Source organism: Ammospiza caudacuta, chromosome 3, assembly GCF_027887145.1.
Source record: "Ammospiza caudacuta isolate bAmmCau1 chromosome 3, bAmmCau1.pri, whole genome shotgun sequence".
In the NCBI taxonomy this organism is placed as follows: domain Eukaryota; kingdom Metazoa; phylum Chordata; class Aves; order Passeriformes; family Passerellidae; genus Ammospiza; species Ammospiza caudacuta.
This window is the reverse complement of record NC_080595.1, coordinates 69157502-69300104: the sequence shown is the minus strand read 5'-3', so window position 1 is coordinate 69300104 and position 142603 is coordinate 69157502. Positions and strand designations below refer to the sequence as shown.

The 142603-nt window shown below is 39.0% G+C and overlaps 8 protein-coding genes across 9 annotated transcripts in view; 4 read left to right on the top strand and 4 right to left on the bottom strand.

The window, feature by feature from the left end:
* Positions 1–9259, bottom strand: part of TRAPPC3L (trafficking protein particle complex subunit 3L) — a 16932-nt gene extending 7673 nt beyond the window's left edge. The window contains exons 1-3 of the mRNA XM_058801907.1: positions 9038–9259; positions 7092–7189; positions 4352–4451 (exon numbers count right to left, since the gene is read on the bottom strand). Of these exons, the coding sequence (XP_058657890.1) occupies positions 4352–4451; positions 7092–7189; positions 9038–9259 (420 nt within the window). The remainder of the gene's footprint in view (positions 1–4351; positions 4452–7091; positions 7190–9037) is intronic.
* Positions 9260–15128: 5869 nt separating this feature from the next.
* On the top strand, positions 15129–18050 carry CALHM4 (calcium homeostasis modulator family member 4). Its single transcript, XM_058802463.1, has 2 exons — positions 15129–15832; positions 16590–18050. The coding sequence occupies exons 1-2, from the start codon at positions 15275–15277 to the stop codon at positions 16992–16994; spliced, it is 963 nt and encodes a 320-aa protein (XP_058658446.1). The 5' UTR covers positions 15129–15274; the 3' UTR covers positions 16995–18050.
* Positions 18051–20771: 2721 nt separating this feature from the next.
* On the top strand, positions 20772–29855 carry RWDD1 (RWD domain containing 1). Its single transcript, XM_058801449.1, has 7 exons — positions 20772–20895; positions 22564–22629; positions 23834–23964; positions 24896–25039; positions 26034–26166; positions 27271–27333; positions 29059–29855. Exons 1-7 carry the CDS (start codon positions 20823–20825, stop codon positions 29169–29171), a joined length of 723 nt encoding a protein of 240 aa, XP_058657432.1. The 5' UTR covers positions 20772–20822; the 3' UTR covers positions 29172–29855.
* A 2174-nt stretch (positions 29856–32029) lies between these two features.
* Positions 32030–41725, bottom strand: ZUP1 (zinc finger containing ubiquitin peptidase 1). 2 transcript variants are annotated; one of them, XM_058802115.1, is made up of 9 exons: positions 41431–41725; positions 39792–39908; positions 38751–38860; positions 37843–38011; positions 36170–36358; positions 35689–35857; positions 34907–35058; positions 34349–34569; positions 32033–33347 (listed from the first exon to the last, which is right to left on the bottom strand). In XM_058802115.1, the coding sequence occupies exons 1-9, from the start codon at positions 41723–41725 to the stop codon at positions 33300–33302; spliced, it is 1470 nt and encodes a 489-aa protein (XP_058658098.1). In that variant the 3' UTR covers positions 32033–33299. The 2 variants fall into 2 exon arrangements, with proteins under 2 accessions (XP_058658099.1, XP_058658098.1); XM_058802116.1 differs by lacking the exon at positions 36170–36358 and having other exon boundaries at positions 32030–33347; positions 41431–41672.
* A 224-nt stretch (positions 41726–41949) lies between these two features.
* KPNA5 (karyopherin subunit alpha 5) lies at positions 41950–62147 on the top strand. Its single transcript, XM_058802547.1, has 14 exons — positions 41950–42036; positions 44097–44230; positions 46488–46589; positions 46673–46772; positions 47539–47633; positions 48424–48555; positions 48825–48913; positions 50050–50149; positions 51734–51897; positions 52968–53046; positions 54006–54131; positions 54990–55117; positions 56748–56926; positions 58500–62147. Exons 1-14 carry the CDS (start codon positions 42033–42035, stop codon positions 58685–58687), a joined length of 1620 nt encoding a protein of 539 aa, XP_058658530.1. The 5' UTR covers positions 41950–42032; the 3' UTR covers positions 58688–62147.
* On the bottom strand, positions 57023–66636 carry FAM162B (family with sequence similarity 162 member B). The gene is made up of 4 exons (XM_058802548.1): positions 66496–66636; positions 65966–66077; positions 62895–63003; positions 57023–62701 (listed from the first exon to the last, which is right to left on the bottom strand). The coding sequence occupies exons 1-4, from the start codon at positions 66611–66613 to the stop codon at positions 62603–62605; spliced, it is 438 nt and encodes a 145-aa protein (XP_058658531.1). The 5' UTR covers positions 66614–66636; the 3' UTR covers positions 57023–62602.
* A 4693-nt stretch (positions 66637–71329) lies between these two features.
* On the bottom strand, positions 71330–82622 carry GPRC6A (G protein-coupled receptor class C group 6 member A). Its single transcript, XM_058802692.1, has 6 exons — positions 82429–82622; positions 80497–80800; positions 77804–78631; positions 75310–75522; positions 73776–73899; positions 71330–72450 (listed from the first exon to the last, which is right to left on the bottom strand). The coding sequence occupies exons 1-6, from the start codon at positions 82620–82622 to the stop codon at positions 71330–71332; spliced, it is 2784 nt and encodes a 927-aa protein (XP_058658675.1).
* A 16732-nt stretch (positions 82623–99354) lies between these two features.
* RFX6 (regulatory factor X6) lies at positions 99355–133491 on the top strand. The gene is made up of 19 exons (XM_058802552.1): positions 99355–99523; positions 99689–99845; positions 101393–101516; positions 102768–102829; positions 109567–109644; positions 112227–112254; positions 115752–115859; positions 118172–118249; positions 118343–118456; positions 120465–120514; positions 120963–121122; positions 122619–122763; positions 124005–124114; positions 127552–127669; positions 128735–128857; positions 130093–130302; positions 130871–131380; positions 132370–132588; positions 133325–133491. Exons 1-19 carry the CDS (start codon positions 99355–99357, stop codon positions 133489–133491), a joined length of 2730 nt encoding a protein of 909 aa, XP_058658535.1.
* Positions 133492–142603: the final 9112 nt, after the last annotated feature.

Genomic DNA, 142603 nt, shown 5'->3' with positions numbered 1-142603 from the left:
CAGGCCATCTCAAATGGCAGCACTTCCCAGCCCTATCTTGTGCTTTATTGTGGAGGGGCAAATCCAAGATGAATTTCCCTCTCCTCCTCCTTGCCTGCTTCATGTTTGCAGGTAGCTCATGTTGAGAGTGTCTCCACCCCTGAGAGCAGCTGCTGAACACTTTGTGCTGCAATGTGTGCCTGGTAGGAGCCCCTCTCTCCCTGATCCCCATTCCCAGGGCTGTGTGACTCTTTTACCAAAATGCCTGTGGCTTAATGCAATTTCCATGTGGATCCTAGAATACTTCTACGAAAACAGACTGAAATAACAGCCAGTTTGACCCTCTGTTTTCAACTGGTATGGGTTGGAAAAATTTAACTTATTCCTTCAAGGGGCTATTGCAAAAGCTGCTTTCTATCAACATTGTTACTGAATCCAGCAGCTACCATGGCAGCTCAGAAAGAGACAGACTATTGTCAACACTGTCCAAAACAAACTGGAGAGAGACAAAAACACCCAACAAATAAAACCAAACAGCAACAAGATCAACATTTTCTGCTGGAAAATTTACATTTTGCATTAATTCTGATACCCATCAAAATAGCAGTGTACAAGAAAAAAGAAACTTCTGTTCAATCTTTTGTGCTCTGTCTCTTGGTTTAGTCTTTAAATCTCTTAGCTCTTCCTCCACTACACATCTGCTGCTCCATCAAACTTGAAGTGTTTGTTATAAGAATAAAGACTTTTCAACCATGCTAAGCCCTCATATGCTCTCAATTTAGTTTCAGCTGTACTTTGCATTATGTTATGATGCATCTGTCCAAATTCTATTGTTAAAAATTCTTGTGTAAAAGACAGCTTGCATGAAAACTATGCAAAAGAAGTAGCCGGTTTGCAATGGAGCACCAAATTAAGGCCAAAATGCAAAGTTGTAAACTGAAAATTATGAAAATGTCTTGGCAGCAACAATAATTTAAGTACATAGATAAGCAAATCAATGAATATAAAAGATTTTTTTCTTAAAACCAGGCTATAACTGAACAGCAACTACTTTAAAACTACCATTTACAGCTTCTCAGAGCATAAAACAAAGTTTTTTTCAGCCTTAGTGACTCCAAAAGACTTGAAGGTAAAATGAATGAGGTGGTTTAAAATATGCATCCCATAAATCTGTCTTGTTTTTATCCATGAAATGGAAGAAAAAAGAATATCTGTTTAGACACGTACATAGGCTTGCCAGCAAAATGATGCCCATATAAAGTAAAACCTCACTTTTGAAAACGTTGTTTACAATGCTATGACATTATACATTGCTTAATGAGAAAATAAGATCTAAGCAGTTTGAATTAAAAATGTATTCTCTGCCCTTTCTCAAAAACTCAGTCAGTATTCCATCTCTCTCAAGCAGCAAGAATAAAAATCGTTAACATTTTGATGGTGTTTAAACACAGAGCACCTAGAATTACTGAAATATTTAGGAAGTCACTAATTTTCGGTCCCTCTACATACTACTGGGGACTTCTCACATCCAAACTTTTTATGCAAAAGTCACGACACCAAGTAAGTAAGTATGGACTGTTAAAAAAATTGAAACCATGATTTCAGACAACATAATAGCCAGATTAATGAAGGACCAGAATTCATCTGCTTAAAAGGGGAAAGGCAGCCAAAGTAATATTTCTGCTAGCATACTTTTCATTCTTAGTATTTTTCCAGCCAGTGTTTGGAAAGAGGAAGATACATTAAAGGTGTTGCCGTCTCTTGCTGATTCCAAACTTGTCTTCTGATCTTTTCTTTACTCTCCACAGTGCAGCACTTCAATGTCCTGTTTACTGTCTACCACAGTAGGTAAGCTGCTTATGCATTTCCCTCTCCCTGCTGAGATCTGAAAACCAACATTTACCAGCTCCATAAATTCTGTCAGCCTCTGTCAGACCTTCCAACTGGCCATAAATCAATATACAGGGACCTTGTGTGGCAGCACCTTCCATGACACAGAGAAGGACTTTTCCTGTCCCACAGCTCTGGGCAGGGGGTGACATGGCTGGATTACCCCATCCTTTGTTATTCCCCTTGAGGGAGCTCTCTTGAAAGACCTCTGGAGATGGTAATTTCCTGTGTTCACAGGGTACTGAGTGTCCACAGTAAAGCCCATCTCTGCAGCCACTGCTTTTCAGGAACAGAACTATCCTTAGGCACTGCACTGTTTAATCCAGCAGTGGAGCCTGTGAGCCAGCACCAGCTTGCTGTGGACCAGAGGGTATTGACCATACCCTCTGGCTGCTTCCACCACTGGCACAGACCAACACCTCCTGGTGCTAGAGAAGGTAATGTAAATATTAGATCTAAAACCAGAAGCTGTTTTTTGCAACTCATTTGATCAGATCAATTACATCAAGGTCCTCTGAGGAGAAATTGAATTAAAAATTTGATTTTGCAGGATTATAGAGAAAAATTATCAAAAAACCCCTAATCCTCAGTTACACTTAGATCCAAATTCTGAATCCCATCTTCAACATTACTTTTTCAGCTGGACTTTGTTCTTAATATCATTCCTCAATTGGTTTCCATTTCTAACCCCAATTGCCAGAAAGCCTACTTTCGCATGTCCTGTTTCATCTCTTTTTTAATTCAATCCCAACTGTAGCCCTGCCAAGTCACAGGACCAACATGAGAAGACAGTGAACACCATGGGAACTCAGTATAGAAGGGCTCAGTTTGGCTCCCCATCAAACCTTGTTGGCCCTTCTCCAGGCCAGTATAAGTTAGCAGTAAAGCCCAGGGTTTGCAGCCTGAGCTAGTGGTGGAAGTTTTAAGCCCCCAGTCACTGCTTTAGGTGCACCTTTCCTCCAGTATTTATTTCTTAATCTGGGAAGCTGGCTTTTTAGTTCTCATTTTATATTTTTTTCCTTTTGCTTCATCTCTTTCCATTTCCACAGGGAACACCCACAGCCTGATTTTAGACTTCTTTGTTTTCCAAAGAACTGAAGGATAATAGCTATGTTAACAGGTGGTTTGGCTTTACCTACTTGAATTGCTGAACTGCCTTAATTACTTTAACTTTGAACTGGTTTTACTCATCCTCAAACAGATTTATACCTCTGAAGACTTAATGCAGTTAAGTATTTAAGCACTTTCTCCTGGCTGGGAACACTCCTGCTGAAGAGTTAAGGAGATCATGTAAACAGCTTCATGATTCTGAGCTAAAAAGTTTGATAGAGTATTTGCAGCTCCTTACTGGGTCACTTTAGACATGTTTTGTTGATATGTGTCTCAAACAAATGTGCTTGAAGATTATTTAAAACTTGTTTTCCCAAAGAAATGTGAAAATACTACTGTCTATATCACATTTTGCCTCAGAAATGTTATACTCCTACTACAGAACTCCTTTTAGTTTGCTAAAAATAGTCTTTCAAAGGGACAGCGTGTGCTTTAATGTTTGTCCCAATCATTCCAAGTAATTTTTTACTTCTCTTAAAAAGTCTCTTTGGAAGTATAAGATGCAGAGAAACAGTGTCTTTTTCCATTGTTAATTTCTCACTGCACTTTGCTGTTGAATACTATGTACTTAAGAATGAAGGTTCAACTGCAATAATGCATTTGTAAAGATGGGAACTATGAGGAATAAAACCCAGAAAACCAAGTATCTGACATGTATGTGAAAATAAAGTACCAATACCAGCTGAAGAAGAATGTAAAAGTGAACAAAAGTTTGATTTTGCAGCCTGGTATAATATTTTAAATCAGGCAGTGTATTTTAAAACAGTGATTGAAATGCTGCTTGTCTCATCTGTTTCATTCAGCTGTCTTCACCATTTCCAATGGATCTCTACCCCAGCTCAGCTGCTTACTGGGAGCCACTTTGTTATGTACTCTTATTTAAATTTCTCTTTGAATTTCCCTGGAATTCTAACTTGCCAGTGGGGGCAAACGATCTTTAGAAACCTGTGTCTTTGTTGTCTGACAGAAGTGTGAACAGCTACGCAATAAAAGGGAAATTTCCATCAAAGTGAAAGTACATGCTCTGATTTTATCTTTTTGATTTTATTATTAGATTTGTGGGTTGTCAGGAAAATGTTTCTCTCATTTTCCTTTTTTACAGTTCTTCTTTGCTACCACTGAGATTGTTAATTTTGCAGAAAATCTTGCACCTTATTCTTAATATTAAAATTTTAAAGTTAAAAGATATCTAAGGTAATTATGGCAACGATGAGAAGAGACAAATGGCAGAAGCAAAAATATCAAAGTTTAACATCTGTATGAGACAGTTAAGACTTATGCTCCTAGGAAGAGAAAAAAGGAAGGGAATACATAATTTTAAGCTAAGATCACTGAATCTGATGACGCTTTAGAAAATGCAAATCTCATTTACCTGTGCAATCATGTCTGCTGTTTCAGAGTAACTACGGCACTTTTTCACAGCTGAACGAGCCAGAAAGTCATCAATCAGCCTTATGCCAATGCTGTATCCCCTGAGGAGGAAACAAGGAAAGGCAACATTGTGAATGGGGAGCTTCTTTCCACCTGCCATCTCCCTAATGCGTCTCTTGCGCTTCCTCAGCAAAACAGCTGCATGATCCTAATTGAGGGACTTAATGACAACACATTTTGCTGGTCTACATTCTTCTTTCTGCCACATTTTACAGCACAGTGGGACTGCTGTTCCTGTAGTCATTTGAGGAATCATACTTCTTTAAGCTTGATAGTCCTGGCAAGGATGATATGAATTGTCTACACAGTTTGCACATTGTCTATACGTATGCCCCAATCCTGGGCACCCTTGTTGCAGCATTCAGGTGCCATAGGAAATGCACTCACACCTGATCTCTTTCACTTTCTCCTCTTACCACTTCACATCATTTATCATTTTTCCTTCACAATTATCTGTTTGTCTTCTTTTCTAATATGTTATCACCCTTCATCTAATTAGCTGACAAAAAAAACCTCCAGAAGTTGTTAGTTAACACGTTACCAATAGGTAAAGGCTGTATAAAGGTAGGGCATTGGAACCTGGCTCCAGCCTGTGACTCAGGCTCAGTAGAAGGGAACTATGGGAGAGGGACTCGGCTGGAATAAGGGTAGAGAAACGTGAGAGATGAGAAGTGAGAGATGTGAGACGTGCTGTGGGAGTGCCGCATGTCCATATCCTGTCTGCATTGTGGTGTGTGGTGGTTGGTTGACTTGGGCTTGCTGTGCCTTAAAACTGTAAACTGGTAACAGGTTAACTGCTTTAAAAGGCTGGGGTTTTGGCAATAAGGAGCACTCCATTGTACCTGCCTGGGGTCCCTGCATTGCTCATTACCACAACAAATGCAGGGTTCTTGTACACTGCCATGTCCATTTTGTATTTAAAATACTACAATTAAAAAAAAAAAAAAACAAACAAAAAGGGATGGTAGATAATGGAATTTTTATAAAATAAATATTCATTTAGCTCTGACACATTAACAAAGGTCAACAACTTCTTAGTTTGCAAAACAGCTGTGACTCCAAACATTTTCTGAAAAATGGAAAAACATTGACACAAACTTTTTATAAGAATGGGTACTCATCTCAGAAATGTTTTCAGGAAATTCTTCATTCCCAGTTACGTGGATTTTGGCAGTGTCTGCTTTGTTTTGGAGGCCCTACACACTCAGTGAAACAGCCTGAACTCTGTGGAGTTTCTTACTGGTTTGTGTACAACATCTTTGGCTAGAAGACACTGAGCTGATGACAAGACCAAAGAGTGGATTTGGCAGTGTGAAGATTAAAATTGCGGTATGTCATGTGTCTAGAAACAATTAAATATTTATCTATTGCCTAAGTATCAATAACATTGGCAAATGTGTCATCAGCATTTAGCAAGGTATGTATTAGTGACATACAAGACTACTTAGATACATTTCAACTTTTATGCCCTAGATTTGCAAAGTCAAATTAATAACAGACTGGTAAGCAGCTACTTGGCAACTGTATAGTGAAAAACACCCTTCTCACTACAGACTATATATGTACACAGAGAGGGAGAGAGATAAGTACACTGTCCCCACCTGTCACAGGCCTGCTGAGATGTGAGGTTTCTTTGTGAAGCGGGGCTGTTTCATAATCACAGAAGTAAAGAACACGTTGTTTTATTGAAACCTGTCATTATATGATTAAGTCTCCCTCAAAACAAAAAGATTTTATAGAAAAAACTGCAATAATGAAAACATAAGGAGCAAAATCTGTCTCCACATCTTCTAAAACTGCTGTCTAGTAATTTCTGCCATGACATCATTGATGAAGCCAGTGCATATTTTAAATGTATGATTTTCACCAGATCTGAATGAGAGGTGAATACAAAAAAGTATCTGAGGGATGTTATCCCATATAAGTTTGTGAATAAATTACTTTTCTTTTTCCCAAACAATGATTTTTTTTTTTAATTTACTCTCGTGGACAGTTATTGGACTACAGCTAGTTTGCAAACTTTCAAGTTAATAGTAAAGTGGTAAGATTATTCTGTCCACTGTGATTTCTGCAAATCCATTTTACATGTCCACTTTGCCCAGAAATATAAGCCTAACTGTTCTGCCAAAGGCCTTACTCCATGTTCTTGTTGACCAGCTAAAAAGCTGTTTCTTGCTGATTCTCCATTATATTGTTATTTTTATGGCAGCAATGCCTAGGAATCTCAGTCAGGATGACAGGGCTTGTAAACATTGGATCTTCATTTCCAAGATCCATGTAAAAAATTCACCTTCATTGACATTTTGTGCCATCTCACTCATTGCTGTATGGTCTTTTAAAGGTGAGAGGCTCATTTGTCCCTAAACCAGTGAGGGTTATAGGATATGAAATTTACAATATTATATTAATAATTAGCATAACTAGAGGATCAGCAAGGAACAAGTGTAAGCTATGAAAACAATCCTGACACTTTTCCTCAGAAAATTAAAAAGCTAATTGTTGATCTTAATTCACAAATTAGTGTTGTTTCTGTTGACAGGATATTGAACTTTTCCCTGTCTTCTCTATAACCAGAGACAGAATGCTGGAACTTGTGAGATGATAAACAAAAAGCTGAAAGGTAATATATATGTAAACAAACAGCATTATGGATAAAACTGAACATTTAAAGCAGTACTTACATTCTATCTAAACAGGCATTGACATCTTCATCTTTTTCATACTCTTTGCACAGCTGGGCTACCAAGGCCCCATATGTGAGTACAAAAAGTTCTCTGCTCTGTCAGAAAACAAGAAAATCAAAAATGAAGCAAGATAAAATCCAACCCTTCCATGTTTTAAAGCTGCTTCTCATTAAAAGCAAGTAAAAAATAATATTTAAATTAATAAAAAAATTTTTGTCCATGGGTGCATAATCGCTGAAATCCACATTTCAAGCATGACAGAATCTATATTGAGCCCCACTTGAGTTTGTAAGGGATTTTGGTTGTCATAAGTACGATTTCTTGGTATACTCAGAGTTACTATTATCAGTCATTCTTGCATCTTGAGTGTATGTAAGCTGGATTGACAAATTCTGTCAAGTGCCATCCAAGAATAATAACAAACAGCAGCAGGAAAAGAGGCAATGAGCTATTAATCCTTCTGCAGTTGCACAACAATTCACAAAGGTAGAGTTGATATGAGTCAAATCATTAGCTGCTTTCTCTAAAAAGTAAAAAGTAGATAAAAAATTAGCTCAGAATAATTAAAAAATAGTATAATTCAGGACAAGGGTAAAGAATAACAACAAGATGAAAGGGATGGTGAGGATTGCAGCCCCCATGGAACATGGAGAGGAACTGAAGATGCCAAAGGTATATCTCTGCGCTGGTCCTTCCACAAGCACTACTGTGGGGTCTGCAGGTGTGCAACAATTTGGAGGAGAGTTTCCTTTTCTCCCTGCCCTGTCAGATCACATCCATGCACTGCAGAACTGTCTGTCTGTATTTAGCAGGAGAAGCAGCTGTCCTTTAAGTTAGAGATTGGGTTGACTCTTACTAAACTTCTTGGACAGCAATTAATTAAAGTGCTATAGCCCTCTGGCATGTGGTCAGATCAGTGCTGCTTTTTTTCTTTAGCCTGTGGAAAAATAACAGTGAATACCAATAAAAACAGCAGAACAAATCACACTAGCAAAGTAAGAACAGCTGGGTGGAAAGTTCTGCTTCCTTTGCATCAGAAGTTTGGAGTTTAATCAGTGTTGCTGTTTTAACAAGTCTGTTAAAACTGTTCAAAATCTTAAGCAGAATCATTTTCCAAACTCATTTTAGTGATAACTCCTGTTTAAAAAAATTTTCTACTTTTGGCCAAATTCTCAGTAACAAGTTTTCAATGGAGTAAATGGATGTCATACAGGTGCTGTATTACTTTGCTATTATTGTTCAGAAAAAAGTTTCTGTTGCAACAAGAAAATTACCTCAGAGAAACTTAAGCATAATAGATCAATGTAATCAAATTTATCAGCCACATTTGCAATCCATTGGAATACTTTTTGTCTGTAAACTTAGGTATATTAACTGCAATTTTATTACACTCTTCTATTTGTTTTTCAGTGGAGACCCTCTGTCCTCTTTTCAGAAATTGATACAACATTGTCTTAAAGCCTTCAGGAATTTTTCCACTGCCCAGTTCCTGTCAAAAATCACCATTCACCATAGAGAAAGCCCTAAGGCTCTTAACTCCTGAAGAAAGGTTTGTTTGGAGTCAAACTATTCAAGCATAGAACAGAGATCTCCTTCTCTCTGTGTTTCATTGAATGGCTATCTAACCACAGAGGTATGTAAACTTACCTGCCATTTATATCTTAGACCATAAATACTTGAAGCACTTAGACTTCTGTTTCTGAACAGATTGCAGTCTCAGAAACTTTGTGCCCCTCTTTCCCAAGCCTGTACAGAATCCCAGCAATAGGAATAGTAGCCATAAATGCTGCCAGCAGCTCTTCTCTTGTACCACCAATCTTACCCTTATACTTTCAGTATTTTCAGATTGTTCAGAAATAGGAGAGTATAAAATGCATCAATAAAATAATAAGTTACTCTTTCTCCATGCACAATCTTAATAACACATTACAAAAATCTCTTACTATTTTGTGGTTCTCTTGCTTTCTTCCTGGTGACCGAGACATGCTGCTTGTGTAACTCCTGATGTATTTGATTGTCAGTTTATATCTTTTCTTCCTCAAGCAGCACAGTCTTCTCTCAATCCTCTTTCTCTTCTCTTTTCTCCTCTCTGCTCCTCTGTCTTTTGCATGAGATGTGTTTGCTGCAGTCTGTAATGCTGCTGATGCTCCTCCTATTCTCTGCATGCACTGAGCCCTTTGGGAGGAATTTGACTGGCAACAGATCTGCCACTGTCCACAATATAAATAAGCACTCTGTCCATAGGAATGGTTTGTAATCAAATACACAGCTAGCACACATGGGAAGTCAAACAGAACAGGTCTCACATTTATAGGGACAGTAAATTTATTTTGTTGTTTCTATCAGACTTTGGTGTTTGGAGAGCTAACAAAAACTTCAGCTCTAAAGAATAAAAACACAATTTCAAGATACTGCTGTACAAGGGAAATGAAAATTGATTGTTTTCAATCTAAAGAAGCTATAGTAGTCTGCCAACTCTTACTGCTGTAGCCTGGAGAGTTAATATCTGCCTCAGTTGGGGAAGTGTGGCTTTTAAGGCGCTGCTACCACCATGTTTGTGTAAAGCTGCCAGGGCAGATTGAGAGAGCTCAGCTTCCCAGAGGAATAAATTCTGTACCTGTACAGCTGCCAGCTTGAGCAAATGGCACTTTCACTAACCATGTTCCTAAGGGGTTTATAGAATTATTATTCTCTCATTCTTAACCTCTTAGAGCCCCTATTTCTTAATATCCTTGCAATGAACATCCAGGCTTAGTTCATCTATTTTGCCCTGTGGTAAATTTGGCCTACGTGGTAGTTTTGATTTGCAATGAACTTCAGTGATGGTCACTGGTGAATTTAGAAATTAATCAGGTAGTTGTCATTACTTATAGGACTTACCTGCACATACATTCCAACTGAGTCTTCTCAGGAAAGGAAATAAAAACATATGGCCTCCTCTGAATGTCATGCTGTTATTTAATTTCTGTTAACTAATAGATCCAGTGCTAGAATACAATTACATATATTTACTACTACAGATACACAGAAGGCATTCAGATGTGATTGATTTGAGATAAGGAAGATTATTTTTTAAATGGTAGTTTAAAGTTATGACACAATTCAACCAGGAAAAAAAAGGATTTTCAGTTTTTTCTGTGTAAAACTCAGTCATCCAAATTGCTTTTATTTCACACAGAATGAACTTGTATTGACAATTTTACAATGTAATTGCCTCTTCCTTTTTTTTTTCAGGTGCTCTTCTGACCCTGTAAAACCTTATTCCATTTTATAAGTGAAACAATTGTAGGTACTTCTCATATATAAATTTTAATAAATTTTAAAACTAAGGCATTACAATTCTCTAGATAGTTACTTGCATTTCTAAACTAAGTCTGAGATGGGTTTGTTTCTCTGATTGTCTCCAACTGGTGACAAGCATCAAATATGCCCCACATTGCAAGAGTAATCCCATATTCCACAAGAAAGTGTACTGCATTACATTAAAAAAAAACCCAACCTGTAAAAGATTATAATTAGCATAATTCAACTTTAGAGAACCCACCACAAAGCACTTAAGACTTCTCATAAATGAGAACATTTCTATTTATGTGGCTCAGAATATATATGGATTAATTACTTCAGCCTGCATTATTAATACCATAATCATGAGGAACCTTGTGCACCAGACAGTGCAATGGCAAGGACACATCAACATCCTTTGAAAAATACAGACATGCCCATGTGCACACAAGTAAATTTACACATATATTGCTCTGTATTGAGTAGAATGTACTGCATTTCAAAAGCTTTGCACATTATTAAGAAAACAAAGCTGAAATGGTGTGTCCAAATAAACTGGATTCAATGGCTCCAGTGAGGGAAGCAAGTCCTTGGTGGACTGTCTTGCAGCCCTGTGAAAAGAGTAGAGGCAGGCACACATCTTGCACCTGTTTTAATCCTGAACATACACTTCTTAGAAGTAATCCAAGGCAATTGGAATAGTGAGAAAGTGAGAATCAACCTCCACTTCCCTTTCTGTCCTGTTTTTCAGGCGAGAAATTTAGCTTTCAGCCCCAAGGTGAGTCTTCATAGGGCTTGAGCATTAGTCTGCATCAGTTCTCTCAATTCCCATCAAACTAAAAAACAAAAACCAAATATAAAATATATCCCGAAGCTCAAAAGCACACATAAAAGCATGCACCAGCACTCTGTCTCTTGCAATGGACTGCCTATTATGGGAAAACTGACACCTGCAGAGATAAGTACATGATAAGTGCAACATAGAAGTAAATCATAAATTAGATTTTGCCTAATTAGAAAGCCCAAAAAAAAAAAAAACAGTGAAAAAATTCTTTGAGCCAAAACAAGAATGCAATAATCACAAAAGGTGAGTGTCCAAATTAGTAAAATACAGGGTCAAGCTTTTGTTTGCTCTCCATTTTTCAGGTGGATAGACCTTGTATTAAATTTTCTCTGACAGAAAATGAAATCACAAGAAGGTAGGTGTTGAGGATTTGAAGCTATGTGAAAAAAAGAACTTGACCACAGGTTTCTCATATCACCCAAGTGCTTTTACTAGAAATCCAGTGTGGCTGCTTCTCTCACCACATTTCCAAATAAAGCAATGCCATTGCTGCCACTTTGCTGTAGTGCCCTGCTTAGGAAACATTCTCAGTTTGACCTGCTGAAACTTCCTTGGTTAGGCCATGTTTCTCAAGAGGATGTTTTGAGATTTGAGTGCCTCCTTTCTGCTCTCTACAGGAACTTAAAATCTCATAAATTTGCCTATAAAACACAGCTGAATTCTGAAGTGATATATGTAAGCTTTAAAAAAAAATCATTAACAGATTTCTATCCTTCCCTTAACATAAAACTTATTATTTTTTTCATCAGTGCTTGTCCTAGTTATGGGGACAGGAACTCCTCCAAAGGCCAAAGAGACCATGAAAATTACTTGTCGGCCTGCATCCAGACTGTGACCTGGCAGCTCACAGGACATGGGCAGTGCTCCCTTCTACTCCCACAGGAAACCTGTCATGCAGGACCTTTCATACCATGCTTTCTAACACGCACAGGTGGGCTTGACATCCATGCAAAAGAGCTCAAAATGCAGCCAGGGGAGCTAGAGAACATCGGCCTTTTGACTGCTGACTCAGTGGTGAAAACACATCTGCAAGACCAGAGAGACCAGGATTCTGTCTCCTCCTCCAAACTTCAGATGGAAAATAGAAGATCACTTCCCTCTTCCTCCTTAACTTTGCCTGGCCATTAGATAACAAAATCCTGGTCTTTTTTTAATCCAATAAATATCAAAATACTCTATGTGGTGAAACTAATCACAACTGGTAGAACTATGGCAGGAAAGTTGGAGAACACAGCTTCTTTGCAGGACAGTCACATCCCCTCACTAATAACAACTGAGCTTTTGAAAGAAAGAGATGAGTGAGTGAGTTTTTACTAGGTCAGGTGGAAAAGGGAGCTGAAACCAATCTCTCTATTCCGCCATGGTTGCTTTATTTCAATAAAAAGGAGAATAAAAATAGTTTGCTGTGTATGGGAAGGTGAAATCTGTATTCCAAAAACCATGTCTTAAAAGAAATGACAAATGATTTTCACTCCTTAAAAAAAATCCTTTTCACTCCTTAAAAAAAATCTCTCCTTCTCATAAGTGAGATTACTGGCAGTGAGTTCAAGCAGACAGAGCCCTGCAATATGAAAAGCAAAACCATGACTAAGGTTTGTTCATGGATCCTATTTGCCTGAGATGTCAGATATAAGCATCTTTGTGCCTCACAGGCCAGCCAGCTGTCACCTCAGGTAGTGGTATTTTGGATTGCATCCAGTCCTAACTCTTCCTTGGAATTGGACAAAGAGCCTAAATGTCTACCTCAGGACCCTGGGTTCCTCTGCAAAGGCGAGTACTTAAAGGTTTGATGTGCCACCCAAGCTCTTAATTGGATCCAACCCTGTAATTTGTTCCATAATAGGATGACCCAGCAGGATCATTTACAGCAGGCAATGAAAGCAAATGCCAAGGAATGAAAATGCAGAAGTACAAAGTTGTTGTATTGATTGTATAAATTGACTCATTCAACAGCCTTAGGCTGACTATTAATATTTCAGTGTTGGATACCACTTCAGTTTCACATCTAATGTGTTTCTTGAGTAAACAAGTGATGCTTGGGAAAGCCTTCCTCCCTTATAAACAAAATAAGACACAAGTTCCAAAAGAAATCTCAGAAGGAATCAGAGATTTTAAAATTAACTGAGGCATAACGAAGACCTATAAAATAATTTTGTGATTGCCCGATAGGTTTATTTCACAGATTTTTTTTTCCCAAATATAACATCACCAGTACAAAAAAAAGTTACTGAAAATCCTGTGATACTGAAAGAAAATGAAGGTTTAAAATGGCAATATTCAGACAGCTCTGGGATTTCATTGTGCTATTACTGTGTCCAAACAACTAAGAATGTAACAAGTTCCAGAAAAGCTGTGCTAAAGTGCTGCTGGATGTTTCAGCATGTTTCTGTACTGCTTTTAATTTTGTGTAACAGCATCACATTGTTTGAGAAACAGTTACCAGCAAGGACCTCCTTCCCAGATGGTGACTGAGGATGAGACAAGCAGGTGTCCACCCTGACAGTGCACTGGAGGAACAGGGTCCTGCCTAGTGGACAGGCAAGGCATGTGTAACATGCCATCCCTGTGTGCAACAGCTGAGAGAGTGTCTCTGCCATCCAAGCAGACACCATGGGTGCTAAAACTGCTGTTTGAGATCAAATTTATTATTAGCAACCGTCTCTCCAAGGGGAGAGAAGAGGCTGTGCAGACACTGTTATACCACACAACCAAGTCCCCCCATGCTGGAGATAGACTTCTGTAATGGGAAGGCAAATTTCCCCATAAACTTTCTGGCTAACTTTTACCTTTTTTCTTCTCTTGATAAGAATGTTTATATGACAGACTGTCTGACTTTTCAGAACTGAAACATAAGTATTTGCATATTCAGATCAGACTAGGTTATGCAATGCGTAGAACTACTGGATAGTGTGACCCTAGAAAAAGTGTGATCCAGAGAAAATCATCAAAAGTGAAATGTTTTCAATTTTTCAGACCCCTGCTTAAGGCTTGATTTGTGAGAGATGTTCAGAGCTCAGGTCATCTATCCGAAGATCCAGAAACCAGCTGTGGAAACGCTTAATTGAAAATTTTTTATCTCTGTCCATGGAATAGGACTGACTATACTTGCAGGAAATCTTAGAACAAACACACTATATAAATACCAGCTGGCTTGACATTTTGTGAATAGCAGATTTTATATATATATAAAATAAATTAAAAAAACAAAACCAAAAAACAAACAACAACCCTCCCTCCCCCCCCCCCCCCCCAAAAAAAAAACCCGCCAAACCAAAACAAACAAAAAATCCCAACCAACTTTCCAAAGGAAGCATTCAGCACTGTCACGAAAAGAGACACACCCCACCTAGAGGTGAAACACTAAAATCCTCATGATCCAGCAGCTGGCTACTTCTCGGACTAGTGTTTCGACAATGAATTGCTCCAGAACTGAAATCAAATGCAAACAGCACTGGGATTCCAAACATTGTGCAACTTATGGAATATTTTATAAATTTATTTTTAAGTGGAAGCATTCTCTCTTTTTTTTTAATCTGTCCATTTGCCAAGGATTTGTTTGGATGATCTTTTATGAAGAATAGCTGGAAGGCTCCTTTTTTTTTTTTTTCCTAGTTTCATGCCACGTTTCTTCCAATTACTCTTGATTAGAAAACAATTAGCTTAGCAATTAACCCTGACAGGTTAGCCATCAGTTTGATAGCACCGCATGTCATCCAAAAGGTAGGGGGAATTTATTGTTAATTTCAGACAATTAGCAATGGGCTGGCAGAGCTCACAACAGCCTGAAAGCTCAATTTTCCAGAACAGCTGAGATAAATTACTGAATCAATTAAAACACATCAGTGAATGTCTGCAAGCATACTTAAAGCTAGCTTACAAGCCACTGAAAATCAGTGGGAGGAGAAAGACTAGTAGGGGGGTTTTGGGTGTTGTTTGGTGGTATTCATTTCAAGCTGTTGATGTTTATTCTGCTCTGCCATTGACATTAGTTAAATATAACTAAAAGCTAGTATTGAATTATATCAAAAGAATCTGGTAAAGAACAGGATCTAAAATGACTTTCCTTCCAAAGTGGTTAACTTTCCTAAAAGGCAAAGAGGTTGTTATTGCTAATGCAATAATTGCAATATTAACAATTGGCGGGCAGCAACTTTTCTCTTTTTTCACGTTCAGCTGTCCCTGTCATGTTGGACAGAATCTTATCTATGGGCTGGCTTTCCTAGGAGTGCCTGCACTGATCCTTCTGGTTGTTGGCTATGCCCTGAACAACCAGACTTGGAGGCTCGTTATGGGCAAAAGTTCTCATTTTGAGAGGGAGATGGCATCAAACTGGTTGCTGAAATGCAAGCTGCTCTGCTTTGTCCTCTGCAGCATCACGGGGAGGGCACTGGTTGCTCCAGTCACATGGCTTGCAGTCACCCTGATAAATGGCTCCTATTATATCTGTGCTGTGAGCGAGTACGTCCCTGTGCATTACTATGGAGCTGCTCCCAATGTCAGCGCTGCGGAGCGCAGCAGGATATTGGCCACGTTTCCCTGCAGGCAGCTGGTTCCTCCAGAGCTGGCCTGGGCCAGAGATGAAGTGATTCTCCTCCTCCGATACCAGTCACAAGTGAGTAACTCCTGTTGCCTGCAAACTTGATGGTAAGAGATGAAGCTAATTCAGCAGGTATAAAACAAGATCAGTGTCCTCTGCCTTGAGTGCTAAATCTCTGTGTGTTTTGAAGCATGTTTTTTTCTTTTAAGTGGAACTGAACTTTATAAATTACTATATCTGCTTGTCCCATTTGTTACCTGCTGCCTGAGGACATAATCTTCCTTGTGTAGTATCCTGAAAAATAATACCAAGTACAACAAATGGAAGTTCAAGAGCCAGGGAGGGTATGAAGTTTCTTCATTAGAGCAGAAGAAATGTGACTAAGAGGCCCAGGCTGTGAGAGCTTTGTGTGAACCCACGTAAAATCTTGGGGTTTAGATCAGACTCAATTCTAAAAGTTTGCATACTGGGTAAATAATAGGAGAAGCATTAAAGCTGTCACTTCAGAGAAAACTGGTTTTAAACAGGCTATAAGCTAATATAGTCTTGGCCTATCTTATAACAATAATAGCTGAGAAAGCAATATTCTTAAATCTACTCAACAGAATTTTCTTGAACTTGAAAGGAACAAGTAATTTTACTACATAGCTGCCTCCAGTAGGCATGGACTGGGTTTGGTGGTAACAGATGCTTTCCAGGCTTATACCTTGCTAATGCTATTATTTAGGAAAAGCAAGTAAAGTTAATCTTACGGATTTTCTGGTGCTCAAAAGTTACCACTGTGAGTATTTTCAGGTCTAACAGGTATTTTCTTTTTTATTCTTTTTGTAAGGTGGCTGGCTGGCTTTTGATTGCTGTGGTGGTCATCACTGTGTTCCTTTCTTACTGCCTGGCAAGCTGTTTCTCCCCGCTCAGCTTCCTGCACTTCAGATACTGGAACAGCTATGTCCACAATGAGCAGGAGCTCTTTGATGAGGCAACAGAGCAGCACTCCAGGCTCTATGCCATGCAGAATGTAAGGAAGTTCTTTGGCTTTGTCCCAGGAAGTGAGAATGTAAAGGAAATTCGTATCCCATCTCTCAGGGAGTGGCAGGCCATTTCTGGACTGGCCTTTCTGAAGCGAGTGGATAAGGAGCACTATGATTACAGCCTCCTCCATGACTGGGCACTCAAGGAGCGTGCAAGTGGAAAGTACCTGAGGATTGATGAAGACCCTGGGATCATAACACAGCTCTGAAGATCCAAGACCCCACAATACTTTGCAGAAAAGCAGGAACCTGTCTAGCTCTATGTCAGACCTGAGCTGCACTGGAACTTTCCAATACAGTATAAATTATGTGAGCATCTTGTTAATGTAGTCCTTCAGCACCTGCTTACAGATGCCTTTACTGATGGTGTTTTTACTCCTGTGGGGTGTGGTGATCTATCCCTAGATTAGGGTGGGCTATTTCAAGCTTCAGCTCTCTGCTTTCTAATAGTTGTGCTGAAAGGATACGTATGTACTGAGAAAGTTATTTACAAATGCTTTTAAATCTTTTTCCATTAAAAGGATCTTTAAGAGGTAGACCTTGACTGGATCCTATGAATTGGTCCATTCTGTATGGAGCAAGGGCAGCTATCCAGCTTTTCCTTAGTGATACCTAGCAGAAATTACTTATTTCTCCTCCTCTATTTTTTTTTTTTTTTTGTGTTATATAAGTAATCTACACTGAGCTAACTACTAGTTAAGTCTGGGGCTATAGTAGCATGCAGGAAACATATGGGGAAATTTTACCATCAAAGGCTGAGTTTAGATACAATGATGAGAGAACTTTAAATTCTGATAAGGAGAGAAAATCCCCACTGAGGCACATGGTGGAGGTGTGTAACACATAGCAGCTGTATGAACAAACATTTGACATATGGCAAGCTGAGCTGAGATGTATTCTGGCTGAAAGCAATATCAAGGTCAGTCTCCTATTTGGAAATACTTCAAAATCTCCAAGGTGTTTGTGTTCTTGGCTACTGTACAAATAGCAAATGAGGATGGGAAAAATCTCAGTCTGTACAGTAGGGTTTGCTTTGCCTCTGTAGACTTGTAATTTATACATATACTAGGCCTATGAAAATGACTGTGATTAAAAACTACTGAATTTTGTGAAAGAAGGTTTAATGATGTTTTTGTGTTAAGTCAGTTTGGTATGATGTGATATTACTCATCTCCTCTCTAACCTGTGCAGATGTTTCTAAGTGGGAGGGAAATCCATGCCATAGTGTTTTTTTAATGCTTCCTGCATTGCCTTGCCATGTACACATATATATGTGGGCTCCAAAGCCTTATGCTACACTATAGGATGCTATCTGCTACTAGTAAATTACCCCAGGGGCTTTAAGTGGAAAAATCTAATTATTTAGTACATTTTATTAGAAAATGCAGGAGTCAGTACTGCTCTGTCCCTCTTCTCCTCATTTGGATAGGGGAAAGAATATAAGGAAAGGATCATGGGTTGAGATAAGGACAAGGAGAGATCACTCAGCAATTACTGTCAAGGGCAAAACAGACTCCAGTTGGAAAAATTAGTTTATTTTATTACCAGTGAAATCAGAGTGGGATAATGAGAACTAAATCTTAAAGTGCCTTTCCCCACCACCTTCCTTCTTCTGGGCTCATCCACTCACAAATTTTCTACCTCCTCCCCTCCAGTGGTGGAGGGGGTGTGAGTGAATGCGGGTTGCAGCCAGTTTGTCACATATTGTCTCTGCTGCTCCTTCCTCCTTGGAGGGAGGGCACCTCACACTCTCCCCCTGCTCCAGCATGGGTACTTCCTCCCAGGCCCAGTCTTCCCCCGACTTCTCCAGTGTGGGTCTTTCACAGAAGCTGCAGATCTTCATTAATTGCTCCAGTGTGGGTCCCTTGACCAGGTGCAGCCCTTCAGGAACCACCTACTTCAGTGTGGGCTCCCTGCAGAGTCACAAATCCTGCCAGCAAACCTGTTGCAGTGGGGGCCCCTCTCTCCACAGGTCTTGCCAGGAATCTGCTCCAGCACAGGCCCCTGGTGGGGTCAGACCCTCCTGCAGGCACCCACCTGCTCTGGTGTGGGCTCCTCCAGGGGCTGCAGGTGGATCTGCTTCACCAGGGCCCTCCCTGACCTGCAGGGGCAAAGCTGCCTCCCCATGGTCTGCACCAGGGGCTGCAGGGGAACCTCTGCTCTAGCCTGCAGCACCTGCCTCACTCTTTCCTTGCTGAGCTTGGTGCCTGCAGAGCTGCTCTGCTCACTCCTCTCTCTGGCTGCAATTTCTGTTGCTCAGGGTCTTTTCCCTCATTTCTTAAACCTGTTATCTCAGAGGTTCTGCCGCCATTGCTGATGGTGCCCAGCCTTGGTCAGCAGCAGGTCTTGGAGCCAGCTGGCATTGGCTCTGCAGGACACAGGGGAAGCTTCTGGCAGCTTCTCATAGAAGCACCCCTTTAGTGCCCCTGCTACCAAAATCTGGCCACGCAAACCTAATAAAAGGTAGTGGGGCTGCATTGTTTATGTGAACTCCTTAGGAAACAAAGTACCTCTGGTAGTAAACACAACTTCTGGTTTAATTTTAAAAATATTTGTGTTTTTTTTTTATATTTAAGATGGAACATTATAATCTGGAATACATGCAACTGATTTGTGTATCTGAAGCTTTTGACAGAAAACCTCTATGCTGATGTCTGGATCCAAAAGAAAAAACCTGCAGTCTTTAGTCCATGTGAATTCTTTTCACTTCTATTATTTTACAGCACTACTATAAAGTGATGCAATATATGCAGTTAAGAGTAACTTGTAAAATTATTTTTATATATTGCTCACCTGATTTTCAAATTAGGCTTCACGCTTTCTGATTTTGTCCTGATTACTATTTGCCATGTATTTTTCATAATAATATGTAACTAAAAATACTGAAATACCATCTGTCACTGTGAAGTCAGCCTGCCAATCTACTTACAGACTATCACCTTGTTGGCATATATTAATCCATAGTACTACAGCTGTAGTATTTTAAGTTTTGGGGTATTTCCCTTTACTCCTCTGCTCTTTGAAATGTGTGTCATGGATTGGTAGTGAAGGAACAGCTTTCAAATGAATTCATGATTACAGACAAATCTATGGGTTGGTACAGTTGAACAGTCAAACTGTGCCTACTAAAAGGAGTCATCTTACCCAAGAACCCACTTAGAATTCCAGTTTGCTCACTTGAAAATTATTCTTCTGGAAACCCTGGGCTTATAAAATGTGTCTGTTGGATAATTGCCAGCCATGGGGCCAGGAACGGGATGCACCTTACATCTACTCTGTGTACCACGTACCCATCAGGGTCTGCTGTTGTTTAAGGTTTGTCAGTCTTAAATCCATGCTGGCAGGTAACCCCAAAGCATAGCAGCTCCCAGTATCGATAACCTTGGTGACTCCTGTTCTGCACACACATCATGGCAATGCCGCCGATGTGACGGGACTCCTGAAATCACGGAGAACGTTTCCTGGGAAGTTTGCAGGCGCTGTTTAACTTCAAGGCGCAAATCAACATCTGCATCTAATAAACTTCCAATTTCTGGCAGAAATGGCATTCAGCTGCCTTCACGGCACCCTTTCGCACTACCTAGAGCATCGGGTTTGAATCCCCTTCAGTTTGCTGATCCCTGTAAATTTTCAAGGCAAGAACGTCCAAGAGCGAACCGTACCATCACTAGCTTGTGCAACACAGGGACTGCTCTGCCAAGGCCGCCGCTGCCGGGAGGGGCGGGGGAGCAGCGCTGGATCCCTCCCGCACGCCAGGTACGCTCCGTCCTGCCCGCAACTGAGCGCTGGAGCTGAGGGCACCGGGGACCGGCCGGGCCGGCTCCCCGTGCGCGGCCTCCCGCCACGGCAGCCGCGCCGCCTCCCTCCCTCCGTCGGTGCGGCCCAGCCCGGCCCAGCCCAGAGGCGGCATTCCCGCCTACCGCGAGCGCGAGGCATGCTAGGAAGGGCCGGGACGGGGCCGGGACAACGCAGGCGCGGGCGGGGGAGGCGGCGGCGTCGCGGTGCGGGCGGCCCATGGCCGTGGGCGGCGGGCCACGATGACCGACTACAGCGAGGAGCAGCGCAACGAGCTGGAGGCGCTGGAGTCCATCTACCCGGACTCGTTCACGGGTGCGGGGCCGCGCCGGGGCCGCGCCGGCAGCCGGCGTGCGGGGGAGGAGCGGGAGGCCGCGGCGGGGCTGCCGCGCGTCCCGCGGGGGTCCCGAGCGGCGCGGCTCGGGTGGGCGCTCGGGATGTTGGCTCGCTTTCCCCGGCCGGGAAGAGCAAAGCCCTCGATGGCCCCTGTGGCCCGGGCCGTGGGCGCTGCCCCTGCCGCGTTCAGCGCCCTGGCACAGCAGCCAGCCCGGCGTGGGCAAGCCGGTCCCCGGCGCTGGAAGGATGCTCTTCGGAGAAGCCTTTCAAAGGATGCAGCCATGGGAATTGGTTTGTGTGTCGAGCGGCTTTCCTGTCCGCTAGCAAGCTTGTTGCGGTCGTGAGGCATGGGATGTTTTGGGGTGCTTAAAGGTGCTGTTTCTTCCGTAAATGTATTGCCGGTACCTGCCTTACCTCGCTGCAGGTGAAAAAAAGGCAGGCTTTAATTCCCTGGTGCAGCATGTTTTACTGCTGGAACTTTCATGTTGTGGGTACATTGGTTCATCAGTTTTTCAGGATTTTCAATTTACCATCAAGCAATCAGGAGTAGGCAGATGCTGCCTAATCCAACATGATTTTTGGCATTCTGTATCCAAAGAATATTAACAGTAGAAAAATCTGGGAATTTTCTGTTTCCTTCCTGCACAGTGTCTACTTTGCCTAGAGTTCCACAGCATCCTAGTTGGCAGTAACTTCATCACACAAACGTTTGCCCGGTACAATTGCCTATTGCTTCAATCTGAAAATCTGTTCAAGTCTTTGGTTTTATTTTAAAGATTATGTAAAGGTATATAAATTGATCTGTGATAGTTGGGGATGCTGGATATCTGATAATGATATGCAAGTCATATTCTTTTATACAGCCTTTACTCTGATGCTTACTCAGAATTATTGTTCACTCATGCTTTTATGCCCAAGAGAGGAGAGGGGAATAAAGATTGTAGTAGTACATTATTAATTAGGCAAATCTCAGTTGATACTTTGAGAGCATGTACACTAATTTGGGCATAGCTTGTAACAGAGATGCAGAGCACCTCTTACATGAGTATGTGGTCTGCAATCCACAGTTGTGCAATGAGGTTTTTAGCCTGGGAGAAATGCAGGTCACAGCTCTTACTATGTTGTGTTGTCTGTCTTCTAGCTGCCTGATTCACACACTTTCATTCTAGTACATTGCTTGGTCAGTAGCATTTCTTGCATTAAGCTGTTTTAAATGTAGGTGCAGACATACTGTAAAAATAGTCCACGGTCAAGAGTGCACTGGATGCTCATCAGGCACATTTAGTGCAGTAAAGCAAATCAGCTTTGGTAGCTTTCTGCATGCAGTCAGTGTACTACCAGAAGTTGTTTGATTTGATTTGCACTTTTTGGAACAGTGAAACCTCCAGAAGAGAGAGTTTTCCAAAAATGAAACCCTTTGGTGTTGTTTGATGATGTATGGTCTCATTCAGAGAGACTCCAGGCATCACATCATATGGAAAATAGCTGTTAATTGAAAAGTATTACCTTATTGAGTTTAAAAGTCCCTTAACACTGTATCAAGACCTTACTTTCTTTATAAGTCTTTTAAGAAGTTCAGTTTCACTGATGTGAAGGAGTAATTGATTTAAGGACTCTCCCTGACTCTTGCTTTTTTTCTTTGAACAGTACTGTCAGAAAAGCCAACAACTTTCACAATCACTGTGACATCTGAAGCTGGAGAAAATGATGAAAGTAAGTTGATCATGTCTTACTCAGAAACTTCTCCTGTACATGTTTAAATCTAATTCTATCACCAACAGCTGTGTATACCTCCACTTAGATCCTTGTAGGGGCCTGGTACAGCGAACATTCCCTCACAAATATAGTTCAAGGATTTGGGTGATCCTTGTTCAGTTTGCAGAAATGTTATGCTGTCACTGTAGGACTGCTTTTTGCCGAATCTCAAAGGCTTTGTAGTGTAACTTCAAAAAGCATGGGTTGTCACCATCCTTCCAGTGGCTTACAGACATGTAGTGAGGGGATTTGTTTTCTGGCAACTGTGTGTGTGCCAGCTACGTGGGAGAGTTGAGTCTGTGTGCTGTGAATGTGCAGCCCTTAAGGAGCAGTTCCAGAGCAGAAGGCTGTGGGTCCCAAGTCCCTGTGTATTTTTTGAGTGCCAACAATTGTGTGGGCATATTGTAAGCAAGCCTTACTCCAAACAAGTTTGAAAGCTGCTATTCTGGATGCTATAATAGAAGGAATAAACTGGTGCTGCCTTACTTCGTTTGAAAGGACAAACCCTGCTTAGAGTCTCTGTTGCACAGACTGCTGTGCTGCCAAGAACTGTGAGTCTGGAACTAAGGGAAAGCTTCTGCATGGTGTTCTGGGAGGATGTGTAAAAGGAACTTCATTCTCTTTTGCCTTGTTTCCATGTTAGCCTGGCTCTGAGCAGCTTCAGATTGAATGCATTTTTCTTAGGCAGTTCTGTGCTTAATAACTTCCACTGGGCATAGTGTGTTCGTCCACAGTGTGGAGCCCTGGAACCCAACACAGAGGTTGATACTTCACCCAGGCACACAGAACCTGAGGTGTTAATATGCTGAGATTTTCTCTAGTTCTGTTATTACAACTCTTCCAGCTTCAGGTAGATTCTGAGGGAGATTACTGCTGTAGTACCTGTCATACTACAGAAGGTTTTTCAGTCTTCCTAAAGACCTTTCAGACATGAGTAGGTGTTAATAGTTGGTGCAAGTGTAAACTTTATCATCTTAATTTCTTTGAACTCTCGGGTTATATTTAAATCTGTTCATATTGTTTTAACATCTGTGTAAGAAGACTGCTTCTTAGAGGCAAGAATATTTTATATTCTATAATCTTTAGGCTGTTGATGCAGTAGGAAGACACCATTAAAGTTACACAGAGTTATCACCATAATATGTTTTTCTTTATCTTGTAGCTGTCCAAACTACCCTTAAATTTACCTATAGAGAAAAATACCCCGATGAAACTCCACTATATGAAATTGTCTCACAGGAGAATCTTGATGATAATGATGTCATGGACATAATAAAACTGCTAGAGCAGCAGGTAAGAAAGACAGAATATCTTGCTACAGCTTGATACCACTTCACACATGGGCTAGATTTTCTCTCTCAAATCAGTTGTTTTCAGAGGTATCTGCTACTGATCTGAAACCTGTTCCATACTATAGAGACTTACTTTGTGGTTTGAGTTTGGTGAATGACATCATTGAGGTAAGATATAGGGCTAATTCAGTGTGTGCAATAATGTAGAACAATGAAATGGAAGTGCACTAGGGCTTCCCCTCTTTTCCACTCCCAGCTTAAGGTGAATTTGTTTAACTCTGTGTGTGTGTGTGTGTGTGTGTGTATAAAAATTGTGAAAATAAGCCATCTCAATTTCATTTGGAAATATTAAAAAATGCCACATTGATTCTTGATTCTTTTTGATAGCATAACTGTTCGGAGGGTGGATCTCATCAACCTTTAGGATCAGTGAGAGTGCATTGTGAAGTAAAAAAAAAAAGGAATCACTTTTTTAGTTTCAGGGATTTCTGGCAAGTCCTCACTGCCTTAAAATTGCCATAATATGTTATATGGCATAATATGAGGTGTCTCACTTCAAAGAAGCATGTAATAGAATTAAGGAGTAAACTGTTCCAATAGAAGAAAGGTTCTGAGTGACTTGTCTCTTATGATTTATGATATTCAAATTTTAGAGTTGTGTTTCTACTGTAGGTTTTAGTTTATTCATGAAAAAGCCTTTCAGAAGATATGTATAATGTTTAATAACCCAATCACAGACATTAGTCTTTGTGTTTTGCTGCCCACCCATTTGGGGATAACTGGCTGGTTGAATTTGGATTTTACAGCAAGCTTTTGAGACTGGTGCAGAATGTGTCAGCTGCGCCCTCTGCATTTGCATGACATTCTGCTTTCTATAAACATATTTATGCATTCAGGTTCTTCTGTTTGAAGTTTTCTTCTTTGTGTTGTAGGCAGAAGAAAATTTAGGAATGGTAATGATCTTCACTCTAGTCTCAGCAGTACAGGAGAAATTAAATGAAATAGTGGATCAAATAAAAACGCGAAGAGAAGAAGAGAAGAAACAGAAAGAAAGAGAAGCAGAGGAAGAAGAGAAGGTATGTAAAATAAAGTCTTCAATGAAAAAGACTTCCAGCTTCTTTAAAATGCATTGGTTTGATGCAGGAGCAGTTCTCAGTTGCAGTGGGAAAGGAACAGCTATTCTAAAGATTATTTAATTGAAATGTAGACTGTTTAATGAATTTAAGTGATCTGTTTTCCCCCTTTTTCTTAAGCAGTCTTTTTAGAGTCTAACTGCATGTTCACAGTCCCTTCTTAGCATTACTTCCTAAGGGATTTTTCCCAAATGAAATCAGATTTGCTGTAGACAGTTTTTTTGCTGGAAGAAGGGGAAGCAAGAGGGAATGGGGAGCAAAAAAGACTAGAATATGTCATGCTGCACACAGGCTCTGTGATTTGAGGAAGGCTGTCTGCCTTAGTAGACTGAGTGGGTAGGGTGGAAGCAATGGGACCAATCTTCAGTACTGGTTTGCCCTCCTGTAGAATAGTTTCACCATTTGTGGATTGTGCTGTGATAAATCCAACTGATGAGTCTTTACTCTCTTTCTGAGAAATAGCTGGAGAGTGATGGGACTTGGAAGGCTCTATATTTCTGAAAATTGGCAAAGAAATTTCTGAGAAAAAAGAACCTTTTTTTTTTTTTGTGTTGCAGCAATATAAAATGATTAATGCATTTTAATAGGCAATAATTCAGTGTAGATTGCACTTAAGGGTTGATAAGAAGTGCTGCGTACTTATAAATACACTACATTAGGGGGGAGTTGTGAACTATTGCACTCTAGGTCCAAAAGGAGTATGCAGGGTTCTTCCATGAGAGTTTTCGCCTCAGTATAGTTCTCTATGGAGAGACTCCCATGACAAAACCCACAAGAATGTGTTCATTATATACTCTCAGGATTAGGATTAATTTCTCAGAATACTTTCCAGCAAGCAGTGTTTCTGGAGTGTTGTAATTCAAATAATTAAGAGAATGCTTATCTTCACCTGTAGCTTTGCAAGTTGTGTTTGCAGCCTTGTTTTCTATTCTTCCAGCAACGTTTTCATGGCACTCCTGTTACCATTGAGAATTTCCTTAATTGGAAAGCCAAGTTTGATGCAGAGCTTCTAGAAATAAAAAGGAAAAAGATGAAAGAAGAAGAACAAGCGGGCAAAAATAAGCTAAGTGGTATGTTTTAATACTGATTGTGAAATTTTTGCAATGCTATCAGCCTATAATGACAAGTCTAAAAGTAATTTTTACACTGATGATAGGTCTTAGCATCCTGCTCCATAGTCTGCACGGCTTAGCTTTGAACTGGTTCTCTTGTGATGCTGGATCTACTTTTGACCTGATTAACTGAAAAAACATAACCAGTGTGGTCATGCTGTATCACTGTTCTGTTTTCTCCTCACTTCTGGCTAGTTTTGATGAAATTTGACAGGTGGAAATTTTAATGGTATTAAGTTTCATAAAAAGCAGTACAGGACAGGGGACATGCTTGATTTCTCTCTGAAGGGTATGCATTTGGGAATCTGCAAAGATGAGATAACAGAAATCAGGCTTCTAGTTTTCCTGTTCTTTAAAGTATTGTTAGTATTGGTGTCTGTTTTTCTCTATACAAATGTAGTTTGTAAAAGCTTCCCTTTAGAGAACCAAAATCAAACTTATTCTTGGATGTCATTAGTGTGATTCCAGTATTGCCATGGACACCAAGTCTTGCTTGTGGAAGCTTGCATGAGCAATGTAAATGGAAGACAGATGATTTATGTGGAAAGAGTCCTGAGCTTTTCTTCCTGTCCCTCCTATTCAGAAAAACTTCACTCTTCTGTGATGTTGCCTTCACAGCTGTGTGTGTGTGTGTAGGAGCTGGTGATTTGTGTAGACCCAAATTGCTTTTTGAATGGGAGAATTTATGAAAAAAAGGTGGAGGAGTCAGCTGATTTCCTTCCTAGTTCCCATAGAGGATTTCTTGTGGAATGCAAGATGAAGACTAAAGGAATGAGGACTGAACACAGGCTGTGGAGTGTAAATTTTTGCTGCCCCCCCATTATTAAACTCTTAATAACATTATAGTGACCCATTTCACTTGCTGGTGTGGGTGAATCCTGGGTGAATTAAAAAAAAAAAGAATTGGGAGCTTACAGAAATGAGCAGTTAAAAGCAGAAAAGGTTGCTAGAATTGGTTGATTTGGAAAGGCTAAAATACACATGCTGACTAATTGTTGCCTTGGGTTGAGAGTTGCTTCAGAGCTGTACTTGCTTATATATTGTTTTTTATTTTATTTCTAGGTAAACAGCTGTTTGAAATGGATCACAACCTCGACACCTCTGACATCCAGTTCTTGGAGGAAGGTAAATTCCTGTTTGATTCCACTACTGAAAGCCAGTGGCTTAAAAAGGTCAAAATTCCTAAGCAAAATCTGTGTTGTATTTCTGACTTAACATCTTATATCAGAATCCCTGAGAAGTACTGCTTTGCAGAGTGAACAGAATTTTAACTTTTCCCAAAACCAAAACCTTTTCAAGATGATAAAGTGTATTTATTTGCAGCCTTGTGCTTGGGGTGATCTTACTTACATTACTTCTATTTAAATGATTGGACTGGGAGCAAAAAGAAAAAAAAACCAAAAAAAAGCAAAGCAACAACAAAATAAAAAAAACTCCAACTCAGCCCTGATTTTTTTTTTTTCTACTAGCCAGCCTTCCCTGGCTTCAAGCATAGGTCTTGAACTTCTGTCATCTTTTCTCTGAACCTCAACACCAATAGTAAACATCTTGCAGGTCAAAATAAATGTTACTGGCTCCTGTGCAACCCAGTTCTTTTTCATGGTTTCTGCAGATGGGCCTCTTACCTAAAATACTGACCTGGTGCCAGATGAAAATTCTGTAAGCCTGGGCCAGAAAAATATTAAATTTGGAAAACCAGTTGGAGATAAAGCACATAGAAGCATACATACTCACAGTAACATACCTGTTTAATTTGCTGTACTGTTTTTTACTATCCTAGTTTAAAATACCTGAGTTTTGAGGTACGACAGTTCTTTAATGCAGCTGCATTATCTACTGGTATCACAAAACACAGGCAGAAGAGGGTCAAGATTCCTCTCTGCAAGTAACAATTTAAAACAAGTTTATGAATGTCAATGAGTATAAACTTGAAATGGTAGTTATGGGGAAGTTTAGTTTCTTTAACAGGGAATAATTTAATCTTGTCTTCCTACAAAATACCTAAATTGAAGATAGTTTGTTGATGGCACATTTGGCTGCCTCAGGGGAGGAACAGACTCTGCCTGGGCTCTGTGCCCAGATGATTTGAGATTAATGTATTAATTTGTAATCCTGTTGCTACTGGTGATTAAAACTCTCATTCTTATTGCTGCTTGCATTCTGTCATAGATGCAACAGGTTGCTAAGTTTGTTTTAATATTACAGTAGCATGTACTACTAATTTTCAGAGGATAATGGCATTATCTTGTATAGGTGCCTTCAAGCCCAGTGAAATAATGGAAACTTTATTTGGTGACCAGAAGATGTCACTGTTGATACATAAAAATAAAATAGCAGTCCTCGAGTTTTATCCTTAGGTCAGCAGCATCTCTTTCAGAAGAAAACGTGAAAGTAGCTAAAGCTTCATCTTGCTTCTAAAATTTGAATCTGAAAGCAGAGGAATGCATGTCAGTATATGGTGTGTAAGGAATTTTTTATGAACCCTATGCATTTATCTCACTAGGATGGTAGTAATTATTCCAGCTGTGAGGTCCTGAGCTCCTGCTTTGGTTGTCCTGGGGAGAAAGAATCTCTGCTTCTGGCACCTGTAAATGTTAATTTCCTGCTCCCAATGAATTCTGAAGTTCTGTGTGACATTTCTCTTGACTGAGTTTTGATACAAAGAAAAAAAACCTCAGCTGTAGAAAGATAAAATGTGGCATTTACTTTTCTACATCTATTTGATGTATAAAAGCCAAGTAAGTTAGCAGCTACTTACATTGAAGAAGTAATATGAAAAAAATCTTGTATGTTTTGTTGTTAATGTTTTCCTTGTTGCATGAAATTAAAGTATCTGTCTGTTCCTTACAGCTGGAAACAATGTGGAGGTTGATGAATCTTTATTCCAAGAAATGGATGATTTAGAGTTGGAAGATGAAGAGGATGACCCTGACTACAACCCTGTTAATTTAGATAGTGATTAGACTTATTTGAACTGATTCTGTCATCAGTATGGACATATGTAAGGAGAGAGGGGCAGGCAGGAAAGCCACAGCATCTGTGGTTTTAGTAATGTGTATTGTTTTTCTTTTTTCCTAATTTTTTTCCAAAGAAAGAACCAACATTTTAAATCCAGGAGAATGGTCTTCTGATGACTTTCACTATAAATAAATTTACTTTAATATTTGAAATGAAAAATTTGAGAAATATTGATCTGTCTGAAAACGCTTTTCTATTTTCTCTAATTTTTTTCTCCCTACTTCTGTAATTGTCATTTGAAGAGATGTGGCAACATGCAAGATGGAAAGATGTTACAGCAAGCACTAAACACACCTGCATCTGAATGCTGAGGAGCTTTTTTGCTGTCTTCCACCTGGGGTAAACATGGGCAGCTTTGGTGAATAAAAGGGATCACATACTATGCAGTTATTTATTTTTTGTTCCTCCTGTGGAATTTTTTAATAATTCAAGTCAGTTCTGGTGCCCCAATTTATCAGCTGTAGGTAGACAGCACTAGTCACCTTTGTTGTTATAGCCTTATTAAGGTCTAGTGGAAACAATTTCCATACAATTAGAATGAAATTTTTTGCTATAGTCATGAGTAATATTTTCGAAATTGTGAGTTGAAGTCAGTAGGGGAAAAAAATCAGAATGTGAAGCCTCTTGAAGTTTGGTTGATTTATTCAGAGATGGTTTGGGGTTTTTTGAATGTGTGCCTCAATTAATTTTTATGAAAAATCAAAACCCACCTGAGGAAAATGAGTTTGCTTTTGGCAGCAGACTGTATTGAAACACTATGAGTGGAGTGCACATTACAGCAGCAGGGTTTACAGAGTGCTCTACAGGTTTGAATGTAACTGGTGTAGTTTTGGAAGCACTGTGTTGGCAGCCTGTGAAGGTTAGCACAGAATGCAGTAAAGCTACGCATCAACTTGGGGATGTTGCCCATCCTTCAGAGTTGTTTCTGGAGCTAACAGCTGTTGGACTCCTCCCTTACCACCTCCAAAAAGCCCAAACTGCAAGAACTGCAGTGTTTAAACATGCTGTGTTTGAAACTGCAGTGCTAGAAGGATGATGGTGTCAAGACAGCTTTCCAAACAGAGAGACAGGCACCTCAATGATTAAACACTGTGTGCTGAATTTTAAACACTGTTAGTAGACTGCTTTAACTGTGCCAGCTTCAATCTTTGAAGAGGGTTGCACTAAAGTATCACATTGCTTAGAGGAATAATAAATTTATGAATTTTAGTATTTGAAAATTCCATAGTCAAGATGAGAAGTTTAATTATGGAATTAATTTAATGGTTATAAGATTCTCTGCTCATATCGCTCGAGAACATCTGTTTAGGATGACCTCCTTTAAGCTTTTTTTTTTCCTTTTTTTCATTCAAGGTAAATGAATTTCTAGTAGATAGAAATAAGTGTTCAAGTACCCTGTAAATACTTTTATAAATTAACCATGTGCCTTTGTTCCTACTGTCGTCCCTTTGATCTTTTTAATTTTGGCTACTAAGAACTCTAGATAAGCATCTAGGTCTCAATGATGTTTTATGTTTCAAAGCAATAAGCAGGATCTGTGCTCCAGCAGAGTTACCAGATACATTAAAAAGTTGTGAGCTAATGTGATATTAAATCTTGTCTTTTCCAAAGAAACAGTTGGATTGAAAGTTTCATAGTTACTACATCCAACTTCCTGGGTAATTGCTAGGATGCTTTAAAATGCTCTTCAGCACTGAACTTATTATTTCTGGTATGTCTCAAGTCAGCTGCATAAAACCCCATTTAATTCCTAAGGCTGCTTTCCATTTCTAGCTATGTATGTTTAAAACTGCTCTTTTTTCATAAAAGAAGTGAATTGGAGCTCTCTAAATTTGGACCAAATCCAAGAATCCTGTGTAGTCTGTGCAAATGTGATAATCAGAAAATTTTCCAAGTGGATCACTGATAAGTCATTTACATATGAAAGAAAGTTTCTCATGAATTATATTTCTAGAAGAATGAAATTTTCTAGTCTGTTTTCACACTAACATATTTATTGGTTTTCATGCAGAGAATGTATAGGTTAAAAAATGTTAAAATTATGTAAAACAAGTTAAAATGTGAAAATGTGTTTTTGCTGTTATATTTCAAAGCAGAGGAAATAAGGGTTGAAGTGACAAAGAAATAGCATAAAATCTGCTCCTCCAGGTCCTTGGAAGAAGTTGTAGCGACTCAGTCTGAACTGCAGATTTGTTTAGCTTTGTTAGCAATTAACATCTGAAATAAAAAGGGAATTTTACTGAGAATAAGCTTGGCTCTGTGTGTGTTAGTTTGCTAAAGTGAACAGAGAGAAGGGCTTTTTAGCCGGAATATTTGAATTTGCTTATCTACTTTGGATTAAACTGAAAACTAATTATTATTAACTGAATAAAACCCCATTTATGAACTTCGACAGAATTACAGTAATTTAAAATCCTGGTGCTGACAGCCTTTCTTGTATATTGTTTTTACCTGCCTCAGTCCAAAGCATGCACTGTAATGCATGGAGGCAACAGTGAGTTGCAACACTGCACCTTCACCAGAGTCAATTTAGTTTTGAACAGGCTGAGTGTTTTGAATAGTTGGTGCCAGAGCTGTTAAAATTCAGAGGATGGTGCCTACCACATCAAAATGCCATGGGTAAAATCTCAAGCATGCTGCAAAGCCTAGGATTTTGCATCCAAATTATGATTGCGTTATTGGCATCTCTCCTTTTCTTTCCGTCCTTCCATTTGTTTGACATCTGCATCACAGACCAGGGCTAACATGGAGCTGATAGTCCCTCAATTCCCAGGAACTCTCTTCCCTAGTCTGAGCCCCTCTAGTGTCCTAAGCATTTAAACCTTTCACAGCTTAAAGGCCACTTCTACATACCTACTGAATGAATGCATTTTCATAAATATTTTTTAAAATTTTACACATATTTCAGAAAAATCAATGATTTATGGATTGTAATATATGTCCATGTTCACTTTTCACTGCTTCCAAAATCGACAAGTTCTTATTGCCAAAGTACATGGAACATGAGAGAAAGCAGTTAAGGCTCTTACACCTGTATTTGGGTGTCAGCATAGAAGACAGTCTAAATGAAAGGGATGTATCTAAACTCCAATTACAATAGGTGGATACATGATACAGCTGGGAAAGCAAAAGCACCCTGTACTACCTCTGCAACACATTCCACCATCCCTCCCAGCCCTCAGCTCCCTCCTGGAGGGGCAGGGCTCTCACATTCAACCAGAGCAGCACATCCTAGGTACAGTCAAGTGCCTCAAACACCCAAGACACTTGTTTCAGCAGACAGCTCCAGTCTCTTAAATGGCATCAACAGAGGCACTGGTCAAAAGGCAGTGTCCTTTTGGCATATACGTTATAAAACACAGAAAAATTAGAAATTTAAAAAAAAGGGATGAAGTGAAAATAGAATAAACACTTTTAAAAAATATATTAATTTTATTAATTCATGGTAGAAAAGGAATATTTTGTTCCTCTACCCCAAAGAATTGTCTTGCACAGCACCTAAAGCACATACACACTCTTTTGGACACTGACACTGCTTTGTTAGACCTCTTAGCCAATGCCAACACTGATCCACCTCCTAAGCACATGTATTCAAGTGATACATCTAGAGAAGCCAACTAATTGAAAAGAAGTTTACTGGTAAATTAATCCCTGGTGCAACAGACTGAATTGTAAAGAAACAGAGGACTGGTCACAGTGGCAGCATAAACACATTTACAGAGGTAAACCATGACAGGGACTCTAATGAAGTAGTTCCATAGTATCTTTATCCACTGCTGATTACCAACAGTGCATAATTTGCTACAAGACAGCAGGTGTTGCTAATTCTAGGCATTACACATTTTCTGGTGAGACAAAGACCAGTATATTTCACAGTTACATTTGTATCAGGATGCCAGAGTTTTGACTGAACACAAAAACTACAGGTTTACTCCAGTGCTGTGCTTTCCCAGAGCTCCGGCGCATTTATGGAGACACATTTTAAGTCTAAAAATTGTTGGGTTAAGGTCACAGTCCAGAAGTTTAATGTTTTGCACCCAGCAAGTTCCAGAAGCAGGTTATAAAGGTATCCTTTAAGGAATCTTCTCTGATGTTAAGACCTGAGAAGCACGGCAGCGAGCCTAAAAATAGGTGGGGAGAGAGGAAAAGAAAATACTTTAATGAACAAAACCAGCACTTTAAAGTACTTCTTCTTAACGAGTGTTAGGGGTTATATTCCATCTTACTTAAATAGGAGCTTCCAAGACAACACTAAACAACTGATATTTTTTAATATAAAACAAATTTTTGAAGAAGAAAAAAGTGGCAAACCAAAACCAAATGAACACCACCACCCTCACCAAATCCCAAACAACACCTTTTTTACACTGTGTCCTGAATTTTAAGGCTTTTTTTCCAGTATGAGGAGAGATGGTCATTTTTCACTCTTACTTCTGACATGTTCAGGGCCAGAAAACACTTAAGACAATACCTCATTTCAACATACACATTAAATATAGCTGAGCAAGTGATTCAGTTGCCAGTTATTTCATTGTTTAAATAAAAGTGTGTCCTGAAGCTTGAACATGCTGAACAGAATTGATACGACACCACAGAATTGGAACACCTCAGAATCAATTTGTTAGTGTAGGAAAGAAAAAGCTTAAGAAACAAAAAGTACATTTGACAATCTGCTGAAAACTTCTAAGGTCTTAAAAAAGGTAAAATGCCCCAAAGTAAAACACATGGATAGGATTCATAATAATTTCAACAGCTCAAACCTCTGAACATAATTTTGCACTGTGAGTGTTTGTAAGTAACTTACATGCTCACAGTCAGTTATTTAGGAGAAAACATTGTAAGAAAAGTGAAAATTTTAAAAAGCCCAATTTAAATCTGCAAACAGCTAAAAGCTTCATATAAGACCTAGAAGTTGCATCAAGGTGGCATTCATTTATGTGTAAAATGTTATTGGTTTTGATATCCTGGGATTATATAAACAGAAAGCAGGAGAGAAAAAGATCAAGGAAAGTGAAAAGATGCAAAAAATTCACCATGCAACTATATATGCATATGCATTCAAAGAAGAGATGCAGATGGTCTTAAATTTTCACAAACAGAAACTGTTTTCTGAGATACTTACAGCTTTCTCTTCCAAAGAGAGCACCCCATCTACAGCCACTATCTGATATTGCTTTTCTTTCAGGCTACCCACAAATTTCCGAAGTAGTCTGAGACCAGTTCCATCACTGTTTTGTTTCAGCAGTTTCTGCATTTGTTGGGAAGAACATCCAGGGTCAAACAGTAGCAAACATAAGCTTCTGTTCTTCTTCTCCTCTATTCCAACAACAGTACGACTGTGACCTATTATCAAAACAAGAGTTTCAGTAGTTTAGAAACACATAAATCCCATTTACAACCTTGTAACTTATGACTGATTTTCAGATCAAGGGAGACATTACTCAGAATTTAAGAAGACAGTTATAAGAGTACATGTCAAAAGGCTGAAATCCCAATCACATTTAGCTCTTCCACCCAATAAAAATACAAGCTTTAATGTTGCTCTTATGAAATAGGAAAATTACTGGAAATAAAACCAAGCCTTCAATTCAACAAAGAAGGACTAAAAAATGCTGCTCTGAACTGCAGTACATATAAAGAGATAGAGAATAGTAAGAAAGCAGCACATTGTGACACTGACCTTGATGCTGCAAGTAGATAGGTGGTTTGGAAGTACACACCACCTTTGCACCACCTTCATTATCTGCAGAATAGTAATGCAAAATCCACTCAAACAAGCGAGGGTGTGTACCCATAGGGCCAGTGGGTTTGTGAAAGTCAATGATTTGGCACCTACAAAACATTGGGAATGAAAACAACAAAATTTCAAGCAGGCTGCTTCTTTTCACCTCTGAATCCCTGCCTCCTGCACCCAGTGGTCCTTACTTTCTTATTTTTGATACAGGAGTAGGGGACATAATTGCAAAGCAATGAAACATATACTGTCACAAACTGGAAAATTTATTACATAAGAAAGAAGTGCTCTACTCTGTTCAGTCTAACAAGAACTTGGGAAACTTGCAAAACTTAATGTTACATTTTTTTGTATGTTATACATGTAAGCTATAGAATCCAATTAAAAGCCATAGAAAATAGTTGAAATTCAGATTCTTTATGAGAAGAAACTTTCAGAGAAATGAAGTTTTTAATCAATGCTTTAATTTATGCATATGTGGCATAATTCAGCAGCAAGTCTCAATGATCTAAGCAGTTACTCAGTTTATGTACCTCCTGTAAATAGCTATATATACCTGTAAGTAGTTATACAGCTTCATGCTGCATTAAATCAGGTTTGTTTATATATGGTTAAATTTAGTCACTAAGGCGGCTTCATCATCACACAGTTGGGAATTCTAACCTTTAAAGTTATAGGACTTAAATCAGCAGTTAATAATAACAATCACAACAAAAAGCAATATTTACTTTATCCTGAGACTGGTTAACAGTGAATAAATTTCACATGCTCCTATCCATGCTTTGGAACCATGTAATCTGTTGTTGAAGTGAGATGCCCCCTGAGGATCAAAACCTTCTCTCCAGGCATCTTCAATCATGGACTGTATCTTTGGGATACTAGGAATTAGTGTAGTATCTGGAACAGAAAAGCTTTTGAATTGTTGTTACAGTGACTGAAACAGTCTATTAATTAAAACTACTCAGCTTCTTTCATAACAGGCAGTCGATGTTACAAAGATGCACTAAATAAACTAAAGGCAAAGCTTAAACCACATCATTTCTTGCCAGTATTCACCTCTGACTCTTCCACAGTAACTTCCAGTGGTATAACCACCATTTAATAGGTATCATTGACCTTGTAAGGCTTGCTGTGTAAATGAAAAGGCAAAACATCAGTCAGCAGGCTGTCATCCAAGGTACGTGGAACAAGTAGCATTTTGTTTAATACCTCTCAGGCAGTCATTGTAGAAGCTGTTTTGCAACAATGAGGAAAGGAGCATTTGGAAATTCCTGTAACCACAACCCCAGCCTCTGTCACCCAAAGATGAGTGGAAGTGATCTACTCCTGCTGAAAGCCACACACGCCTCACATCTTTGTTCTCACTCTGATAGTACTTGCACAATGCTTCAATGACTCCTAAAGAAGACAAAATATGAAGTTTATCTGTAAAATGTACTACTAAATTTACCAGAAGATTCCTCCCCCAACTTGGAACAGATACAGATTAACACAATTTATTTTAAAACTTCATTACATTTAAAGCCCAGATCACAAAAGCAGTGGAAATTGCCCCTATTTAATTTCAGTGGTCTTTACTTTAATGAGTTTATGTACTATGAAGCTTTCAAAACTAGATATAATTTTTCACTGTTGCTACACAACGGTTATTTTAAATTAAACATCTTGGACTAAATTATGAACTGTGATAGTCAAAGGAGCTATTACAATGATATAGAAAAAGTCTATATATGCTTTATGTTACCAATAAAGCATTCCTATGTCCCTGCCACGTCCAGTAAAACATCATCTTAAAACATGGCAATACTTATGCATACTATGTAAACCTTTTATTCCCTCCAATAACCTTTTATTCTCCAATATTTTTCCTGGAGAAAGTAAAAGGGGGAAAAAGCCAAAAAAAAAAGGAATGGCAGAAATGGCACAGAACTTGAGAATCATTGCAAATATTTTGAAATAATACTCTTATAGGATATTCTGAGTTTCTCCTTTGTTACATGAAAAAATATGCTTGGGAATGCTCTCTCCAATTCATATATGTAAATCCTCAAAGCCCTTTCATAGCCATGCTGTTGGGAAGAGAATTATTCCATAGTCTCCACAAATTATTTTCTAAGAAATCTAAATTGTTACCAAGAATGAAAACTTTAAATGTGTTATTTCCACGTAATCCATTTCACAGAAGAAATTTTATTTTACCTGTCAAGAACCAAGTGGATATTTTGTAAGCCAGAACCACCAGCAATAGCCTCAAAGACCATGGAATTGTGGTCTTGGAAAGACAAGGCAGCCTTTGAAAGGGACACAGAGACCCATCTGCCCTGTTTTTCTGCACCACCAATAAAACATTTAAGAGAAGATGCACCAAGTAGATGTCAACTCCTCCCAGTCCTCTCTTGGGCTTTGTAACCAGGTGAACACTGTGCTTACCTGCAACCAGCTTACACAATGTAGCAATTAACAGAAACACAAGACAAAAAGTTGCTGCAAATTTGAAAAGCTACCAATGAGTACTAAGCACTAATCAAGCACAGAGTCAAGGGCAACCAGCTTGTGATAAGATGTGCATCTTCTCATCCATATAATACATCTATTTGTGCCCTTAACCAGACCACTTGGTTCCAAGTTCCACAGAAAAAAAAAAAAAGAAAAACAGCCTGCAAGTTAGAACACAGATGAAACATATACCAAGATATGATTTCATTTCCTTATTTAGGATTTTAGGACTGTAACAATTTAGATTGATCTAGAAAATTATGCTTAGAACTAGGACACAGCCAATATTAAGCAATGAATTACATGTTTTGTTAAAGACTGGTTTGGTCAATACAATCTAAGGTCTAGAAAGTACAGTTATAGTTGTATAATTTCAGCATCTTTACCTGATGTCTTGGTTCTCCCATCATCTATACCAGAAGCCAAACTTTCCATCATGTCAGCTTTTCTCTTATGATACTCAAAGGGCTGCATCCTTCCTCTATCAACTTCTCTTTCCATATTCTTTAGAAATTGCTGCTTGAATCCACCAGAATTATCCAAGCCATACTGTCTCTGTTAGGGATGGAATGTACATGATTTAAATCACATTTTTAAAATTCATCTTTCGTCCATGCAGTTTCTCAAAAACACTATCAGTAACTTTGAAAAAATGTGAGACATAAAAACTTCAGAATTACAATTATTTTAGAGAAGACCAAGCTTCATTCCTGAACATGAATATGGGACTAGGAAAGCCACACCTGGAAGAGTAGACACATCCCTCTGCTCCCTCTTGTCAGAGCCATTGGCAGAGGCAGTCTGGCAAGGAGTTAGTGTGAGTGGGAAGTGAGTTACCAGGGCTGTGAGATGGGAGACAGAGGGAAGCAGGACCTGGAGCAGGTGATGGTATTCCAGTAAAGGACAGCCAGGATGCTCAGAGCCTTTGGCACTCTGGCAAGGACTATGCTCCAGGCTGCACTGCAAGGCAGAGCACAAGAGCTGGCTGGAGCAGAGGCAGCAGGTGCTCTGGGAGAGCAGAGCAGCAAGCACAGGGAGCAGCCAGCCCCATCCTGAGCCAGCACCACTCAAAGCTGTAAAGCCAAATAGCTCAAGGTTGTCATGTCCAGCACTCTGCCAGGATCAGCATTGCCAAGAGACTGAATTCGCTTCCAACCCATCTCTGCATCATTACCTCAGCACAGACTGTGTGGCTTGCACCTGGCAAGGCCATTCCAGACATTACAATTCCAAGACACTCAGCTTCTAAAGGCACAACTGGTTTCAAGTTTACAGTTTAGAAACAAGAGTGTACCTGCAGCTTTTCAAATTCTTCTCTCTCTCGCTTCTCTTCTTCTGATCTCTGTCGTTCATCTTCTTCAGTTTGGAGCTGCTGAGCCAGTTCTAGATCTCCCATGTCTCCACCTAACCCAGGAAACATTTCAAAGTGAGGGGACTTGGTCAGGAGGGCAGTAATGCTTTGAGGGATCATCTGTTTAATTTTTAGAGATTCCTTTCTAAGCAGACACATGTAAACGCAATTGGGCATTAATTTTAGGAGATGCACCCCACGTTATTTTGAGCTATTAGCAATGAATGCTGAACAGGACTGACAGCATTCAGTCTACCAAGACTCAGACTCTTGATTTGGACAAAGCTCATGCAGTTACTGGAGGAATTTCTTGGCAAATAATGCACAAACCTGCAGCACTGAGAAGACAGTTTTTGTTTACTGTGTTTCACTTCACTATTAGCAAGAAGTCTCAGCTCCTTTAATACCACTTATTAGCATCTAGGACCATTGCTAGCAGTCTCACAAGGAAGTGACAAAACTTTACAACTGGAGAACTGAATAGGGAATCCCTAAGATTCTCTTAGCCATGTTATAAAATAAAATTAATTTAGATGTTTTACTTTAATGCTATGATTAATGAATCGGCAAAGTATTTGCAGAAATAAATTGAGAAAAAAATGAAGCTTTCATAAGCTATAAATTCTCAACTCATCACAGTGGAACGTGCCACTGTAAACTCCACTTATGTAAACCTTCCATAGAGCTAGGAAAAAAGATATATATTACTGTTGTCTTTTAAACATTTTTTGCCCCAAGTTTTCCCTTTGGCTAGCATGCATGCAACCATGCACAGACTTCCTTATTAGCCTGGTAATAAAGTAGAGCACTTGGGCAAGTGAGGGGACCTGAGCTATGTTAACTTCACTATACATTCATCCAAATTCCCTTTAAATACAGAAATAATTTTTTTACATTTCATGTGAGATTCTACATTCTTCTTCACAACATGCAAATACTTGCAAATGCTTTCAAGTATTATCAAGCCTGTGCCCTTTCACATACCTTCTGAAAAGTTATGTTCCTCTAAGTGTAAATCCACATGTTCTTCAAGAATCTGAATGTTTGTACAGGTAAGACTACACATAGGACATTCATACAGCTGTTCACCATTTCCTGTGTCTGAAAAAGAAATTCAGTTTCTTGATTAATGCAATTCCTGTGGTTCTCTGCTAGAATCATCTCCTAACTGATATACAATCTAAAACAAATACACAGTAATGAAGTTTGTGTTGCCACTGAAATTCCTCAGTGAAAGGAAGCAAATTCTAAACAGCTGTTACTCTTCACCACTTAAGAATTTGTATCTAAATACATGAAAATTTTAAGACATATTTTTCTTCTTTTGATTAAGTTTTCCCTCATTTAACTAATAGATCACAATTTCCTATGACAACATTTGTATCAAGAAATGCTTAGTCTGAAATATCAAACCATTAGTAAGAAGATGTGTTCTGCTAACAGAATTCTGCTAACAGAAAAATTTAACATTCACGTAATAACACAGCAGTTGTTGGCCTGAAAGAATAAAACATGCTGTCATTCTTATTTTGTTGGTCTTCCCACATCTCCTCAAATAAATGTTCTTTCTGCAGTTTTAGGATTATTATTGAGGGTACCACGTAGTGTAGGTAAAATTCAAAAAGATTTCTGGAGATTATATAGTACCTGGTAGAATGGTCACATTAAATAGGTTAAGTTACACACAGCTTTTCCCAGTCATTTTTTTAATAATTCCAACTATAGACTCTTCACAAACTCCCCAAAGGAACATATTCTAGTGTTTAACCACTTTCACAGTAGAAAGAAGTGTTCTTGCATTTAAATAGCATTCTTCATATTTTGACTTGTTCCCACTGCCTGTTGCTCTGTCACTGGGAACCACAGACAAGTGCCTGACTCCATTTTTACAGCTCTCCTCGAGTCCCTAGGATTTATCCGCACCTTCCTCGGTTCACAAAACACAAGAATTGATAACCTGTGTTAGCAGTTTCTGGAAGGCATTTGTCCAAGCTAAATGTTTATGATTGGCTGGAGGAAACTTGGTGGTATAATCATCTAAATTCACCAGAAGCACTTAATGTAACCCTGCAAAATAGTTTTCTGAGACCTGTTAAATACATAAAAAACCAAAACACCTTAATACAACTATTTTTAAAGCAGAAACTGGCATGCAGGCAAGTAAATTACTCAAGCTCTGCATTATTTGCACACATGGAAGTAAAATGTTGTTCAATGCTAAGACCTGGGGGTGGGGTGGGTGTGTTCTTGGCGGGGGGGGGGTTGTTACGAAAAACACTTTAATCACAGATGATGCAGTGTGCTTGACTGTACAGGCACATTTTGCATCCTAACCATCATTTATCTAGTCAGTATATGTAGCTTGTTACATCACAAATGTTAGTCTTCTAAGGGTATTACCCACCTGCAGAGATGCCACCTTTAAGTTTCTGAATTAACTACCAGCATTCGGCCAGGTAGTCAAAATAAAATTCTGATCACGCCCAGAACGAACTAATTAAATTAGTCCATTAAACTACACTACCTAAACACATAACTACTTCCTTTGCTCCAGCTTTATCCCCCGGCCGGTTCCCCGTCCCCGATCCCCCGGAGAGTCCCGTCCCTGCCCAGCGCCGCTCACCCGCGCCGGGGGCGCCCAGCAGGTGCCCGTGCCGCGCCCTGACGTGCTCCTCCAGCTCCCGCCCCGCCGCCTCCCCGCAGAACGGGCACTGGGCCGGCGCCCCGGGGCGGCGGGAGCCCGGCGGGCCCGGCTCCGGGTGGGCCGTGTCCATGTGCCGCCGGAGCTCCTCGCAGCCCACGGCGGCGGCGCAGAGCGGGCAGCGGGGCTGGCGGCGGCACAGGGACGGGCGCCGCGGGTGCCGCCCGGCCGCCGCCTCGGAGGGCACGGCCCGGCCGCACACGTCGCACAGCACCATGGCGGCGGCAGCAGCAGCGGCGGCAGCAGCGGCGGCGGCGCCGCGGGCACCGGGCCCCGTCACCGCCCTGCCTCACCGCCTTCCTTCCCGCGCGCGCGCCTCCCGCTGGGAAGCGCCGTTCCCCGGCCCGGGGCGGGCGCGAGCCGCGCGGAGGCTGCTGGGAGCGGCGGGCCCCGCCCCCCGACCAGTGCGGCGCGCGGCGGGGCGGCGTCCGCCATCTTGCATCGGGGTGTGCTGCCGGTGCGGAGCGCTCCGGAGCGGCGAGGTCGCGTTTGCACGGCGCCGGGCGCCGGGCGTGTCCGCCGCGATGGGTAAGGAAGGAAAGGCGCTGAGAGCCGGCGGGTAGGGGTAGCAGAGGCTGCACCGCTTGGGGGACGGGGTGCCCAGTGCAGGCCGGTCTGCCGCTGGCTCCGGCGGCACTGCCCGCATGGCAGCTCGGTCGGGGCTGGGACGGGGTATCCGCTTCCTCAGGCAGGAGGGCTCTGCCGTCCTCCCCCTTCCCTGCCTTGCTGCTGGTGGAGGGGGCTTTTCACCCTTTCTGCTGGGGACGGATGAAGAGCGCCTCTCGTCGCTGTGTGTAGCCCGGGCGGGCAGGCGGGTGTCCGGCCTGTCGGGCTGACAGGTCAGGCGGTCCCGGCCGGGCCGGTGCGAAGCCTGTGGGCAGCGCTCGGCCGGAGAGGGGTCGGAGGGACAGCGAGCCGCCGTGTTTAGTGAGCCCCAGGTAGACAAGAAGGAGGGGGAAAAGAAAAAGTAGTATGATAGGTGTTAGACTATGCACAACAAGTGGGTGCAGTGCAGGGTGTGGTGGGTGGAGGGATTCAGTGTTAAAGCGGGTGTAGTTTTGTGGCACAGAAGTGAAGGCTCGCGTGGATCTAGACGCAGACGATGTGAAACCAAGGACTGCCAGTCTTCTTGCCCTTATGATGTCTATATTCAAAGCCTTGTGGTAGGATGGAAGCCATAAATGTCCCAGTTTTTCTTTTTAAAAACAATTTCGATGGGACGTTCCTTCTAGTTGACCTTCTGTAACTTTTCAGAGAGGTGGTGACTGGGTTACTTTGAACGTGCGTTTCTCTTGTTCAGTCCATTTCTCGGCCCGACAGTTTCACTGGCACAACTAAACTAGCAAGGCTTGAATGATTAAGAAAGGGATGGTGTTCTAGGACTAGATAATCCAGTGGCATTGTTGGGAAAATAAAGCTACATGGCTGTTGTTAGAAATTTGCCTTAGACAGTGGCACATTTAGCCTTGTTGTGCAGAGATGTCAGTAGTTTACTTAGGTTCTTGTGAAGCAGATACTTGGGTGAAACAGGCTGCCGAGTCCTTGCGATGGTGCCTTAATATCAGCCTAAGTGTGCAGTCTGATTTCCTCTCATAGCTTGTCCTCTCATAGCTTAGTGGTCCTTAGTATTCATGGTAAAAAAAAAAAAAAAAGCCAAACAAAAACCTCAAAACAAATTGTCTCAGCATGGAAGTTGCCAGAGAATTGTGCATAGCTCAGGAGCTGTATGTAGTTTACATGTTTTCTCCTTGTAGAATTCCAGAGGAGTGATAGTTTGTGTAGAGTGTTGTTTTTAACAGTTGTTTCTCAGATGAAGGCTTCAGTTCTAGCTTTATAAAAAGGCACTGTGCTATTAGCAACCTTTTCCACTCCGTTTGATCGTGCTGGTGACAGAATGGTGAACTATCACTGATCTTTCCCCAGCTGATACACCTGAAATGACAGTTAGATTCTAATCTTCTAAATCCATTAAAACAACTGGTAATTGGAGTGAGACAATAATTTTGTTAATTTAAAATGAAAAAGAGTATGCTTGTCTGTGTGTTACTGACCCTTAAATTACTTTCCTGCACACAGTTTAGAAGGAAAAGCACAGCCCTTAGATCCTGTTATGTTTGTGAGATAGTGAAAGTAAAGAAACAATGCCATAAGGTATTAAATGAAGCAGTAACTGCTGCAGGTTTTCTTCTTGGGTTTGTGTTTATTTGTAATACATTCAATGTCATCTTTATGAGAGGAGGAAGGAATTTTTTTTGCTTGCTTGCTGACAGAATCAAAATTTAGCAGCATAATGTCTTTTTAGCAGCTTTTTGTTTTTCAGTTGGCTTGTAAGATGCATAGTTTCTTTTTACAGTAGCTTATGTCCTATAATGCTGTATCTGCTTTTTGACTTGAGCTGTAGTTTAATCTGCAGTTTGGACATGCCTGTCTAGGCATAGGTTTTCTGTGGTTTCCGCATTAAAGATTTTTGTTGATGAACTCGATATTGCAAACAGATGCAGGAATATATAGCAAGTGCTGTGGGTATTTTCATTGTACAAGAGATGACAGGTGTGACCTTTTGGAGTAATTTTGTATTTTTTCAATAGACAACATGGCAAGCCCAGGTAAAGATAACTTCAGAATGAAAAGCTACAAGAATAATGCACTTAATCCCCAAGAAATGCGCAGGAGAAGAGAGGAGGAAGGAATCCAGCTTCGGAAACAGAAAAGAGAAGAGCAGGTAAGCATCCTGGGGAGCTGTTCACTGTTCAGTGCCTGTGAAACTATATTCAGGGGCCTGAAAGGACTTGAACAGACTCATCCTCTAGAGTGGAATCCAGGAGTGCCAGGTTGAATGTCTGTTTTCTTTGCATTTGTGGGAAGCACCAGGCACAGTTCTCAATAGAATAATAAAAAGATGAATAGAAGCCCTTTTAAGTTACTAGGGCACACAGAGAGAGCTGTGACTTTTAACATCAGTCCATAGTCTAGGTTTATACATGTGGGACTAGACCAGAAGAACACGCATATTTCCAGTAAGAATTTGAAACCTTGCATTCTCTGCTAGAGCTGGGGTCAAATTTGGTGTGTGAAGGGAGAAGATTATTTTCATCTTTGATATCATGCTTCAAATTGCCTAAGAGCTCTTCTACACCAGCTTAAAAAAGTGGCTACCAGTTAGTGTCTCTGAACTATTATACAAACTTCTGTTCTCATTGAATTTTTAGTGACCAAGTGTGTTGAACATTGTATTGTTTAATAGTTTGTCATAATTCCTCTTCACAGAATGTTTAGTAGTTTCTTGCCAGGAAGGTAAGGAAGGTAGTTTGTTTTTCTGTTTGGTCTAAAGTGGATGACTTTGTCTCCCACAACCTCGAGAGTGTCCCAGGCTCTGGTCTGCAGTCTCCTATGAGGTGGAATGCTTACCCTTCTACTGGGAAAGTGGTGCATGGAAAAAGAATTTCAATTATTTGGGCCAGAGGGGTAAGAGTCAGAAGTGGTGTGGTACTAGAGCACTTATCTCTGAATGGGTAATGCATTGCAGTTCCTGCTGAAAGTTTTATTTACACATTTTGTAGTAAATGCTCCCTAGATAAATAATGAAAATAATGGGTGTTTCCTCTCCCATGCTGACTATTGTAACTATGAGACTACTGTTATGGTCTGCTTGATCTTAGTTTGTTAGACTGGTGGTTTTCAGCTTTTCCTGACCTGAGAATGAGTATGCAGGGAGATGAGACTGCTTGTGCTCCAGAAGAAATTGTGACTGGTAGAAAGACCAAGCAAGTTTATACTTTTCAACCAAGAACTTCTGTGTTCTTTGAGCGTTGAGAAAGAATGGCTCGTCTTCCAAATGTGCAGTATTGTTTCTTGTTCCTTTGTGGGTTTAAATGGAATTAAGCCTCATTGCACTCAGTATTCTGTAGTTGCTTTGTGTCCAGAATTACACCCAACCCATAATTTCATCAAACAGGTTTAGGTTCCTGTTGAAATAGAGCTGGATGTAAACATGGAGTTGTTCTGCAGTTTTGGACGTGTAGAACAACAGAAGCCTAGGTCTGTAGATGCCTAGAGGGACAGAACATCAGGATTTATAGGTTGTTTCATTATTATGCTTACAGGTAAAATCTTAGTCAATGGACTGAGAGCCTATAATTTCTTTCTAAAGGTAGAAATGTAAATATTCTTAAATTTGGTGGTTACACTTGTTGTAAGTGTAGTACTGGAATAAAGATAAAAATTTAGGTTTGGTTTCTAGAAGAGAACAGGTCAATGTTAATGTTTTGCTTATATGCCAGAAAATGAAGAGGCACTCATTTAATATATTTTATTAAATACTACAGTGCTGGTATGTATTCTGAGCATAGACAGTGTGTGCAGCTAATTGTAGAGCAATTTTTGGACATAGTGAGTGTTTAATGGTGCATGGTTCAGAAGTTCACCTTGTAGCTACACTATTTTTTTCTCTTCTATATGAAAATTATCTTTCTAGTTTAATCTTTCCTCAGCTGGGTATAAAATACAGGTGCTGCTTAGTAGTCTTCTGTAGAAGGGTGGAATGCAGTGTGCTGAAACACAAACATTGCCTCTGTGTTGGTGATTTTAGCCTATGGACTAAGGGAGGGGAAAGTAGCTTGTAGAATACTAGTTCTTGTTTAAAATGGATGGTAATTATAAGGGATAAAAGACTAAAAGCAAAAAGATCTGTATCTTCTTTTCTTGTGAAAATATTATGGATCTTTATAACTAGTAAGAATCTATTCTGAATGTCTATTTTGAAGTGTTGCTGTGCAGTTTCTCAAGATACAGATATGATAGTTTTTCTCCTTTATGTTATCTAAATTTTTGTATAAAATTTCCCTTGCGTGGGTGAATAGGAAGGTGAATAGGTAAAATTCTTTGACTGGTATTGGTGAAAGCATTTCTTGGCGTGTATGTCATCTGTACCCACACTTTGGTTACCCCTAACATCTCCCAAAAATGTCCCCTTTGTTCAGCTGTTTAAACGCAGAAACGTGTCTCTCCCGGGAAATGAAGAATCCATGGTAGAAAGCCCAATTCAGGATCCTGATGTCAGCTCTACTGTTCCTATTCCAGAGGTAAATACTTCAGAGTGTGTTTAGAATGTTATCTATTAGTGTGCATAGTACTACACTTTAAGAAATCTTCCTTGCATTTTCAGGAAGAAGTTATTACTGTAGATATGGTACAGATGATTTTTTCAGATGACCCTGATCAGCAACTCACAGCAACTCAGAAATTCAGAAAATTGCTCTCTAAAGGTAGGTAAACATTGCCTGTTTTTTCTAGTTGTTTCCTTCTGTGTTGTTATGAATTATACTTAGTGTCAGTTAATATTTTGTTATGTTTTATTTTGAAATAAATTTTGCAGAAATTTGTAGTTCTGTTTATAAACTGCCAATTCTCTTCTGACCTAATGGCAAAATACAGAAATCTTCATTATTTCAATGTTAAGTCTTTCAAAGTAAAAAACAAATGTTTTTGATTAAGGTGTCCAGGACAGTAACTAACTGCACACTAACATACTTAGAATAATTGTTGCAGTGATTCAGCTTCTCCTCCCATTCTCTCCTCATGGGAAAAAAAAAATTACATGGCTGGCAAAGAAGAGTTGTAACTTGTTTTTGTTGGGGCTGTAAAACATGCAGTCTTAAGGTGATGCTGGTATGTTTACAGCATGATGGGTAAGGGTGTGCTTGGTCTTTTTAAAATGGCATCCAGTAGCCATAATTGCTCTTCCACCAACCTGAACTGTTGTTCAGTGTGAAGGAAGAGTGTTTTGTGATGTTACTAACATGCAAATGGTAATAGTATGTGTTACTGTTATTATATGTAACAGGGTGTTTACTACATTGTACCACTTCATAGATAAGATCCTGCAAGTGAAAAGTTTGTAACTCCTTCTGGAAAGGAAAGGATTGAATGAAATTTCGATGAGATCTACAAATCATATTCATGGTCCTTGTCATACTGAAAAAGGAATTTATTTGGTCTTTTAACACAAATATGTTTATTTTTATTCCCTAGAGCCTAATCCACCTATAGATGAAGTCATTCAAAAACCGGGAGTAGTACAGAGATTTGTGAAATTTCTAGAGAGGAGTGAAAATTACACTCTACAAGTGAGTTCAGCTTGTACTGATTGGGGGTTTTGAATGGGATTAGAAACGCTCCAAAAGAGCTTTGGAAGGCACATGTTGTTTTGTTTGGTGGGGGTTTTGAATAACCAAATATAATTATTTTTCACCACTGAAGCCATATGTTTTCATTATTGCTGCTAAAAATGTGATTTGATTTTGTGAATTTCATAGTAGTCTTTAGGGTCATATATTCAACTGGACAAAAACTTGGGTGTTGAAACAAAAGGTGTTCAAGAGGATTTACAGAATGGTATATTAAGATTATCAGCAATGATGTGTGAGCAGAATCTGTCTGACAAAGTGTTGAATATATTGTAGTACTTTTCAGCTAAAATCTTAGGAAAAAATACAGGAAACTGACAGGCTTGTTTGAAATTCTTTTAGAAAATCTTTGAGAAAATATCTAATTAATGGTAGGAGTAACTAGTTCTGTCTGCTCCTCTGTGGGAGTAGCACTTAGGCCTTGTGGACATTTGTTCTAGAAGAATTAAATTAGTATTGAATAAATAAAAGTTAATAGTGACTCAAAATCTTTCTTAGTTCTGTAAGCCAAAACCTAAAAACAATGTAGTTAATGAAAGTTCTTACTAAATCGAGATGTTGTCAATGCCAGGTTTTTTATTGTGTAGAGTACTATAAAAATAACTGCATGTCAATGGAAAGGAAAAAAACTTGGAAAATGAACCTCTGAAACTCTTATGTCAAACTTCGTGTCATGATTTTGAGTTTTACTGTTGAGTGGTTCAACATGATTGTTTGTGTTCCTCAACAGTTTGAAGCAGCTTGGGCTTTGACAAACATAGCATCTGGAACTTTCTTACACACCAAAGTTGTAATTGAAACTGGAGCTGTTCCCATTTTTATTAAGTTGCTTAGTTCAGAACATGAAGATGTACAGGAGCAGGTAACTGTCTTCTTGAGGGGTTTTTCTAACTATTTAAAATTCAGTTATGAATATCTCTTTTGGGATGTGTGGGATTACAGAGGCTTTGACCCCCATTTGCCTACTAGCTAGTTGATCTGCTTGCAAGAAGATAAAAATTTACTGTCACTATTTTTTCCCATCATGGATTTTTTTTCTGTTCTGTAATATTTGCTGTAAAAGGTATAGAATATTTGTAAAAGTTGATTTGCAAGTATGTATAAATTCACTTGGATGCTTTGCTTTTTAAGGCAGTGTGGGCTCTTGGGAACATTGCTGGTGATAATGCAGAATGCAGAGACTTTGTTTTGAACTGTGGAATATTGCCACCTCTCTTAGAGTAAGTATTGTAAACTAATACTATAATATATTGTATGTGTATCGATAAATGAAAACTTCAGCTTAGAATTTACTTGCAAAGAATATAAGTTTTTGTCTAATTTGGGAATCATAACAATATAATAAGAAGCAATTTGATGTTTTGGATTACACGAGCTTCATGCATATGTTTAATTAGTTCATGACTGGAAGCTTTTCTATGTTTTCAAAAGGAGGGAAGTGTTACTTCACAGGTATGAAATTTCTGTATTGTGCCAACTCGGTGTTGTCAGATTTCTGAATGTATGGGGTGTGAGACATAATTTGATTCCCTCTTGTAGGTTTCCATCTGCCTAGGAATGGGCTGTTTTCTCCACTATTGTTCAGTAGTTCCAACCTCTAGTCTTCCTATTTATCTATTTGCTTGCTGAGATGAGCTGACAGAATAGTTGTTACATGAGCTGTATTCCACAAGATTTATCTTCACTAGGAATATCATTCCAGCATTTACTATGTGCTTACCATTGTATTTTTATCACAGGGAAAAGTTTGCACAAGACAAATGTTACTCAGTTTGTTACCACCTAAAGTAATAAAATGAAACATTTGTAAAATAGCTTAAAATAGCAGGGGAGAATATGATTACCTTCACCAAGGGCTTAAAGAATAACATTTTAGACATTTTGTTATGTACCTGATTTTTCAGGTGCTGAATCTTTCATGTTCTAGAAGTAATGTGTTAATTTTTTTACAAGAACTTTCAAGTTTCAGCTTTTAATGGAAGTATTTTTATTATTATTAATTGCATTTTCTGAATGAAAACATCAAAGTTCATTTCATGCAGGGTTGTGTCTCCTAGCCCCTTCTAAAGACCCTCAGAAAGGTTTGGTTGAATGATCTTTGATATAAGCAATTGCTTACTTTATATGCATGTATGTGATTTGGGAATGAGACCTCCCAAAATTATGCAAAATAATCTCAGGTTCAGTTGATTTTAAGAAAATAGTTGCAGCATGTAAGATATGAAGATAAATAAATTTAAACTAGTGATCAATAATAGAATTTCACTTCTTTATGTGATGTTCTTTTGGTAACAATACCCAGAAAATTAACTATTTTTTAATAAGACATTACTTTTTTGCTTGTTGTTTCACACAGATTGTTAACAAATTCGAATCGTCTTACAACGACTAGAAATGCAGTCTGGGCACTCTCAAATCTTTGTAGAGGAAAGAACCCACCTCCAGACTTCAGTAAGGTATAATAAAGTAGTAATTTTGAGAAATCAGAAAGCTAAAGAATATTTATGTTTGTAATATTTTATAAAACAGAATCTTTGAATCTGAATATAGACATACTTTTTATGTTTTTAATGTCATCACACAGTCTTGCCCATCTGTTGTATCTGTGAAAAATCATCTACTTTGGCACTGATCAGCAATAAAATCATATCACTTAGAAACTTGAGACTGTAATCTGGTGCAAATAGTCATACACTGGTGTGAAGTGATGGACAAATTATACATTCAGCACTAAACCATGTGGGACTGTATTTTCTCCAGAACTGTTGTAGAGAATGTGAGTTATAGTTGAAGCTTCCTCAATTTTTTTTGTTGTTCTATGATTGTGAGTGCATGCTGCATGAATAAAATGTTGCGTTTCCTGCTCTGTCAGATGCAGTTACATCAGACTATGATGACAGAGAGAGCCTATATGCTCTCCCCTTTTTTTTCTTTTCTCTAGTTATGTGGCTATAAAGACTCTAGAGACTAGTAGGACTTCTAGGTTTTTTTCAGTATGAAATTAATTTCTGTAAGGTTAATGACTTTAAAAAAGATTAACACTGGATAATCTAGTAGAAGAGACTGAGTTTAAATGATCATTAAAGTTAGTCTAGAGAGAGTTTTACCTCATGAGTTAGTAATTACTAACTAGTATTTATTGCTACTTATTAATTCTTAAAAAAATATTAACAAAAAGGGGGGATTTCTTATGTTTCTTAATTGTTCACTTCACAATGACTCTGCCTAACCTATATCCTTTACTAGTGTTTTGTTCTGGTAGTGAAAAACCAAGATTTTTTGCTGCCTGAATACAAAACCTCACAGGAAAAGGATGCCCTGTAGGCAGCTGTTAATAAGACCAAGTCTTCTGCTTTTTGCCCTTTGCAATAGCAGCAGTTGGACACATAATAGAGACTGAATTTGCATAACGCATGTAAGGTAAAGAATCAATTTCTACAAAGAATATGAAATTCCCAGGCTGTGCAGCAGACATCTGTCAGGTTCCAAATGGTGCTAAGATAGTCTAATTCACTCGGCTCTGCGTAAAAGTTACAGAGATGAAGGCTAGAGGGTACAGTGGCAGTGAGAACTGAAATGAGACATTGTTTGTTTCACCAGTACAGTGAATGTTGGGTGCTGTGTGAGTTACTCTAGGTTGGTTATTACAAATAACTGCCACTACTTCTGCAAAGCCAGCAAAAGAAAAAAAAAAAACAACAAAAAAAACCCCAACAACCCAAACTTTTCTGCTCCCTGAATGATTAAAAAGCATCAGCGATTCCTGTAAAAGCAGATGATTTTTTATTTAAGCTGAACAATTATTTACTTAATACAGTACCTCTCAATAAATAGGCTGTGATTCAGAATTTATCCAATTTGCTGGTTTGAATTGGATATCTGGTTTAATTAGAAAGTGTTCCACTTGGGTCCTCATTCATTAATGACCTTGTGTACCTGAGCAGCAAATGGTTTTGCACATTTATGTCTTTGCAGAGTGTTCTCTGAAACTTGAAAAGTATGGAACACCTAATTTTATGCAATATTTTTCTTTAACCTAGGTTGCTCCTTGCTTAAATGTTTTGTCAAGACTGTTGTTTAGCAGTGACCCGGATGTATTAGCAGATGCTTGCTGGGCCCTCTCTTACCTTTCAGATGGTCCCAATGATAAAATTCAGGCTGTTATTGATTCTGGAGTGTGTCGAAGATTGGTAGAGCTGCTTATGTAAGTCTTCTTCTCACCAAATAAATGTCTTATAGTACTGTTAATGTTAAAATTAAGCTGTGTTTTCTCACCTGATGTCTTAATTTACTTTTATGGAAAGTGATGAACATGAATTCAGTCTGAAATCTTTTAAGCTGCTTGCTAGCTTGCTTGGCTCCTGCAATTATTCCTGACATTGACAGTGAAAAAAGTTTTCTCCAAAGTATTTCCTTATATTCCTTAAAATTTAATGTGGGAATTCATATACATGAAGGAATAGGAGGGCAAAGACTGAAGACCAATGTTGAATTGTAAATTAATTTATCTTTTTTTTTATATTTATTTCACTCTTGTACTTTCCTTTCTAGGATGTATAATTGCTTTACAGACAGTTCTTGGACTCAGTGAAGTCCAGAGGCTGGCTGGAGCCATTTTTAAACTGTTCCAGTATATTTGGGTTTTGGTTCATTATTTTCCTGGAAAGGGAGACTAAATCCCTGTGTTCACATGGGACTGCAGAGTAGGTCTGGGATAGTAGTTCCCAGCACAGACAGCTCAGCACACTTCCCTGTGAAAAGCTCGCTTTAGTAGCTGTCAGTACAGGGAAGATTGCTTTCTCTTCCATAGAAGCTCTAGGACAACTGTGTCATTTCCTTCCCCCACACATCAGGCAGTTGAATATGGACTTCATGTGCTGGCTTCTAGGATTATTGACTCACAAAAGGGGTAATTTTGCTTACAAAACACAGTAAACTTCGGTATACACCTCATAACACCCCCTCTATTTCTGTGCCTATTTAACGACACATGTTCCAGTATCATATTTAATAATACTTGAGCTGGGTGAAATGGATCTGCTGAGCAGATTGCTCTAAGTTGTGTTGTTCCATAGAGGTGCTCAGTCTTTGAATCAGCAATTCAGTTGTGGGGTTGTAGTAGTCAAATTTGGCTAAACAGGGAAAGTGCAATTAGTAATACAGTGTTTTTGATAACTAAATACTTAGCATCTGAAGTAAACCCTTGTTTGCTGAAAATGCAAAATTATTGTTTTAACACTTGGTAATATCAAGCAATATAATATTTGTCTCCAGGCATAATGATTACAAGGTGGTATCCCCTGCATTAAGAGCAGTTGGAAATATTGTTACTGGGGATGATATCCAAACACAGGTAAGACTAGTTGATTTAAGAAAAGTTATTTGGCAAGACAGAATTTTGTGAAAACTTTAACAAAATACATGTCCAGTACAGGTATCTGCATATGTCACTGAAAGAGGCTTTCTAGAAATCTGTGTTGTTGATTTGATAGTTTAAGCTCCTGTTTTAAGCATCAAGTTAATACAAGAATGAACACCTCTTTTTTTTTTTTTTTTTACAGCATTGTGTATAAAGGATTGCCTAGTTTCTGTATGGTACTTTGACTGTTGCGTTTTTTGAATTTTTCCCCTTCCTTTCAGGGGGTTCAGTTACTTATTATGGTTCCCCTTTTTCAAGTCTTTAAGCAGTCAAGGTTTTCACTTCTAAGCTGTGCTTATACTTAATTGTCCATGAATTTGTACGTGATAGTATACTGATGTAATTTATTCTAAAGATCTATTTTATTAACTTTAGACAATGGCATTGATTTTGAAGTAATGGAGGAAATAGGAAGATAGGTCCTACTTTAAAGATAATTGTCTCTAAGAGGCTGGCAGTACTAGTGTAAACAGACCATAAGGAAAAATGTAACCTGCATGATTTGTGAGCCCTAGAGAAAAGGATTTTGCTAAGTAATTAAATGAAAAACCTTATCTCTTAAAAAAATAACAAATAGCTATACAAATTAAATGTGCATTTGTCAGTCATTTTCACTTACTCATATTTTAGCATTAAGCAGCCTTACTTAGTTTTGCTATTGTCAGTCTTTGGGTCTGAATTTAATGAAGGCAGATTCTTTCAAATTGCTGGGTTGTCTGATCACACACTACAGCATTGAACACTTTAATTTTGCAGGATATGGCACTTTGTATAATATAAATGTGTTGCAAGGTCTTTTGAAGTCCTCTGTAAAATGTTTTTATATTTATATATGTATATTGCACAAGGCTATATATAGTACAACCCAGTTTTCAATTTTTAAATTATTTTAGGTGATTCTAAACTGCTCTGCATTACCGTGTCTCTTGCACTTGCTTAGTAGTCCCAAGGAATCTATCAGAAAAGAAGCATGCTGGACTATTTCTAATATAACTGCAGGAAACAGAGCTCAGATTCAGGTAAAGCCTGGGAATTTGTTACTTGGTTGGTTTTGTTTTCATTTTACTACTTGATTTTCCTGCACAAGATGTAAATGGATAGTGCACTGACTCTGTATTATTTGTTTTAGTCCTAACTGTTTATAATTTTACCTAACCTAAATGGTTTCTTCTAAACTTTGAGATATTATTTTAAATAGAAATAGCTGTCACAATTTCTACTACGAATTTGTCCAGTGAAAAGTGAATTAGTTTATAAATGGTGAATATTTTGCTTGGATAAAAGCCCGACATGATGTCACCAGCACTGAATTGTATTGTTGTGGAAACTACTGCATCCTGAGTATTGTTCCAGGTGACTGGAGCTATCTGACAGAAGGTTCTGATCAATAAAAATGAGAATCCTGAATCAGAATACATATTCCAAAATGATTTTTTCCCCTTCTGCTTCAATCAGAAATGAAAATGTTACTTCCTGATGTAACTTAAAACATGTAATAAAATCTCCAATTACAGACATAGTCTCTCAATGGAGTACACAGGACCTCAGTAAAATGGAAAATTTTGTTCTGAGGCTTGATCTTCAGTTCAAAAACTCAGGATGCATTGTATGATTTTAAAATGGGCCAATCCAGTAAGCTGGGCTCTGCCCACCAGAAACAGAGAAATAAAAAACCCAAGGTTTTCTGATGGCCACTGCTGTGCAATGTTGGAATAGTTCTGAACTTCACTTTAGCATTTATAGTTTGTATGGCATCATCTAAACAAAATAATCTTTGCTTTAATATCAGCAGGCATCACTAATTCTTGTACTTGAGGCTTATAAGTGTTCTGAAATCTTTATTAATGGTTGTAAAATGTTACAATTTCATCTCTTAGGCTGTTATAGATGCAAATATTTTTCCAATATTGATTGAAATTCTCCAAAAAGCTGAATTTCGCACCAGAAAAGAGGCAGCGTGGGCCATAACTAATGCAACGTCAGGAGGAACCCCTGAACAAATCAGGTGAGTTTGTGTGTGTTACTAGTTTTTCTGCTTAAGGATCTATAGGGCATATGGATTTCTGCATTTGAATCTTGACAATCATAGCAACAAAATTGTAAACATAGCCTCATTTCCTTGAAACTCCAACTTGAAAATGTAGAAATTCAGAAAAATCAAAGTCCATGCAACAAACTTCATCATTAATACTACTTTTTTTCAGGAGTGTTGCACCTAAGGGTGCAACAGGCTTATCTTCTACAGCTGATATTACATTGTCAAACACAATTGGAATAGCTAATGAACAGTTTCAGTGTTTGAAAATGGAAAACTGGGGGGGTTCTTTAGAAAACTTGTGCAGTGGGATTGTATATTTGGGGACAGACTTCAGGGATTTTAGTAGTTTCTTCATGTATTTTAACTTCACTATCACCATTATTTTAAAGCAGGTATCTAAACGTGCTCAGAACTGAGTTTGATTAAACTTTTTTTGTCAGTAGCTATTTATGTGCTGCAAAGATAGAATAAAATACTCTCTGGTTTCTCTGAATACTGTGGAATAATGATCACTTTGAATCAGTAGCTGATAATTTGATTTAAAAGTTACTGTATTATATGAAAGCCAGAACTGAAAGTGATGTGACAACTTTTCCAGCATATTTGGGACATCTGTTGCAAGGAGTATGTTCTTATTTATAATGTAACTAATCCTGATTTTCTTATAACCACTAAGTGTTATCAGAGGGATAACTGGGATAACAGAGTGTCTTGTTTTTTTTGAATCTCTTTTAATTTCTTGTTATGTAACATTTGCTTATAATGTAACATTTCAAAATCTAACATTTTAAAAATAAATTTTAATTCAGGATCTGCAAATGGTAGATATGCATATAATACCATAGCAATGGCTCTTCATCAAAAATGCATTTATATTACTAGTGTCATGAAGTTTTAGTCCTCCTAATTTCTCAGGATACTACTGCCTAACTGCAGGACAGTTTTAAACCTCTGGATTAAACTGTATTTTAGGCAAACATTGCTATCATCATTTTACTTACATGCTAGAGAAGCAGGGACACAGGTTATGACTTGTGGAAGTTCATACACAATTTTTTTTCAAAATTGTGAAAAGGAGTGGGGTACTCAGAATCCAAATATTTTTGTCTTTGTATTTACAGTTGCATCCTTCTCTTTATAGTAGGTGATGCCAAAATCTTAATGGATTGCTAGTGTGGTCTGTGTTAGCACAGAACAATGCCCAGTGTTCTTACATGTATCTTAATGTGTTTACCTGATATTTTTAGCACTAGAAAATCTCAACTGCCTGAGAAAAGAAATTCATGATAAGTTTTTTTCTTTTATATTAAATTAAAACCACCTGAAGATTGTAGTAAAAAGAATTTTAAAAGAGTACAGATTTCACACTTTGATTAGGAATACACACATTCATGTTGTTTTATTAAGATAAGTTGTAATATTTATTTCATTTTGGGCTAAGTTTCTCTTTGTATTCTTGCATGTTTTAGAAATTCTGTTGTTTCAGCCACTTTTTTTAGCAAAAGTAAGTGTTTATAGCAGTAGACTGGTATGTCAGAATAGATGTTCTGGATTATCAGTTCTTTTCCCCTTCCTCTGTTTCGTTTCTGTTATAAAGGTATTTGGTAGCACTAGGTTGTACCAAGCCTCTTTGTGACCTCCTGACTGTGATGGATTCAAAAATAGTACAGGTGGCTTTAAATGGACTTGAAAATATTCTGCGTCTTGGAGAGCAAGAGTCAAAGCAAAATGGAATCGGCGTTAATCCTTACTGTGCCCTCATAGAGGAAGCCTATGGTAAGAACACACTTCTTGTAAAACTGCATACCTGAACTTCCTTATTCCAGGCTGTAAAAACAAGACCACTGTGAGTCATTTTGAAATTTGCAGGTAAGTTTTAATACAAGAATTACTCCAAGCAGAAGTAGACATAAAATATCACAAAGTAAGTAATGTTACATTTAGGGGAAAGCAGTTAAATGCAGAAAACATCTGGGTGTTTGTCTGCAGACAGTGGAAATGTCCCTCTAGAGAAACATTCTCAGAAGGGTTTGACACAGGTGTCCCAGTCTATTGGAACCATGCTTTGCATACATTTATCACCCATTCCTAAATGCAGTTTTTGATACATAGTCCTGTCTGCTACAGTTTCATTACCAGCAGGGATGTAAGATCAGGGTTTATTTAATTGATACTAAAGTTGGATTACTTTTTAATATAGTAAATATAGTAACAGCAAAATCAACTTCAGGTCATAAAACAAAATAAGTTTTTACTTTTGCAAGTATTTTGTTTAGTCTCTTATACAAGTTCTTGAATTAAACCTCTATATAAAGGCATTCTAATTCGTGGAATCTCATGACTGGATTCTTTCACAATTGGCTTATAATGAAACTGGCATTCTTTTTGGAGAATTGCCTTTTTTGTAGCTCTGACAAAACAAAATTGTCAGACATTTGTATTTCAGAAACTGCTAGTAACTAATAGAAGTGTAGTCCTACTTGACCACATTGCATCTGTTTAGGTGGTACTAACTTTACAATAAAGTTGTCTTTACATCTGAATTCCCTGTTACTGAGTTCACTTTTTTAAATCAAATGCATGCTTGAAGAACTTAACAATTAAACGTATAAGAGGAGTAAGTACTATAGACTTTAATGGAATTTATTGTATTACAGATTTTCTGTCCATTCATAATTTTAAGTATTGACTCTCTAGGCTCTCTTCTTTTCTTTAGCACTTAAGCATAGGCTGCTGAAGCTGTAGAGTATAAGTTCAAGTAAGGAAATCAGCTGATTATATCACCATCATTGCTTTGGCCTCTGCAGTCACTAGAAGGGTTCATTTGAGCTCTTTCTAATCCAACCTAAGTGGAAACTACATTACCTTAAAAACCCAAACAGAAATTTTATATTAATCTAACTAACTGCCTAAGCACTAGCACTTAACCTCTACTCCTTTGGCTGAATTATGTCCTCTACTTGCAAAATTATAAGCTTTCCAAAAGGTAGTATCTTTAAATCTTACAATTAATTCAAAAAAAGATACCAGACTGTGCCTAGTGATTGCTCCATGAGTGGAGATAGAATTTAGAGTTGGGGGAGATTTAAAAGTAGAAGAACAGAAATTGGGATATTTGTTTAATTGAAATGCTTCTAGCTTAGTTTTAAAATGAGTTTGGACAGCAGAAAATGAAGACTAGAAATACATCGGTTAGGAAATTAAGAACCAGTGATATCAAATTAATTGAGGTGACTTGGGATTGCATCTTTTGTTTTAAGAAGTACTGTTATACTATAAGCTTTTCCCATTTGAATTCATCATTCATTTAAGCAACTATATTTTTGAAAATTTTCTATTTTGAATTTAGGACTTGATAAAATCGAATTTCTTCAGAGGCATGAAAACCAAGAGATCTACCAAAAGGCTTTTGAACTCATAGAACATTATTTTGGTGTCGAAGAAGAGGACTCCAGTATTGCACCTCAGGTGGATGAAAGTCAGCAGCAGTTTGTGTTTCAACAGCAGGAGGCTCCAATGGAGGGGTTTCAGCTCTAAACTACTGAAGTGAATATAAGCATAAAATTTAAACGCTTGTATGGTTTGGGTTTTTTTTTTTTTTCTCAGAGGTCTTTTCTTTATGGCCAAAGTTAGAGGAAAAGCAGAATATGTTTTACAGAAATAGATGAAGAAACAGCTCGTGCACTTTTATATATTGTGTTAGAGACAACTGTTCTCTGTTTTGTATTTGTTTTCTTCATTATCTCTTATGTACAGAAAAAAACTGTGAGTAATCATGTCTAAGAGCATTAAATGTGATTTCACAAGAACTGTGTAGGTAAGACTTGGTAGGATTTTAGGTAGTAGTTCTGAATTTTTCATGTAGTCTCAAACTTCATATCAGCAATACAGTTACTGACAGTTGAATTTTTGGCAGTAGGCTTGACTTGCCCAGTTTCTATCAAATCTACCTCTTGTATTGAAGCAGAAACATTGCTTCAGAACTAAGGCATGAAATAAAGATGAGCTTGTAAGAAGCTGAATTGGAATGTGAAAAATATTTATTTAAATTGTGAAACTTTTATGCATTACTTACTTTACAACACACTGTTGGAATTTATTTATAAAATGTATTTAAAGACATAATAGATATACATATATAATACTAATTACCTAATATAATATTGAATATATGAAAAAGTACTTTCTGAGTTACGTGGGAAGAGGACTATTTCAGAGGTTTTCAAATTGGAATCAGCAGAGACCTTGCTGGTATTAGATGTTGGCTCTGTAATGAAAGCTGCTAAATGGCATTACAAGTCAGCCACAACTGCAGTACTTTGCAGTGGAAGCAGTTACCACAAGAAAGCTGCAATTAGGACTGACAGAAGGGTGATGTGCACCAATCACCAAGCTGATGTTTTAGAGCTGTCTTCTGTCAAGATGTGGTAACACCACTTTAGTTTGAGAAACATTGCAATGTTTGCCTTTTAGTACAATAGCTTCTTAAAAGTTTAGACAGTAGGTGTTGTTTTTTGACCAAGTATGCTACTGCCACTTGAATTGTTCCTTAGGTTAATGAATTTGGTTTGCTTTTGGTAAGACAATGGAAATACTGCAGTGAAAAATGAATAGTGAATCACACCAGTTGAAGGAAAAGTTTGTTGTACTGTAAATAGCATTAAGTATTTGGACACCAAAACTAACTAGAAGTTACTGTCATTAAATATTTAGGTTCTACAATATACAGTGTTTGTGTTAAACACTAAAAGATACAGAATTCTAATATTTACGTTAACAGTTTTGAGTACAAAAAAATGTATGCTCTGCTTTGACTTGCATATAGGTAGTGTTTCTGGTGTATTAGTAGTATATCTCATTTGGAGAAATTAATACTTTGGGTTAACTCTGAAGTATTGCTATTTTTTATTACCTGTAATTAATGTATTAACATCAAACTCCTGGGCTAAGTGAAATCTGTGACATATGAGAGCATTTCATGCTTCATAAAAGGCTGCAATTCTAACTTCAAGTCACTTACCCATGGCACTGTGCTTGTCACTAAATAATATTTTAATGCACTGAAAAATACAGGTTAAAGGTGGTATCATTTACAGTACCATTTTATATTTGGAATTTTTTTTACATGCAAGTTAAGATTCTAAGATGTTTCACTTTGTTGTTACAGCAATATATTCTATATTGTAATTGAATGTGGGACTTGAAGTGGATTTTCTAAATTAATGGTCAGTTTTGACTAAGATAGAAATGGGAGGGAAGCAACCTCCCTTTGAGGTCTTTTTAGTGGAAGATAGAAGTGTAAGAAGTGTATATAGGAGTGCTGTTACTTTATGAACTCTGAATAATGAGATATTTTAGCAAATGACACTTTAAACCTAGATTTGTACAGCATACAACAGTTTTGAATAGTGTGATAATATTGAGTACAGCTGCCAAATTTTCATATAATGTTAGGTGATTGTACTTACGCCCTTTTTACTCTCATAGTTTTAGGTTTTCATACACCAACCCTCATTCTTTCTCATGATCTCCCAACTGCACATCTATCACAGAACAGGGTAACAATCATGGAAATCTACCAAGGTTACTAGCAAATGCTGAATTTCAGTGTTCTAGTGTAAGCGAAATATTCAGGTAACAGGGTATTCCTTTGTTTCTAAGAACCTTGTTTTGATAACAGCCAGCTGTGCCTGCTTTTTATTTGGAGAACCCTGTAAAACTAGATTTATAAACCTCTCTTATTTAAACCAAATATCAACTATGAAAATCTTAATTGAAAGACTTGAAAATTAAGAAAAGAGAGGAGATTTAAAGTGTTACATTTGTTTTGAAAGAATGTTTTCAGTTGTGTGGATATATATTCTATCTTGTGCACGGTTAGTGACTGCACTTTACACATTTAGACAAACTATATTTCATGCCTCTGATAGATTTAAATGGAATAGTTTGAAAGGGGACTAAAATTGATGGACTTAGGATGATGAAAATCTTTATTTAAACTCAACATTTGGTTTACCCTGATATTGTTAAAAAATAATAATGAAAATTGTTTAAAGGATGGTCTGTCCTATTTTATCGCTGGGTTTATATCATGCTTTGTTAGAAGCACATAAATGAGCAAAATAAAACCAGAGATTATGACTTAAGGTCAGCTCCGGTGTACTTATTTGCAGGTAGGGGCATGATTATGATGATACCTAAAGAGATGAAACTAGTATGGAGAGGGAAACAAAACTGTGATATGAAAATCTCTAAGTTTGGCATTTTATATGCAATCTGAAGTGCCCCATCAGTTACAAAGTCTTTTTAAAAATACAGGGGTTTGGGTTTAATTAAAAGGGTACCATTTGTTCTGCTTAAATGTGAATACTAACTAGCTAATCTATGCAATTATGCAGAACATAAGATTTTTTTTTATTAGTTCCCTACTCTTGTTACACTGAATCATATCTAATTTTTTCATCATTGCACTTTCGTCTGAGGATTGGTTCATACAGCTTTTTAATTTTCTAGTATTTGCTTTACACACTGTTCATAGCAGCAATCAGAAAATAGTAATAATGTTGGAACAGAAATGTTTGCTGTAGAACAAGTTTGCAACTGGAAACTATTTATTGTTGGGCCTGTCTTTAAAAAAATAGTAAAGATGCACTATTGTCTTTCCTCCATGGTTAATCTCAGTAGGTTTGAATTTATTAAATTGTACAGCTGAGGATTTTTGTTATAAGTCTGAAAATTGATATGTGGACTTAAACTGTGACCTCAAGATTTCACTGAAATCTGGAATGAGAAATTCTAGATACTTATGGCACAATGTCTTACATATATAATGTCAGAAATCTAAATTACCTGTATTAACTTCAGACAGTAATAGTGCATCTTTAAGTCCAGGCCAAAGGCCCATTACTGTAACAGAACACATATAAGTAGTATGCAATATTATGGAATGTTAAATCTCCAAATACCATACAGAAACCAATAAAACCTATTTTACAGATGTTTACTGTATTTATTTAGTGATTTCAGTAAGTGTTGCTTCTTAAAGCTAAAAAATGCAAATACCATTTTGAATACAGCATTGATGCCAATGAGTTCCAAGTGGCAATTTGTGCACTGAAAAACTGCGACAGAAAACTTCTTGGGTGTAAATATTTTGTGGTTATCTAACCAAAGGTATCTGACATTCTTAGGAAACTACCTCATCCCCTTTAAAACTAATTACTGCTTTTAATCATATGCAAAACATTCTAAATATTTTTAATTATATGCAACAAATATCCTGAATATCTTCCTAATGAAAGAGCCATTCGCTTTCTTTTTGTGATGCTGTAGCTGCCCTTACTGGCTCTAGGGTGTGCATACTACAGTTGTCCATTTAGGGGTAAAACTCACTAATAGCTCTCAGCAGCAGTTAATTTTGCTCTTCCAAGGACATTCAGATTTCAGATGAAGTTACTTGGTCTTCGCCTCTGCGGCCAGCGCAGCCTCCTCCCGCCACTTGGCCTTCTTTGCCAGGTTCAGGCTCGTTAAGGACTCATGGCGTGCGGCAGCCTGAGGAAGTAACAGCGTAGGAGTAAGGGTGCACCCAGGGAAAGCTGCCCAGCCTCAGGAATGGGCAACAGCCACTTAGAGTGCTGGGGGTGACAGAGACTACATTAGCTAAAGCTTGAGCAGCTCTCAGCTCCTGCTCTTGGTTTTCACAGAATTCCATTATTTTAAAGTATGCTACATGGTCATACCTCACCTTCTTAGCTGAGACAATCACCGCAAAGCAGGCAATAATTGAGAGCCCAATCATGATGTAACAGGCTTTCACTCGGGCTTTGTTTCTTGCCTTGTCTAGCATCTCTGGCCTGCAATTAAAGTAGTTGAATTGAGTCATTAAAAAAGGCAAAGTATCTCTTCAAAGCATTGCAGACATAGCATCACAATTTAAAAAATACAGAATTAGCTTCTGAAACAAGCATCTTCAGCTTGCTGCGGTTAGTTATGTATCAGCCATTTTTGGATCCTAATCCGTTTCCCATGGCAAAGCAACATTTAGTGGATTTAGACTGTTTTTGGGGTTTTTTTAAGCTGGGAAAAAATTGCTCAGGCAATAAATGTTTGCTTTTAATGCTTGGGATAAATACACCAGAAATCACACCCTAAACTCTATAAACATAGTGAAAATTGAGTGGGGTTATCTGTTTAAAACAGATGGGAGTTTACTATGTATATGTGGTGTTGGATGAAGTAAAAGTAAGTTCCCTTTATTCAAAGTTAGCTTTAGAAATCAATTACTGCTATATCTAACCTGTTCAGATGGTGTTCTGTAGGCTAAGGACTTTACATCCTTGGATTGTTGATTAAAGCAGCATTTGTACTACAAGTTAAAGGTTTTAGTTCTTTATTAAAGCAGCGGCTTGACAGAAAGTGGGCAGCTGATGTCAGCCACCTCGCTATTTCAGGAACGCACACCTAAACAAGAACAATCTACAGGATTGTTTTTTCTGGTCATCAAAGGCAAAAATAGTGAAAACTGCTGTCCTCTGTTTGGCAGTAGTCAGTGCAAAGGAGGCATTTTACATCCCAGCAATCTGCTTTGGTACAGCTCCCATTTCCACCCTCCTCTCTTCTGAGCCAGCAGCGTGGCCCTGGGGAACCAGCAGTAGAGGAAATAATGAAAATTGTCCCAAAACCTTCAGCTAAGTTTTTCCCAGTCAAACATTATACTTTGGAGTACAGTTTTTAAGATATTCATAATAATACTGGCTGTGCACCATTTTCCTTTCATAATTTGTCATGGGAATGCTTTATATATAGATAAATAGATATATTTGTAAGATATAAGTACATGTTTTATACGTATGTATAAACCCAGAACTATGTGTGTAAAAAGAGTAGTTGCATAAAGAATTGATTTTGTATTCTAAGTAAACATGTTGTAATGCTCTCTTTCCTTCAAAAAATCTTTAGATTTACTTTAAAGAGTAACATGGGGCAGAGCTGGGGATTTGACAGTGCCTGTGAGAGCCTGGAGCAAGGCTGGGTGCTGCAGTGCTTTGCTCTAAGGGTCGGTGTGGTGGAAGAGGACGGGTCCCATGGGTGGCAGTGCTGAACCAGCCCCTCCTTGCCCGTGCACACCCGAGGGGCACGTTGAGCACACTCTGTTTCTTGCAGGTGACTAACAATGCCTGCAGTTCTAAGGAGCTGCTTCTGGTTTGTACAATGATAAAAATCATCTTCTAAACAAACTGCACATCAGACTGGCACGTAGGATCGTTAATCCAATAATCCATTTATGGCAACAAAAGCAAAACCGTAAATGTTATTAGTCTGATGTATTAGCCTAATTATATTTCACAGTGCACTAATTGAAACTCCTCTGAGGCAGATTTTCACTTTCTCCCTGCTTTCTGCATCTACTTTAAGGAAAACAGACAATGTTCTTCCCTAATTGCATATTAGGGTCTTTGCTATTCAGTCCTTAATCGAGACTCCAGGCAAACCTCTGCTGAAGTGAGCAACAGCTGGGGCTTTAAAAAAAAATCCCAAAGAAACCACAACAGCCTTGAAAAAAGCCTGCAGATTTGTTTCATTGTACAAACAATCTTCAGCAGTTAGGTTGTGTTCACACCTTGAAATTCTTTGTTTGACGAGTTAAAACAGTGCCACAGTTGAGCCTCAATTACTAACAATCAACTACTTCTAGTATATTACTATTTACAGTATTGTATAGTGTAGTATAGTCTTACAGTTCTAAAAATACTTTGCTTACCCAGAAAGCACAGTGGTAACACTCACCCGCCAGGCCAGAAAGGAGTGATTTTTGTGCATGTGTCTGTATGACTGACAAATGCCATGTCTTTATAAACATCTCCTGACAACTTGAATAGCGTTTACAGCTCCTGAGACATGTCTGAACCTTCCTCTAGAGGAAGATGGTGAAACTAACTGCACAAGATAGATAGGCTAAACTGTCCAGAAAGCCACTGTCCAGCTCAGCAAACTCCAGTGAAACTGTCAGGAACCAGCAAGAATAGGCAGAGGATGTACCTGTTGCTTTACACAGCTCTGCACACTGTTTATTCTCCACATATCACCCAAGGCACAGACATACTGTGATGATAAAAAGTAGCATCCTGGAGGGATGTCTAACATGCTAACCTATGAAAAGGGAGCCTTAAACATTAGAGGGGTTTCAGGTGTTTAGTGCCTGACTCCCTTAGGGGTTGCTAATTTTCAGCAAGTCAGAGAACTGTAGAGTCTGTGTGGTTTGGGTGGGAAGGGACCTTCATCATCTAGGATCAGCTAGTCCAGTGGGTCAGCAAGAATAGGAGACTGAGGCCATGTCAAGTGCTCAGTTTTCCTTGATGAGGGCTTCTTCTCTCATTACCTCCTTCCCTATTTTTCCTCAAATTCTACAATAAAAAATTATTTATTGTATGTAGTCATTCAGTGACAGCTCCCTTAGAACAGTTTATGCGAAATATAAACAAAAATATTGTTTACCAATAACATCCTTCTCTGATTGCACATTAGGACTAAGCAAAACAAACAAGCCAGTACATAAATGTAACCAAGGCTGTCTACTCAGATGGATCCATTCTTAATCCCAGGCTCTAGGGACTCTAGCAAGGAACATTTTCTCATCTTAACCTCTAACCAGGACAGGAAATTCTCTTGCCCTCTAATTTGTTTCCAAGTCTCAGTGTTGTAAAACCGATCATTTTAAGCTCTGTGGAAAAGCCTTAAATTTTCCACAGAATCAGGATCACAGCACTGCTTTCCCCTCAGCTCCATGTTACCCTTGGACAAGGCCAGCACACTTACGGGATCCTCTGAGGAATCTCTTCTTCTGTCTTGAAACGTCCAGTCCAGAGGAGGATTTTCTTGTCAAACTTCGAAGGTTTGCAACTTGCAACCACCCTGTGAGCCTGCTCAGCTTAAAGAGTAAGAAAAAAACCCCCACTTTGTAAACCGTGCACTAAGAGAGAATTGTGACTGACAGTAAGGTGTAGAAGGGAAAAAACCTACCCATTTTGGTTGTTGTAAGAGTAATTTAGGGATTAGATCTCCGCCTTTCGGCTACGCAGAGTCACCTCCGCGCCGTCTCTGGAATATCCCCGCACGCAGCATTTCTGCGGGTCTGATTCGGCCTCCCCTCCGCCCGCAGCTGTGGCCACCCAAAGGAGCAGGAGAGCGCTCGGGACTACCCGAGCTGTGCTGCCACCATAGGGCCGCCCCACCGGGCAGCACAGCCCTGCTCCCTCCCGGTCCCGGTCCCGAGCCGCCCGCCCGCGCATCTCCCCGTCAGCCCCGGGACGCAGCCTCTTCCCCCGGCCCGGCGGGCAGCCCCTTACCGCGCGTGGTGCCCGGGCTCCGGGCGGGATCCCCGGCGGTCGCGGCTCCCCGCGGCGCGGGCGGGCGGAGCGGCGCGGCGGACAGCAGCCGCCCGGGGCGGAGGCGCGCCGGCAGCATGGCCAGGGTGGCGAGGAGCGGCGGCACCCTCTGCCTCAGCGGGACCCTCTGCCTCGGCCGTACCCTTTGCCTCGGCCGGACCCTGTGCTGCAGCCGGACCCTGTGCTGCAGCCGGACCCTGTGCTGCAGCCGGACCCTCTGCCTCGGCAGGAGCCTCTGCTGCGGCAGGAGCCTCTGCTGCAGCCGGACCCTGCCGCGGCGGGAGCGACCCCAGCCCCGCCCGGCCCCCGCCCCGCCCCACCCCGCCCCGCGAACCCTTCCAGCCAACCCTTCCTTGATCGCCGACACCCGGCGAGATCGGTCCTCCCGAAAAGGCATCGTGTTCACTTACTACACCCACGGATTGCAGCTCAAGTGAAGAAAGTCACCGTTCGAGACAAAACTCAGCTAAGGAAACAGACGCGGTAGTTCAGCTTCGTGTTAGGACGTTCACCTGCAGGAGCGAGTCCTGAGGAGGGCCACAAGAACAAGAGACCAGGAGCACCTCTTCCGGGAAGACAGGCTGGGAGAGCTGGGGTTGTTCAGCCTGAAGAAGAGAAGATTCCAGGGAGACCTTAAAACACCTTCCAGAGCAGTGTCCCACAAGAAAGATGGAGAAGGGCGTTTTACGAGGGCATGTAGTGATTCCTATATTCCCATTACAAGGAGTAATGGCTTTAAACTGAGTCAGAATGGGTTTAGAATAGGAAGGAATTCTTTCCTGTGAGGTTGATGAGACACTGGCACAGGTTGCTCAGAGAGGTTGTGGATGCCGCATCCCTGGAGGGTTTGATGGGGCTTTGAGCAACCTGGTCTAGTGGAAGGTGTTTCTGCCCATGGCAACTAGATGATCTTTAAGGTCCCTTCCAACACAAGCCATTTTATGATACTAGGTAGAGTATAAGTTCTGCAACACAAACCTGCTCACATCTGTGTTTCTGTCATTTTACTGCTTTCACGCTTAAATATACTGATTCTCATCACAGGCTTTTCCATCTACTTCAACTGAAAAAAATAAAAATTGTTGGTTTTCTTTTCACATCCTAGACAGAGTTACAGAGTTTGATTAAAAAACAAAACAAAACAAAACAAAACAAAAAAAAAAAAAAAAAAAAAAACCCTCCAAAATAAAACAAAGAAACAAACCATAAAAAAAAATTCAGACAAACCAGCACAGAATAGACATTTACTAAGTAACAGCCTGTGTCAGCGTGATATTCATGACAGGTTAGGACTGTCTCAACACAGTTGTGTCTGATGCACCAAGCAGCGGAAAATTTTACATGCATCAGCCAAAGCCAGAATAGCTGCAGATGAACAGAGGAAGTCCCACTCCCCAGGGAGAGATCACTGTCTGGCAACTGCTAAGTTCTGTGCTCAGTGTTACGGCCCAAAAGAAGAGTTTTGAGCTATTTGTAGCCAAAACCTCCAGCTATCTTTTCTTCAGGAGCAAGAAAGAAGAAAAAAAAAAAAAAAAGAAAAAGGAGGAGATGCACCTCTTTACATGCACACACACTCCTTGAGCAGCTGTGCCCTCTTTCAGAATGTTGTCAAGGAGATGAAGATGCATCAACAGAAATGACCTAGAGGATGATACTTTACCTTTGCTCAAGGAGTATGGCATAGTGTGACTATGTCAAGCAGTGCTCCTTGTCCCTGAAGACACAGCTGGGAAGGGTAGGAAGAGTCAGCACATCTGGGCTGGGCTCAGTGTCATTCATTACGAGCAGCATCCCAGACACAGCTATCAGACCCTCCTGACAGTCACCCACACATTTAGAGTTCCAATGGCCATCAGCAGAGCTGCTGGGAGAGAGCCTGGAGCTCATATAGTTTCCAGCAATCATCAAAGAATGCTCTAAAGAATGTGGGCAGATGAAAGGCATCTACACAGCCAGAGCTACTGAAATCTTGAGGGAATTATGCTCTGGAGAAGCGGACATCCAACGCTTGGTGGCCTTCATGGTCTTCATTCTCCCTGAAGATATTCTACATTGTATGATAGTGGCTTCAGAATGCCGCATTTAGCATTATTAACAATGGATGACATAAGCCCTAGAAAGGTTAAATAATGTTTTCATCCAGAGCAGCCTCCTGCTGACCTTAACAAACTGGATTTTCCCATTTGATTTCTTTGTGAACAGCACTGTGTTTGGAGACATTTGTTCTCTCTATTGCTCTCAGAGATGGGAAATGTGCCTGTGGGATGTTAGTGCTTTGAGAAGTTTTTGGAAAGACCCTGAAACCTCTCAAAGGTTTCAAATCTTTCCAAAGTAAGCAAGCAGAGTGCTCTTGGGGCCAGAAAAAAAGAGCTGGTCCCTTTGGCCTCACTTGGCCTGACCTATGGGCTATGGCTCTGGGAGCACCACGGTAAGACTTGGCTATGACTCTGGAAGGTGATTCCTGTTCTGGGCTCTGGGGATGAAAATCTGTTTCAGGCTCATTTAATGTCCCCATGACTGACAAGAGGAATAGTTAGATTGCTGGAATACTTACTGCCCTGGGCAGGAGAATGTGCACAAAGGCTACTTTGGCATAATAAACTCCTATTTTAAGCTTTTTCATATCCTCTGTGTAGGGTAGCACAATCCCTTTATGTTCTAGCTACATTTATGATCACTTGCAAGGCATTTAAAACCATGTAGCACATCTTGGTATAAAGTCTCTTTTTTGCTGTCAAGCCAAGCTCCCAAACCTGTTACATCCTCTCTGCTCCACCATGGACAGTGCTTTGTACAGAAGACCTGGAGAATTAGAAGGAGCATGTAAGGCCCCTTGAAATTCTGCCATATGCAATGTCCTTTCTTAGAGACACCTTGGTAGAGACCTTCACACTGCTGTCACCAGGCCCTGTTCATCAACACATTCTCCTCGTCCTGCAGGAGGAACCCCTGACCACACACAGCATTCAATCTAAAGGATATTTCTAAGCAGGCTGAGGTCAACAGTGGAAACAACCTTACAAATGTGTGTTTTGCTGTTGTTCAAGGCCAAACAGAAGCTCATGGGGTGAGGTAAGGAAATTAAGTAAGCAAACTCAATTTTAAACATCAATATGGCTTTAATCATTCCCTTTCATACAGCTTCAAGGCATGCTACACTCAACACTTTTGAAAACAGTAAATACAGGTACAACATTCCAGCCAAATTAACTTTTCTAACCAGCTATTTGCTGACAGTTGTGCACTGTAAGCTTTGCTTCTCTCTTTTAGGGGAAGACTTCACACTGCAGGCATTTTAACCTTATCATACATAACCTCATATGCAGAAAAGTATTTGCAACAACTGAAGTATAAATAGCATTCAGCATACAAATATATACACATAAACCTTCATTCCTACAATTAGCAACAGAACATAGGTATTTACACAAGTCCGTATGTGAATTGCACTCTTGCCTTTCAAATGTCTTTAAAATACCTTAATAGATACACAATAAAAAGGATTTAGTATTATTTTATAGCAACATGGCACAGAGCTTAAGTAGCAAAGTTTCTATGTTCTGGGCTTTATGAATATGGAAAAGTATTTTCCTGTTCCTGTATCAACAATGTAGTTCTGCTGTTTAAGCTCTGTCTGAAAAAGCTCTGTGGTACCATTATCCTGACAGAAAAATTCTTCCTCCTCTGAGTGTGCCCTTTCCCTGTCATACAGAAGGCACAGCACAACTGTGCTCAAGGAGCTACAGAGCAGAGTCTCATTCAGTGCAGATCATGCCAGGTCATCCTTGTGGTATTGCTGTGTATCCTAACAGTGCATTGTCATGTTCTTATTGAAAATCACATTTATTAAAATATATGTCAACTCCCATAAATTTTCCAGGATGCCCTCATGCTGATACTGGTCATTACATTATTTATGCTAATGAGAGGAATCAATTGGTGGTTTTAAGTTCTGACATTACACATTGACTTTACACTCTCAAATAAAAGGACACCTGGGGCTCACTCTCCTCGTGCATCAGAGGATGTGCATGAGGTGAATCAATGTGTCTCTCCTGAGTATGGGGAAAAAAGGCAGATGAACATATGTATAACTACAGAGCTCCAGCAGAACTCTCTAATTTCTTTATAGCTCTGTCTCTAGTTCATTACCATGAAGGTAAACACAAGAAAACTTAAATGTTACTACAGCACTCATCTGGAATAAGTCGTGCAATTTTGGGGAGGAAAAATAAAGATTCATTTATACCAGATGAAAAGAGTTACTTTTGGAAGTTCAGAAGACTTGAAAGCCTATCTTAAAAGTGGAGACTAAAGGACTGGACTTGTTTATCTCGGCAAACAAAGGCTGGGGACAAGGTTCTCTTTGATCTGTAAAATGGGGCCAAGATGAGAAGAAGAGCTCCTTAAACAACTGAGCATCAAAGAGGCGAAAGAAGTGGGGAAACTCATGTGGTCCCACTTACATGACTGTGAGAAATAATATTTTTGTGATGCTTTTGCCTCACTTGAGGAAGGGAGGTTGCAGAATAGGTTCCCACAGGTCTAAGCAGGCTGGGTGGGGAAGGAAGGGAGCTGCTGAAAGGGACTGCACATCAGCGAGTTTGCAGGAGCAAGGGATGGACTCTGTGAGTCAGGAAAGCCTTTCAAATCTGGTAATGGATAACTGCCTAAGTACAGGAAAAGGTGTTTAACATGGCCTGCCCTCCTTGCAGACAGCAAAAGGAAAGAGATCTGAAAGACAAATGGCTCCCTAAAATGGCTTTTTAACTTCTGGTATTTTAACATTGGCCAGTCATATGCTGGAGACTCTCTTCCTGACCATAGTCCTTGCAGCATTTTGAGGAAGAACTTTTCCTTTTATTAGCGACTGCCCAGGCACTTGGAAATGGCAGTTTCCATTCACAGAGTCATTCTCAGTTTTACACGAGTCTGTGACAATGGCTCGGAAGCTGGAAGATTTTGAATCTAGAGAAGCCTGACTAACAGCAACGCTGCCTGCACTCTTAGAGGAGTACGTGTAAACCATTTTGAGAAAGGCAGATTTTGTGTTTGTTTCTTGCTTGTAAATGATGATATAGCATTTTGGTAGAAAAGTGCAGCAGAGGATTCCATAATTAGATATTAAAACAACAATGATTTCCACTGCTGGCAAGTATTTGCCAAATGTGGTTGCGTAGACAGGGATAAATACAATCCATGCTATAAAGTAAATTAGCATGCCAAAAGTGATGAATTTAGCTTCATTGTAATTCTCTGGCAATTTCCTACCTTTGAAGGCAAATATGAAGCAAATAAATGCTAGGGCAGCGATGTAGCCTAACATAATCCCAAAAGCTACAATAGATCCCTCATTGCATTCTAGAATTATTGCTCTTGGGATTGAGAAATTTTGATTTACAAAAGGTGTTCTAAATATAAGCCAGAAGGTGCAAATGATAACTTGAATTCCAGTGCAAGTGACCACAGTTGGAATAGGTTTATACATGCATTTCAGGAAATTTTGAAGCTTGGGATCAAAGCTGAAAGCTAGTAAAATTTTTAGTGACTTTATTAAAATACATGAAATGCAGAGTGTAAAACTTATACCAAAGAGTGTTTGCCTAGTTTTACATTTGAATTCTGTGGGTATATCTATGAAGAAGACAGTGCTTAAAAAAATTAAGAAGTGGCTGAAGAGAATAATGTAGCAGACAGTCAGACCACCAGATGCCTTTACTACTGGTGTGTCCAAGTTTTTGGTAAATATTACACAAATGGACAAGACCAACACAACCCCAAAAGCAGAGAGGAGGAGGAGGAAGATAGCAAACCAGTCAGTCCAGGCAAGGAAATAGATTGTCTTCCTGTAGCACGTGCTGCTGTTGATGGGAGCCCAGTAGGTTTTGTTGTTGCATCGGTAGCAGTAATCCATATCTGGAAACATAAAAAAGGGAAGATACCTCAGAACCCTAAAGTTAATGAGCTGCAAAGCGGATTGTAGGGATTTGAGACACAGGAGCAATGTGGGAAAGGATGCTGAAGGGAAAGGATGGGTCTGGCTGGCTCCGAGTCCGGCTGTCGCTGCCCAGGGGGAGGAGCTGCAGGGCTGCGGTGGCACAAAGAGCTGAGGACAAGTGCCCGCAGCTCCCTGCCAGCTGGGGCAAGCCCTGCCTGCAGCCAGGGGCGAGCAGGGAAAACGACCAGTGAAATGTGACCAGTGAAGCTTTAATTGAAACCAGTTCTCTAGCAAAAATTTGAATTGCTTTTCTTTCATTTGTCTATTTTAACAACAAAACACCATAATATTCTCTTTACAGATAGCTTTTAAAACACAACAGCAAGAACAAACATTGCTTTAGATAAGGATTTGAAAGGTACTTTTGCTGTGCAATTCCTATTTTCTGATATGGAGAAATTTCACAATTAATTGAATAAGCAGATAAAATTTACTTTTCTTCTGCTCTCAGGGTATTAAAAAGTACATGCTACCTTAATTTTCTTGATTCCATCTTGCTTCCCCATATTTAATTTTCACCTTTAAAAGATTTTGCTTAAACCAGTGGTAAAGTATACATTAGATCTGATACAAAAATATACTGTACAGTATATTTTCACCTTTAAAAGATTTGATTCCAAAATATATTATACAAAAATATACTGTTATATCAAATAACACAGTACTCTGTGGTAAGACACAAAATGTGCTGCTAAGTAAATTACATAACCCTTGAACTTCATAGATTCATAGGCTTCCAATCCTCTTGGTTGGAAGGGACTTTCAAAGACCATCTAGTTCCAATTCCTGCACCGGGGGCAGGGACACCTTCCACCACACCAGGTTGCTCAGAGCTCTGTCCAACCTGGCCTTGAACGCTTCCAAGAATGGGGCAACCACCACAACTTCTCTGGGCAACCAGTGCCTCACCACCCTCAAAGTCAAGAAATTGCTCCTGACTGGACTGAAGGTACTAAGGAAAGACAGGGAGGAAAGGCTCTATTTAATGAGAGTAAATCTCACTGATAAATCAGACAGAATTTCCATCCTAGCAAAGGATAATGCTAGTCAGCTGGACAATCTGTTTACTTTAAACTTGGCCTTTTAAAAAGCATTTATACCAAGTTTTACAGGAAAGTGATTATAAATAAATATTTAAATCCCATTCAAAAATTTAACCCAAGGTTCTCAAGGCACATTATATCCAAGGAAAACAATTACATTGATGTAGAAATAAACCTTTATTTGGACACTAATTTTTTACCTGTTTGGTTGCTGTAATGGTTTTCTGGGCAGTAAATACACTCATAGCAGCATGTGTGTGGACTTTCTGTAACCTTTTTCACCTGGCCTGGACTGCAGGGCTGGGAGCATGTTGACTGAACCTTCTGCAGTGTGCAGAGGGCAAAAAAAAAAGAGATCATCATCTTAGGTACAGCTAATTATAAGGGAACATTAATAGAAACCTCCAGGATTTTTGCAATTTTTTTAAATCATACATATTTTAAGGAAATCTGAAAATCTGAAAATTATGTTGAAAAACAGACATTGTAGGGTCCATGTTTGTTGTATTTTCTCCACACAGTCAATGAGTAATAGAATGGGGCATTATTTACCTGATAATTTTATTTTTGGGCCCTGAATGCTAATTTCTGGATTTGTGTACACCTTTAAAATCAAGATCAAAGTCTTTCTTTCAGCTTTGAACTTGCATTTATGCTACAGAGGATCACCTTCAAAAAATGCACAGAAGCATCTGAAGGGGAATTTGAGTGAACTGCTTCAAAAATGAGATCCTGAAGCTCTGCTCAGCTGCTCAGAGCCCAGGGGGTTCACCTTGGCCAGAAGGAGATGCTTTGGGGATGCTCTGTACTGCAGCTCTGAAACTCCTGACCCTCACCAGCTTGTCCTTGAGTCATGAAGCTCCACTCTGGGTGTGTGATCAGGGCCTTCTCTTGAGGTCTCCCTTCATGTCCTCCTTCCAAAGACATTTTTTTTGTCAAATCACCTGTCCTGAGGCACACTGCAACCTCATCTCCTTCCAAGTTGGTGTTTATAAGGAGGTGGAGACATTCCTTGCACCACAAAGAGGGACAAGGTTTGAGGTTTCCTTCTCTACTCAGCTAAGTTCACATGTGGGGACCAGGATTCAGCCCACCTAGCAAGCAGCCTCTCCCTGCCCCGTTAGTGGGGAATGCCTTGCAGCACAGAGCTGTGCCATGAACTCAGACATCCACCCATGCACAGAGGACAGATTGTCCAGCTGGAGCTGGCCAGGGCCACCCACTAGTCCTGTCTACACCGGTGCTGGGGCTCCTGGTGGCACCACCTACTCATGCTGCTGACCCCAGCTCTAACAGGGGCAAATAAACAACAAAACTTTTTTTTTTTTTTTTTTTTTTTTTTTTTTTTTTTAACAATGAAATCATCACATCTGAATCTTCATGTTAAAAAATGTGGTACATAAGTGAGGGCTTTTTTATACACCATAATTTTTTCTTTTAAAATGCCTTTGTAAGATTCTGTAATAGTATCCTTAGGACAGACATAACATTCTAGGGGCATTCTGGAGAAATAAATAGATTTTGTATCACTGAGCCTGCTCATAGGCTAACATGGATCTCAGGGTGCATGAAAGGGGTTGGATAAATTCAGAAAAGATTCTTTGCTCTAAGAGGAGAACATTAAATCACACAAGAGATTTCTAGCTGGCACATGTTCCAGTACCAAGTGCTGCAGGTAGAAAAAAACTGTCTTAAAATAAACTTCACACATTATGTCAACAAATTAAAAGTTACCTTTAGAGCCAGAAAGTCTTTTTTTTTCTCTTCATCCTCAAAGATAAAGCCACCTTTCTCAGCATCATATTCTGCCATAGTGGTGATTTCCATGTGGCCATCAATTTCTTTCCAAAGAAGAACATCATAACTGGTGCTCATATCGCCATGGGAGTCAAATTTGACTTCCTTATCACCATCAATGACTACAACTCTTTTAAGTTCTTCAAGGAGCTGCACATAAGTTTAAGGTTTAAGTTTAAGGTTTTAAGTTTAAGATAACATACACCAGTATCATGTCAGTGTGACAACCTGAGTAGTTTAACATATGTATGATAGTATAAAGTTAAAAAGAAATGCTTTTAGGACAAAGAAAAATATTAAAATTTGAATTCATTTTGTTTACGGAATTACATTATACAGACAATCATGCTGGCCGTAAAAATCTATCACTAAAAAGAATCATAATTTCATAAAATCATAATCATAGTATATTTTCCAGCCTTGAAAATTTTGGTGTGATATTCAGAGCAAATATTTTTGATGGCATAAGCTAAGAACCTTTTGGCCCTCTAAGAATCTTTTGGCCCTCTCCTTCTTGTAAAGACTGGTGGTGAGCAGCGCTCCTGTTACTTTACTGTCAGCAGAATCAATCTAGGCAACATTTGCTTCCAGAGTAAATTCTCCCAGCACGTCTGGGAGTAACTAGTACTGTTCCCAGCTGCAACTCAGCCTGAAATTTTGTATGGCAAGGTGAGACTCAGAACTGTTAATAATCAATGAACAATATATATGCTTTGTCAAGGCAACTGTCCAGCTCCGTATTGCAATCCATTCTGTTCAAGAGGGAAAAACTTCTGCCTCCCTCATCACAAGCAGACAGATGAAACAGGTCTGTGTGAATCTAGAAAAGGACAGGTTAAGGCACATTATATATCCCCACTCCCAGTGCATGGGGAGATCACTGAAGTACTCCCATTTAGCTGCCATGGCTCTTAATTGAAGAAAAAGCTTTATTATTTTGCAGGCCTAATGATTTTTTTGGCATCAATAATTAACTGACAAGAAAAAAATTCAATGTTTGCTGAAAGGCTGAACTCAACTGCATTTGAAAATCATGCTGTTACATGGGTCCATTTGTGATATTCATAGCATTTAACAAACATGCTGAGGTGTATACTACCTCAATAGGCTTTGTCAAATGTATGTAACACATCTAGTAACACATACACATCTAGTGTATATAATATGCCAACTTGTCATGTATAATGTAATTTTTTTGGGCATTTATACAGTTTATGAAGAATTGGTGTGTTTCTAACCAAATTGGTGCATTTTATTTGGATGCTGCATAGTTGTGTGGAATGAATAGGGTTTTTTCATTGTATATACTCAGATTAGTAATTTAATTTTTCTGTTCTCCACTTTTTCAATTTGTCTAACAATATGAGAACACGAGAGCTTTTTGAATGCGTGTTGAGCTTCAGACAGAAGGGGCTAATATTTAGCAACCCCTCAGTGCAACTGGTTTTTGGCATTTTTTGCAAAGTCTGTAACAACAATCACTCTATTGTTTCCCTGTATTTGGAGATATATGATATGGATTACTTAGATCCTAAGAGTTTTCTGTACATATATATCTTCCTTCCTAGAGGGTTGAATTTTCATGTAGGAGAAACATGTTATGAAAACATCATAGGGAAAATAATTATCTCTCAGTTCTCTCCATGAGTGCTTAACATCTTAAAAGGAGTTAATTTGCATGGCTTGGCATTTATCAATTTATGGTGTAAATATAGCTCCATAAAGCTGCATTCCTGCTAAACAGCCCTGAATTTGTGCCATTAGTGTTTACTAATTCATGTAATTAGTCTGATTGTTACTGAGTTATTGATTAGTTGTTTTTTATTTCAAATCCCATATCTTGGTTTGACCTGCCCTGACCTAGGATAAGAGGTCAGAGCAAATCAGAGTGCTTCAGAGGTTGTTTGACTTTTAAGTGAATATTTGTTTAATCTTCTGAGTAAAAGTGTGTAAAAGTGAATAGTCCTGAGTATGTTCTTGGGTAAAAGGTCAGGTCAGGTTTACTTGTCTGATTTTTCCTTTTCTTTTCTCACCCAGTAGTGTGATAACAAGTGCCTCACCCATCTTAAAGATTATGTCTTTATAAGTCAAGATCAGACACAGGTACAATGTATTGCCTTTTCAGTTTCAGGTAGAGGCTCATTATGGAGGATAATACTTGAATTAAGACAAAACAGATACAGTGGTGAGAGAAAGGAGAGAGGAAAATTGTAACTCTTTGGTGAATGCTCCTGTCCTGCAGTGTCCCCAACACTCAAGAGCACTCACGATGTGCATTACAGTGGTTTGCAGCAATGGGACCGACCACTATAGTCAAGCAGCTGATAAGGAGTAATTTGGTAAAAGGACCAAGCTTTTATCTCCAGGAATAGGGTGGCAAAAATGCAATGAAAGTTAGGCAGAATGAGACCTGTAAGAATTATCATCATACCTCCCAGGGAGTGAAGGCAGATGGATCCTTGCAGTCTCTGTCTTTGCACAGCCCTTTAATGGCCTGAGCTATAGCATAGACTGCAAGCATAGTACTATGGATAAATCCTGGTTCAACATTAGCATTCAAAAAATCATCTCTCCAGATATGAGGCTTACTCCCATCATTTTCCAATAGATTATCCTGGGACTGGTTTGCAATGCACCTTTGAAAGTCATGATATTCCAGGTGTGCACAGACTGACAAAAGCATAATATATTCCCGTAAAAACTTGTTGTTTTCAGTCGGCTTTTTATGAAGGTTTCTCAAAAACTCTTGGAATGAGGAGATGTCTCCATTTTTAAATCCAAATCCCACAACTGTTCCCAGCTGTCTGATATTGGGCATTGTACTGATCTTGACTGCAGCTGACCAGTTATCACTCGCAATCCAGATTTTATTAACGTTCCTCTCAATTGCCTTCTTGAATAGTTTGAGCACATGAAATTGTCTCATAAAGACAACAATAACATTTACTCTTTTTTCTTTGACAATATTCTCAATTGCTTGATCAACTTTGGTGTGAAAGGTGCTGTCAGAGAGATAGGCTGGCAGCATCTCTTTAAAGGCTATGCAAACGTTGTTTGCCATGGCCTGGACGCCAAAGCTCTCCAGAGCGAACCGCCCATTGTCATCATCAGTGGCTATTACTCCAATCCAGTTCCACCCAGATTCACAGATCAAGCGAGTCATTGCTCTTGTCTGGTGAAAATCACTGGGGATAGTCCTGAAGAAAGAAGGAAACCTGATTTTGTCACTGAGGATTTCAGCTGATGATGCAGGACTGACCTAGGAAGAATGAACAATTCAGTTACAGATGTGTTCTCCACCAAAGGATGCCAAGAGTTCCAAAGCTGCCATGATTGCTCTTTCTTCCCACCTGACCCAGATTCCCTCCTCCTGTGAATGAGCATCCACAAGCTGCAGCTAAATGGGGCAGGTTCTCTCTCCCTGCTCTTAGGATGCAGACTTGTGCCCAGTGCCAGTTACACTTTTTCCCTTCCACATAATTCAGTGAAGGCTGAGAGCAAAATCTTTCAAAATAGATACGACAGTAATGATGATATAAAGATTTTGTTTTACTCTGTTCAGATACCATCAATATGCTCTTCAAAACAATAATTAAAATATTGGCTATTTTTGAGTCTCTATTCAAATGGCTAGTACTCTTATATTTTGTAGTATTTTCCTATCACTGAGTGCTTTAGTGTGGTTCAACACACACACACACACACACACACACACACACACACACACACACACACACATATTTTCTCCCCAACATATATTTAATTATTATATTTCAAAAGCATCATTAAATTGGTTGGAAGAACTTCACAGACAAACAAACAGTATCCAATAATACAAAGTGTTATACTTTTTTCATAGAAAAGATTTATTATCTTTTTCTTGCAAATGTAGCTGGAAAAGCATAAAAAGAACATTGCTATTTAAATCTCTCCAGTTTTAATCCTTTCTTATTTTTTTGTTGGAACTTTTTTTTCCCCTATATTTCTTGACAGTTCTTAAAAAGTAAATTTAAGCTTTCCAAAACAAGAGTCGCCCGTCTGGAGGGAATACCAAAATCTTACTGGGTCAGAACACTGCAGATGCTATTGATAAGAAAAATCTGTTGATTCCCATTTTCCATCTACGCCCTACTGCAGATTTTTTTAGTCACTTGCCTTTTGATTATGTTCAAGTGTGGCACTTTGGTTTTCATACTTACTACAGTTCCTGTGGTGGCGTTGGAGGTCAGAATTACTTCCTACCATTGCAGAGGAGAAGATTCAGTTAGAAGTTATCTTTAGTTCAGATTTTATGTCTTTTCCACTTATTTGGTTAATTTATATCTATTGCCAAAACCAAAGTGCAAGACAGGATGGTATGGAAGTGGATCTCTTTCATCCTTCTTAGTCCTGGCCTTGACCCCAATTCTTTCACAAAGGTGACAGCAGGAAGCTTAGCACAGCCTAAGCACAAATGTGGGACTGTACTAGTCCTAGAGAGGTCAGAAATAGAAAAGAATGTTTTGGGAAGGACTAGTGTGGATCTAAACTGTTGTACTCTTTCATTTCTACAATTGTTTGAAGAGTACTAGGAGAAAATATTTGTTTTAGAGCAATCTTCCTCACTTCCCTGTCCATAATTTTTACTGATTCCAACATTTAATTTCTCTTGGGCTGGAGAGAATTCCTGAATTTCTGGATAGATCAGATCTGATCTGGTCTCTATTTTTTTTTTTTTTTTAGCTTGAGATTGAGTATTGTCATATTCACCACCAGGCAAAGTGTTCATGTCAGCTGTAACTTTGCTGCCTGAACAAAGTCCTTGAGTGTCGTCCAAGGTACACTGGAGTAGCCAGGACTGACCAAAGGCACTACCAGGCTGACAAGAGCCCAGCATGAGCCTGGAAAAACACTTGGATAAATGTGCCTTGGGTATATAAAGAATCCCTTACTGCCTTTGTTTGCGTAAATGAATCAAGGCCTCCACTTGGAGCTGAAACCCACCCGTCCTGATGTCCTTAGGATAAACCAAATCCTGCCCTGTAGTAAATACGTGGCTTTTGCAAGTCCTGTGATTAGAGCCTTAATTGTTAGCATGGTAAATCTGACCCTCTGTCCAAAATAATATAGTTGCCTCAAGCCTACCTGTGGGATTAATTGCAAAGCCAACAGCCTTGACACTGCCATGGACACCTCTGAGTAGCTGGCTCCAATGACTGCCTTGACTCTCGGGATGTAGTCTGAGTAGTTGCACTTGAACTCCACAGCATCCTCAGAAGAGTTGAATTTAGACAGAAATCTCAGGGCAGACGCCATGGCTTTTGTAACTTCTGCACACGTGTCGTAGATTTCATAGCCCAGGGTAACTCCAGACAACAGCGTTGAGTTGTTGATGGTTTCAATAGCATGTATCATTGCAAGTGTCTGAAGAAAAACTTGAATTTCAAAGCTGTCAGAGAAATATAGGTGGTGTTTTTTAGAAAAACTTCGCTGGAAGCAAGGGTGAAGCAAAGTCTGTTTTGAGCATATCCCTTAGAATTTTACAACTGCTGAAAAGAACTGATGGGTAGTAAGTTTTTTGTGCTTTTCTTGGGTTTAGTGTACAAAAGATTAAAAGCCATTTTTTTCTCATTTAACAGGAGACTAAGTAAAATAAACACAGAGTCAAAAATATACTTGAATAAAAGTGTTTTTCTGAAAAAGAAAAATGTACTAAAAGTTTAATTTTCATGATACATGAAACATTTGCAAGTGATATCTTCGAAGCATCTGTCAAAGTCAGTGAAGATATTCTAGTTTACTACACCTGCCCACTAAGTTTTTAAAAAATGTATTTATTTTCACCAAAGGCATGAAGCAAAGAAAAGGAAGTACTAAATGTTTCAGAATAGAAGAAAATATTTCAGAGGTCAAAGTCTTTGGAGGTTGCATTGATGTTTCTAAAATACTCTTCTGACCTGATGAAGTTAGCGCAGATATTTCCTCTCATCTCCAGTGGATGCTGTAACAGGTGATTAATCAAAACTGAGATAGCACAAAATGTGTACAATACAACAAACTCTCCTCTTGGGCAAATTTCTCTAAAGATTACAAATCTTGTGATCTAAATTAAATTTCAGATGGACTGGAGATAATTTATGTCTCCATAGAAAAATAATGGAAGACAGACAGAATTATCAACCTACTCAACATTTTGACATAAATCCAGATGGATACCTGCATACCTAGCTAATTATTAGATTCAGATGTGGGATTAAGTTGTAAAATTGAAATAAAATTGTGGATTTGCACCTATATTTAAATTTTAAAAAATACATGTTTGGAATTCCTGGTCTTAGGAAATATTTATTTTGTAATTAAAATAAAATTCTTCACCAGGTTTCCTTTTCAGGTATTCCAGAAAAATGGACATTTCAAGCACAGTAGGACTTGGAGCCAACAGAATAAATATTCTGATGCAAAGAATGCATGCATGGCAAGGTGTTTATATGTAGGCTATCATATAACATAAAGCCACAATTATACTTCCAAGTGTAATAATGATGGTAATTTAAAAAATAACTACAGTGTCACCATCAAGGTACTATCATAGATTATAACTGAGCCGCCCAAGAGATGGGAGGCAGATTTTACTATGGGCTTGGGAAAAATGGAATAGTCTGCCTGTGTCCAGATCATGTAGGTTCAGCTTCATAACAAATAATGAATAGATGCCCAGCTGAGTCCTTCAGATCTATGGCAAATTAGCAATATGAAATGTATACATGGAAATCAGATGATAACACAAACATCCACGGCTATTTGATTATCTGTGAAGATTGAAATAGGATCAAATGCTCATTCCCTTCCTCAGTAAACTGCAGTATTTTTTATTGTAACTTGCCCATATTTTGTCATCCTCTGTTAATTTACGTGAAATTTATCTGTTAATTTACGTGAAATTTATGTGATGTCCAAGGAATTTTTAAGTCTAAGCGAAAAAAACCCCCAGAATTTGTTGACCTTAACGTAAGAGTTACATGCCCAGTTGTCAGCGCTCTCTTCTTTGCTGTATGTTTAATTTCCAGTATTACTCACCCAGCACAATTCTGAATTACTGGCTTGATGGGATCTTCTTCTGGATGCAGCATTTCGCTGTGAACTGAAAACAAGCCTCCAATAACGATGTCCCCCGGAGCACTGGCACCCACAAAGTCGTCAGCATTCTGACAGGAGAGAGCGACGTCGCTTCCGACCATGAAGCAGGGGATCAAAAAGATAACAAATGCCATGTGTCCCAGCTTTGAGTCAATCAAGCTGCAGCAACAACAAGGGCTCCTGTGTCATCTGTAAAGAGCAGCAAAGGACAAAGGCTGCACTCAAAAGCTGGTGACACCTCATAAGGTGCTTGTATTTGCCTCACTGGACAAGGCTTTTTTATTGAAGGCACTAAAGCAGTGCTGTCAAATAAAATGTGAGGGTGCGGTGGTGTGAGAGTGCAGAGGGAGGGAGAAAGATAAATGAGTTTAAAAGGAAATGCTGGACATTAAATCTCTCATGTTGTGTTCAAAGTTTCTGATACCTTATCTAAAACACGTGGCAAATATTTTGGTATAAATTTGGGCTTGTTTTGAATTCCTTCCAGCTGAGTGCAGTGTGCAAAGAAGTAATTATATAATATGGTAGTAGTGATACTGCTGTGACCATGTTTTAAGAGCCTGGTCTGAAAATGCTAAAATATATAAAAAAACACCCCTGTCACAGTGTGCTTTATATCAGACTCTGGTTCAAAAATCCCAACCCCAAACTACCAAAAGACTGCTTTTCTCTCAAACCCTTATATGTTTTAAAATCCTTGTACAAAAATCATTTGGATTAGCTAATCTTTTCCTTAATGGTTCTGAGGTACATGTCTTAAGGACTTCAGTGGGTTTTGGATCAGGTTCCATATTAACAAACCAGGCCAAGTCTGCTGCTGGTTAATGTGATAAACACAGAACAGTGGGAATCAATAACATTAGTCCCAGTTTTTGCTTTCCTCCCCTTCTGACTGAGCACACCAGGGCAGGAACAGCAGCTCCTGTGCTGTGGGAGGGATGGGAAGTGGCTGTTCTCACCAACACTGCTCCCCTCAGATCCGCAGGAATCAGATGCTGTGCCAGAAGGAAACCCAGGGAAAAGAGAAGCAGAAACTGGACTCTCAGTTTTCATAAACCCCAATCTTAAACATCAAAGTGAACCTCCTTAGGACAGAAACGTGACTTATGCTAATAAGTCCATTTGTGCGAGGGACACAAATCTGATCTCTGGTCTGATCTGATCTCTGCTTCTGACATTGGTTTATTTCCTGTTTTCTTTTAATGGCTTCTTCAGATTTTGCTTCTTTTGGCAGTATGCCAAAACTCTCCCAAAAGAATGGGTTCAGTCATAGCATATATTGTCTGTGATTGTATTAAATCTAGATTTACACAGAAAATTTCAACCAAGGTTTATTTACCGGCAAAGAAAATTAGAAATGTGTTGTTTGTTATGCATTATTTTTGATAAGCATATTGTATAAATTATTCAAATTACTATATTTTTCTTATTTTCTCAATAGTCTCTTTGTAGTAAAATATCCATTTACAACCAAGATACTTCTTGTAAATGCAAATGCAATAGACAAAATACTTGCCAGCGCAAATGTTAATCTCTAGTTAAGTTAACATTTGGTCTTTTCATTTTAATGAAACAGTTTGTATTTCTTTCATCTGCCTTCTTTCTTTCCATGTGGGATTCTCACTGCTGGGTCAGTGCAGATAGTAAAAAGCTGCCTGCCTTTTCTTTAATATATATGACCACACTTATTTATGGGCAGATGTTGATACCAGTTTATTCTGCTTCTGCTTTGACTCACAAAAATTCCAGCTATTCCAAAGGTTTTCCTCTTGACTTATAACAGCATTAACTGTAGTCAGATGCTGGCCCTGAGTTATGAGACATTCACCTGCAAATATTCATGTGCTTGCTGCTTTCCAGCCATGTAATGCAACCTAAAGCCTGGTTCCACATACTCTAGTATTTCCTTTACCTTGCATATGATTCTGTATATAAAACTTGTGTGTACTTAGATGTAAGTAAGGCATAAGACTGGAGCTAGCCATTTCCTTAAACAAGTCATAAGAAATATCAGTATAAAATGTAGCTTTTAAGGGCTTACCACTAAATATTATTATAAGGACTCAATGGAAACACAGTACTGATAATTTTAAACTTCAAATTTGTTATGGTTTATGATTAGAAGCAAAAAAGGAACTTTACTCTGGCCAGTCTCTAAAAGCATATTAATTTCTATAGAAGAGGATTTTACCTACAAATAGAAAATCCTTACTTGATCACTTTGGAAAGTGGAAGTTGACAGAATAAACATCACATATAATTGATGCATAATTTCATGTTATTTATAAAAACACCGTAAAAAGAGATGTGCTTTCAAGTCAACTTCGCGGATTTTAGGTCACAGTGTTATTTTCAAAAGAAAGAGGGTTTATTGGTTTTGTTTATTTTCAATATTTATATCTCATAATTACTACTAGCAATAAGAGGTATGTAATAGTTTTACTTATATACCTCAGCCTAATCTAGTATTGCAGAATTGACTTGAACCATTTGCAAATATCCTTTCTTTAGCACTTGGGTGCAATAGAAATAATTGTACAGTACAAAGTGTTCCTTGTTTCAAATGTAGTGACATATCATGGACACAACACCAGACTTTCACAGTTGTCAGCACAGGAGTATTTCCTGTCAGGTAGATTGAAGCATAAGGGTTGGGGAAATTTGGTGAAGTACCATCATCTCTCAAGATCTGCCTCTAATGGACTGTGCAAAGATGGAAAACAGGACCCAACAATCCCAAAGCTACTGTGAGAGCCATAGGTGAATTCTAAGAGGCTTTAGAGGATCTTGCAGGAGACAAAGAGGTCCTGTCAGTGTCTCTGTGTGCCCCAGAGTTACCTGTTGCCATGACAAAGTGGTTACTCCCACCTGGACTTTGAGAAAGACCAGAATTGGTGGGGTTTGGAGGATGGCTCTTGCAAGCCCTCAGCATTAATCCTTCAGGTGACCTCTTGTAAATTTATGCCTAGTAAATTTTTTGGCGAAGTGTTGAAAAGACCCACAATTAACAATGTACAAGAGAAGCTGGGTATGACTTGAGTGTGAGACCAACAGGGTGTAGCCTCACATCAGTGGACACCTGGGAATGGATCACCTGCTCCTCCTGTCTTTGCAGCCTCTAGACCTGGCCAGACACGTCTCTCTGCTTTTGTGCAGAAGGAAGTTTTGCAACTCTCAGTTGCTTTGTCCAGCAAAGAGGGGCTCTACACTGTTACATGAAACAAAGACCAACATTTTGGCTGAACTTCTTTGTCCTAGCTGTTGTTTCTCATGGAGATGATAATGGCTTAGATTCCAACAGGAATATCTTTTATCTGAAGCCCATCCAGTCAGGTACTGTTAAAGGAGAAAGACATTTTTTCATTACTTTCTATTTTAAACTGGTTTTAATTGTGGTGTTTCCAAACATACATCAGACAGCAAAATCCTCAGCCAGACGTGCACTATAGCTAACGGAAGAAAGAAAAAAATTGGATATTCTCACTGTTATTCATTTGAATAACATTTGAATTTCATTTGAGTAGGGTAGCCCCCCTCACTCAGCCACAACTTACACTGACCCAGCGGCAATTGTCCTTTTTGAAGAAGCCAGCAACATCCAAATAAAATCCCATCATTTGCACTAAAAAGATTAAATATTGGTTAGGATTGCCAGCTTTCTTGATCAAGAGAACCATAGTGTTTAACACAGTGATTTTGATTTACTAAATTTCTTTTAAGGAAGTTCAAATAATGAGAGGAAAAAAAGAAGGAGGCATTTAATGATTTAATTTCAAGTGCATTAAAAAAATTCTCCAATTTATTTGGACCTATATAGATTAATATTAAATATGAAAATTAAAAATGGGAAGATAAATACTCATTATTCTGATTTGTGGTCTGTTATAAAAAACAAAGATAAAAATAAAAAAATGCATGAAGTGAAATGGAATTTGGATGGAAGCCAACAGCTCACATTAATTCCTGAGAAACAAACGAACTCAATTTTCAAGTTCATTGAGTTTGTCCTCTAGAGGATGTCAGCTGAGCTGCATGGTGGGAAGGACAAATCCTGTTTTTCTTTATCAGGTCACAATGTTGTAACGTGTCTCCTGATGTTCCTTGAAAGTTGAATTTCCCCTGATGCAAATTACCTTTCTGGTTGAAAACTGAGATGCTGGGGCATGGAACTGCCTTCAACCTCCTCCCTGGACTGTCAGGGACATCCTGGGCAGTCTCACAACAATTTCTTTTACAGAGTGTTTTAGTAATGAGTCCATGTTGTACACATTCAGTGCACCTTCTGCTGTTTATGCTAGGGAAAGGGTACAAGAAATTAAAACAGAGTTGTGAAAGGGCCTACATTTGAACTAAAGCCTACATTTGGTTTTTTTAGTTCTGGTCAGATATGTTTGTTTCACTTAGCTTTTCTCTGATATTTTAATATACTTAGATTAAATTTCAAGTCAAACACAATTTTATTGTGAAAAAATCAAGAGGATTTGAATTTTCTGATGTTGACAGAATATATTTTTAGCCATTACAAAATTGAATTTACTTGTAAAGCACCTGGTTGTTCTTTTAAAATAATCCAGCAAACCTAATCCTATCCCACCCACCCAAGATAGTCAGCGACATAGGTTGGATGCAGGACAATTTTTCATAAAAGCCAGCATGGTAGGCATGACCCAACTTATCGAGATGACATTTTCGGAATTTTTCAGGTTTTATGTCTCTCCTTTGTTCCATCTCCCCCTCTTTTAATTGAAACACAAGAGAGCAAAAATGTCATTCATCTGTTGACAATGCAAATATTTGGTTCCAGCCTGTAGTGAAAGGGTCACTACAGGGAAAGAAAACCTCTAACTTAGGAATTTGGGCTTTCTCCTGAGAGGCTGGAAGCCAAGGGTCCTTCTGCCAGTGACTGCTCTCAATCCTAGAGTAACATCTTTGCTACCTAAAAGGAGGGGACTCACATCTTTCTTCTTCCGGTGTCCCATACTTACTAGAATGTCATTGAAAATTTGTTTGAGAAAGCCCTTCTTGCCAGAGCAGTAAGTACCTCCCTAAGAGACTCAGCAAATGCAGAAAAGCCTGGGGTTGTATTGCCTAGTATATCTAGCATGTTTTGGAAATGCCTGTCAGTAGGAAAGTTGGGCTGGAGATCACGTCACACAGAAATGCCAATGGCAAGAAAGTATGAAGTTTGTGCCAAGCAACTCTCAGTATTATTAATAAGGAATAGAGTTCAAAATAAAATTAGGCTTATAGGAGTTTTAAAATGTAAATGGTTACACATTTTAGACATCTCCAAGGGTATTGATTGTGGAGGATCTGAGAGAGTGGTTTTGAATACATTCTGCCAAAGGGACAGGTAACCACATAAATCCATATAGTCATCTTGGTGACCTTGTACTTATTCTCATTAAATCACTTTGCAAAGAGCATTTAGTGATTTTTTAACTCTGGCACTTCTTGTCCCACCTAAGTTCCTTAAAAATATTCACATTTTTCTTCAGGCATTTTGGAGATAAAAGAGAACTGCTAATATTAAACAGTAACTTGAATAAGAGAAATGAAAATAGGTTTTGGAAGCAGGGACTGAAAGTCAGGTGGACCCTAATTTCAAGGGAATGCCTTAATTACTAAAATGTATCACGAAAATACTCACCCAAATGTTCAAGTCTATTCAAATTTGTCAGCAGATATCTATTCAAATATCAGCAATAATAAGAAGAGAGAATTAATTTGCTTCTGTCCCTCAGTATACTTTAACATGAACACATTTGGAAAACAAGGATTTAAAACTCTTCAGATAGAAAAGAGAATGAAGTCCATGTCTCCCAAATGTGCTGGCTGACAGGACCCAGAATGGCACACCAGGAAAAGAGAAGGTCTTCCCTTTTCCATTCCATAAACGTTTATCTTGTCACTGTCTCGAAACCATGTGTCTTTTCCCTGAATACTTAGTTATCTGACACAGAGAAAGATGCTTTGGGATTGGGTTGGAGAATTTCCAGATGTCCCTTCCAACATCATCTATTGTGTAGCTCTGTGATAATGCCACACTCAACAGCATCTGGGAATAGATGCCAAATTGTAGAAGATGCAAATGGGACTTGAGGCTCCTCTCAGGACAAACTACTGTAGGGAGTCCTGAGCTCAGCCAGCAGGTCTTGGGGAACTCTGTTTCTGAGAGTTTATATCTCCTTCTGTTTGTACAGGAGATAAGCTGTTAAGAGGTCCTTTCCCAGCTGTGAGGAGCTCTGGAGGCAAGGAACAAGATTCCCGAAAGCAGAGAGGTTTTATGCCTTAGTCCAGGCTTGATGCTTATTGATTCAAGGTTGTCATTGCCACCCTTATTCTGGATTTTTAATTTACTTCGGCTAAGATCTTTTGAGATCTTAAAAGATTTCCGTTCACCTTACAAGATTTAACTGATTGTGTTACAAAAGTAAACATACACCTGCAAAGAGAGTGCAGGCAGAACAGGTGACGCTCATAAAAATTCCTTTCAGATAAGGAAAAGAACCCAAAATAGTAAATCCATGAATCACTCTGGAGGTTGACTTCAACCTTCATATTGAAAGACTGAGGAAAAAAGAAAAAAAGTGCCACACATTAACACCATTGGGAATGTTTATTTCCAAAAAGTTCACAGTTACAATATTGTAGAGTAATTTAACATTCTACACATTTCCTACAGAATATTGTGCACTATTGTTTAAGGACAACTTACATATACAAAAATACTGCATTGCCGACTTTGACTAACAAGAAAAGAGCAAAAAGATTTTGCTGTAATTTCTGTTCCCTGACAAGAAATTATCTTCGAAGAAATACCTCAAGGATGAATAAACCCATTAATCTGCACTTATTCTCACAAGCATTCTGCCTATACACATTCTTTTAGAAATACAATATGAAATGGCTACCAGCACACAAATGAATTTGATCTTAAGTTTGGTATTAAATCTCTTTGCAATCATGCAGCTTTTAAAGCTGAGGGTGATAGAACAATTACCATGACCTCTATTAACTGGAAGAAGAAACAAGTTATGTCAGCAGCTATCCAAAAGAGAGAAAAAAATTATTAGGATCAACCAATAACAGAGCAAAGTTACATTAGCTATGTGAATTTTTCTTTTACTTGTTGCCAGAGATTTGTTGATATTTTCTCCAGTAGATTTTCAGGCATTCAATTTTCTGCAATTTTCAGGTACTTCCATCATGGCCTACACAAATGAAATGGCTATTGTCATACTGCCAGACAGAAATTTCATGATTTCATAGAAAAGTAAGGAAGTTTCATCTGGAAAAAAAAAAAAAGAAAAAAAAATTAGTATTTTCCTAGAGGGATACTTAAATATTTCTATGTTTAAAAGATAGAAATATTTACCAGTCTTTTCTGTTAGATGGGGCCACTCCAAAGTTTGAAAAGATAAGTAAAAAGCAGGTTGTTCTAAGGATTCCCCTTCTTTCAATAGAAAAAGGGGTTTCTATCATTTAGAAATAATCCAGAGGGGCAGCAAGAAAAAGAACTTAAGGAGTTTGAGGTCAATTCATGAAGTGTTTTTCCATCTGTTGTTTTGGGGTTTTTTTTGGTTTGGTTTGGTTTGATTTTAAATTAGAATGGTTTCCTTCTTTTCACACATCAATTTTTTTTATGTAAATTTCCACCACCAACTGGGGGAGCTCTGTTTTAATGTCACTCCTAGTGACAATAAAAATAATATTTGTGTGGCATCTAATGTCTAAATTTTTAAAATCTTTAATACGCTGAAATGCAGATACTGCTTCTTCTAAATCTGTAGAATAAATTTGCTTATGTGGATGCAGAATCCTTTGACATTCATATGTCTAAGCAGATTAATAAGGGCAGCAGAGTCTCGAGACATATAAAATGGTTTGAACTGAAAAGGACCATTAAAGATCATCTAGTTCCAAACCTCCTGCCATGGGCAGGGACACTTTGCACTAGACCAAACTGGCCCCATCCAACCTGGCCTTGAACACTTGCAGATATGGGGCATCCACAACTTCCTGGGCAACCTGTTCCAGTGCCTCTCCACCCTCACTGTAAAAATGTCTTCCTTATAAACAGTGTAAATCCATCCTCTATCACTTTTAAGTCATTGCCACCTGTCCTGTCACTACAGGACTTGCTTAAAAGTCTTTCTTCATCTTTCTTGTAAGACACTTTTACGTACTGAAAGACTGCAAATATTTTCTTATTGTTCCTGAGATAATATCTTGGTTTAAAAAGGTAATGCCATTATTTCCACACAAATGCATTCACAAATCATCAACAAGGCACAATCAAAACCTGATGATGATAATAATAATGATGATGATGATGGTAGTTCTCATTAGAGTCTGTGAGTATATCTGTAGTTTAATGAAAAATTATTCATAATATCATGATTATAAGAAGTGAGGCAGTGAAAAAAGATCTCTGCACAGGTGTCACATTTAGTCCTATCTCATTAGTGAGAAATTAGAAAACAGAAAACTAAATTATTTTCTGCGTTACACCAGAGTAATTTACAGCCTAATTCTGCAGAGGTGTTTAAGCTACACTCATCTGTACCCCCCAGGACTGAAACATGATAGCTCTCCAGATAAGGTGTGAGACTATCATGTTCAGAAATGCTCCAATAAGCCTTCCAATTCAAAGATCACAATAACAGATCACAACGTGATCTATAAACTACCAAGGTCTTTGAAGACACAAGTTTTAATATGTGGCAATGTAGCATGTGCATTGCATTATTAGGAGATAAATGTTAATGGAAACATGAAAGAAAAGAAATGGAAAGTGAATTTTAGGGTCAGAATTTGCTGTGTCTCTTATCCCATATATCCCACACAAATATTTTGAAAAAAAAACAATAGTCACCAGAATTTCTCATCAAGAATTTAATTCCCATGAGAGCTTTCTCTTTCTCCAAAGGTCTAACCCTTATTCAGTCTGGTTTATTTATGTTATTTCCGATTCCTAAACTGAGCATTTCCAAGTGCCTTGTTTTTAATGGCGTGTAGCAGTAGTATTTGATTGGAATTTTGATAAATGTGCACATATATCCATGCATAATTCTGCAAGCTTATATGCAAATATAAGAAAAAATAAAATGTAGCTAGATAAAGACCAAGGGCTGGTCTCTGTTGCCATTGTTACCATTCTTCACCCCAAAATAGAATGAATTATGATATCTACAAAGTTTCTCTGTGGAATTCCCCTGGCTGTTGAAATAATGTGATACGGTACAGTGGCCATGGTTGTATTCAGTCAAAGGTTGGACTTGATAATCTTGGAGGACTTTTTCAACCTTAATGATTCTATAATTCCACAAAAATGATCCTATAATTCAAACAAGGGCAACAGAACTGGAGAAGGGTGAATTCAACCTGGTAAAAGCATGGAATAAACCTGTTTCTTGGAGCACCCTTTACTACCATCACAGTAACCCAGGCATCACTTCAGGATGCCCTTAACTCGAGTTAGTTCAGATTGCAGTGGGATGTACTGCTAAATCCTGCACAAATGCTCTCTGCCCTTAATCACAGAGTCCATCTGTTGATAAGAGACACAGCAAAGACCTTTCTGGTGTTTTCAAAACATGTAGCAGGTGGAACAGGTGGTGTTGAAGGTGTTCTGGGTGAAGGAAAGGACTAGCTCAGGCTGGCTGGAGCTGAGGAGATACTCAGCCTCCTTCAGCTTGGTGTGTTAAACAGAGCAGGAAACAGGCAAGGTGGCTCATTTAATGTCAGGGATTTGGGAGGCACCCTGACCACCAGGAACCTGGCTGCTACTGAGCACATCCAGTATCCCTTTATCAGAAAATCCTTATCAATTTAGATCCTCTGCATCATGCAAGGTTTCATACTGTGCCCTCCCCAGGGCATGCCTGGCTTTCTGTCCACTATCCCAGCTACCCAGGGATCTTGTCCTTGGCCAGGATTTATGCTCAGGACTGCTGAAAACAGTATGACTGCTTTGTGATTGAAGTTAGATCTTTGACAGCAAGCAACAGAACTCCACTTAGGCAGATATTTGAGTTAATTTTCCTCCAGATCAGATTCCAGAATCTGTTACAGCAAGAAGTTGTGATTTTTCTTAGAGCACAATACCTCTGACTGTGTACATGTGACTATGTGAACTTTCATCAAGTGTTTGCTTAGCAAATAAGAACATAATCAAGAGCCCATTGAAGTCAGTGGGAAGGATACTATTGCTTTTGCATCAGGCATGGAATTGCTCTCACATTGTCATTAAATATAATGTATATATTAAATGCTTTTTAAAATATTGTCCAAATATATAATGAAGGGAAAAATAATTTTTTCTTCTGTCCCAAATTTTAAAATAATTGGCTATAACTTCTTTATTACTGGGAAACACCATTTCATCAGTGAAAAACAGGGGATAGTAACATCAAACACTTGGTTTCTGACCTTAGAAAACACTTGCCTGAAGTAAGTCAGAGGCTATCAGTGCACGAGTGTCTCTTCATCCAGGAAACAGCCTCTCCTCCTCATCATTCAAAGCCTCATTCCTCCATTTCAAAGCACAGCATATGCTAGAAATGGGAATATGCAAAAGAGCAGCTTTTGTTTCCAGATTAATTGAGGGCCTGAGCAACTTCCAGGTGAAGGCACTGTTTGTCCCTGTGCCTTTGTGTAGTATGGCTAATAGATCTCAAGAAAAAAAATTCTGGAGTGAAAACCAGAATTATTCAGAGTAATAGAACACTACATTCAGATACATAGCACTTAGTAGATTCCTAGTGCAGCATGTTTCTGTTCATGCCTAGCTGGAAAAGCATTGATAATATTCCTTAAAAATAGAAAGGCAAAGCAAGGCAAGGAAAGGAAAGAAGGAAAGGAAAAAGGAAGAGATGAAAGAATTGTTAAGTTGCACAGAAACTATGTGAGATTATTTGTTCAAAGGTAGCTTCATTAATCTAAAAAGCACAATTTGCACATCACCCATTAATAGGTCTGTGGTTTCACAGGCAGTTCAGCAGGTTTTATTGCTGCAAAAGTGAGGAAATCTTTCTCCCCTCTATTCTTATATATCCTCTATCGTGACCACCCTCCTTCCCTTTCCCTCAGTCCTAGTGGTACTATCCCACCCACATTCTGGCTCTGATCCCACTTCTGGGCTCATCTAACAATTTGAAATATCAGAAACCCCTTCATTGTTTTCTCTTGGCTCTGTTTCCTGCTGCTTCAGTAAATTAAACGGATACAGCAGCATTGACAAGTGCTGAATGCTAGCAGAAGGAGTGTGTGGCTAGGATCAGGAAGGACAGGCAGACACAGAGGGGGACACAAAACTTGTTTTGAGAAGTGGTGAGCTCTCTGTGAATGTAGCAGTTTAGTGAGCTGCACCCAGCTGGTGGTAGAACCTTCAGGACTCAGCTTTGCATAGAGAGAATGGTGCCTTGACTTTAGTGGTTTGCTTCTGTTAACACCTATTTAGAAGTTGTTTGCAGATAGGCTAGTTATACAAGAAGTGCTGCTCATAGACCTCTTTGGAGCATCTGCAGAAACTCTCAGAATCATTTCTTTAAGGGTGAACATATCCTCTAAGCTCAGCTCTATTCTTGGATCATTCATAGAAGAACACAAGTTGTTTGAATAGCTGCTGAGTGAAAAACTCTGCTGGCCTCCTTAGTATTTTTTTTCCTGAATGTGCCCACTAAAGCACAGTGCAAATACATGAATGGTGAAGTGGCTGTTCAGTCTGTAAGCTTGTAGGAGCATGTACTTATATGAATACAAACATTTTCTCCCAATTTGGCACAGGAAAAAAGAATACATACTTGGCAAAAATGGCTTTTCAAAATCAAGATAACTAACCTGAGACAACTGTTTAACATTATCTGAAGAGAGATTAAGAGAGAGGTAGGCATTGAGATTTTTTGCTTACATGTAGGCACATAAGGTCAGAACTATACAGTTCACCTCAACTAACCTACAGAGCATAGAGTCTCCCCGGATTTGTAGAGGACACGTGAACTGTGAAAGGGGTTAGCGTAACGTATGGTTTATTTATTTTGAAGTTTGTTCTTTGGGAAGAAAAATAGAAGGGCCCACTTCTATATAAAACAGAATGGGTTTTCATTTGAAGATCATAGGAAGAGGCAGTGAGTAAAATATCCAAACATAAAGAGACAGAGAGACAGGGCTGGCTTTATCAGCTGGAGACAGACCAGGAAATACCTTATTAAACATCACCATCTACTGGATGCTTTTTAAAGGAAACTGTAAGCTTGTATGCTGAATTAACTTGTCAGACAAGTTGATGCTTTCACAGACCTGGCTCTGTGAAAGCATCAACTTTGTAAAGTTTGTGCATCTTTTCCATACCAAGCTGGGAAAAGATTTTCAAAATTACAGAAACTCAGAAAGTTTAGGGTGATATAACAAAAGCTATGAAATGGCTAATAAGGCAGAATGAGCACCTACAAAAAGAAGGTGGGAATAATCAGGCATGGAGGCAATAGCATCCTTTGGGTCATTCATTTATCTTCTTGTGGAATTTTGTGTAGATACACACACACACACACGTTCCTGATGGAGTTGAATGATTCTCCTCCTGGGTAGTTTGTGCTTATTGCAGTTCCATATTAACTTTTCACTCTGTCGGCTGCACAGATAAAGTTCAACCATATTTGTGTGATTTTACAGCACCAGGACTGGCAGTTCACAGAGCTTGCTGAGGTCAAAAGGCACCAGTGCAGCTCTGCTCAAGCTGTTGAGCTGGACTAGGTGGGCAATGAAAGATCCTCCTTCCCTCCCCACTGAGAGCAGAAGTCTCCAGCCCCACACTGAAGGATGCCACTTCCCTTGCCTGGTGCCCTCCTTTCACTTCCACATCTTTGTCCACCTTCCTCTACAAGCACCAGAGAAGCCACAGCATAAAGTGGCAGCAGTGGGTGATACAAGTATCCTCCTCTGCGGCAGAAGAGAGACAGAATGGAAAAGTGCTTTGAGGACCCTCCTCTTTCTTTCCCTTTGCTTTTTCTTGTTGCATGCATAAAACTGGTGACCCAAGATACCAGAAAGAAGCAAATTCTTTAGAGAAATCACTTATTGCTGACATTTAACAACCTTGAGAAGGGCTCAGACAAAAAAAAAATTCCCTTATCACTGAATGATGTTCTCAAGCCATCATTACAGTTAATTTATCAAAAGAAATGATTCAATAATTATTGGAAACAATAAAGCTAAGATTTTGGAGGATGTTTCAATTTGTTTCAAATTTGACCCTTTAATTAATATAGAGTCTTAGCTAAAGAAATTTTTATGATAAAAATCTATTCTTGGATATATGCTTTCAAAAGGTGTTGCCAGTGACAGCATCAAATGCAGGAGCTCTTAGCTTAATGCATCGATTTTTAATTTTTTTTTTTTAATTTTCAAGATGAAAATAACTCTCAAAAAGTAAACACTGAGATGTGGAAAGGACCAAAATAAATGGGACATCTATCTTGTTTGAATTGATGCTGATTAAAACTGTTTTTTGCAAGGACTCACAGAAAACCAGAAATGGAGTTTCAGGAAGAGCTATATAGATTCATGCTATGTGAAAGCAAAGAGAATGACAAACACTGACAATTATGACAAACTAATTTATTATATCCTTGTGGAATACTGGTAGGTGCCATACTTTACTTTTATGGTACTATCAGCATATTTGGAAAGAAAGAGGTGTTAGAGTCTACCAAAGAGTCCTGGCATCAACACCGTATCAGGGCTCCTGTGTAGTTTATTTGTCTGGGGAGGATATGAGGTGAAACAGTTTCCAACACTTAAGTAAACATCATGCAGGATTACACAGGAACAGATCAATAACAAATTGTATTTCTATTGCTGCAGTTATCTTCCAAACATTTTGCAGTTCAAAACAGAGAACCCCTCAGGCAGATTGCTGTTAATGGCAAGTCACGCTGATATGAATAAAGTTGAAAAATGTTTTGTTTTCATGTGCTGTGTTGGCAACAAGGAAAAGAAAACACTGCAGCAAGATGAAATGGTGCAATACCTGAGTGCTGATAGAAAAGATATTTTACATGTAAGTTATAGAAACAAATAATTCTGTTGTCCTACAGAACACATGTATCTATCTGATCATTTACTCCAGGCTATACAACAGACTGTTGAATTTTGGTGTGATTACAGCATTACAAAATTTACCTAAAACTAAGCAAGGCTCCCTAGGCTCTCAGTAGAGACCTAGAAGGGAAACAGATTTATGAGAAGATTATCTGTTCACTGGGTAATGTGCCTGGTACGAATTAGCTCTGAGAGACACCTTTTCTTCTCCACTGGCTCTAAAGGGAGACTGAGGTGAACAGATTAGACTAAGAACACTAACTCTGAGACAAAGTTAGGCAAGAGGTACTGCACGCTTCAAGTACAAGTTATAGAACCATGGATTAGTTTGGGTTGGAAGGGACCTTTGAAACTCATGTAGGTCAATCCTCCTGCAATGTGCAGGGGCATCTCTAACTGCATCAGGCTGCTCAGAGCCCTATCCCATCCAGCCTCACTTTGAATGCTTCCAGGGATTATATATATGTGTGTGTGTGTGTGTGTGTGTGTGTGTGTGTGTGTGTGTGTGTCTGTGTGTGTGTGTGTGTCTGTGTGTGGAAAATTCTAAAAATTCTAAAAAGCCAAATATACAGGGATATATGTTTTAACAGTTCTACTTCATAATCAGATTTTATTCAGTAATAAGCAATATGGTTAGGACCATGATTCTCAACAGATATAACCCAGAACAACATTAAAAATTTCTAGGCACAAGCAATGCTGTAACATCCTTGGTACTTGTGGTTTCAGCTAGCCCAGTTCTATACCTGCCCCATCCTTTCTGTCTCCCAAAGGCTTAAATCATACATTCAGGTGGATTGCTGACTCCCACAAGAGGAAATGGGGAAGGATTCTCCACCTGCCATAGCTTTTGGGGTCTGTGCTTTGCTTCAGCAGGATTACAAATGCTTGCTGCAGGGTGGAAACTAACTGGTCCCTAGTCTGGACCCCTAACTCAGTTAATCCCTGTGTTGATGATGATGGATAGAATTCATTAGTGTCACTGAGAATATTCTGCCACCAGAGGAATCCTGCCCTTTAAGAACAAATAACTACATATAGCTCCATAATTCCAAAGTATCCTTGTTCAATGTCACGCTGGATTTTGATCACTAAAGATTCAACACAACAATATGCAGCTGAGAAGTTTTATCATACAATGGAAATCCTGGTCATGGTGGACCAAATTGTCATCACTTGTGCCAGTGCTCAGGCCAGCCAAAAGTCAGAGGGTCAAATGAGATTTTACTGCAGTCTCAAACAAAGCCATTGGAACCAGATGCTGAACTGTCCCAGTGAGTTACAGTAAGAATTGTCACAGGCACGTGTGGTCAAAGCCATACATAGCACTGCTTAATGAAGGGAAAAGGGAACATGGAAACAATGAAGAAATGTTGACTGGAGCAACCAGTAATGAAAGAAATAAATTTTACACAGTGGAGGGAAGAGGTGTAAGCAGAACAGCAGAAAGTTTGGGCTAAATGCCATTTTTGATCGTGGGACCCCTCACAGGTCTGCCTTGGGTCTGACGTCCATCATTTATTCTTATGATGAGGTTTTTGACCTTTCAGCAGATATGGGCACACCATATTTGTTAAATATGGATTTGATAGATGATAGCTGGTCTGACAATGTATCTCTGCAGGAGTGGGAGTGGTCATATTCTGCTGCTTTGTAGTGCTGGTGGTGTCAATGACTTGAGGTGCAACAGAAGACTGGAAGGGAGTAGAAAGGAAACAGCTGTTCACGAGCTTTGTGTTTGTGACAGCCCGGCAGTACTTGTTGGCTCAAAGAATGCTTCACAATTCATCCAATATAACATTTCAGGGCTGCTTGCTACCACAAGTCATAGTACAATTTCCCAGTCCTTATCTGGAACAGCACAACACCGAACATTTTGTTTTAATGAGAATTTATTAAAACAGTAGATGTTGCAATGATCAGACTAGATTTCCATCCTACTGACAATTTTGTTCTCTGGAAAAACCAAAGACCACTTTCTGTGATTCTCTCCTGCCATCTGTAAGTCAGCATGCTGAAACAGAGCAAAGCAAAGCCACGTCTGCCAGATGAATGTATCAAATGAAGATGTTTTGCTCCATCACCTACAAAATTACTCCGAGAATTAAGGAAATACAAATAGTGACAGATAGTGCCCAGAAGGGTCCCACCCTGCGGCTGTCAGAGGCAGCTGCGAAGCGCAGAGCGCCCGTCGGAGGGAGAACAGGGAGAGCCTTCTGCCCTGGTGGGACGAGGGGACGCTGCGGCGGCCCCCTGCCTCGGCCTCGGCGGGCCGGGAGCTGCTCCCACACCGGCCGCGGCCACCGCCGCCGGGAGTTAATCATTAAATCCCGGCAGATCCGCTCCCGGCCCGCTCCCCCGAACCTCCTCGGCTTTCAGCCGTGCCCTGTCCCCTTCTGGCCTGACCGAGCACGGCGGCGGCAGGGGAAGAGAAGGCAGGGAGGGGAAGCGAAGGCAGGGACGGAGACACCTCCCTGCCGCCGCCGCCGCCTGCGGGCCCGGTGCAGGCGGAGCCCCGGGGCGGGCGGGCCGTCCGTGCCCGCTCGGAGCCGCGTCGCCTCCCTGGACGGCGCCCTAGGGCACACCTGCCGCTCCCACATCGCCTCTCCTGCCCTTCACGGCGGCGCTTGGCCGACACGGTCTCCGGCCGCGGCGCAGAGCCCCGGCCCACGCCTCAGCCCCCGCCCGGCCGCTCCCGTCCTCTCCCGCCGCCCATGGGCGCCGCCCGCGCCGCGCCGGGGCAGAGCCGGCGCCTCTGAGAGCATGGCCAAGGGACCCGAGCAGGGGGACGCCTTCCTGCACCTCCCGGCCGCGCAGGCGGCGCCCGCCGAGGCGCAGGAGGAGCGCTACGCGGGGCTGCTGGGGCCGAGCTTGCTGCCCTGCGCCCGGGAGGCGCTGCCCGAGCCGCCGCTGCCCGCCGGCGTCAAGGCAGGTAAAGGCGGGGGGCCGGCACGGTGTCCTGCTCGGGCTCCGCGGGGACGCGGCTGTCGGTCCGTCCCTCAGCCCGCGGCGGGCAGGGCGGCGGGCGGGAGGGGCGGCTTGTGGCGGGACCGTAACGATGCCCTCGGGCCTCTCTTCTTGTCCCCGCGGCGCCCAGAAACACGGCTCGGCAGCGAAACCCTCTCCTCGGAAGAAGAGGATGCGGGTGCCCGCGACGGCGCGCTGACAGCCGCCGACCAAAGCCCGTGCTCGCAGAGGAGCATCACGCAGATCATGAAGGACAAGAAGAAGCAGACGCAGCTCACCCTGCAATGGTAGGGCTCCAGAGAGACCCCGCTGCCCGCCCTGGGGGCTCCGGGACCGAGCCGCCACATTCGGAGGGACCCTTCTCTAACAGCTGAGCCGGCGAGGAGGGCGACATCTCTTTTAGAGAGAATTTGTATTTTTGGGGTGTTTCGTTTGTTGGTTTTTGTTTTCTGTTTTTCTTTTGCGGGTTTCTTTTGAATGAGCCTCATCTACAAATAAGGACACCCATCCCCAAATTTCTGAGTTTTGAAATTATCGAAGGTTTGTCACTTAATAGAAGTCTTGGTCAGATTCTCATGCTGTGTGGCTATCAATGAAATGTATCATCAAAATGTAGAAGGGAAACATTATTTAAGAATTGCATTTGTGAACGACTGCTTTAATTATCCTTTAAGGCAGTGACAGTTAGATTTTCACAGTCTTATAATGCATTTCTTTTTCATTATGTTCTCCCATCCACTGAGGCCGTAACTTTGGTTTGTTTTGTCTGGGGAAAAAAGTTAAACAAATAAGAGGTCAAATTCTGCAGACATTAATTGATAAATGTTTATATTAAAATACACTTGAAATTAGGGAGAAATTCTGTTGAATTAAATGGGAACTTAATTACAAAATGCACACTGTCAATATTTTTTCCTTCTAGATGAAAAATTAGACTAATCCAAATTATTCCGTTTCTTATTCTAGTTTACTTCTGAGTGTAAATAGTTAAGGATTTAAGTCTGGTGAGTCACTGCAAAATTATTCAATATGCAGCTCTTACTACACAGTATTTTCTTACAAATTTGTGTAATTGGAGAAACAAATTTATTGCACATCATCCCAGGAGTAGTGAAAAATGTAAAATGATAAAGAAAAAAAACAAAAACAACAGGACAGAGAAATACCCAGCTGCTACCAAGGGTTCTCTTCAAGTGAAAACAGTTGGGTTTTTGCTTCGGTTTCAAAAATTTTACTTTAATGACCATCACTCAGCACTTGTATTCTGCAAACTGATTGGGAAGCTACATAGAAATTCACCTTCTTTAAAAAACACTGTTCTTTGTTTTTCCCACTGTGGTTTGAAGCATTTCCAGGTCCAGAGCGGAAATTAAAAAGCAATACAATGAAGAAAAGAGACATTAGCTCAGGTGTTGAGGATACTGTGGGACAGAAGATGCAAGTCCAGGTCCCTGGTCTTAAATCCTTTCAAAGGACTGACTTAAACTGCGATCTTTCATGTCTTATTTTCAAACTAAGGCTGGCTCTTAGGTGATGATAATAAAGGAAAAAAGTCCAGACATTGAAAAAGACTCATTAACAACAGGCGTCTGGCTCCAGATTTTCCATATTCTGCAGCTAGCCTAAGTACCAAGTGTGGAGTCTGTCTGTAGTGCCTGTCATGCTCAGGAGAAACTCACCTGTGTGCTCTGAAGGAACTCTTCAGTAAAATTAAAAAAAGAGGTACAAGCAAAAAAAAAAAAAAAAAAAAAAAAAAAAAAGAGCAAAATTGGGAAATGCAATCAGGAGAAATGGCATGTTGCTTCTTACTCCGGCAGTTTCTTTCTCTACACAGGCTGGAAGAAAACTACATTGTATGTGAAGGAGTTTGTTTACCAAGATGCATCCTTTATGCACATTATTTAGACTTCTGCAGAAAAGAGAAGCTGGAACCTGCCTGTGCTGCAACTTTTGGGAAGGTAATAAGCAAATGCCTTAATAATTTGTTAGATCTGTTGTTTGGAAGAGTCACAGTTCAGTACACCTGTGTAAGAATTCTTCTGAAAGTAACATGTTTTCTACTGCTAATGTACATGGAATCAGACTAACCATAACTACACTGTCTCCTGTGAAGGCATTTCTTAACATCACCTTTAGGAGATTGAAGCTGAAATTCCCTTTGATTTATTATTGTTTAAAAAAAAAAAAAAAAAAAGGCATTCTTTCTGAGTGCTTCTTTTCTTTCCCTTTTTGTTCACGTTCTTTCCACCAGATGTGACATGGAGAACACTTATAATTATACTAAAGGCAGTGTAAGGTGAGATGTGACACAGGCAATACTAGTAGAAGGGGGAAAAGAAGTTAATAACACAAAGAGCTTCCAAATGAAAAATTGTTGATTCGTTCTCTTTTCTACCCTTCTCTACAATTAATCCTGAAGTGATTTAATGTAAGAGAGATGTGAACTCTCCAAATTAAATCCTGAGTGTTTAGTGAAACAGGAAACCAAAAATGCTGCAAGGTTCATCTTTTTAAAGCAGTACTGATCTAGTAATGGTTTATACATAGCAAAATGCATTAATTTAATTAAAGAATGGATTTAATGGATTTTCTGGTTCATAAAATGTTAATTTCCTATTTTATTTCTCTTGAACTGGATATATGAAAAAAGTGGATATCTAATTTTCATATACAGTTTCAGTATAAATGAGAAAGACAATAGGTTTCATTTAAACATTATTTTGACAGTGATCAGTCTATTGGATATATCTATTAGATCTACCTCTATTACTGAGTTAATTTTTCAGATCACACTTTCACATAAAAAAAATAATTTTCATTCTTGTTGTTTGTCTTTGAAAACAGAATAGCTAGAGGGCAGAGTTTCCCCTGGTTTTGTTTGAATCTCTGAAGAAAAAATACAGTTGTACTTAAGGAGCTTGAACATAATAGGATTCTGGTGAAGAAAACTAGATTTTAAAATGTAAAAGTGAAATCAGAAAGGGAAAACAGGTGGGAAGGCTGGAGATAGGCAACAAGGTGGACAAGGATGGAAGAAAGCCTACAGTGTGAAACACGGCCTAATCATTTATGTTGTGCCACAACTCAAATTGAAAAATGACAATTCATTAGCGACCTTAGACCATATATTTACACTACGATTTTTCTATAAACAGATTGCTAAGAAAGTTTGCCAGTGTTAGAAATTAATGCCGTTATTTTCTCTTCAGACCATTCGCCAGAAATTCCCTCTCCTTACCACAAGGCGGCTCGGAACAAGGGGCCATTCAAAGTAAGGCACCATTACCTGTGTATCTGCTTATAGAACACATTTTAGGGATCATCTGTGTTTCCATGTCTCCTTAATATGTGCTAATTGGCAGGGGAGTTTATTCAGATGGTACACTGCACGTGATAACTTTCATGTACATGTTGAAACTGATGCTCAAACTCAAGCATTAAAGTTTGAAAACACTGCTGCATAATTTTTAAAATTAAAATTATTAAGATTCTAAGTCTTGTCATTGCATTTATAGACCCATGCATATGTTGCAAATATATGTCAAAATATTAGATATAAAAATCATTTATAATACATGTTTTTTTATAGCTTCTCATCTTTCCATAAATAGTGATTTTATTTCTCCTTTGCAAGCCTAACAACTTTCATTGTGTTCTCTATGTAACAATATGGGTTCACCTAAATACACCACCAGAAAAAGAGTTGTTTTAAATTGAAGTTAAAGTATACTTCTGCTTTTTGTTGTGGGTATTTTATAAAACTCTGAAAAATACACCATCTATAGTGCAGTCGTTTCATAAATAATGTATCCTATTAATTTGTATATTTGATCTGTAAAACATTAGGTTGTAGCAATAGATCATAGACAACTCTATATCACCTGGTGCTAAAATTTTTATTAGTTCTGGTTCTGAAATTATGCTTTTGGCCATGAATAATTTAGTGTAAAACTGTTGTGAAGAGTGGTAATAACATATTCCATCACATCCATTTTGCTAATGAATAAGATAGAAAACCAGAGTAATGATAGAAATAGGAGAAACTCAAAACATTCTGTTTGTTTGGGAAAACTCTTTATTTTGATCTACTTAGCCTTGAAAGACAAAGTTACTCTTGTCTTTCAGTAGTTTATAAGCAAAACTCAAAACAAAAGGAGACTGAAAAGTAAAACATCTACAAGACTCGTTTTCCTAAGTGCTTTGCAATATTCTAGAAATGTCTGAAAGATAATTTTTTTATGGTCATAGTTTTGGGTAGTTATTAAATGTTGTTATACTTGGTTTTCTTCCTGCCTTAGAAATACAAGAAATAGCTAGTTATTCCACCTTAGTTTAGCTGAAGAATAAATGAGATGTCATTTGTGAACTTTAGGTTTTGTTGCAGAAAAAATGAAGGCGGGGAAGAATTTAAATTCAAAATTTTTGCAAAGACATTCTGTTTCTTGAGCATGCCTCAAGCATTTATTTTAAATAACCACTAATAAAAAATAAAATCTAAAGGAAATACTGTCTTTGTAGAACATTATTCCTTTTTTTGATTTTTTTTTGTTGGTTTTAACAGAGGATAGTTCTTGTGTAGTGTCTCTCGCAGTCTTACAACTTTGTAATCATTTCACCTCTTTTAGGAGACAGTACAAAGCCTGCAATGTATAGAGGAAAACTGGAACTGAGGTTCATATCTCTTTTTGTAGGTGACCTATAGATGCTGAGTAGAGGTGTTTTTAGGAGAGCAGCTATTAGAAAGGTTATTTATTAGGGAAAAGAGGGATTTTGTGTAATGTCTGCTGTGGTGAACTTAAGCTGTGATTACAGGCATAAGATGATGTAGACATAGCTTGGCTGCTGGTTTTCTGCTTAAAATTTTAAGAGATCTGGCATTCACAATCTGTGCAGGAATATTTGACAATGTGCTAGTTCATCATTGCTGTGGTGAATTCTTAGTCAGGTACATAACCCAACATATTTGGTGAACTACTTAGTTACAGTGAATGAGATAATGCAAGGGAGAAGTCTCCCACATGCTCATTATATACTTGTTCTGACATAACTAACAGATTGACAGACAGGATCCAATGAGGATCCAAACTTCCAGACATGTCCTGTGCCTGCATAGTTTAAGCACAATAAGTCAACATTTATTAAGTAAATGAGTATGTTTCAAATGTGTATATAGCTACAAAATTGATAGTATTGGAACATGTGTCACTGTAGTCCTCTTTTCTCAAAGACATGAAACAATATTAATATAGAAATAACACATGCCCAACATTTCTTTGGCAGATTCCATATCCCTGTTGACCTTGTAGGTATTATGTGCCATATTTTCATATGGATTAACTGTTCTTGAACAATTTCCTCAAAGAACTGAGGCATCATCAGGTTTTGTTTGAACATCTGGCACTTGTTGTTCTGTATTTTTTCATCAGTTTTCCTCAGAGGCTTTTCTTATTCAGTTCTCATTTCTGCTAAGATGCACTTATCTTGATCTTGCTGTGCTAAAAAGGACCTCACAAAAGACACAAATGACAATATTTCCAGTTCAGAGACCAAATATAGCAGCAAGTAGTCATATAGAAGTGTCAGTATGAATCTTAGAATTATAGAGGCATAGAACGATAGAATGGTTGGGGTTGGAAGGGGCCTTAAAGATCATCTGTGCCACTTTATACTCAGCCAGGTTGCTCAAAGTCCCATCCAATCCAGCCTTGAACACTTCCAGGGATGAGAGATCCCCAGCTGCTCTGAGCAAACTTTGCCAGCACCTCAACACCCCCACTGGAAAGAATTCTTTCCTAATATCTAATCCAAACCTACCCTTTTTAGTTTAATGATCTCTGATAATCAATTTTTCTATCTGTGGTGTTGTGGGCTGTGTCCCTCTCAGAACTACAGACTTGCTGAGGAGCAAATGAAATTCTGATTTCACCAGGTAGCAGTTAGTCACACAAATATTATTTACAGAAGTATTTCCATTAAATTAATATTAAAGTTAAGAGACTGTTCATCAGTTTCAATAAATTACTAGTTCTTCTCTTTTTATGTTAGCATGGACTCCAAATGTTACAAGCTGTTTCTGAGTCACTGGGACTAGTAGGAGAGTTGTTATTAGCAATTAAGTAATATTTTCAAAGCACAGTAGTGTAGTGACATGGTATTATTTCTGGCACTGCTATCTTTATTACCATATAATGCTAGCAAGAGCACTATTAGCACTCAGTATTCCCAGCAGTGATGTTTTATATAGCAATATTGCCCTGGAGCTCTGATCATTGTCCAGGACTCCAGATGCTGCAAAAGCATAAAAAGGAAGAAGACAATTCTTCTCCAATGGAATAATTGTTTTTAAATTTAGAGAAAAGTTAATGCCCTGTGAAAAAAAGTGCCTTCCTGGATGCTGCAAGCATACACAGCAATCTATTGTTAGGGCTTATCTGTGATCAGAAGAAAGCAAAGAAAATAATTTCCTTTTCCCATCATCTTCAAGGTGGTGGAAATGGTTTTTCTCCCACTCTGAAACAAGCTGTTTCTGACATCCTCATGAGCTTGAATTGGATTTGAGGGAAAGCTCCTGCACTAACATATGGAATACAGTTGCTGTTGTAAGGCACGAGATACACAAATATTAGTTCTTCCTCTGTTCCCAAACAGCATTTGTCATCTCTAATTCAGGGCAAAGGATAAACTTAAAACTGAGTCTGGTGATTCCTAGAATTCAAGTCAGAATCTCTTTCTCTGTGTTTACATCCAACAACCCATTTGTGCAAAAGTGTCAGTACTTAAATTCATTTAAACGTTTGGCCAAGAAGGTCCAACACATTGGACACAATTTTGTTAACAAAATATGTTAGTCTCTCGTGCCCATGCTAATCACTCTACATAGCTGAAAGTAAGGGAAATTTTCTGTTTTCACTCTGCTGAGTGAAAGAAGATGCAGCACTATAAATACTGCAAGCTGCTCTCTTAGATTAGTGTTTCATCAGCAACAGTTCTCTGTTCTGAATCCACCTTTTTGCATGGGTAATTTTGAACATACCGTGGTCAATGCTAGAACTCAGCTGTGACTTTCACAGTACACAAATCACCTGAAGCAGCTATTTGGGAAAACATACAAACTGCTCAGTCCATACACACGGGAAGACTGTTTGAGCTCAAGTTACAATTTAATTTCTTTGTAGACTTTGATCAATGATGAATCTTAACTTTTATCCATCATGTCTGAAAACTATTATCTTATTTATTAAGAGTGATTTAGTGGGTTAATAAAACTGATATGGCAGCTGGCCCTGTGATAAGAAGTTATTGCAAGTCCCTGAACAGCTTAAGCCTATCATTTCCTTATCAGCTATCATTTGTGTCAGTGTATGCTAAAATCAGAGCTACAAGTTGGGTAGGAACATATGTTACAACAAACCACTGAAATTAAAAGAGAAAAGTAGTTCAGTTTGTTTTATAAAATGTTTGTTTCAAAAATTGAGAGTAAATTCCTTGTAGAATTAACAAATTCCTTTGTTAATTACACAATAGAAATAATAAATAGTAAAGTAAAAATATACTGAACATACACATAAAAATATGCACATAAAGAGAGGGAAGGCATTTGAAGATGTAGGTTCAAGATGTTGTCAACGTGTCTGGTATGGGTATACCACTCTCAGCAGGGTGCCCAAAATAAGCTATTCAACTAATGGCTTGTAAGAGAATAATAGTCTTTATACCCTATTACTCTATGGAGGATGACAGACAGAGCTTGAAAAGTAAAATGATATTATTTTTAATAGTTTCTCTGTTGTGAATGGAAAGCTCTGGTTTTTAGCAGTAAAAATTCAGCTGCACATTATTGAAGAAAAACAGAATAATACCTGCTGTGCCTTTAATACACACAGAATATGTACTGAAAATATCTATTCTCTACATAGCAAGATGTCTCAGTGAAAAATTCTGATATCCTGGGACATTGCAGCAGGAACAAGTATATCAAGTATATTGCCTACCATTGGATACTTGAGAATCTAATTCATACAACAGTTCCTGTTCCTTGCCCAAATATATTAATATTAAATTAGATGTGGAATAATCTAGGTATTGAATCATAAATTTGTAAAGAAGTAATGCTTCTCCTTGCCTCTGGCCCACTCCAGCCTCAACTGGAGGGAATGCTAAATTTGTGGTGAAAGTGTGAAAGTCTTTATTTTAGAATTTTAAAAATGGCATGTGATTGAAGCTGGGAGATTTAAACTGTTGGAATGAGACGTGGGCAGCTGCTTGCTCAAATGGCCAGTGACAAATGGGCAGATAACATTGTTAAAGAAGCAGTCACAACTCTATTCTGTTTTTCGTCCTGTTCAATGGACACCCTTTGCCATATAAAGAGTACGTAAATGCTGTCATTTCAAAGAATCCATACCTGTATATTTTCAATACCTCTTGTCACAGTATGGAAACAGGGGAGACACTTTTAGCTTTCCTAGGGGTTAACAGGTGCCACAGTGATCTAGTAGTGTTATGTAGACTCACCAGGCTCAGGAAAGCAGTAAAAGCAATGGTGCCATATTCTGTCATGTTTCTTGGCTGTAAAATCCCGAATGCACACAACAGACTGTCCAGAAACAGAAAAATTATTTCAGCTGAGATTGTTGCAGCTACCTAGGCTAGGCAAATATATCATCCTAATGAACATTTTCTTAGGCATGATTTGTATCTAATGTCTTTAACCAGCTTTGTAAATATAAAGCACGTGAGGGTTTTGGTCTTACCTGTGACAGTTCCATACAGGAACAAACAAAATATTGTGGTTTTTTTTTTTTTTTTAATGGTCTTCACCAGGAGGAGCAGAGATGAGATGAGATTAACTGTTTTGTTGATGTGTTCTATGAACTGTTTGCTGGGGCTTTGTGTCTTAAGAATGTATTTCTTCAAGCTTTTGGGGAGTTTGAGTGAAATTGGTGCAATGTGTTGCAAAGTGGTACTTTGAAGCAGCTCAGCTAAACCAGCTGCCATGGTACTTTCAAGCTAATATTAGTAAAAAGCAAATGAACCTTTCTATTCCATCCATAACATTCTTAGACAAATTTGGTTTAACACAATCAGTTTTTAAATCTATTGAGTGGAATTTATAAGACAAGGCCTATCAACTTTGATAGATGAACTCAAGCAAACTTTGCTATGACCGCTAAGGAAAGAGCTGCCCCCAGCTTGCTCTCCTGCCCTTTTCTCAGAGGTCACTTATTTTGTAGCAAAATCAGTGGAAAGCAGTAAGTAGCTACTGCACAGCCAGTTTTCTTAGCACCAACCCAACATTTTTTGCCTCTTTGATGTCTTTGGTTAAGGTGTTGGGTGTGAGCACTGCAAAGCCTGAGCAATAGGCATGTTTCCTTTCTCAGTCTCTATTTGGGAGCAGCAATCTCCAGGAGAGCAACAAGGGAGACAAATGTGGATGAGAAGTACCTAAATGGCTTAATAATTTAGAGTTAGCCTACAACCTGACAGAAGAATGGATGAATGACATATTATCATTATTAGCCATAAGTGACTGAACACTAAGTTGTAAGGTGCACTTGCAAGCTATTTTCAATTGAGAAAGGCTCTGAGGGACTGTCTAAATGTAATGGTGGCAAGCGAGATAAAATGAACCTAATGGATCAAACCCAGCACCCTTTCAAACAAATGAAGTAAAGTGTAACAGAAGGCAGGTTAGGGAAAAAAAATGTAACATGTATCTGGGTTTTCTGTTCTAGCTACATTCTTCTAGTAAGAGAGAAAATATTTTAATTTTAACCATGGAATTTGGATCAAATCATGACAGTACTCTTTTCTATATGACTAGATTTTGTTCCATGTCTATGAAAGGAATTGTTAGACCCTGTTTAGAAAAGTTTTCAGAAAGCATTTAAAATCAGTCTGACAGTTCCCTTTACTTTCAATTTGGCAGATTGGTTTACTTGTCACTCATAAATGCTCTCTCTTTTTTTTTTCTTTTTTTCTTTTTTTTTTTTTTTTTTTTTTCTGCAGATATCACTATTATGGAATTGGCATTAAAGAAAGCAGTGCATATTACCACTCTGTGTATTCTGGAAAGGGCTTAACCAGGTAAAATAATTTCTGAGACTTAATCAGTGAAGGTCTAGCTGTAATCTTCCCTTAGGAAGGTATATGTAGGACTCTAGTTTTTGTTTCTACCAGAACTAGAATTGCTGGTTATCTTAGTGCTTAAAAGGTTGATCTCTATATTTTGATAGAGTCTTCCAGTTTGACCCCACCACAGTCTTTGTAGAGCTGTCACCTTTTAACAGCAGAACATTTGTTCAAGTTTATATGAGGGAGCAAAATCCCATTTCCAGAACACTTGCCTAATTTTGTTTGCCTGTGTGTCACCCTGTGAGTTCTTTCCCCAGGACAGCTTTCCATTATGAAACGTCTGGAGAATGGTGTGAAGCAGGCACCTGTGGGGCAGGAGGGAGGGGTCAGTGTAGATTAATATTTACAGGTCCTTTGACTGGCTAATATCAGTTTAAACCTAACCCAGGAAGCTCTAATTATATTTATTCAAGGGACAGCTAGCAGGATCAATACGTTACGATAGCTGCCTGTTGGTTTGCCAAAGATTAATAGTTCGTAAAACAAATGTCTCTGTTCACATATGGCTTGAATGACGGCTTTCATTGTCTGTGGCAGTATACCTGGATAAGTGGGGCTCTGAGAAAGGAAAGGAATAAATGAGTTTATAATCACACATAGAAAATTCGACTGGTGGCAGATTTAGGTCATATCCAAAGAGACCTTTTCCAGGCAATAAGACAAGTGTACAATTTGAGGATAATACTGCCAATAATGCTTTAAAGGGGAGGGTTCTCTCCACAGCAGTACTTAGGGTGAAATAGATTAGAATATTCTATTTATTTGTCCAATATGTATGCAGAGCTGTGGAGGTGTTGCTGGTACACAGTGTATTTTTCTTTCATAATACAAAATTATCTTGAACAAATTGTTCATTTTGTTGACTCAAAGACAGCTATTTTCATTTAAAAGGATATAATAATTCTTACTCCTCAGCTTTATGTCAGGCAGGTACAGTCTAGTAGCAATGAGTGCAAAGAAAGTGGAGCTCTGCAAAATTCCCCAAGGCTGGAGTTCTGAAGGTATACAGTCACATGAAGATGGCATAGATACTCTCTAAGATTTTCAGGACTCACTAGATTCACTAATTAGGAACCTTTTATTTGTGTTAGGACCTGTATGAGATGTTGAATTTTCAGAGTCCAGCAGTTCAAGTGCCTCCCTATCTGAATTAAAGCAGAAGCTCAGATTCTCATTTTTCACAGTCTGGCCCACCACAGTAGCTGGGTTTTTCTGTGTGAAGAGAATGGTACAGTTGCTTGGGGTTAAGAACAAGCTTCTGAATAATGAAAGAATGAGGCAGTGTAGGGATTCAAACCCCCAATTCCTGGCTGCTGCATATAGTGATCCATAAATCTCTCCTTTGAATCTGTTCTAGTCCTTGAGGCTCTGGAAGAGCAGTGCGAGCAGATGCTGACTCTCATTTTTGCTATACATGCAGTACATTTTGCTGAACATGTGGAAATCCAGGGCCCAAAACAAATACATCTGGCCTTGAAGTTAATTAGATTCACATTGTAATCAGCTGAGTGATGCCTTCATTTATACTTAACTCTCAACATGCAAGGGAACTGTCTAGGTAACATATGCTGGATTGTCATGTGGTAGGAACTGTCAGGCACCTGTGCCAGGCCTGGGCAGGAGGAATTCCACAACTGCTCAGCCTCTGGATTTCTGAGAGCATCTCAGAGAGCAGGAAATAGCCAGGGAGCATCTCAACAGCAGGAAACAATGATATTGCCACTAATAATTATGAGACTTCATATTGCCCACAGTATCTTATCAGTTGGCAGCTAGTGGTACAGGAAATAGCAATAATCAAACAACATTTATCATTATACTGATCCATCAGAATCACTATTATTGCACATTCTCTACTTTCATAGTTATAATTTAAAATGCTCTTTCTGGTTTCTGCAACAAAGGGTTGTCTGATAGTCCAATGACTTCATTGGCAATCTCTCAATTGGACTCCTAATAGGACGTTCACTATACAGCAACATATGTTTGCCAGTTAAGGAATCTTTTATCTCAGAAATGTATGTCATTAGATCAAAATAGTACTGTAGTGAAAAAGAATGGGAAATCACTATGATTTCTTAATTTTTCCAAGAAATGTAAATTTTTTATTTATATATATATATATGTGTGTGTGCATGTGTATGTATACTTTTTCTACTCTGAATTATTAAGCTCCATTAAAAACTGCATGTATTTCCTTATAAAGACACTACGGACTTGCACCTATGCTACCTTTTTAGCTGTTTGTGAAGTGGCAAAGATACAAACAAAACCATGAAACTGGATTTTATACTTTAGTGTTTAGTCAGTGGTCTTAATCTTCATGTTTTATAAGACATTAGTAGGTTTCCTGTTATCCCTAGGCATTTGAAAATCAGTGGAAGAAGTTAAGGAAAAAAACTATTAGAAAACCCATAAAAAACTGTAATTACATTTAGAAAAATGTGATCATTTTTCTAATAGATCATACATCTATATAATCTCTACAAATGTTCTGCCTAGGAAAAAATAATCAAATGTGCTTACTTTCAAAGGTTCTCTGGAAGCAAGCTAAAGAATGAGGTAAGTGCTGCAATCTGTTTCCTTTTACTTCTGTTATAATACAAGTATTATGTGACCTGTGGTTTCCTTCACATTTCTTTCTTTGAAAATTGCAACATTACTTTTCATTAAATTTTAGACTGCATAACCTTTTTTAACAAAACTGAGTATTTTTTCCTCTAAATATTCAAAGAAAAATAAGGTTGGAAAAGACCTTTTAGGGCTCCCATTGCAATCCAGTTACCCATAACTGTATTTAAGCAAAGGATCATGCTCTAGCTTTATTGTTTTTACATGTTACTTTTGCAGGAGGCCTTTTTCAGAATCTCGTATGTCTGACTGAAAGCTGAAAAGAATGTTTTTTTTAAATAAACTGAAATTTATGCCTCCTAGTCAGTATTGCCTTCTTCTAGTTTTTGCTCTTCATGACATTTTGTTCTTATGCCTTTTGCTTGCTGGATGGGACAAACAGCAGCTTTGAGTAACTTCATATCAGCCTTATAGCCTTCCACTGTACTTGTTTTGATTTTACTATCTTTAGAGCAAAATAAATCATAAAGTGTTGTAAATGGTATGTTTCCAATTACTATTGGAAATATCCCTTCTGATGAACCCTGCTTTGTTGGTTTTGGTTCTCCAGCCCCCCTCAAGTAGTCTACATTTTTATTACTGTATACTATGGTATAGTCTCTGTCATTCTGGTCATATTAATAGTAGAAAATTATGGATTATTGTACATTAAAGGTTAAGGGTTGCTCACAGTATTTTTATTTGGTGCTGAGTTCAATTGGCATGGAATATCCTGCATCCATATTATTATCTCCTGAATTTGCAAAAGGACATAGGGACATCTCTGCTACATTGCCACAAAAAAATGTCTCTAATGTGCAGTACATGCTGAAATATGACTGGAGGTGTTTGAGATACTGCTAATTGGCACAGGCCAAAAGAATGCCAGAAGCCATTCTGAGTGATACTCTTCCAGTATTGCCTGGGAATGTTTCCTGACACCATTTAATTTACTAGACTAAATATACCTTCTGTGATCAACTGATACACAGCAAGCCTTTCACCTTTTTAATTTCCAGATAAGCAACTCCTAGCTGATAGCAGGCATTTTTATTTGCCCCTGAGAGTGTAGTTTTGCTCTATTGATTTTCATCCCCCTTATTACCATTATCTCAAAGCCATCTATGTCTTTCTACATGACCTCTTGGTCTTTCTCTGTTGATGATTTCATCAGCTCATGTCAACCAATTTGATCTATGAAATGGTCAGTCACATCAGCCCCAAGTCTGATCTTTGGGAATTTTCACTTCAATCCCTTTTCAACCCAGTAGTTTCCTTGTCAACAGAACTTGTTAGCATTTCAGCCAGAGTCAGTTTCTTAAATATTTTCACATTCTTTTACTAATCCCCACTCTCACCAGCATAACTGATCATTTCCCATGGTGACACCATGTCAAGTATTTTAGTGAGGTTCAGATAGATTAGATCTGTTGCGTTTTTCCTGCTCAAATAATTGGCTATCTTATCAAAAAAAAGATAGTGCTATGCCCCAACATATTCATGAACACTACTGAAGCATTCATTTGTTCAGAGTTTTGAGATGGAATATATTGGGTTTCTTTGGCATAAATGGATGCATATTTTCTTCCATCTCTGATGTGGCATTGGCAGTCTGCCTTGGAATTGACAATCCCACAAATCTGTCTTGTAATCTGTCTTGTTTCTGACCCAAAGTTCCTCTGTTCTCCCAGAAAAAAATGTTCACAGATAAGTTGGTGGAAATAAATGAGAAAGGGCGCATCATTGTGAGTTCTTGATTGTCTAGCTCAATATTGTCTGAAATTATTCAGGCAGGTCTTAAGAGAAAAAAAGTCTTTAATGGTCAAAACTGAATTATAATAATCTCAGTGTACTGAAATTTTGGCATTATATTTTCATTAGTGTGAACAGGCAATAGATACGTCCTTTTTCATTTGCTTGAAAGAACATGCAATTAGGTATTCCAAAAAGATTTACAACAATTGCATAAGGTGTAATTCTCAGTGGGAACTTAAAGACATTGAAAAGATGTTAAAGCACTGATTGTCTAAATATACTGAGTAAATGGCATTTGAATGAACACTTATTAAGTGCCAGGGACACTGTTTACTTCTGGTATGTTTTATCACATTTTCTAGTATTCTCTCCGTAGGGGGAGATATCAGCAAATTCTTTTATCTAAACCAGTTAGTGCACCATTAGAGTCTGCATGGTTAATTAGGCAGATAATATTACTGTCATTATCTTAATGTTAAATGGCCATTAGAAACAGATGGCATTAAATTGAAAGGGCAAGTGGCAGCAGGTTAAAATATTAAGCCTAGAACTGAGGCACAGTTAAATAAGTCCATTAGCAAGGTAAAAAACATTGCCGGTTATCTTCTCTAAAACCTCCCACCACAATCACTGCCTTTTTTTTAAATGAACAAATCCCTTTTAATCAGAGCTTTTAATATATTTCATGGGTAATTGCGTAATAAAATAATTAAAATTACTCCTGTAAAAAAAAAAAATACCCTCCTTATTGCGTGATAGGCAATTATAACACTATAGAAGCATTGACATGAAGAAGTACTAATGTTTCTAAATTTATGCAATTTCTTTTACTTAGAGCTTTATGTGTATTTGAATAGTAGATAGCACAGGCAAAATTAGTTTACATGATGTATGCTTTTGGTTTTTTACTGCATGTTTTGTCAGACATATCACCCTATAAAAATAGGGCTATATTTATGTTGCATAAGACAGTTACAGGTATGGTTTTCTGAATTTAGTATTTGAGAGAATTTCACTTGAAACTAGCCTCCAATTTATAAGTCAACATTTACAGAAAAATAGTCACATTTGCACACTTTTACACTATATGTTGCACTATATACCATTCCCACTTCAGTGAAATTTGCCTGTAGGTAAAGGGGCAGGAAAAGGTCACTTCCAGTTCCATTCAAATGCCTTATGCAAGATGATAAATTTCATGCATTAGTACAGAAGGAGTCTGTATAGAAGCAATAAGATTTTCCACAGGAATACATAGAAGGCCAGCTTGTAGCTCTGCACACTAACTTTACATAAGGACTGGTTAGGCTAAAATAGAATGAAGGGTTTAAGCCAAATGGTCTTTAGATTTGAATGCAGTCCTATGAGCATAACTACAGTTCAGGCAGTAAGAGCAGAACTGCAGCACAGATTGTATTTTCTTCTCTTGAGGATGAGGGTTTCACCTTAATCATAGCATTTGAGACCTGAAGAATGTTCTGTGGAGGTTATATATAGACATATATTTAATAACCTTCCTGAGTTGGGGTCCAGATCTGGATAAGCATCAATATTTTTGAAGGATTATCTGAATGCAAGTATTGTGGAACCTTGAGAGACTCATTAAATAATATGCAAGTTTAGCATGAATTTTTGGTTTCAGATGTAACAGTATTAGCTATTTCAATGTTCCTGCTTTTTCCCTTCCTTTTCAGGGTGGTTTTACTCGTAAATATTCTCTGAGTTCCAAAACTGGAACACTCCTCCCAGAGTTTCCAAGTGCTCAACATCTTTTGCTTCAAGGGTGCATTTCTAAAGACAAGGTAAAAAGTGAGCTCCTTCTCCTCTGTCTAAGAGATCAAAAATTTGCCACAGAATGTTTCTTCATATCTTAGCCTTTGAGGTATTGACATGAAAGAGCCAGAAATGTCCATAATCAAACAGAGGTGACTGATTTATAGAGGGGGCAAACCTTTACTAACACCGATTAACTGGCTTTCCAATGGAAAGGTGGTTGAATTATTTACCTATTAACTGACCCAGTATTTTACAAACTGATGGTATGTAAGACGGGGAGAGCAAAACAAACAAATAACTGAGAGTTGTATTCTTTACAAATGCCTTTGGATTTAAGGTAAATTTTCGTCTGATTAGAACAGAACAAATAATTCACAACAAATAGATGAATTTTACTGTCTTTCATTAATTATTTGAAAAGCAGCTGAAAACCTGAACATGTTTGTGTTTGTTTTTAAATTATTTAAATAATTCGATCAATACTAGGTATTACTTACCCTAAGGATAACTCCTCAGTTGGAAATACCTCTATGTTTTATGTCTTTGACTTTTTTACTGTGTGTTACATCTGTGCTGTCTCTTGTCCCCCTAGAAGCTTATGTTGTGCTAGAAATCCTTTGACAGACATTTTGAACTTTTCAATTTAGTCTTCAGTGCTGGTGATAATGGTGACTGGTGAGACATGTTATTTTGAGAGCCTCTCCTCCTAAGCTTGTTCTGAGAAAGTAGTGAAGCCTATCATTCCTGTAGGGAGAAGCTAAACAAAAGGATTTCCATCTTAGTTGGAAATCTTATAATTCATAAAGAAAGCCCAAGAACTGGTATACTTAGCAGTGTGCACCATCTGCTGCTATAGTCTCCATCAGTGAAGTGACATCTCTCATATAGACAGCATTCTCATTGAATTTAAATCTGACAAATGTTTGAGGTTCCTTAGAGACCCAACACAGCAGTATAAACAAACTGATTTTTACTGCTCCAACAATGGAGAAAAACTGGCAATTCATTCTCTCTTCATTTTTGGCTCAGCAGCATTGTGCATGAATGTCTAGGGGCAGACTTGCCGAGTTATGAGGAGACTGTGGGAAAGATGAATTTCTGTGTATCCTGCATTCTCTTTCCTTGCTGCTCTTTTCTCATTTCTTGTTTTCTTATTTCCTGTTTTCTTTTCATACTGCCTTTTGCCTCCTTCAGCTTATCTGACCAAAGGTTATTGAAACTAAGATATTTGGCTACTCTGTTGAAGACAGCCCATCCATGAAGTTTGACTCCTGCATTAAACTCTTAAGGAGTTTCTTGCAACTCAGATGCCTGGAGAGCCCATAAATACAGCAGTCTGCACTAAAATAGATGGATAATTCCTGCATTTAATATTTCTGGAGAGAACTTACCCAACCGTTATACTTCCATCAACTCCTTTCAAAAACAATTCTTTAAAATGCTCTTGAGTCTCGCACTTTGCTATTGCTTTTCAAAGATACATAGTTAAGGAAGCAGCTCTGAAAGTCAGAAAGGTCTGGTTTCAAAAAAATCTGCATCCTGAACCTATTGCAATATGATGCAACCAGGTTCATTTGAAATCTGATAGTGGTTTGCTGGAGAAGTTCATAAACTGTAACAAACCTTCTGTGACTCAGGACCAAAGAATGGTTTCGCTAGCCCTTTTCCTTCCTTAAATGAGTTTGCATATTTCTTATAATTTGCTACAATTTAAAAAAATTACTACTTTTTTTTTTTTTTTTTTAATACGGAAACACTCCATTCAGATAAAGTAGCTTGATGAGATGAAAGGGAGTTCTGCTTTTAAAAGTTGAGTTCATGTGAGGCAGTGATTAAACTTTGACCAAATGACTGGCAGCTATTTTCTCATTTGTCCAGCTAGATGATGTTTCAGAACACTCATAGACGCCTATAGTAGCCTAATGATTAACTTGCACTGCTCTTTGGGATTAATCTTAGCTTCAGAAAGGTGAATTTACTTTACCATCTGACTGACTAATCTGGCTATTGCCTTACTTTATTATCCACATTTTCACAGTGTATGCAGGTTCAGATGCTACATGTCTGACCACAGCATCAGTGCTTAACTTAAATAACAACCTAAACAGTGCTTGAATAATAATGATATAAAGCTGTTGATAAAGCTATAGATGAGTGATGTTCTCATCACTTCTGGATATAGAGGCTGTCTATTTGTAAATATGCATTGCAATACAGTTTATATTATGTGTTTAAATACTAGCTACACAAAGCAGAAACTTAGATCACCGTAGCAGTAAAGATTTAAGAAACTCTCTTAAAGAAACTCTCTGTTTAATATTTCTTTCTTCCAAAACAGGTAGATACTCTTATCATGATGTACAAAACACACTGTCAGTGTGTCCTTGACAATGCAATTAATGGGAACTTTGAAGAGGTAAGGTTGTTTGAACACACACTCTTGATACATATGCATGGGAAGCCAAGAAAGCATGATTTATGTCTATGAATATGGTTCCTATTCCTTTAGATCCAGCATTTCCTATTACATTTTTGGCAAGGAATGCCTGACCATCTTCTTCCTCTGCTTGAAAATCCCATCATCATTGACATTTTCTGTGTCTGTGACTCAATACTGTATAAGGTAAGTTAAGCATTTAGTTACATGAATAATCTCACCCACAGCACAGCTTCTGCATCTGTAAAAAGATAGAATGACAGGGTGACCTGACTGCTTTCTGCTGTAAATCAGCAAGGAAATAATTGAAATCAAGGAATAAAATGGGCACCTGTAAGAGCTGAACTCCAGTCTCAGCTCAGCTGAACACCTGGTGTTTGACCAAGGACAGCACAACAACAGTGAAACCTTGACCTACTTGCTTGAGTATAGCTAAAAGAAATGCTCATGTGCTCACTGACAAGGCTAAGGTAATCCTGGATGAAAACTGAAGCCTTGTTTTCACTGAAAATATTATTGCAATTTCTACCAGAAAAGAGAGTCTGTGGCAGATCCATAGGGTGATTCCACATGCCAGTCTGCTGCTCACAGGTTATATCAGGCCAAGGTTTCATGCTACCAAGCTAGAACAATACTTGGTAAAGACATTCTTGCCCCTCCTGCCAGCTGCCTTTCATTTCTGTTCTCTTGCTGCTACATGTACCAGCAAAACTGCTACACTCTAAACTGCTCTGGGTTTAAATAAAAAAAAATCAAGGAATACTTGTTTCGTGGAGCTTTTGTACCATATGAGTTCTTTGATCTAACTCATGGCATGACCACATAAAAAGTTCAAACTAAGTGACCCTCAGGAGTGTTGCAAGGTCAGGAATAAATTATAGAGTGCTGGGGAAAAAAGAAAATGATGCCACCAAAGTTTCTTGAGTTTCCCATTTGGAAAGTCAGATCAGATGATTATTTAGTTGATGCAAAGTACTTTACGTTTCTTTGATAGGACATGCCATAGAAATAGGGAAGGATTCTCATGTAAGTGTGTCTCTAGCAGATTTCATATCACATATTGATGAGAAGAAATAAGTATTGGTTTAATAGTAAACACCAACCAGTCAAAGCAAAAGACTTGAAGTTTTTTAGCTCTGATACCTTATTGTAATGTCTTTCTTTACTGCACAAAAATATGGGGGAAGATTCAGAAAAGATGAAAATATATATTTCCTAGAAGCATAAAAAGCTGTAAAGTAAGAAGTGTTTTAGTTAGCATAGTAAAGTAAAGGTAATTCGCATCAAGAATCATAATTACTACCCAGGAGATGGGTCATTAAGCCTCATTTACTTGTAGAGGTTATAATGTACCTCGAGTTTATGAGGTTTTTCCTGCTCTAAATGTGTTGTCTCAATAGATTCAATATTAACTTTATTTATGATAGATTTAACATGACAGAAGAAGAAATACTAGAGGATCATTAAATTATAAATTGAATAAGACCAAATTTCTCAGATGTTCATACATTTGCTATTTGCCTCTTCTTTGTCCCTCACTATTTCTTATCTATAATCATGTTAGATATTCTTTGCATCTGACAGAAGGAATAAGGAATTACATTGGATTGTTATCAAACTATTTACATTAACAGAGAAAGGAGATTTCTTGAATATTGTCTAACAACTTTGTCCTCCACAGTAAGATTTCCTAGGGGGTATGCCAGATGGCACAGTTTTTTGCCAAAACTGTTCTACAGAACACTTGGCTGCAGAGAACTCTATGGCTGAACTCTGAATGCCTGCAGTGCCATGTCCAGTTTGGTAGAAGGAAGAGTCAACAGCAGTCAAAGACTTGGGAGATTTTTGAGTATCTGCTTTATAGAGACATGGTCATGCTAGAAAAGACAAAGTGTTTATGATCTCACTTCTGCTGGTTTCCCTTCTTTAAGACATGGGGGATAGCATGTCTTGTTTGATTTCTTTCTCATTTTACTGCTATGAAGATACACAATAAGTATATGAATGTCTCATATGTTCCTGTCTAATAGTGATTGGAAAAATCCAGGCATATAAATATCTAGACAGTAGGTTGAATGGCTTTATTCTGTGTAAATTTTCTGCAATCTAAGTAGACAAGACAGACATGAATGAATGAATGAATAAATGAATGGCCAGTGGAAGCATGATGTCATTTTCTGTTAACTTTTTGAAGGTTCTTACAGATGTACTCATCCCTGCAACAATGCAAGAAATGCCAGAAAGGTAGGTATTTGAAAATAATCACAGTACATTCTGATTTTTAGGCATATTCCAGATAAATACCAGTAATTCTATATTCTAGAGAAATTTTCTCACTCTATTTTTAGAACACTAGAGTATGTATGGCAACACTGCTCATTTTTAGAACACTAGAGCATGTATGGCAAAATAGTGTCAGCTCTGAGGGCAGCTCTAGAGCAGCTTCAAATATTGTATAGCGTTTTATTGTCCCAATTGGCCCACAGTTTTTCCCAAAGGAGGTATGTATCAATATGTAGTCAATATATAGATCAGGGATTGGTCATTTCCTGTTTCTTTTGGTAACACCTGAGGAGGAATTTCCAGGTATGTTCAGAAGTCTGTTAGCCCTAGATTGAAACCCAATTATTTAAACTAATGCCACACAATTTTTATTGGTGATTCTCTAAATCACTTTTTGTTTCCCTTATAGTTTACTGGCAGATATAAGAAGTTTTGCAAAAAACTGGGAACAGTGGGTTGCTTCCTCTTTGGAAAATCTACCAGAAAGCGTGATAGATAAGAAATTGCCTATTGCACGAAGATTTGTTTCCTCCCTGAAACGACAGACATCATTCCTACACCTAGCACAGGTAAACAGAATAAGATTATACATTCAAAAATGTGTCAGTTGTAGTCATTGTACCTTTCTGGCTATGAGATACAATGCATTATTTTTTCAAGGCCATGGAAGACTTAAATCTTGTAGTTTTAACCATGAAATTAGAAAGTGACCATAAATAGATCTGACCAGAACTTCAAAGTTTTGTACCAGAAAAGAGAGCAAGGAGCATGGTTATAATGAACTGCCACCACAGGAACTATTTTCAATAAAACGATCAAGTGGAATATTTGTGTATTTTGTTTAGTACCAAATTGGAAAAATACCGGATGATCCTTCTTGCCTAGCAAACATTCGCTGCCTTGTCCATGGTGTTCTATTTCTATTTCTATTTCTATTTCTATTTCTATTTCTATTTCTATTTCTATTTGAGTTTTGAGTGGAAAGAAGAAATGGGAATGACAGGTAGTTGGAGACTCCAAGGCTTTGTTGTCAGGATACAGGTATCTGCAATTAAGAGTCACCTCCATGTGATGGTTTTGTAGATTATCCAAAAGGATGCAATGCCTTTCAAGAAACTTCCTTCTGTGCTGGCATCTTGGGCTTCGAGGTGGTAGTCCTCATGAATAACTGTAGGCACACCAGAGATTCATCTTGACCTGGTTTTGTCTTTCATAAATACAAAAAGAGTATATAGGTGACCTTGTGAAGATAATCTGATAGGAAGGCACATTAGAAGAGCATCAGGAGTCTAATGAAAGGGAAACATCTTGTGATTTGTGATGATCATGCCCAGCCATGGGAATAAAACCCAGCCATGACAATAAAACTAAACATAATAAGATTCTTCTCTGAGCAGTTTTTGGGTGCTCCCCAGGTGTGGGCCTATACTGGTTTTGGCTGCAATAGAACTAATTTTGTTCATCATGGTATGGGTCCATATTTTGGATTTGTACAGGAAACTATTGACAATTCAGGGCTATTTTAGTTACTACTGAGCAGTGTTTACACGCAGCCAAGGTCTTTTCTGCTTCTTACACCACACTGCCCTCAAGTAAGTTGCAAGTAAGCAAGTAATTTGGAGGTGCACAAAAATTTAGCAGGGGACACAGTTGGGACAGCTGGCCCCAGCTGATTACAGGGATATTCCTTACCACAAATCAGCAATAAAACTGGGGGGAAGTTTGGCAGGGAACCTCTACTCAGGGACCTGACTGGGCATTGGTCAGTTGGTGGTGAGAAATTGTTTTAATTGTTATTCTTTGGTGTTTCTTTTAAACTTTTAAATTATTATTGTTGTTATTTTCATGATTGCTTTTTAAGAATATCAAACTGTTTTTAACATAACCAACAAATTTTCTTACTTTTATTCTTTAATTCTCTTCCCCATCCCTTGGCAGGTTAGGGAGTGAGTGAGTGAGTGAGTGAGTGAGTGAGTGAGTGAGTGAGTGGCTGTGTGGTGCCTAGCTGCCAGCTGGGGCAGAACCACAACAAGGTCTCAGCATTTTACCTTGCTTTCTCTTGCAGATTGCTCGGCCAGCTCTTTTTGATCAGCACGTGGTGAATTCCATGGTGTCGGATATTGAAAAAGTTGATTTGAATAGTATTGGTTCTCAGGCCCTCCTTGCAGTGTCAGGGAGCACAGACTCTGATGGGGAAGTTTACAGTGAATGTAAGTCTATGGTGATATATTTTTACCATTAAAAGTAAATTCTTTCATTCCATGCCACACCAGTCTACTTGGACTGACTGAGACAGGGCACTCATAGACTCTGCTTTCTCTAATCTAGTTCACCATAAACTTAACAGTAGGTTAAGAAAACCAATTGATTGCCCTGACATGTCCTACAAGAACAGAAGCTTGTGCTGGAAAGTTTTCAAGTCACAGCTAGATGACTCTAAATGGTTGCTGAAAAATTCATTTACATGTCAGTTGCAAACCTCTTTTGAAACTTGGCCCTATCCTATGTGGGAATATTGAACAAATCAGTTCTTGAAAGTTTTGTCTGAAATTCCATTTCATTATGGCCTAGCATAATGAATAATTGAGCTAGTTAATTTTTTAAAATTAATCATATTTTCTTCTGAAAGTTGAACTTTAAAAATATATGTAATCTTCTATTTAGTGTAGCAGCTATTTTCATACACATTATAGAGAGAAGCATAAATTCTGAGGTAATTAATTTTCATATACATTTTTGAAAAATAAATATAGTAATTTTCTCTGTTAAAAAGAGAACTTTGTCATATGAGTCATGTTGATCAGAGTTTCAAGAGCTGAAAGGAATAGCAATGTGTTGTCCTGTAACTATTATTACTTTGATTATGAAAGTTTGTTCTCTTTAATAATTCACAATCCTATTCACATTTTCATTTGAGTTGCCCCTTTACCAAGTTTTGTGTAGTTATTTTTATATTTTACTCTTTGTCTTCTTTCACATTGGTTAAAAAAGAAAATAAGAGAAATAGCTGGTCCTTCACGCACTTTTGTGAAAATGGGAATTGAGGAAAATAAATTTATATCCTACAGTGAGAAACTTGTAAAATATGAAGGAAACTGCAGATCTGTAATATTGCAGAGAAAACTTTATTAACAAATGTAGTACTAGAAAGGTTTGCAAGATTGAATCCTCGAAGGAATGGAAAATACAATAATCTTTTTTTGCTTTTATTTTCTTATGAAACTTTATTGTCTTACAACCTGTGTCATTGTAATGCTTAAGTAATTAAAATGCATGTGTGTGGTGGATGTGTGTGTGCTTGCTTTGCTGGGGAATTACTTTACTTATCTCTTCACTGCTCTAATTCTTTGATTTTCCTTTCCATGCTACAATATTGTCATATGGCTGGTGAGTGGCTTTTTCTCATGTTCAGAATAGAGTGCAATGATATGTTCTCCTTTTTACATGGTAGATGACTCTATTACAGTGTTCCAAGAACTGAAGGACCTCCTAAAGAAGAATGCCACTGTGGAATCATTTATTGAATGGTTGGATACTGTGGTTGAGCAAAGGGTTATCAAGGTACCTTTCAAATGTTCTGCCTGACTCCAGACCAAATCCTACTCCCCTAACTCCTTATGCAGTCCCACTGACTTTCCACAAGGATTTTTCATCTTTTCTCCTATCTCCTTTACTGTGACAGGGAAGTTTGTAATTTGGTGTCAGAGGTTCCTGTGATATTAGTCCAAATTAATCATGCTGAGCAGTGTTACATGTGTGACAAACTAGGAGGCATTGTAGCTAAGACACTAAAGTCAGCACTTTCACAAACTGTATGTGACAGAAATCCTGTGACCTTATGTGTGCCTGCAGAATCGCAGGGGGATTGCTCTGAGTAAGGTGAGCAAAAGTTGTTCCTTAGAGAAGCAATTCTCTCTCCCATGGCATTTGGGTGGTACTGTGTGTGGTATAAGTTACTGCTAGCCTCCTGAAGGATTTCTACATTTCAGGATGGAAGATACAGTTTTGTAGCTTTGTAAGGTGCTTAACTCAGTAATTGATGGTTTTGATGGGATTCCCCTTCCCATCTCCAATTACCAAGATGCATTTTCACCACAAGTATTTTATATGCATGTAGTTATGTAGGGATAAATAAACTGAAGCTCAGAACAAGAGAAAGGATTTTTTCTTACAGCTAAGTAAAATATATTTACCCAATTTGTGACTCTAATTACTGTAATCTAGTAGAATATAACGTTACATATTGTTGGCTAATAGCTGAACACTGGTCTTCTCATCAGACTTTTTTAAACAGAAAATGCAATCACTCATTCATTGTTTAAGGTAGGATCTTGATATGGATGGGTGCAAAAGGATGAGACAGTGCAGTTAGCATCAACTGGCTGGCAGAAGAGAGACTGCCACTTATAGGAAAACCATAGGCATGCCCTTTTTCCTTTCTTTGCCTGTTTTCCCAGATTTCAGGGGAGGCAGTGATAATTTCTTTCTTTTTACAGTACTCTGAGTTTCCTAACAATTGCTGACACTTGAGCAGCACAGTGAGGAGCTTTGGATTACTCAGGGCAGCAGAGCCAAAGTCTTCACACACAGAGAAATCTCCCTAGGCAAAAAAAATCCCATTGAAGCTGAGTAATCTCAATTAATTTTAGACTGGAGTCTAAATTTCATTCCACAATGTAGAATACAATTTCTGATAAACAAATCAGGCAGAAAAGGTGAAGCAATTTTCCATTCAGCATCTACTATGTGATACCATATTATTAAAGGTAATGGGCATGCTTCCTAGCATTGTTTTCATGTACTTAAGGGAAGAAGTACCAACAAGTTTTGATATGAAGCTAGGTCAACTTGAGCAGAAGCTAATAATTTACAGAAAACATAATCCTTCCACTGCTGTTTGCCTTCTGTTCATGCTAAAGTGTGGCTACTGTCAAACTCACACAACAGCTTCTTTCTGCTTGCTGTTTGAGAAAGTAACAGGGCATTCATGTTGCCACATGAACAAATCACTGTCAGAGCAAAGTGACTGTATGAAACAAGCAGTATTAAAAGCACCACTTTGATCATCATGATGGTATCATACCATTCTGTAAGAGAAATTCTGACCAGTATTACACAGATTAAATTAAAGTACAAAGACTAATTTCCATTCCCTTTTTTTATGGAATAGCAGTGCTAGAGGGTGGAACCAACCTTCCTTCCTTCCTTCCTTCCTTCCTTCCTTCCTTCCTTCCTTCCTTCCTTCCTTCCTTCCTTCCTTCCTTCCTTCCTTCCTTCCGACACTTCCTTCCGACACTTCCTTCCGACACTTCCTTCCTTCCGACACTTCCTTCTGACACTTCCTTCCGACACTTCCTTCCTTCCTTCCTTCCTTCCTTCCTTCCTTCCTTCCTTCCTTCCTTCCTTCCTTCCTTCCTTCCTTCCTTCCTTCCTTCCTTCCTTCCGACACTTCCTTCCTTCCTTCCTTCCTTCCGACACTTCCTTCCTTCCGACACTTCCTTCCTTCCGACACTTCCTTCCTTCCTTCCGACACTTCCTTCCGACACTTCCTTCCTTCCGACACTTCCTTCCGACACTTCCTTCCGACACTTCCTTCCTTCCGACACTTCCTTCCTTCCTTCCGACACTTCCTTCCGACACTTCCTTCTGACACTTCCTTCTGCCACTTCCTTCCGCCACTTCCTTCCTTCCGACACTTCCTTCCTTCTGCCACTTCCTTCCTTCCTTCCGCCACTTCCTTCCGCCACTTCCTTCCGCCACTTCCTTCCGACACTTCCTTCCTTCCTTCCGACACTTCCTTCCGACACTTCCTTCCTTCCTTCCGACACTTCCTTCCTTCCTTCCGACACTTCCTTCCGACACTTCCTTCCTTCCTTCCGACACTTCCTTCCGACACTTCCTTCCGACACTTCCTTCCGACACTTCCTTCCGACACTTCCTTCCTTCCTTCCGACACTTCCTTCTGACACTTCCTTCCGACACTTCCTTCCTTCCTTCCTTCCTTCCTTCCTTCCTTCCTTCCTTCCTTCCGACACTTCCTTCCTTCTGACACTTCCTTCCTTCCTTCCGACACTTCCTTCCGACACTTCCTTCCTTCCGACACTTCCTTCCGACACTTCCTTCCGACACTTCCTTCCTTCCGACACTTCCTTCCTTCCTTCCGACACTTCCTTCCGCCACTTCCTTCCGACACTTCCTTCCGACACTTCCTTCTGCCACTTCCTTCCGCCACTTCCTTCCTTCCGACACTTCCTTCCTTCCGCCACTTCCTTCCTTCCTTCCGCCACTTCCTTCCGCCACTTCCTTCCGACACTTCCTTCCTTCCTTCCGACACTTCCTTCCGACACTTCCTTCCGACACTTCCTTCCTTCCTTCCGACACTTCCTTCCGACACTTCCTTCCTTCCTTCCGCCACTTCCTTCCGCCACTTCCTTCCAACACTTCCTTCCTTCCTTCCGACACTTCCTTCCGACACTTCCTTCCTTCCTTCCGACACTTCCTTCCTTCCTTCCGACACTTCCTTCCGACACTTCCTTCCTTCCTTCCGACACTTCCTTCCGACACTTCCTTCCGACACTTCCTTCCGACACTTCCTTCCTTCCTTCCGACACTTCCTTCCTTCCTTCCGACACTTCCTTCCGACACTTCCTTCCTTCCGACACTTCCTCTCCCTCCCTCCCTCCCTGTGTAGTTACAGAACAACTTGGCACCTTTAGTACTAGACTATGGAGTAATTTATGTCCCATCAGGGCCCAAGCAGTAAGCAGTTTGCTTCATCTGACATTGACAGGCACCACTCTGTGATTGCCCTGGAAGGAGAGAAGGCTGCTGTTTTACCAAGTTAGGTCACAGAGCAGGGACAGAGTTTGAATCCGGCAGCTTGATTCACTCTGCCACATCACCCTGAGTTAAGGAGTCCTTGAGAATGTTCAATTCTTCTCTCCTCTTGGCAGAAAGCCAGTGAGCATACCTAACAGTATTTTACTGTTTTCTTTCAGGCAAGCAAGCAAAATGGGAGGTCTCTCAAGAAGAGAGCTCAGGACTTCCTTCTGAAATGGAGCTTTTTCGGTGCTCGAGTCATGCATAACCTAACTCTAAACAATGCATCAAGTTTTGGTACCTGAGCTTTATAAAAACACTCATATTTTGTACATATATTTTAAGCACTTACCAGCTTTCCACTGTTTCCTATTCTGAGGAACACATCCTAATCTAAAAATTCTTTGATCAAAGCCACAAATACTGTTTGATGTATTTTTCAAACTAATATTTCACAGTAATGCTAGCAATATTTTTTGCTGGTAACCTGTGTCATGAGGTTGTTTATAAATGGTACTTTTCTTTTGACTTGCTGTTTTGATACTGCTTTGATAATTAAGTGCTAGAAGCTTTGTTTTAATATGGCAATGACTGCGTATCTCAGTATAAGAGACAAAAGATTTAAATTATTGTTTTCACCTGCAGATCAGTTTGGTAAAAAAAAATTCTGTTGTATGTAAGTTCTTGTGCATGATATGTTTTAATAAAAGTGAAAGAAATTTGGAAAGTCACCACACACTTAATCTGGAATCACCAGATGATCGATTTAAGAATTTGTGGCTTTTAAAAATTAAGGGTCACACATGCATCTTTAGGAATTTTTGGAAACACTCAGAAAGAACCTTATATAAGAGAGAAGATGGCAGAGCAAGTGAAACAAACTCTAGTATGTTTAGTCATAGGTACATTGTTATCTAAAATTCAGAGAGGATTTGAAATTACTGGATGGCCACATACATTTTTTAAATGTGATATATCCTTGAAATAAGGTCAAAGACTTTACCAGTTATTGTCTGGTTATTTAACACAAGGCAAACAGAAATAGAGCAGAGGCATTCTAGCAGACTTCAGCCTTATCTAGTTCCACTGTGTGCTCTCTTCAAGTATAAAGCATGTCTCACTTTCATCAGTATTTTTCTTTGATGTAATTAGTGGTCAAATAGCCTACAGGACAGTAAACAATTGAGCTAGGTGGGCCAGTGCAAAGAGAGATTAGAGCTAGAAGTTAGGCACTATTCCTTGTTGGTCTTGCCAGGTCATTTAAAGTCCACAATTATTTGTTTGTTTCACTGGCTTCTTGTGGAGTGGTGAGAGATGGTCACAAAGATAACTCAGCTACTCTCTCTCTTTCTCCTCCAAAAGGTTCTTTTCATTTGATCCGCATGTTACTAGATGAGTACATCCTGCTTGCCATGGAGACACAGTTCAATAATGACAAAGAACAAGAGCTCCAGAATCTACTGGACAAATACATGAAGAATTTAGGTAACTAGAGCTTGCTTCTTCTGCATGTACTCCGGTATGTTTAGAAACTGATGTATTTGTTTAAGCAGAAGCAAGTTTACTGTGTTCTCCTGAAGGTGTGGTTATGTGCAACATTGTCAAATTCACCTGAAAATTTTGTGATCATTCACTCAGCAATTCATTCCCACCTTCCTACCACAATTCACTTTCAATTGGAATGTCAATACTAATGATCACTGAAGTTATCTTGGATACAGCGAAGACTTACATCCAAAGGACCATGAACTGAAGTGTGAAAAGAAGGATAAGTAGCAGAAAGGACAGGAATTCCTAGTTCAGTTTTTCCCCAAAGCTTAAATATGTAATTACAACTTGAACCAGGGATCTATTAAATGTTACCAGAGTGCAAATATCCTTTCAACGTTGAAACACAAGTTTGAAGCCTTATTTACCATGTAATTGAAGTATTACTACATGGAAGAGAAATAAAATTATTTGAAAACAGTATACTTAACATTTTCCATCTACCAGGCTTCTTCAAAGTTAGGCAGTTTGAAATTATATGTTCCAGGTCCTTTGCTATAAAAAGAATGATGATTGATTTGAATCAAGTTTCGGTCCAAGTTAATCATTAAAAATCCATTGAAACTTCAGAAACTTGCAGAATTGTTTTTTATTGGCATTAGCACTGGCAGTCAATCCTTAACTTTTTGGTTGTTGCTACTCTAAATCTGCACTTTGCTACAGCAAACATGCATGGAATTTGTCTGACAGTAAGTGCTGTACTTCTTTCAATTCAGCCTCCAGAAGAAAAACTTGGCCTGTGTGACAGTTGCCTTATCCTTCTGTGTTTAGGTGAAGTACTTGAAACCATAAGGTAGAATCATGGTTTCCTCTGAAGAACAGTAAAACTGACTTTATCAATAGTCTGCAAAAAGCTGAAGAACTCTTGAGTATAACAATTGCTTTTCTCTAGATATCAATATGAAAAGAGAGTTCAGGCATTCTAAAGTTGCCATTGTTAGTTCTTCAGGATGAAATGTCCGTCCTGATTCACTCCTAATGCATTTTATTTGACCTCGTTGTTAACATTTACTTCAAGGGAGTAAATCTGATTCATACTTTCAATATGATGGCTTCAGTAAGGAGCTGAAACTGTGTGATGTAGATCTGTGGTCAGGGAAAATGATACAAACAGAACTTGTGTGGAGTGAGGATATGTAACAACCAACGAGGGTTTTCATTTACCCTTCCAGATGCAAGCAAAGCCACCTTCACTGCATCACCAAGCTCCTGCTTCCTAGCAAATCGCAACAAAGCCACTCCTCTGCCCAGTGACACCTCAGTCAAAAACGAGTGCCTAGGAGAGCAAACCTACGTGTCCTTGTCAGCTGGCCAGCCCAGCAGTGCACCTTCTGGCCTCAACCCCTTCACCACAGGAGATGGGGAGAGTATGCAGCTGACAGGTGTGTATCAACTCTTCCAGCTTCTCCTTCCCTAATTTGATTGTTAGTCTATCAGTTAGTGATAACATGTTGCTGTAGGAGGAACAGTGACCACATGCATTTATGAAAACCTCCAGTAAACAGCATTTCATGAACTGACCTTGTATGGTGATTTACAGAAGTCAGCAACTGTAATTACCCTGCCAGTAATAGTTCCTCTTGGAAAAATGGTAAAACTATCTTAGAACTCTTGGCTTGGTGAGGTTCTTGTGAATAGAGAATGAGCAGTAAACCTGGAGCACATAAGGAGCACATAATGTTGGGAATTCCCACTGAATGTATAAATTATACCTTCATTATACATATATTATACATATATTCTCCAGCTGATCTCGAAGCTGGAGAATGAAAGGGAGAAGTTTTATATCCTGAAGCCATGAAATAAAAGTTATGAATTATATAGGTGAGGGGCAGTGCATATTTTCTGTAAAGGTTTCAAATTATAATCTGCACTTCATTAGATGGTTTGTGTTTTAACAGCAGTACTGAGGAATGGACACTAATCACAGTTAATGTTTATTTATTCCAGATCAAATGGAGCTGTCTCAGAGCGCTGGTCACCTCATGACTCCCCCCATTTCACCAGCCATGGCCAGCCGAGGAAGTGTGATCAACCAGGGGCCAATGGCTGTGAGACCTCCCAGTGTAGGCCCCATGCTATCGACACATTCACAGTGCTCTTCCTACTCAGAACCCCTTTATCAGACTCTGTCACAGACCAATCAGAATTACTATGGAAACAATTCCAATTACCAGGCTATGTTCAGGACACAGGCCCATTCCACTTCAGGAGTTTATGACCACAGAGCAGAGCCCAGCCGATTCAATGCCTTGAGTGAACAGCAGTTCTCCAGAGACTACTTCAGCAACAGTTGTGCTGTGTCTCCCTACAATGCCAGATCCCCTTCCAGCTATGGTCCCTCCAACATGTCTCAGGACACACACAATATGCAGTTTCTGAATAGCGGGAGTTTCAATTTCTTGAACAACTCAGTGTCTACATGTCCAGGAGCAGATTATCCTGCTAACGCTTCCAATGGTATTAATACATATTTTCTTTTTCCTTTTGTTTCTCTTTCATTGCTGGAGTAAAACACTTTTTCTCTGCCTTTTTTTTCTGTGGAAGATGTATTTTGGCTTTTATTTTTACATTCCTGTTTTCCACTTCTCTGATAACACACAGAGATTGTAAAGCATCTTAATAAGCTACTTAAGGGTTTATTTTCCTCTGGTGAATCCTCAGTTGACCTCAAATGCATCTACTGCCCTATGCAATCTTCCTTTGGTATCATCACCAAATCTTGCACAAAGGAAGCAAAACCAGGATGATCTTATTGTTTAACAATCCCTTGAAAAGCCCCCAAAACATTTGCTGTGAAACAGAGCAGACGCAAGATAGCTTACCTCAGGGATCAGCATAATGGATCATTTGAGTTGCAGGGTGGAAAGAAGTATAAAAATGTGCACTAGCAATAGTTTGGGACTTTGTCCCTCTCATTTCTCATACTTCAAATGTAAAATTACTCCTTCAGAGGTATAGTCGGCAAAACACCTCCCTCTTCTGGAGGAAAGGCACAGTGGAAATGTCACTTTCATATGGATTTGTCTATGCAGGGAGTACATATTACCCTGCAGATTTTCTTTCCATGTATGCTTTCCTTCATCGTAAGCTTCAGAAGGAAGCACTGAACTGTGCTTATGACTCCCCGTGGTGTCTCTTAAAGCCAAAGATTGCAGACTATGTTAGATTCTGAACTTAGAAGGAAAGAAACTGAAGGCATGACTGAACCCTTATAATATTTTGGTTTCCTTGTTACCACCTCTCTTTTGGGTCATCTTTACATATGCTGCTTATTTTCCTGAGCTGTGTGTGTATATATCTGTATATATGCATATATGTGTGTATATAAATAATCTTATTGTGAAGAGCTTCATCCAGTAACAAGTACTGTTTTTCCAAGGTTATCACAGGCTCATACATTACCCATTAGTTTCATTCATTTTCTTTTTTTTTTAATCTTCAATTAGGATATTATGGAAACAGCATAAACTATTCAGAATCTCACAGACTTGGAACAATGGTGGACCAACACGTTTCTGTAATCAGCAGTGTCAGCAGCATTCGGCCTCTGCCATCCTACAGTGATGTACATGATCCACTGAATATCTTGGATGACAGCAGAAGAAAACAAACAGGCTCCTACTACTCAGAGTCCTCACCTTCTATTGCCTGCCGGACCCCCATGCGTAAGTACAGCCAACAACTGAGGAGCAGCTGTGAACTTTCAGTATCCTATCAAATGCTGAGTGTTTAATTGCAGCTCACATACACAATATATGAAATGCAACATAGAGATGAAGCAGCTTGGTACTTAGGATGTGTTTTCCTTAAAACTGAGTTTAATAAATTTGCTTTGAGGTTTATAATCCATTGTCCAGGAGCAGTGGAATGATTGGCCTGGGTTGCACAAAAACTTGTATTAGGAAACGCTTTCTGATTGTTTAGTAAACTAAAAATAGACTGGGCTTTTCTAGGGTCTCTTGGAGATGCTCACTGTCAAACAGATCAATTGAATCCTGGGTCAGGGGTGTCTCAGTATATACTGCCTGTGCTCTGGTCCTCCATTCTATGCTTCAACAACTGTGTAATAGGCAAAGCTCCCACTGACAGTGAATTTTAGGCAGAAATATCTAATCCCAAAGGGGTTTTTTTAGTATATGCTTTAAACAAATAGCAGCCAAGTTTGGTCTCACATTCCAAAAAGGGTTGCATGGATGATATGAACTAGAGCACTTTATTTCTACACAAGATTACATCTTCCTACTGCTTACCTGTTAATCCTGCACAGAACATCAGACATTTCTGTCCTTCAGATGTTGTGCCTAGTAGATAGGAGTTTCCATCAAATGAAACTGGATTGTGATTTCTGTTAAATCGAATAAATTGAAAACTTGCAGTGATGGTGACCTTTTTTCCCCACAGCTTCAAACTTGCATACCACATCTTCCTCGCAGTGTATGTATGGGACATCTGGTCAGTTCCCTTCCCAGGAAACTCTGGAGGTCCGTGCCCCACCAAATAGAGATATGGTACCATCTTTACCACCAATCAACACTGTCTTCATGGGAGCAGCTGCTGGAGGAACCTGACTGAGAGAGACATGTCTGTGCCCTAAGCTTACTTTCCAATGCCAGACATTAAGGCTATGATGATAATCCCCTCCCAAGTTGGTGGAAGATAAAAGTAGTACATACAGTGTTAAAGAAGCCATTTTAGCAATGTTATCAACCCTCCACACACAGAAAATAACTATATTTAGATTGAGTCCTGCTTATGAATCTCTCAGGATTGTTCTCACCATTACAGCTTTTCAGTCAGAAATTCAGGGTAAGCAGAAAGAGACAGCGATTCTTGCATGCAAGAATAAGTTGTAAAGAAATTATTACATCTATTCCTAATTTATTAAAAATGCTATTTTAGTCTTTCACTTTTATCTTTTTTTATATATATAAAATGTTTATTTAATGCCTGTGTTGCTCATTATTTATTAGGACCACAGAGTAACTGTTTACTTTCTCATATTTGACAGATTGTCAAATGTATGTATCCTACCTCCTATGGAAATGTTTACAAGGTCAGTTTTTACTGTTTTAAATGAAACTAAGCCAAACTCTAAAGTTTTTTACTGTTGTGCTTTGGAAAGTCAATTTCAAATGTTTAGTGCCTACTTGTGTAAGTGAAAGTCCTCAGGAAATAAATAAAACATATTATGGAATTTTTTTTTCTTTTCCTCTTATAATAAAACCAACAAAATATGCAAATATCATAAGCTGAGTAACTGCAGTAGCCTGCTACTGCAGCTGGATAACTGAAGGAAATGAAACTATGCCACTAAATGTCATGAGATTTCAGAATTACCTCTGGTATGAGCCCAAATTTTTTTCTGATGGAAATCCATAAAAATGGGTTCATCAGCTTTCACTGATTTAGGAAAACTATGTAAACTGAAACTGAAAGTAATAAAGATTATTATAAAATTTTTCAACCCTTCAATAGATATTTTAATTTTTAAAAGTGTTTTATAGATGCCATGATAATCTGTGCAGAAACACACATTTGTTCATGTTTCTGGAGAAGCCAAGAATATTCGCTGGTGGAGTTAGAGAGGACAGAGAACACACAAAACAAATTTATTGCTATTCATTAATGAAATAGCAGGTGTTATTTTATGCTCAGATTATCCCAACACCAGATTCAGGTTTGGATTTAAATCCACTCCCATTCAGTCCATTAAATATATGCTGAATATTATGGAATTGAAGAAAAGTGCATTTTTGGTGGAGGAAAATGGATGATATCAGGATGCAGCTTTTCTTTCTAATTCTGTAAAACTTCCTTCAGTATCTTTCTATCACGAGAAATCTGCAAAAAAGCAATCAAAAACATTGACTGGACTAGGTTGTGGATAACTTTGGATATGAAACACTTTATGTAGAAAAAAGACACCATAGTTCAGTAATTGAGAAGTGGAAGACTTCAGCTCAATTGCTTCCTAATTCAGGATGAAGACTTAGGCTGTGACCAAAAGTACCATAATGGTGCAAGAAAGCTTTGGTTTCTATACAAATTCACAATGAGACGTAGTGGTAACACAGATTGTTCAATATTTACTGGACAAAGCTTTGCAGCAAATTAAGTAAGTACTGCAAAAGAGTTCTTTCTTCATGACTGTTCAGGATGTATTTTGTCCTAAAATTAGTCCTATAAAAGTCAGGTTCCCTCCCTATGTATGCAGGTCACTTCCATGGTCAGTGACAGGCGAGGAGATACCTCCTGTTCCAAGGAGTTAAGATGGCAAGGGGATACAAAGGTAAGGGATAGCCACTAGGGATATGCCACTATCCTGAGATCCTTGGCTCCCTCAGCTAACCAGGGACATGGCACAAATAATTGATTTAAGGTCAAAACTTCCAGGTTGTTGAATGTACGTGAGGGGAATATGTAGAATTTAGAGAAAGTAGGCAATCGCTAGCAGACAGGGTCTTAGTCCATTAGGCTCTACATAAAAAGAACTCTGTGTACATAATTTCTCAAATGGGATATGGTATTTATATGCACCATTTCCAGTAATTTTCTTGTTATGTGAACCCTTTTGCACTGGGGTATGATCGTATGTCATTAAATGTACAGATTCTCCAGAAGTCTGCAGAACACAAAGTTGCATAAAGTATCACACTGTTGGAAATTGCAGTTCATTGTCAAGAGCAAAGAGCAATAAGAATATTGTAATATTCAAAGAGCCAGTTGAGAGAATTCTCTCATTGTGCTGCAGAACAAAACAAACCCATCACAATTGTAACTAGCAAAACCAAATGAGAAATTTCCATTTTATGACCCATTAGTTCAATCAAATAAATTATTTGATGAATTCAGTACATTTTGTCTGTATAAAATGAAATAACTCATAGCTTTTGTGAATAGCCCATGGGAAGATTATTATCTTTTGTGTTGTAACAGCATTACAGTAAATTATATGAAGAATTAATGGAGTCACTGTTTGGTGGTTTTGTATTAGTAAGTTAGTTGCATTTCTGTGGATGGATTAATACATTGGTTTTAATATATACATGCCTGGAAATCTCTGTTAAAGATTGTACTTATTGAGCACAATCAGTGTCAAATGAATCTTGCCTAAAGGAAAAAACAAAGCCCTTTTTTTTTTTTTTTTTTTTTGAGAAAGAAACATGAAAAATTAAATCCTTTTGATCTATTTGTCAGTAGCAATTACTCTGAACTAGTGCTAGGAAAGGCAAAAGAGGTGGGTAAGCAAGTCAATTTTGCTTCCACTTCTAAAGTAAAAGTGCTTCTAATACAAATTGTATCAACCAAAATGAAGCAATGTTGGAGAAGAACCAATTGCCTTACATGTCATGAGCCCATGCCCTTGCTGTGCAGAATTTGTGCTGGAAGAGGGGGGCAGTTCTTTTACCCTGAAGATAATTAGGACCATGGGCATATTGCTCCAAACTCAAAATTAGTGAGAAAGTTGGCTTTTACCTTTAAAAGTGCAGTGAAAGCACAGTGAAATAACTTGCAAAAGGTGAACCTGTGTATTGTTCTGTCATACCACACACCAAATCACTGGTCAGATCAGCATCCTGTCTCCATCTTGTATGTAAGTGATTGTTGGTCACTGAGAGGAGGGGAGTCTTTGGTGCAGAGCCATTTAGCGGAATCTCATGCCTGCTGCACACTATTAGAAGGGATAGGAACAGATGTTTTGTATGATGCAGCACAGTATTTTTTCCCTCAGTATGGGGTCAGGACTGAGTGGACTTTAGGCTTATGGAGCAATAAACAGTGGTACAAACAAACCCCCCACCCTAGAGCCCTTGGAGAAAACCTGTAGAGATGTTATCAGTCTTAGAAGAGCTGATATTTGACACTAAAAAATCAATACAGGTCATTAATGCCATACCTGTGGACAGAGGTGTACTGCTACTGGCTGGGCATCCAACACCACCAACATTACTGTGCTAAAAGTAAAACTGGCCATCAAGCAAAACTTAACAGGGTTGAGGCTGCCTGCTAGTGATTAGATTAGCATAATTCAGGAGGCTGAACTTGCTTTTGAAAACTGAGGTTAGATTAGAATTTGTTTTCAGTTCAATATGCTCCAAGTTATAAGTAACAGGCTTTTGTATGAATAGTTCTGGGCTATGGTTTAACTGAAATCACTAACCTAACTTTAACGTTTGGATTAAATTCCATATTAGCCAAGGAATGTAGTCTGGGCAAAGATGGGTTGGTTGATATGGGCCTTAGACCTGTTGCAAATAAGGACTGGTAAAGCTTTGGTAAATTGCCTGTCTGAAACAGGTTGTAGGTTTAGTTTTTAAGATGAACTCTGTTTGTAGGATTTGGGAATGGCTATGACTGGGTTTATGAGCTTGGATTCAGGCTACAATGTTAGATGAGCCTGCATAATGTCTGAGCTTGGCTTGTGTCTTTTGCCATAAATGTTTGCATGGTGTGTTTAACTTAATATAGTTAATTCTTGAACATTTGATGCTTTCTTCCTAGTAATGTACTAAGGACAGAGCTTAAATCTGATTTATCTTTGGCATAAGTGTTAACTTCAGAGGGTCAACATGAAGCTGAGACCACAAAATATTGTTGGATTTAGAAGTGTCCATCAAGCTTGACTTAATGCTGCCTCTTAGAGGGACCCACAAGCTATGCTTAGTTCTAGAAAAAAAAACAGAACCTAGAGAGAACAATATAGATTATTATTGTACTCAGAACTTTCATTATGATTGACTTAGAATAGGCAAAAGTGAGCTGTTTCTGCATGTTTCTGCATTGTTAGCAGGGGCTGTTGAGCTTACACAAAGCTTACTGTCAGACCAGATGATCTAGTTATAATTTCTTCAAGGTCTAGCCTTAAGACTAGACTTAGAAATTATTTGAAATTTACATTTGGAAGTAAAAGAAGATTGGCCATTTAGAATAAAGCTAGATCTAGAAGAAACAACTGAGACTAATTTGGAGTTTTAGGTGATGGAGATCACATTATCAATCATAATTCTGAGATTGGCATAGTGAAATCTGAAGTTATGGTTGGGGTTCAGGCCAACATGAAGCAATGAATCCGAACTAATTATGGGTTTAAGACCTTCAAGGGTTTATGGTTATTATTGACATTAATAAGAGTCATTAGTTCTAGACAGGAGTTGAAGTAAAATCTAGGACTAGGTGAGTAATTGTGTAATGCAGGATCAATGCATGTCTAAGTAGTCATTAGCTGAAATTTCTTTGATGGAAAGTAAATGCATCTTCTGCAGCCTAAGACAAGAATGATATCTTTAATGGAAGGACTGTAGGACCTGCATCCTCAAGAGAGATTCTCCACCATTACTTATGGTTAGACTTCGAGTAACCAACACTACTGCAGTGGTGAAAGGTCAGCAAAGCAGGTGATCTTACTGCAAACTAGGCTGCTTCCATGGTCACCAGACATTTACAGCTACAAGTCTCAGCAGAATCCTCTCCTGCAAGGACCTGAGGCCTTATGCCAATGAAGGCATAAGCAGGCAAAACAGAAGGAAAGCAGGGCTGGGATCTGAAATATCATGCCCATTGTAAAATGAGAGTGACATCAAATACCATTTCTCTACCTTTGGATTCTTTGCTATTTGCAGTTTTTTTCCATTTAACAATGGCTGCATGTTACAATGCTGCACGGAGCAGTAGTTACACAACTGGGGACACGCAAAAGATTATATTAGCAACTGAACTAGGAAAATCTGCTTCCCTTCCTTTTGACTTAGTTGATTATTATCCCTGATCAAATAAAGGACCACATGTTCCTACTGCCCTTGTGCCCTGGTTGCTGCAGTAAAAAGAGACATAGAGTGAAATTTATAGTACTATATGCCTTTTTTATTTCTGTCAAGTTTTCCCATACAATTGAATTTTGTACAGACTTCATTGTTTAGTCACCTGTTTTGCATCAAAATACATAGAGATCACTCTAATTAAAATGACCTGTTTTTAAACTCTCCTTTTCAATAAAAATACCAACTGTGCATAATACGGTAACAGGCCTTCCTCTCTTTCTATTATGGTTTATACCAACTTCATCTTCAAAGAATGATCAACCTTCAAACACTAGGCCAGATGTATGTATTCCTCTAACAGCATCATTCCCTTGTCACTAAATGTTTTTTCCTGTGTAGGTGGGCCATCCAAAGACTGCTGGGTCTGTGCTCCTCCACACCCAATCCACAATAGCTGTCATTTTCTGACAGTCCCCAAATTTCAGTTCTTGGTGAGCATTTGCGATTTAGAGATCACATGGCCAATTTACAGGCATGCTTCAGACAGCAGTGACCCAACTTCTGGCTCCTGAGAAAGATCTGATGAAACATTTTCAGTGCCCTGGATGTAACAGTTCTCTTTCACTTCCGCTTCTGAAACTACCAAAATATGATCTCCGATCCTGCTACAAAGTTTACATGTGGTGGAATGGTGCTATCAGAAGAAACTAAAAATATATCTATATAGTCAGCTTGGTTTTCTCCTCTGTTTGCAGAGTGATCTTAATCTCCTGACTGTACAGTCAATCCTGTACAGTCATGCTCATGCTTCAGCCTTTAGCCAAGCTGCTCCCTTTGCAGAAAAATAGTGAAAAAACCAATATTTTGTCCACTGCAGGATCCACATCTACTCTAGATCATCAATGTGGTCTCTACCCCTTCACAGTTTTTCAAGAGGAGCCTCCCAGATCTCCTGCTCCATCCAAAGAGCTGGGAATGAGATTCACGCTACTTCTGCCAGCAGTCAAGACATGATGTATCACTGATGAGAGAGATGCTCCTGAGGACAACTCAGATGCAAGCAAAACTGTACTATTTAGGCCTAAAACTTTGTCCCTTTCTCATCTATCTCCAGGCAAAATAGTGCTTGGCAGGTGGCTGTCCCTAAGGAATACTTTTGCTCAGCAAATCCCTTTCCTTAGCCCTTGCTGCTCTTAGACATTCTTAGAATTGTAGCTCACATGATTTCCATGAGCCACTCCATGTATCCTGTGGGAATCTTAGATGCCTCAGCTGAGACTGAGATGTCTGGTTGGCAACAGGTCATGCAATTGCCATGCAGTTAGTACATGACAAGCTTTAAGCCCTTTCATGGTTGGCTTTCCATGACCCTGGAAGGTCTCACTGCAGTCTGCAATGTCAGGGTGAGATGTTTTTCCATGAGCTTGGACTATTTGGTGAGCCCCAGCCCCAGGCTGGCTGCAGCCCTGCAACAATGCAGATGTAAGAGCTAATTCTGACCTGCAAGAAATGCTGGTCACATGTAAGACCAGACTGAACTGGATGTCACACAGCCTCTAGGATTAAACCAGATGTTGTGTGCAGTGGAAAAGATCTGTATAATCAACATCTGGCTATGTGCTGCATGTCCTTGTGGGTAAGCTGAGAGGTAAGCAGAGAGATAAGCTAACAAGTGCTTGGGCATTTTTGGGTGGCATTTGAAGTTCAGCTTTGTTAACACTGATGTACAGAGAGCTTTTGATACATATGAGGAATCCAGTCCTTTATCATGTAAGCAATAGAAAATGTCTTCTAAAAATATCCAGACATCTAATTTATATATATATATATATCTATCTTGCTTCTACAGCAAAACTTATCTATCTTTAAAGAAATAATCTTTACCCTTGCAGTGCTAAGCAAAAAACACACAAAAACATGTAAAGTGCCCCTGAGACTGCTGGTCTCACATTTGAAAATGCTATCCTCGGTTCTTTCATCTTCTTGACAATTCTAAAGGTAAGGCAAGGCTTCCACATCTGCATTCAGTTTCTCAAGTAAGCAAACAGTTCTTCTGAAGTGTTGCACACTCAGCAGTTCCTGCTGGCTGGCATTAATGAAATGGCTTTCCCAGGAAAGTGCACGCTGGAGAGCCACGGTGATAAAAACATAACTCAGAGTGGGGATGGGAGGGGGTGGGCACTGCTCTCACTTCATGTCACTGGCCTACAGCAGCACTGGGTCAAATGCTACAGTTTTCCCCACCTACAGCATGGCACAAGGGTCCTGATTAGGAAAAGAAATAGTTACAGTGGGATTGAAATTAGTGAAACCCAATGCAATTGATAACAATGGCTACTGCTGTCAGATGGGGTTGAAGTAAATGGAATTTCTTGGCTACCTACAATCACACTGCACTCACCAGTTTTCAGTCAGCCTTCAGGAACTTTGGTGAATTAGTAATTTCCCTGTGAGAGGTTAATGAAGCGAGTCAGTGGGACAGGCAGTCTGAGACACAGCAAAGGATGGCCAGACCTCTATCAACTTCAGGAGTCCTGGAGTGCTGACACTATTTAAACAGCAAAAATCTGCCTCTCTCAAGTTCTGTTTTATCTCTTTTGTCCCTCAAGAAGAGGTTAAAAAGCTGTAGTGCCAAACAAAATTAGGCTGAGATCAAAGCACAGATCTATGCAAACTGTGAGGGACATGATATGTGGGAAAACATTTGGATCAGAGATTTAAGTATATTGAACATTTGCTGTCTGATTTAGCAATTTGATCTGTCCTGAAAGAAAATTATTCTTTGGCATATTAGAACAAGAGAAAAAAAAAAAAGTGAATTTTGATGAATACAGCTGGGGAGATCCCCTGCCAATTCTCTCTCTCTTTTTTCAATAACTCAGGTTTATGCAACAAGATGTGACAGTGCGTGTATCTCTCTCACATGGTCAAAAGAGCTCTGCCAAGCTGACTGCCAGAGACAGAATGCAGGTGAATACACAAAACTGCTGCAGGATTAAACAAAACTAAAAAGCATATTTAACCAAGGGGTGCACAGAATTGCCTGACCTAGTGATTTAAATTCAGAGCAGCAAAGCAGGAAGCACAAATCCAGAAAAAGCCCTGCTGCATCTCAACACACATTCAGCATGCATTTGGATCTGCTGAAATTGTAGACCAGAACAACTCATGGAAACAAAACAAAAGAATCCCACACAGCTGGGAGAAATTGTTTCACCAAGGCAGAGAAAGATAGCCCAGGTTTTAATATCTGTCACTATTACTGTCATAACTATTTCAGCTAAGATCATCTTCTTTGCAATGACTTAGTTGCACTGGTGAAGGTCCAAAATTCAGGGTTGCCAAGAGCTGATGCTCGTTTTGATGGGAACATCAGATTATTTTACCCCTGGAACAATTTGCTATGGCTTACTCCATACTAATTAATGCTACTTGCAGGAATAGGCAAATCCTCAGGTATTTGGGCAAAATTATACTGTGCTACTGTTTGAGCAGCATTAAGAACTTCAGTTACAAGGTGCTGGATTTCCTGGTCAGCAGGGGACATGCTCAGGCAGGCCAACAGACACAAATGAATTCTCTAAATCTGCTTCTCCCTCTTCTGCTTTAACCTTTTCTTCTTTGTTTTTTCCCTAGGTCCAAAGAGCTCAGTGGTTCCCCACAGGAGCAACCTCTCTTGCCAGGCTCTGCCCTCTTCGTCCTGGGGCTCCGTTCCCTTTTCTTACTTCTCCCAGTTGAAGTTCCTGACAAGGGCGGAGAGGTCAGTCAGAAAAGGAAGATGCCCACTCTGAAGCCCTCTGCTTTGCTCCTGGCACAGGAGGAGCCAGCAGGGGAAGTCCTATGAGCACCTCCTCTCTCAAGGAGAGCAAATTCCATGCACTTTTGCAAGTTGTCTTAGAAAAAGGAAATTATCCTCATTTTC

What these genes read in the sequence shown, in the direction of transcription:
- CALHM4 (XM_058802463.1), top strand. Translation starts at nt 15,275, where the DNA reads ATGACTTTCCTTCCAAAGTGGTTAACTTTCCTAAAAGGCAAAGAGGTT. An exon ending in TCCTCCGATACCAGTCACAA is followed by an intron (nt 15,833 to 16,589) that starts GTGAGTAACTCC and finishes TCTTTTTGTAAG; the next exon opens with GTGGCTGGCTGGCTTTTGAT.
- RWDD1 (XM_058801449.1), top strand. Translation starts at nt 20,823, where the DNA reads ATGACCGACTACAGCGAGGAGCAGCGCAACGAGCTGGAGGCGCTGGAG. An exon ending in GGGCAAAAATAAGCTAAGTG is followed by an intron (nt 26,167 to 27,270) that starts GTATGTTTTAAT and finishes TTTTATTTCTAG; the next exon opens with GTAAACAGCTGTTTGAAATG. An exon ending in CATCCAGTTCTTGGAGGAAG is followed by an intron (nt 27,334 to 29,058) that starts GTAAATTCCTGT and finishes TGTTCCTTACAG; the next exon opens with CTGGAAACAATGTGGAGGTT.
- ZUP1 (XM_058802115.1), bottom strand. Translation starts at nt 41,725, where the DNA reads ATGGTGCTGTGCGACGTGTGCGGCCGGGCCGTGCCCTCCGAGGCGGCG. An exon ending in AAGAATTTGAAAAGCTGCAG is followed by an intron (nt 38,012 to 38,750) that starts GTACACTCTTGT and finishes CATCCCTAACAG; the next exon opens with AGACAGTATGGCTTGGATAA. An exon ending in TTAACCAGTCTCAGGATAAA is followed by an intron (nt 35,059 to 35,688) that starts GTAAATATTGCT and finishes AATGTTTTGTAG; the next exon opens with GTGCCAAATCATTGACTTTC.
- KPNA5 (XM_058802547.1), top strand. An exon ending in GGGATGATATCCAAACACAG is followed by an intron (nt 53,047 to 54,005) that starts GTAAGACTAGTT and finishes AAATTATTTTAG; the next exon opens with GTGATTCTAAACTGCTCTGC. An exon ending in GGAACCCCTGAACAAATCAG is followed by an intron (nt 55,118 to 56,747) that starts GTGAGTTTGTGT and finishes TCTGTTATAAAG; the next exon opens with GTATTTGGTAGCACTAGGTT.
- FAM162B (XM_058802548.1), bottom strand. Translation starts at nt 66,613, where the DNA reads ATGCTGCCGGCGCGCCTCCGCCCCGGGCGGCTGCTGTCCGCCGCGCCG. An exon ending in GAGCCCGGGCACCACGCGCG is followed by an intron (nt 66,078 to 66,495) that starts GTAAGGGGCTGC and finishes TTACTCTTTAAG; the next exon opens with CTGAGCAGGCTCACAGGGTG. An exon ending in TGATTGTCTCAGCTAAGAAG is followed by an intron (nt 62,702 to 62,894) that starts GTGAGGTATGAC and finishes TTACTTCCTCAG; the next exon opens with GCTGCCGCACGCCATGAGTC.
- GPRC6A (XM_058802692.1), bottom strand. Translation starts at nt 82,622, where the DNA reads ATGGCATTTGTTATCTTTTTGATCCCCTGCTTCATGGTCGGAAGCGAC. An exon ending in CTTTGCAATTAATCCCACAG is followed by an intron (nt 78,632 to 80,496) that starts GTAGGCTTGAGG and finishes CATTCTTCCTAG; the next exon opens with GTCAGTCCTGCATCATCAGC. An exon ending in CTGCCTTCACTCCCTGGGAG is followed by an intron (nt 75,523 to 77,803) that starts GTATGATGATAA and finishes ACTTATGTGCAG; the next exon opens with CTCCTTGAAGAACTTAAAAG.
- RFX6 (XM_058802552.1), top strand. Translation starts at nt 99,355, where the DNA reads ATGGCCAAGGGACCCGAGCAGGGGGACGCCTTCCTGCACCTCCCGGCC. An exon ending in GGAACAAGGGGCCATTCAAA is followed by an intron (nt 102,830 to 109,566) that starts GTAAGGCACCAT and finishes TTTTTTCTGCAG; the next exon opens with ATATCACTATTATGGAATTG. An exon ending in AAACAATGCATCAAGTTTTG is followed by an intron (nt 127,670 to 128,734) that starts GTACCTGAGCTT and finishes CTCCTCCAAAAG; the next exon opens with GTTCTTTTCATTTGATCCGC.